The 143,072-nt window shown below is 45.5% G+C and overlaps 5 protein-coding genes across 14 annotated transcripts; 3 read left to right on the top strand and 2 right to left on the bottom strand.

Moving 5' to 3' along the window:
* Positions 1 to 4,562: 4,562 nt before the first annotated feature.
* CDC23 (cell division cycle 23) lies at positions 4,563 to 36,169 on the top strand. Its single transcript, XM_075600743.1, has 16 exons — positions 4,563 to 4,704; positions 6,156 to 6,228; positions 6,422 to 6,559; positions 7,656 to 7,698; positions 8,090 to 8,195; positions 8,279 to 8,411; positions 8,919 to 9,096; positions 9,182 to 9,279; positions 22,946 to 23,027; positions 23,128 to 23,281; positions 23,538 to 23,657; positions 23,747 to 23,822; positions 26,784 to 26,845; positions 27,360 to 27,438; positions 27,833 to 27,952; positions 35,699 to 36,169. Exons 1-16 carry the CDS (start codon positions 4,598 to 4,600, stop codon positions 35,873 to 35,875), a joined length of 1,746 nt encoding a protein of 581 aa, XP_075456858.1. The 5' UTR covers positions 4,563 to 4,597; the 3' UTR covers positions 35,876 to 36,169.
* Positions 36,170 to 52,932: 16,763 nt separating this feature from the next.
* On the bottom strand, positions 52,933 to 75,457 carry KIF20A (kinesin family member 20A). 5 transcript variants are annotated; one of them, XM_075600753.1, is made up of 21 exons: positions 75,435 to 75,457; positions 65,067 to 65,123; positions 64,378 to 64,562; positions 63,152 to 63,241; positions 62,889 to 63,008; positions 62,670 to 62,808; positions 62,341 to 62,522; positions 61,529 to 61,670; positions 61,239 to 61,439; positions 61,043 to 61,154; positions 60,019 to 60,087; positions 59,602 to 59,745; positions 59,189 to 59,354; positions 58,945 to 59,097; positions 58,702 to 58,841; positions 58,504 to 58,606; positions 57,669 to 57,864; positions 57,268 to 57,359; positions 56,500 to 56,559; positions 55,215 to 55,352; positions 52,933 to 54,661 (listed from the first exon to the last, which is right to left on the bottom strand). In XM_075600753.1, the coding sequence occupies exons 2-21, from the start codon at positions 65,071 to 65,073 to the stop codon at positions 54,356 to 54,358; spliced, it is 2,745 nt and encodes a 914-aa protein (XP_075456868.1). In that variant the 5' UTR covers positions 65,074 to 65,123; positions 75,435 to 75,457; the 3' UTR covers positions 52,933 to 54,355. The 5 variants fall into 5 exon arrangements, with proteins under 5 accessions (XP_075456868.1, XP_075456866.1, XP_075456867.1 ...); XM_075600751.1 differs by lacking the exon at positions 75,435 to 75,457 and adding an exon at positions 68,966 to 69,016; XM_075600752.1 differs by lacking the exon at positions 75,435 to 75,457 and adding an exon at positions 68,812 to 68,942.
* Positions 75,458 to 75,572: 115 nt separating this feature from the next.
* Positions 75,573 to 114,069, top strand: BRD8 (bromodomain containing 8). 6 transcript variants are annotated; one of them, XM_075600744.1, is made up of 28 exons: positions 75,573 to 75,693; positions 76,363 to 76,459; positions 77,121 to 77,190; positions 77,924 to 77,973; positions 80,427 to 80,549; positions 81,724 to 81,804; positions 81,931 to 81,995; positions 82,798 to 82,934; positions 83,091 to 83,309; positions 83,432 to 83,573; positions 85,198 to 85,371; positions 85,976 to 86,241; positions 86,623 to 87,015; positions 87,111 to 87,198; positions 87,332 to 87,372; positions 87,458 to 87,678; positions 87,786 to 87,878; positions 89,333 to 89,401; positions 89,565 to 89,742; positions 92,044 to 92,148; positions 93,041 to 93,085; positions 103,630 to 103,866; positions 105,628 to 105,888; positions 106,968 to 107,164; positions 108,127 to 108,216; positions 108,420 to 108,488; positions 110,235 to 110,412; positions 113,626 to 114,069. In XM_075600744.1, the coding sequence occupies exons 1-28, from the start codon at positions 75,597 to 75,599 to the stop codon at positions 113,677 to 113,679; spliced, it is 3,840 nt and encodes a 1,279-aa protein (XP_075456859.1). In that variant the 5' UTR covers positions 75,573 to 75,596; the 3' UTR covers positions 113,680 to 114,069. The 6 variants fall into 6 exon arrangements, with proteins under 6 accessions (XP_075456859.1, XP_075456860.1, XP_075456861.1 ...); XM_075600745.1 differs by lacking the exon at positions 85,198 to 85,371; XM_075600746.1 differs by lacking the exon at positions 83,091 to 83,309.
* A 466-nt stretch (positions 114,070 to 114,535) lies between these two features.
* NHP2 (NHP2 ribonucleoprotein) lies at positions 114,536 to 121,347 on the top strand. The gene is made up of 4 exons (XM_075600757.1): positions 114,536 to 114,775; positions 117,177 to 117,246; positions 118,711 to 118,816; positions 120,356 to 121,347. Exons 1-4 carry the CDS (start codon positions 114,628 to 114,630, stop codon positions 120,479 to 120,481), a joined length of 450 nt encoding a protein of 149 aa, XP_075456872.1. The 5' UTR covers positions 114,536 to 114,627; the 3' UTR covers positions 120,482 to 121,347.
* Positions 121,348 to 122,779: 1,432 nt separating this feature from the next.
* RMND5B (required for meiotic nuclear division 5 homolog B) lies at positions 122,780 to 129,055 on the bottom strand. The gene is made up of 9 exons (XM_075600756.1): positions 128,320 to 129,055; positions 126,829 to 126,974; positions 125,192 to 125,329; positions 124,992 to 125,092; positions 124,746 to 124,912; positions 124,465 to 124,630; positions 123,989 to 124,091; positions 123,754 to 123,908; positions 122,780 to 123,119 (listed from the first exon to the last, which is right to left on the bottom strand). The coding sequence occupies exons 1-9, from the start codon at positions 128,456 to 128,458 to the stop codon at positions 123,056 to 123,058; spliced, it is 1,179 nt and encodes a 392-aa protein (XP_075456871.1). The 5' UTR covers positions 128,459 to 129,055; the 3' UTR covers positions 122,780 to 123,055.
* Between the last annotated feature and the right edge of the window lie 14,017 nt (positions 129,056 to 143,072).

A 143,072-nucleotide genomic window follows, 5' to 3' on the forward strand; every position in this document is an offset into this window, starting at 1 on the left:
CCTGCTCTCTGATTGGATAATGCCCGGAATTTTAACCAATCAGTAATGACCCGGAATGTTTGGCACCCTGTCACATTTTTCAGCCAATGAGCTTTCAGTTCTCATTCACAAAGAGTGAAATTTGCTCTTAGACAGGGGAGGTGATTGGACAGAAGGCAGCAGCAAGGCACTGACTCTCCTCTGCATAGGAGAGTGAAGGGAAAAGTTTGTGTGTCTGTTCTGTGTGGTTTTTTTGGGTGTAGAGGGGCCAGCAGAGTGTTTTATTAGTGTGTGTGTGTGTGTGTGTGTGTGTGTGTGTGTGTGTGTGTGTGTGTGTGTGTGTGTGTGTGTGTGTGTGTCTTCTGTTGTTGTGTTTTGTGGGTGTAGAGGGGGCAGCAGAGTCTTGTTGGTGTGTGTCTGCTGTGTGTGTTTTGTTGGTGTAGATGGGGAGCTGCAGTGTGTGTGTGTGTGTGTGTGTGTGTGTGTGTGTGTGTTTTGTGGGTGGAGGAGGGGTGCAGAGTGTTTTGTTGGTATGTGTGTCTGCAGTGTGTGGGTTTACAGGGGGCTGAAGTGGGTGTAGAGGGGGTGCTGCTGGTGTGTTTTGTGGATGTAGAGGTGGCAGAGTATGTTTTGTTGATTTGTGTGTGTCTCTGCAGTGTGTGTTTTGTAGGTGCAGAGGGGGGGCTGCAGTGTGTGTTTTGTGGGTGGAGGAGGGGTGCAGTGTGTTTTGTGTGTGTCTGCAGTGTGTGGGTTTACATGGGGGCTGCAGTGGGTGTAGAGGGGGGCTGCTGGTGTGTGTTTTATGGATGTAGAGGGGGCGGCAGTCTGTTTTGTTGGTGTGTGTGTCTGCAGTGTGTTTTGTGTGTGTAGAGGGAGGCTGCTGTGTGTGTGTGTGTGTGTGTGGGTGTGGGTGTAGATGGTGGAGGTGGGCTGCAGAGTGTGTTTTGGTGTGTGTGTTGTGTGTTTGTGGGTGTAGAAGGGGGGGGCTGCTGTGTGTGTTTTGTGAGTGTAGAGGGTTGAGGAGGGCTGCAGTGTTTTGTGGGTGTAGAGGGAGGCTGCTGTGTGTGTGTGTGTGTGTGTGGGGGGGGGGGGTGTAGATGGTGGAGGTGGGCTGCAGAGTGTGTTTTGGTGTGTCTGTGTTTTGTGTGTTTGTGGGTGTAGAAGGGTGGGGGATGCTGTGTGTGTTCTGTGAGTGAGAGGGTTGAGGAGGGCTGCAGTGTTTTGTGGGTATAGAGGAGGGGGCCTGCACAGTGTGTAGGGGGGACTGCAGAGTGTGTTTGTCTATATAGTGGGGGGGGGGGTGGCTGCAGTATGTGTGTGTATAGAGGGTTCTGTGTGTATGTACAATTTCCTTTTAATAAACTTGCAGTAAAAGCATAAGGCCTCGTCCAGGGTGGGTAGAGGCGGGCTGGCGCTCCAGCGCTGCGCCCTGCTCGGCTGTGCTTTTCCTGGCCTCTACGTCACGGAGCTGGTTCGCTCTCATTGGGCGAACCGCTCACGTGACGCGCTTGCGAGCAGCAAATTCAAATTTGCCTGCTCGGCAAGCGGCTGAGCGCCGAGCAGGCGCGCTCACCCGCTCACGCAGGCCACGTGCATTGTTGCAATGTGTCTAGCGTGAGCGTGCGCCCGCTCAGCGCCACCCTGAACGAGCCCTAAGAATGTAGACAATCATGCTGATAAAAATCAATATGACTACAAAAATGTATCTTTTTTATGATTTTTTTTTTAAAAAAATAAGCCTATATTTAGCCTATAATAGTAATAATCCCCTCAGAACAGGGAATTACTGGCCAATAATGCCCTGGCTCGTTTAAAGTCCCTCGGCTTTGCGTCGGGCCTTCAACTCTTCCAGCCATGGCATTATTGGCCAGTAATGCCCTGTTCTTCTGGGATTATTACTTAAGTATCATTCAACTTTTCTTGTGTGCAGCAATAATTAATGTTTAACTTGTTATGATAAATGAACATTATAATGCCTTCATTATTATCTTAATAACTACAGATGCCTGCAGAATACATGCACAAGGCAAACAAGACTAACAAAAGCCCAACATTACTCTGACAATCTTTAACAAAATATTTCAAATACAGCAAACTTCTGGAAGGTTTTCAACAATACAGTATATTCCAGCCTTCTAGCCATCAACAACCATCTAATATCAAAAAGCATGATACTACACTAACAAATCACACTGATATTGCAAACGCATTCAATTTATACTTTATGGAGTGTGATACTTCCCTACTACCTAAAGCGCAACCCTAACTACAACGGGTGGCAATCTTACATGCACGCTACTATAGAACATTACCCAATGGTATCTCATAAGGTGAAAAATAAATTCCTTCCTGACTCCAAATATTGGCAATCCGATTTCTCCCTGGATCAATATACTTCCCATGTTTACTTATTTGGTATATCTCTGTATACTTTTCCTTTCTAAAACGATATCCAACCTTTTTTTTTTTTAAAGATATTTATTGTACAGTATCTGCCATCAGTCTCCATGAGTAATTTATTCCACATTGTAACTGCCCTTACTGTAAGTAACCCTTTCCTTTGTTGCTGTGAAATCTCCTTTCGTCCAACCTTAAGGGATGGCCGTGACCCTTTGCCAAGTGATTGTTTTGTTATATATTTTTTGGTATATAGTACCTGAGTGCTTGTTTTAGGATCTTGCTCAATGGCACCACCAATAGAGTGATTATATGTTGTGTTTGACTGGTTTAGACGTACCAGAGTATGGTGTTTTCTAGGATCTTTATTTGTACGGTAATTATTATTAATGGTTATAATTATGTCTCATTATGCCTGTGGACGGACGTTCACAGAGGTACACAATTAGGAGGCTTTATAATGTGAAATTATAATAGGCTTTATTGTGCCTGTTCCTTTTTATCAGGAAAATTATCCAAACACAGGGGGGGGAACAAAGCTTCCATTCACTTGGGAGTAATTCTAGTGAAAACACTATGCAACCAATTCACATCTCCCTAGTCAAGCATTTCTCCCCAGCCCCAAACATAGCATGAAAATAAGCAGATATAAGCAGTCTCTTAATAATGAAAGTCTTATCTGTTTATCAGCTGTAGAGTAAGCTTCTCTGCTCTCCTGGAACCGCACGGAGCGTGCACAGAAAATCAGCATCCAGGTTTAGAAGTCTTATTTGGGCCTTGTGTCTTGAAAGCAGCTCTGCTAACTTTTGGCAGAGCTCAAAACAAGTGTGTCTCCAAGTTCAGCTCAGGTGTCAGCTAAAGAGTTCTCACTTCCTGTTTCAAAAGACAGGCTTTCTAAGGGCTCGTTCAGGGAGGCAGCTGAGGGCTCGGAGGGGGGGCGTGCGGGAGGCAGTGCTGGGAGTTTGCTGGCGACATGTGATTATCCCCCAGCTGCCTTTTCAGCGTTGGGGAGGGGGCGGGGCTACAGGCTGCAGGGTTAAAGTATCCAAGCTGCAGCCATGAAATCATTCTGAAGAATGATTTCATTGGCTGCCTTGGTCCCTGTGACGCGGCTTCAGCTCCAAGAAACGAAATTTTCGTTTACTGAGCTGTCGTCAGCGGCAACGCCTGGCTTCGGAGGCAGGGCAGTAGCTACCTTGAAAACAAGTATTCAAATTGAATACTTTGTTTCTCACTGCAGCAAGCACGTCAGCACGCCCTCCCTCCGAAGCCAGCACCCTGAACGAGGCCTAAGCCATCTAATTCAGGCAGGTGGTGTTTAGTAATTAACTACAAGAGGTTAACCACCACACTGCTGGATTAAAGACACATTACTGAACAGGGATAAGTCCCCTGTTACAATGCCCCTATAGTGGGCCCCTACAATTGGTTTCCCCCTTCCTGCCCCAGGATCACTCTGTTAGAGTCTTGTGAGGTTTTTAAAGATTGTGTACAAGTCAACTGAATCTATGAAGATCTATCATGCTGATCCACTGCGTGCTATCGCAGCTTGCAACAAACCTGCTCCAGTGAAATCCCATTGGCGACTGGTGGGATCTGAAATATCGGAACAATATTATTGCTGGAGCCTTGAGGTGTTGCAATTGTTCAAATGACTTTTTTTTTTTTTTTTTTTTACAGAATCAAAGCAGTTATGATAAACTATAATATTGCTGGTTCTTTTCCTGTTCACAAAATATCCTTTTTAATTATCTGCATTGGTCCCCACCGACATTCAAGCAAGTAACCTGCATTTCAACTAAAGTATGTAATCAAAGTGTGATAAAGGTATTGGGTACTCAGCTCTACTCATTTTATTTACATTGATATATCCTAATGCTCTATCTAGAGCATTGACCACTTGTTTAAAATAATGATGCGCTCAAGCATAGCAGCACATTTCCTCAGATACACTTCCCATGTTTGAGTATTGTGCTGCATATTTGCCATACTGTATATACATTTTTCCCCCATCTACTACCTAACCCTGTTTTTTATCCCGCGTAATTCACTCGCCTCCCTCAACCAATCAGAGGCCCCCTACCATACGTTTGGTTGAGGCTCTGCTACGTGAATGTTGAGGGTCTGGCCGCAGACTGGAGTGCATGGGCAGGTAGTTAAGCTGCTCCCGATTGGTTGGCGTCACAGAGCGCGCCGGGCGACCCGAGCGTTGCTAGGGAAGATGGCGACTGCAGGCGGCCAGTTCTCAGATCTGCGGGATATCAAGAAGCAACTGCTGAGTGTGACATGGCTGTGCCGGGAGCGGGGGCTCCTGCACAGTGTCAAGTGGTGAGAAAAACGCGGGCCTAATAATAATAATAATAGGGAGGGACAGGCAGCAATGGGTTAATCCTATATACATGAAGTAAAGGGACATGCAATGTAATACCGGGTATCATTCTTATACGTGAAAGGACATGAGGTGCAATACAGGGTATCATTCGTATACGTAAAGGGACATTCAGTGTAATACAGGGTATCATTCTTTACGTGAAGGGACATGCAGTGTAATACAGGGTATCACTCTTATACGTAAAGGGACATGCAGTGTTATAAAGGGTATCATTCGTATACGTGAAGGGACATGAGGTGTAATAAAGGGTATCATTCGAATTCAAATACTTCCTGTCTCCCCTACAATCTACCCTAAACGCTGCTGCCAGAATCACTCTACTATTTCCTAGATCTGTCTCAGCGTCTCCCCTGCTGAAATCACTCTCCTGGCTTCCTATCAAATCTCGCATCTTGCACTCAATTTTCCTCACTTGTAAAGCTTTACACTCTTCTGCCCCTCCTTACATCTCAGCCCTAATTTCTCACTATGCACCATCCAGACTCTTGCGTTCTGCTCAAGGATGTCTTCTCTCTACCCCCTTTGTATCTAAAGCCCTCTCCCGCCTTAAACCCTTCTCACTGACTGCCCCACACCTCTGGAATGCCCTTCCCCTCAATACCCGACTAGCACCCTCTCTATCCACCTTTAAGACCCACCTTAAGACACACTTGCTTTGCTTAAAGAAGCATATGAGTAGCACCGTAGCTAATACTATACACGATACATAAAGCTTGGCCCCCTGCAGACGCACTTACCTCAATGCCCTCCTACTGTCTCTGTACGTTCTCCCCACCAATTAGATTGTAAGCTTCCCGGAGCAGGGACTCCCCTTCCGAAATGTTACTTTTATGTCTGAAGCACTTATTCCCATGATCTGTTATTTATATTATTTGTTATTTTATGATTGTCACATGTAGTACTAATGTGAAGCGCTATGTACTCTAATGGCGCTATATAAAGAAAGACATACATGAAGTAAAGGGACATGCAGTGTAATACAAGGTATCATTCTTGTACATGAAGTAACTGGACATTCAGTGTAATACAGGGTTTCCTTTTTATACGTGTCAGGGACATGAGGTGTAATACATTCTTATACATGAAGTAACGGGACATGCAGTGTATCACATTTTAAGCATGGAGAAGGATTGACAACAGATGAGAACCACTTAACCTGACAAGTCCGTTGACTATTTACAATGTTAATTCTGAGACATTGCTCCTGTCTATCACTGTTTTATGGTCCTAAAAGGCCCGAACAACATCTTATGTACCATTTAAGTTGCCAAAAAGGTACCATAACTTTAAAAGAAATTATTCTTGGATATTGCAATGTTCTGTTAAGTTTTTATCTGACTCAAATATGGACTGTATGATTTATCTTTGTTTCAAATCTCATATTCAGGGCATCAGAGCTGGCGTTCTCTCTGGAATCCATCCCTATGAATGAGTTGCCTCCAACCCCAGAGCTCACTGAGGTACGTCCAGAGCAGGTGCAATTCTGTAGTAGAAGGGATCCTTGGGGGAACCAAGTTATTGTTGCTTTGATATAAATTGGTACATAATGATATAAGAGTACATGTGAACAAAAGCTACTGCATGTATCGTATGATCATTAATTTGGAACATTTTGCTTATTAAAACCTTCTCACCCCTGGATTTTTGTGGCAGGAGGACATTCATGATCTGGATGCCTATACACTGGCTAAGTCATATTTTGACTTAAAGGAATATGACAGAGCTGCATACTTCCTGCGAGGATGTAAGAGCAAGAAGGCTTACTTCCTGTACATGTACTCCAGGTATTTGGTAAGAGCATGATGTACATGTTTTTGCTACTAGCATTTCACAGAGGGAAATAATTTCTCATTTTCATTGTGTGTTTATGGGAGAGAGAGCCATCTTAAAGATATACAGCCAGTGGCGGACAAAGACCCTATGGAAGTCAAGCCATATGACCAGATATTTAAAACATGTGACGAGCTAGTGTTAGAGTTGGTTCTGATTTTTAGCTGTCGTTGGTAGCTTAAGAAATATAGCCTTAGTCCCAAATACCATCATTAGAGTTTTGTCTGTTTTAAAACGTTTTTCGGGGAGAAATCCAATATTCAAGTCTTGAAAAATAATATTGAAGTACATATCCAAGGTCAGAGAAGTTGGGCTGTGTGCATGTAAGATTGTCATCCGTTATAGTTAGGGTTGCGCTTTGATAGTAGGGATGTATCACACCCCATCAAGTATTAATTTAATGCGTTTTCAAGATCATTGTGATTTGTTAGTGTAGTATCATCCTTTTTGATATAACATGGTTGTTGATGGCTGGAATATATTGTTGTCCTTCCAGAAGTTTGCTGTGTTTTGAAGTATTTTGGTGAAGATTGTCAGAATAACATTGGGCTTTTTGTTAATCTTGTTTGCCTTGTGCATGTATTCCGCAGGCATCTGTAGTTATTAAGATCTTTTGGATTTTTGTCCTATTGGTTAAGGGGGGTAGGTTCTCTCCTCACAGGTTTTGCTGATGTCTCTTAGTACAGGGAGCCTCGGGCTTCCTTATTCCTGGGCTAAGAAGATTTGCCCAAAGTCCCCCCAAATGCCACGATACACTTGTTTGGCAAGTGGGATGCAAGCAGGTGTGGGCTTACCAGTGGGTACTAGCCATTGTACTTAAAGTACTGTATGCTCACTGCATTGTGATATTCAGCGGCAACTATGCCTTCCTACTTACCTGAAGGCGATCTCACTGTAGACTCAGGATTTTGTTGTGCTCATTTAATGCTACTTAAGCCAGAGTGAGGGGACATGGGTATGGAAACGGACCGCAGAGTTATCAGTAACAATAATTCTCCTGTTTTTGAGTTCGAGACCATGTTTCACTGTTGTATTTTTTTATTTTTTTACCTTTCAGTCTGGAGAAAAGAAGAAAGATGACGAGACTGTGGATAGTCTGGGTAAGCCCTAAAATGACAATGCGTTAACCGCTTTGCAGCCCCACTTGGGCAATAGTGAAGGCATTATAATGTCCATTTATCATAACAATACATAATTTAAGGAAATGTTATGGACGTGACAAAAGTTTGGGAATGCAAGTTATTTGGTGCAGCCCATGAGCTTATATCTGTTGGACTGGTCATTGTCTCAAGCCATTAGTAGGATGTCTGCAGATTTTATCCCTATACATTTGCCACATAGCTCTTTCTTAAAAATTAAGTTTATTTATTTATTTATTTTTTCTGTGTAGTGCTTACACTGAGAGAGACTAATCCTTTTGTACAACTTTAGTTGTGCATAATTATGTACTCCCTTTTAAGAGATGACAGTTTTATTCCGTTTGCTTTTCAGGTCCTCTTGAGAAAGGACAGGTTAAGAATGAGGCTCTGAGAGAGCTACGAGTGGAGCTGAGCAAGAAGCACAAAGCCAGGGAGTTGGATGGATTTGGTCTTTATCTGTAAGTAGCAAAGTTATTGCTCCAAACTTTCACCTAACTGGGCCTCCTTTTGTGGACTTAGCAGATATTTTGGTCTCATTCAGGTATGGGGTGGTCTTGCGGAAGTTGGATCTGGTTAAAGAAGCTCTGGACGTATTTGTGGAGGCGACGCATGTCTTGCCGTTGCACTGGGCAACCTGGCTGGAGCTGTGTAACTTGATTACGGACAAAGAGATGGTAAAGTGTCTCGAGCAGAAAACATTGTGGTCCTTTGTGTGATAACAGGAATATGTGCAGAATGGGACAATTTCACACTAGACGTGTGTCCTTTGCAAAAGTATACTTGTCATTGGATGTATTAGTACATGATCATTATTATTGCATGATATTATACATTTTAGGTATTTAAAATCACTATAAAATTATATAAAACCAGTGTAAATGTATCTTCTAGCGAATGATTTTCACACACAAGCAGTGCAAGGAGATATTTTCTGTGAGGAATATTACATTACAGCTGCTGTTGTACAGGGGCAGTTAACTCAGGTCTCATCTGTGAGTGCTGATTACTGAGATCCTCTGATTTAATAAGTAGAGTATTAGTATCGTTTATAAAGAGCCAGCATTCTGCAGCGCGGCACAGTTGGGACGGATTATTACCTGGCTCTGACCATGCACAGCGCTGTATGTGGAAACTTTAGGTGCGATCTATAGCTCCCTAACTGTTGGATTGTTTTTCACCAGCTGAAGTTCCTGTCCTTGCCAGACTCTTGGATAAAGGAATTTTTCCTGGCCCATATATATACTGAGCTGCAGTTGATTGAAGAGGCTTTGCAGAAATACCAGAGCCTCATTGATGCTGGATTCTCCAAGAGCACTTACATTATTTCTCAGATTGCAGTTGCATACCACAACATTCGAGGTAGGGGCTGTTATAGACCTAGGTAACTCACACAAGGAAGGTTGACCACTCTCGCAACCGACTAAAGTCCTTATATTTCTGACAGATATTGACAAAGCTCTGTCGATCTTCAATGAGTTGCGGAAACAGGATCCCTATAGGATTGAAAACATGGACACCTTTTCCAACCTTCTGTATGTCCGGGTAAGTTTTGACATTAATCCAAATGAGTTAAAAAATAATCAAACATGGCCGTGGGTCACAAAAAAAAACTACTATTCTGTCACATCCCAGATTTGGCTTAGCTGAGGTCTTTATTTCCATTGGAAATATGTAATTTCACAATGGCTTTTTCCCAACTTTCTTTTATTGTGTTACATGGTTATGGCGTAAACATAAAAGGACATGCAGTACAGAAAGCAAAGAAAGGAGGGGGTTAGATATATTCTGTATTTAAACAGATTTATACCCAACAGCTTTAATTCAATTCATTTCTATCTTGAAGTCTACCACTTCCCAGCTATATTGTCAATGGGTTTCTGTTCTTCGCATTTCATCAATTTTCTTCCAGCTAGGGAGTCCAGGTTTTCCTAAATTTTTGCGGTCTTTCATTAGGGAGGCTAGTGAGGGTTTTTTTATTTTTTGTTTTGTTTTCCATGCACATTATGTACCATATTTTTTTTAAATTGTAATTTGGGGCATGGTTGGATGGGGGGGAGAAGCGGTTTCCATGTGGCTGTTATGCCCTGGACAATTCTTGTATTGGTCTATTAAGTAGCACTAACCAAGGGGACAGTTGAGTATTGGTTCCCAGCGTTGATTAATAGGTTAACTTCTTGCCAGACCCTGGTCAACTGAGGGCAAGACCACAAGTATACTACATTGACCCCAACTGACCACAACCCTTAAAACAGAGGGGGGAGGTAGAGGGGTAGGTCTTGTGTAGTCTAATGGATACAGGTACCTCCTATACAGGACCTTGTACCCACTTTCTTTTATGAGCGTATTAATAGAACTTTTAGCTATTGCTACCCATATCTTCCAGTCTATTTGTAATGTTTCCTTATGTTCAGCTCCCATTGTCTCGTGAATCCAAACCTGTCCTCTGGTCTAAGTAGAGAAGAAAGTGGTGGAGCACTGCAGAAAAAATGAAAGGGCTGGAGGCTGCTTGAAAATTAAAAAATGCTTTAATTTATGGCATTGGTAGACCGGGCTACAAAAACAGAGGGTAACTCTGACGCGTTTCGCGCTGTAGAAGCGCTTTATCAAAGAGTGACCTGTGTGTGTGCAATGTCTCCTTTATATATGCCTGAGCTGTGCAGTCTGCTCGCGCCAAAACGGGCCCGCCCGATCACATGGTCGGGTGTAATTACGGGTGCCCGTTGAAGTATGGACAGCCCACCCAGCTCCTGCAAGAACAAACTAATTAAAAACAAACATCCTAAATCGCCACTTAACTGAGACTCCTTCTGCTAAAGAAGCTAATACTTGCCTGGACACCTATGCTATATTGCAACAATACCACAGAGACATTTGTAGCACCTACAGGGATTCATTTCCCATTCCTGCTGTCCTCTGGTCTGTTGGGTATCAAGTTTTGAGGGACCACCGAGATCAGACCGGGACTCATGGGGAGGAGACTGACCCATCCCTTCAAAATAGGTGCTTGTATAGCAAGAGACATGGGGTGTTTTGGGTGCGAATAAAGTGGCTAATTTGATTATAGCGGAAATATTAAAAGGGGGGAATTCCGTATTTGGCTTTGAGATCTTCGAAGGATCTGAGGGTACCTATTTGTAAAAAGTCATTCATTTATGGTAACCTATTTCATTGCTACCAAACAAAATCGGAGTGAATCATGCCTTGGGGGAAATTGGTGATTGCCGAGTATGGGAAACATGGAGGGTCTAGAGATGAGGCGGTATTTGAACTTCAAAAAATGCCATAATCTAAGAATGGGAAATTAATGGATATGCAGAAGCCTTGTGGGATCTGTCCTTAGGCAGGAGCCAGAGACGATACTCTGAGTCAGGGCAATCACTTCCCTCTCCATGTCCACCCATATTTTGATGCCTTTTGGACATGCCAAAGGGTGTTAGGCCACCTGAGCCGCCCTATAGTCAGATAGAAAGCATGGGAGGGCCAGTTAACCCTTATCCGTGGTCAAAGCAGTATTTCTCTCCGGACTGGTTTTTTTTTTTTATTTTATTTTTTTAATTCAATTTTTTTATTGTTTTTCACAAAATACACACATTTCATACATTTCGTCATACAAACATTGGAGGAGTACTAATTGTCATGTACAACACAGTAAATATTCAGGAATCAGTGTACCTGTTCAAGTTAAATATGTTACTAGTTGTGTTGAGTATTGCCTATTCACATACTCCCCCATTAGGTACATTAAAATGGAAGCGGCCGCTTCTTTGTGTGCATCTTTTATTGTCAGGGAAGAAAAAAGAAAAGATAGGGGGAGAGAGAGGGGTGAAAGGAGAGGGGGAGGAAAGTAGAGTTGGGGAGGGAGAGAAAGGGAGGGGAGGAGGGGGGGAAGGGGGGGACCAGCCCAATTGGCCCCTTAGTTTTTTCCGATAGCTTTCGTAGTAGTCTGTTACACACCTGGCCATATTTCCCATGTCTTATGGAACTTGTCCATTTTTTGGGTTAGTTTTGCTGTAAGGAGCTCCATTGACTTTATTTCGCGGAGTCTTCGTAGTATTGTCTGTTTGGATGGTGGATTAATTTTTTTCCAGGCAGCTGCCACACAACAGCGAGCTGCCGTGAGTACGTGTATTGTCATTTTGTTTTCTGCCGTCTCTAGCTCGTCAATTGGTTTAGCCAGCACCATGGTCAGCGGGTCCATCTCAACCTCCACCCCCAGGTATTCTCGGATTAATGATTTGATCATGACCCAGAACACCTGAATCTTTGGACAATTCCACCAGATGTGAGCCATATCTCCTCTTTGTCCGCATCCCCTCCAGCACAAATCTGGGGTCCCGGGGAAGATCTGGCTCAACCTACTCGGGGTTAAGTACCATTGAAATAGAATTTTATAAATGTTCTCTTTGGTGGTAGTGCATATTGATGTTTTGGAAGCTGCCTCCCAGATATCCTCCCAGTCTTCCCTATCGATCTCTATGTTCAAATCTTCCGCCCATTTGAGCATATAATTGTGTTGGGAACAACCTGCTGTTCTTGCCAGGCCCAGATACACTTCCGAAATCAACCCCTTACAGTAGTATCCTTTCCTGCATAGGCGCTCAAAATTTGTTAATGGTTGAAATGTTAATTCTTTGGAAAGAGTTTGCAGGTAATGCCTGATCTGCAGGAAGCCAAATATTGGCAAGTTCACTGTTTGGTGTTTTTTCTCTAATTCCTGAATCGATAGGATCTTTCCGTTTCCTATAAACTGCTCTGCTACCATTATCTTTAACTTTTTAAATTCACCGAGTCTCTGTGGGAACAAGCCTGGGGGGAACTCCGGGTTGTTAAATATGGGCGTTAGTTGTGAGGGTGAGGCCGTTAGGTTAAACCTATCTTTATTTTTAGTCCATATTCTCCATGTACATTTCATTGCTCCCAGCTTTAATGTTTCTGAGAAGGTCTCCCTACCCCTCTCGGTCCACAGGGTGGCCGGGAGTGAGAGAGGTCTCGCATAGGCAGACTCAATCCCAATCCAACAGCTTGTGGTTGGTTCGTTGTTCCACATTATAACTTGTTTGAGTTGGGCCGCCAAATAATATTTCATGATATCCGGGACTGCCAAGCCTCCACTTTCCTTTGGTGCTAGCAAGATAGTTCTAGCTACCCTTGGTCTTTTATTTTGCCAAATAAATTCGAAGATTTTGTTTTGCATATTTTTGAGTTCACCTAGTGGGATATCAATGGGGAGAGTCTGGAAGTAATACAGGAGTCTTGGTAGGATGTTCATTTTTACCGTGGCTATTCTTCCTAGCCAAGATATCTGATATCCATTCCAGCTTTGAAGGTCTTTTTTTAGTCTCTCAAATAGGGGTGGGTAATTGTATTGAAATAGTGTTTTGTACTCCCGTGTTATTTGTATTCCTAGGTATTTGATTTTTGTGGAGCTGCACCTATAATTGAAGTTTATTTGCAGTAATTTGGCCTCGGGGTGGGGTAGGGATATATTTAATGCTTCCGACTTATCCATATTAGTTTTGTATCCCGAGATTTTGCTGAATTTGTCTAATTGTGAGTGTAAATTCGGGAGTGAGGTCAAGGGGTTGGCCAGAGTCAGGATAATGTCATCAGCAAAGAGGGATATCTTATAGTTTGTCCCCCCAATTTCAATACCATTTATATTTTTATCCTCTCTAATTGTTGCTGCCAAGGGTTCGATAGAGAGGGCAAATAGAAGCGGAGACAAGGGGCATCCTTGTCGAGTACCATTCTTAATGTTTATAGGGTTTGCGTCTCCTCCTGGGAGCTTCACGACGGCCGTGAGACTTTTGTACAGGGCTCTGACCCCTGTCAGATAGTGGCCCTTAAATCCGAATTTGATTAATGTTTGATCTAAAAAGTCCCATCTGATCCTATCGAATGCTTTTTCCGCATCTAGACTCAATAGGATGGCCTTCGTGGATGAGAGATGTACATGGTCGATTATGTTAATGATTTTCCTGGTGTTATCTGAGGCCTTGAGTAGAAAAAAGGGTGAAATGTCCTCGGGCGCGTCACTCTGCTTGCGGCTCCACGGCGTGTATTATAAGCGACCGATCAATTTGAGCATAGGAAGGAGATGCCACCAGGCTCCACAACTTGTCCCTTTCTGGGCTGTGGTGTCCCGTCTCGGCTGGTTCCCGCTTGGCAGATGTGTGCTGTCTGTGGCTTGGGTTGCAGGTGGACGCAGTGCGGATGTCCAGAGCCCGTGCACAGGCTATGTCCTCCTCCGGCCGCCTATCTTCCCCGTGCAGACAATTCCAGGCTTCCCTGCTCAGCTGTGCATGCGCATGCGCAGACGGTGAGACGCTGGGCCAGGGAAATCAGAACTCCTCGCTATGGTGGCTTGTAGAGACCAAAAAACGTCAGACGCGTTTCGCCAATGCTTCCTCAGTGACATCAGCAAGTTCGGGGTAGCAGTAGTCTTTTATACCCTGTGGAGTCTCCGATCTTAACCTTTACAGTGCTGGTTTTGCTCTGACTGTGAGTCAGAGCAAAACCAGCACTGTAAAGGTTAAGATCGGAGACTCCACAGGGTATAAAAGACTACTGCTACCCCGAACTTGCTGATGTCACTGAGGAAGCATTGGCGAAACGCGTCTGACGTTTTTTGGTCTCTACAAGCCACCATAGCGAGGAGTTCTGATTTCCCTGGCCCAGCGTCTCACCGTCTGCGCATGCGCATGCACAGCGGAGCAGGGAAGCCTGGAATTGTCTGCACGGGGAAGATAGGCGGCCGGAGGAGGAGGACATAGCCTGTGCACGGGCTCTGGACATCCGCACTGAGGCCACCTGCAACCCAAGCCACAGACAGCACACATCTGCCAAGCGGGAACCAGCCGAGACGGGACACCACAGCCCAGAAAGGGACAAGTTGTGGAGCCTGGCGGCATCTCCTTCCTATGCTCAAATTGATCGGTCGCTTATAATACACGCCGTGGAGCCGCAAGCAGAGTGACGCGCCCGAGGACATTTCACCCTTTTTTCTACTCAAATCCACACAGAGGTTGGTGAATAACCTCTGAAAGACTCAGGCAGCGAAATCACTTTGTGGAAAGAACTGGAACCACATATTGAACAGTAGGCAAAATTCTTTTATTGGCGCAAACTTTCCCCCTTTTTTCCCTATTATCTGAGGCCTGCCTGCCGGAAATAAACCCGACTTGATCTATGTGTATTAGGCTTGGTAGTATGGGGGTTAATCTATTGGCTAAAATTTTACTGAAAAGTTTTAGATCCGAATTAAGGAGGGCTATGGGGCGATAACTACCGCACTGTAGTGGGTCTCTCCCTTCCTTTGGTATAACTGCTAGATTGGCCTTAGACATAGATGCTGGGATGGTTGTTCCCTCCAGAAACTCGTTGAACATATCAAGGAGATATGGAGCTAAAATTAGCTTGAATGTCTTATAATATTGATTGGAGAACACATCTGGGCCTGGCGTTTTGCTAGGTTTTAGTTGGGAGATGGCATTTAAGAGTTCCTCTTGGGAGATTTCTTTGTTTAGTTCTGCAAGATCCCCTTCTGAGAGGCTTGGAAGGTTACATGAATCTAAATATTTAGCTATAGCTTCCGCGTTAGAGGATCTATTTTTTGGGAACTTTAGATTATATAATTTAGAGTAGAAGTCTGAGAATTCGGCTGCTATCTGTTTCTCGCAATATGTTTTGACACCTGTCTTTGTTTGTAAAGCTGTTACTTGGGCTTTCGTTCTCAGACCTCTTAGCTTGGATGCTAATAACCGGTCGGCCTTATTCCCTTTATCGTAGTGTTTTTGCCTGGTCCACCGCAGCGCCCTCTCCACCTCATCGAGTTGTATCTGTTTGAATTCAGATCTGGCTTTATCTAATATTTTGAGTAATTTTTTTGAGGGATTAGTTTTATGTTTTTGTTCCAGTAATTGGACCTTTCCCGCCAATTCGTTGTACAATTTCTGTCGTGCTTTTTTCTTGTATGAGGCTATGGAAATGATATTCCCTCTGATTGTAGCCTTATGGGCCTCCCATAGCATCGCTGATGACTCTACGGAGCCCTTGTTCAGTGTAAAGTATTCTCTGAGTTTTTGTTTAATTTCTATTTCTACATCTGGTTGGTTTAACAGAGAATCATTTAGTTTCCAATTGTATTGGCTATTTTTATAGAAGGGGAGGGAGAGTGTCAGCGAGACCGGGGCGTGGTCCGACCAGGATATTGATCCTATATCTGACTGGGAGGTTGCCTGGAAGATATCCTTAGTACACAGAAAATAATCAATCCTTGAGTAGGTCTGGTGCGGGGGGGAGAAGTAGGAGTAATCCCTCTGACCCTGGTGCTGTGCTCGCCAGATATCTATTAATGCGAACTCTTTCAGTATGTTACGGAATTCCCTAGCATTTTTCTCCGTAGCACGAGGGAGGGGGGTATCTAATGTACTCATCCTGTCCTGGTCGGGATCTACAAGCATATTTAGGTCTCCGGCCAACAACAGTGTAGTTCTAGGCTGTCACAAAGTTCTCTCAGGAAGTCAGCTTGGGCCTCGTTTGGGGCGTATATATTGACCATAGTAATATCCACCCCGGACAAGGTGCCTTGGAGGATAAGAAATCTGCCTTCCGGATCTGCAGTTTCTTTTTTTAAAGAAAATTTAACATTTTGTTTGAACAAAATAGCTACCCCTCTCTTTTTGGTTGGGCAGGATGCATAGTAGGTCTGAGGGTAATATCTCTGGAAGGTATTGGGAGGGGTTGTCGTGTTAAAGTGAGTTTCCTGTAAAAACAGGATGTCTCCCTTCGTCTTTTTGAGCTCCTGAAGAGCGAGCCTTCTTTTAAGTACTGAGTTTAGTCCTCTGACATTTAGGGATATTAGTTTAAGTGTTGTGTTATGGGCCATTGTTACCTGGATGGTCTTTCAGGGCTTCTGTCAGTCCCTCCACTTTCCCAAGGTGGTGGGCGTCTCTACAGTCATACCTTGTCTTGACCTCTGAGTGGCCTTTTTGTGGAATCTTGGTTTCTGGAGACCCTGGTCGTCTGCGTATGTGCTCGTCCCTGCTGGGTGTGAGTGGATAGAAAAACAGGGTTGTGTTCATTTTTATGTGCGACTTTTCTTTTGTATAGAGTACCTGGTGCTGATGAGAGCTGGTTCTGCAAGATCGTCCCCTGTGTTCTCTGGGCACGTGGATGGCTGGGGGGGCATGGGGGGGATGGGGGATGGGGGAGGAGAGGAAAGAGAGGGGGGTGAGAAAAGAGTGGAAAAAGAAAAGAAAGTGGGCTGTCCAAGAGCCCAGTTTTAGAGAGCCTCATCTCTCTAAGGATGAAGGTAGTAGGCCTATTGCCTCTGGGAGACTTCCCTGAGCGTCGCTCTCTAAGAGCCATCAGGGAGGCCGGAGAGCCCTCCTTCAAAAGGCATTGCAACTAAACATATTAAATCACATAAAACTTGTTCAACCCTATAACTTCCGGGTCTAACGTTGTTGGACCCTTAACTAATTGCTTTCATAACCTTATGCTTATATGTCATGCTAACCTCTGTTTGGCATAGGGGTAGGGGTGTTCCCCGGCTAGGGGAGGGGGGGGCAGAAGTGGAGGGGGGGAGGGATATGACGAGGGGGGGGGGTAGGAAGGGAGGGGGGGGTAGGAAGGGAGGGGGGGATAAACTGGGTCGGGGGGGGGAGCACGTGAGGGTAGGAGGGGAGGGGTATAGGGGATGGGAAGGGGGGGCGCTGGGGGAGGGGGAGGTCTATACAAGTATCACCCCCTTGGGTACCTTTCCTGGAGCCCTTTCTCTTGTTGGCCTCTATGGTAGAAAGCCTAAGACCTCTTTTGGGATCCCCCTTCCAGAGGCTTCTCGTTTCCTCCCCAGGTGAGCCCCCCAACTGTGCCCACCAACATTTTGTAAGGGCACCGGGCGCACCCCGGGAGGAACCGAGCTGTTGTGGGTGAACCCCTTGGCGTAGAGGTGGTTCCAGGTAAGTATTTACAATATATATAACTTGTTATATACCGCTCACCACATAATCATGTATTTACAATATTTAGCTAACACTGGATACACACGAGGGAGTTTTTTCGTATAGCTTCAGTCCCCATATGTCTATCTTTGGGCTTGCCGTCAGCCTCTGTCTATTTTGGCCGAGTCTGACTCCGCAGAGACCGCCGGACCAGCTCCCGATCCATCACGGTGGGGGGGGGGGGGGGGGGGAGGCCGGGCAGGGAGCGAGGGGAGAGGAAAGGGGAGAGGAAAGGAGATCCACCAGGGGGGGGTAGACAGGGGAGCTGTTTCTCTCTTTTATCCAGGGGGAGGGAGATCTGGGGGTAATGGAGGGCGCAGTCCCGCCGCCTCCGCCGGGTCGGGACAAGTTCTGAGTCTTGATTCTTATTCTTCCCCCACCTGGTTTCGCTGGGTGGCGATTCTCTGGGAAGTTCGCGGTACCTTCTCAGTTGGTCTTTGGTTCTGAGCGCCGTCAGCTTCTTCATGGGCAGATCCTCCGCTCGCCTGCGGGATGCCCAGGCCTCTCATACATCTCGGGATTTCTTCCGGGTAGGATAGAGTGTGGTATTTCCCTCCTGATTGCACAACAATTTTGAATGGGAACCCCCAGCGATATTTTAAGTTGTTTTCTCTCAGTTTCTGCAGGAGGGGTTTTAACTCTCTTCTCCTGTCTACAGTTTTCTTCGAGAAATCACTATAGATTTCGATTCGTGTGTTGCGGAATTGTAAGGCTCCCTTGTCTCTACTGGCTGCTAATAATTTCTCCTTCGTAGAGTAGTAATGGAATTTAATCAGGACATCTCTGGTCCTCTTGTGGTCAGTAGATTTTGGCCCCGGGGCTCTGTGGGCCCTATCCATCTCCAGTTTATCAGGGGATAAGTCCGGGACTAGGTGGATAAATAGGTCTGTCAGGTAAGTGCGGAGCTGGTCCGTCTCCACGGACTCCGGGACATACCTTATTCTCAGGTTTTGCCTCCGGTCGCGATTTTCTTGATCTTCGGCACTTTCCTTTAATTCCCTTATTTCCCAGTGTAACCGGTTTATTTCGTCCTCTGCGGAGGATTGGGCCTGCTCCAAGGCTTCCACCTTATGGTTCAGAGTGTCCGTCTTAGCAGCCAGGAGGTTCATATCACTCCTTAAGGTGTTGACCGCTTTAGTCAGGTCATCCTGGATTTCTTTCCTCATTCTCGTGAAGAGGTTCTCCAGGTATTCTTTATTAATGTCAATGTTTGCCATTTCTGGCTGCTGTGTTCTACCTGGGTCTTCCCGCGTGCGAGTCAGGCCGCCGTCTTGCGAGTCCTCGCAGCTCCCTGCGGGACGCTGGTTTGGGGTAAAATAGCTCGTGACTGTTTGCTGGGCTGCTTTTTTGCCCTTGCCGCTCATGCTCTTTATGTTCCCCTGTCTGCTTATGGTCCCCACTTTATTATTTTTATTCCCTTTTATTTAAGGGGGGGGGGTGTGAGAGTATTGCGGAGCTTCTGGGGTGTTTCTGGGGCTGCTGAATAGTTATTTATTTATTTATTTATTTGGCTCGACACTGTGTTGCTGGGGAGGTAGGGTGTTGTGGCACACTGAGGCTCAGGCAGCAGTTGAAAGTTGATGGTTGGGACAAGCAGCTGTATACCCCTTTAAGGGGAGATGGTGCCTCAGTGGAGTGTTTCTTTAAGATGGCCGCTTCCTCCCCTGCCGCCACGTGGTGGGTCCCGCAGTCCCTGCAGCCAGGGGGTACTCTCCCCTGCCGGGATAGCCTAATGGGGGTATGTTTATTGATTTTATTTATTCTGGGGGGTGGGGGGGGCAAGCGGAGACCGGGACCGCAGCGGGGAGATGTTACAGCTCCGGCTTCCCCTCGGGGCCGCGGGAGGCCGCCGTGGGCGCACTTCAGGGGCAGCACGCGCAGGGGGGGAATCCTCAAGCCCCGCAGTAAGAGCGGACTCCACGGGACACTCGGGGCTTAGCCCCGTCGCCTCTCCTACCTCCCGCACGCTCCTCCAGGCGATTCCGCTGACTTTTTCTGGCGAGTCAGGGGGGACTTCTACCGGGGGTCGGGGCTCACAGGAGGCCTCCCAGAGCGCCGGCAACCCCTCTCTAAATCGGCAGAAAAGGTACTTCTTGTGCCCAGCTGGTCTTAGGGGTTCAGGATTGTAGGTTTTGGGGGGGATTTGTTTATTTAGTTTCTATTTTTATAGGTTATACGTTGGAGGGGCTCTGGAGCCAATCTCTCAGGCAGCCATTCCTCTTGACGTCACAGGAAGTCTCCGTTTTTTTTTTATTGATTATTATTATTATTTCCCCATATAAAACGTTGCATTTTGTTTTTAAAGTGGTTATATCTGTATTTTTAATGGGAATGGTTCTAAATAAGTGTAACCCCTCTCCTTACCCGGTTCAAAATGAGGGAATTGCACATTGATATGTAGGTGGAAGTGCAGGTGTTATGCACTGGACTCTTTCAGCATACCTTGACCTCAGGGCGGGTGTCCGGCTGGCTGTAATTTCTGTAAGCTTGACTGTGGTTGATGAGGTAGATGAATTGTAGACAGAGGACGCCAGCGACTTTTAGTAACGTAACTGTTTTATTGAACTTGTAGACATAACATCTTCACTTCACATGCTTCCCTAGGCTCCATACATTCTACCCAGGGAGGTCCATCCTCATGGCTTACAGCAGCGGTGCGCAAACTGGGGGGCGCGAGATTAAATGCGGGGGGGGGGCGGGGTTTACAGAGGCCCCGCACGCTTCCCGAAGGCACTTAAATTAAGTGCCGGGAAAGCGGCAACGGCCTCTGTAAACCTTACTTACCGTGGTTCAGCCGGCATCTGGAGACGAGTCGCCATGGCAACGCGGAGTCAAATGACACTGTGGGACCACGGTAAGGAGGAGGGAGCCAGCAGGGGGGCGCAGGGGAAAAAGATTGCACTCCCTTTGCTTACAGCATCCCTTTAGAGGAACACAGTACATTTTCTCAGTGATGGATGGCCCTATTACTAGGGTAAAAAGAAGAAGAAGCAGGCACACGGTCTTACTCAAAAGGAGGTTTAATATGCCATAAAGTCCAACGTTTCAGCAGTCATACTGCCTTTCTCAAGGTGAAGCCGAAACGTTGGACTTTATGGCATATTAAACCTCCTTTTGAGTAAGACCGTGTGCCTGCTTCTTCTTCTTTGTACTGGAACATTTGGGACTACAGGAGCTCCCCAGGACCAGCGCACCGGCAGCTAAGTACCCCACCTCTATTACCATTGATATTGAGTGCGTGTCTCATCCTCTGTCTACCTATTACTAGGGTCACATATCCCTACTGTAGAAAATAACAAAAGGGGCAACGGTATTCATTCACATAAATTCTCGCACATAACCTGTAATGAGACCCCACACCTTTTCCTGCCCTGATGACATGAGCTCCTCCTGAGGTCTGAAATAGCAAGTCCACGCCCCCAATATTTATAGGCCATGATGACAGTATAAGTCACGAATGCAACCCGGGAGGTGACTGTACTTATGATAACATACACCCACTCTGGAGGTGTGGCTATCCTAGCAGTTATACTAGATACAATACAACATATAATAACCATCTTTAACAATTTTCACAGCTAATACTTATCCCACCAGGGGGCTACATGAGCCTATAGGATCTTTGGTAACAAGTTCATTTTTATTGCCGGAATCCTCCCGATCCAATAGATGGCATATTTTGACCAGGTTTCCATGCTTTTGGTCATGGATTTGATCAATTCTGGATAGTTTGTTTTGTACAGGGCATCTACTGTTTGTCAGGTTTATACCTAAATATTTGATGGAGGTATTCTGCCATCTAAGGGCCAAGGCTTGGATTTATTATAGTTCATTTCGGATGTGGAATATGAGCACCCTTTAGTACTGAGTTACAGAAGTCTGTAATGTGGGAGGGCCAGTATTTTAGCAAATTTCTTATAATGCAGGTTAGAGTAACCAACAGGACCTGGGGTTTTATGTGGTTTCAAACCCTTTATCACCTGCTTCACCTACTGTGCTGTTCTGTCTAGTTTAGGTAATTCAATGGAGCTCAATGTGACCTTGTGCAGGTCTTGATTTATGGGCACCTGACCTTGGTCGCTTCCCTTGTAAAGGGAGTTATAGAATTGTTCTAGTACGAGTTCTGAATTTGAAGTTGGTTCTCCTGTACTCGAATATTATAGATATTCTTGGCGAGGGATTTGTTATTTAATTTTTGGGCCAGTATATTGTCAGATTTATTCCCCTTTTCATACATTTTTGGGAGGTCCAGCTTATCGCTTTTTCTGTGGAGTCCGTCAAGCATAGGTTAAGCTCCCCTCTCATTTTGGTGATTTCTGACGAGTTTGTTCGTGTCACTATTTGTGGGCTTTCTCAAGGTTGCTTAGCTGGGTTGATAAATGAATTATCTTTCCAGTATGTACTCTCATCCTACCAGTATGTACTCTCATTCTACCAGTATGTACTCTCATTCTACCAGTATGTACTCTCATCCTACCAGTATGTACTCTCATCCTACCAGTATGTACTCTCATCCTACCAGTATGTACTCTCATCCTACCAGTATGTACTCTCATCCTACCAGTATGTACTCTCATCCTACCAGTATGTACTCTCATCCTACCAGTATGTACTCTCATCCTACGTGCTACTATTGTGATTAGAATCGCTCTCTTGGTCGCATTATAGGCCACCCACAGCAGGGAGGGTGAGATCTCAGAACACACATTTGTCGTGAAGTACTGTTGAAGTTCCATTTCTACCTCAGAGAGGACCGCAGGAACAATCATAAGGGAGTTGTTAAATCTCCATGATATGGATGCTATGGGGAGTAGAAATCCTTTTAGTTTTGTTTCAACTATGGCATGGTTGGACCAGGTGATATTATATATTTGTGAGCTTTTGATTAATGGGTTCATAGCAGCGTCTAAAAATATAAAATCTATGCTCCCTCTTATCTCTGGGTGTAGACTAGATCAGGGCTGCGCAAACTACATCCATTTCTGATCCATTGCCTGCAACTCATCATGTATCTTTAATGTAATGTCGTTTTTGTAATCCTTAATGTAGTTTTTGTAATCCTTATACCTAATGTAAAACAAATTTCAATATGAAACATTTCTACAATTATACTTTTAAATGTGTTAATATGCTATCTTTCAATGTAAACATGAAATTACTCATGATATTCTCTGTTTTTGCATATATATATATATTTTTACCAGGGTATGAAGCCAGAACTGAGCTACTTGGCACATAATCTGTGTGACATTGACAAGTATCGTGTGGAGACATGTTGTGTGATCGGTAAGTGTGAATGATGATGCTGACATGGAAACATACTATTGCTGATGTCGATGTAGTCTTCTTTGCCTGCCTGACTAAGCTTCTGTATAATGTCCGGCAGGCAATTACTACAGTTTGCGCTCTCAGCATGAGAAAGCTGCCTTGTATTTCCAAAGAGCATTAAAACTTAACCCCCGTTACCTTGGTGCTTGGACTCTGATGGGTCATGAGTATATGGAAATGAAGAACACATCTGCAGCAATACAGGCTTACAGGTACGGTGTGCCACAGGTGGGGGAATAACATATGAATATCACCACAGGCTTTACTGGCTAGATATATTCAGAATATCCAGAAATAAAAAGCATGCAAGTAACTGGGTGAATGTTTTTCAACATTTAAGACTTCCTTCAGCATTTTAGCAATATCAGCAGGGCTAGTCTGTACATGTAATTTGTGTGATCTTGTGGTTTTTCATTTTGCTGTTCCATGACCTGATCTAGCAATATTTTTCCTCATGTTTTGCTACAGGCATGCAATTGAAGTCAACAAGAGAGATTATCGAGCCTGGTATGGATTAGGGCAAACCTACGAGATCCTAAAGATGCCATTTTACTGCCTTTATTACTACAGGCGTGCACACCAGCTCAGGTAATGTCACCTGTTTTGGGGCAGATACGAGGTTGTTGAAACAGACCAGACCGGTGAGAAGCTTATTTTTGTCTTTGCTTCCTTTCCAGACCCAATGACTCCCGTATGCTTGTTGCTTTGGGTGAATGCTACGAAAAACTCAACCAGCTTGTGGAGGCTAAGAAAGTATGTATTTTTGCTGCTTCTATTTTTAGCACCGGATCTTTTGGTTTTCTTTGAAAAATATAAGTACCTGGTATCAAATGACCACAACAGCACGGATACTGGTGGGGTTTCCTGATAGTATGACATTCAATGTTCTCTTAAAGCATGACAAATTATAGGCGGTTTGTCATTAACTTCTCATGGGAGCTCATTTTGTCTAAAAATGCAGTGACATATAACACTTGTAAATTTTAAGCCTGCTGGTCCAAACATAGTTGTAACAGACACCTAGTAATTTACAATGTTTGCTGATTTTTGAAGACTGCACACAGGGCTGAGCATAGAACACTGCAGGGCTGCTATCGGATAATTCATAATCATTATTAAGTATAAAAATATTTTGCTCTAAAATTTTCTGGAACAACTTTTGGAAGGCTTTGCCTTGGACTAGCTCCTGAGTCCTGTAACTATGGCCCATATTTTATCTGAAAACATTGGCCTTTAATTCCCCCAAGTATTTAAAACCGACAGCGTCCTTTAGGGAAAGCTTCAGCTTCAAAATAATGGGTATATTAGCATTTCTGCAATCAGATGTGGCCCCTCCCCTAATGTCTGCCTCTGCTCTAAGCTGGTACTTGTCATGTGCCCATGATATCACTGGACCGACCCACTCCCGGTTTCCTGTTGTACACAGTGCCACCCGGAAACCCCTTCCTGAGTGCATCAGACAGGTCTTATCTGTCAGAGATTGGCATAGATGGCCTTCAACATCGTTATATTTTCTTTTAAACGTGCTCTTCAGACCGCTGAAGCCTTTGCCCCAGGTCTCTGCAGGTGTAGACAGAGGGCTCGACCAGAGCAGTCTCCTCCTGTAGGTTTCTAAGGCATGCTGTATTTGAAAACTTTTGCAGAATTAGAGCGTTCCAAAGAGCTTAATATCCATCTTGTACCAAGAGCTGGTTCAAAACCGACTGAGAACATTAGCCCGACTTCAAAGAAACTCATAGCTCACATTCTCGCAGCAGCCAGATTTATACCGCCCTCCTGGAAGAAACCGTTCAGTGGTTTCCAACCTTTTTTTTGGTTAAGGAACCCTAAGTGAAATTCTGAGGAACCCCGAACCATCTCTGATAGTGCGTCTGAGATCCGATGTATTATAAGGAACCTCAACCCTCTCTAATTGTATGCCTCAGATGAGATGCATTGTAAATTCTTCTGTATTTTGTTACAATTTTCAAATGACCAGAAAATTGCAAGGAACCCTCTAGGGATGTCCAGGGAACCCAAGGGTTCCTAGAATCCCTGATTGAAAAACACCTGTGTTAGATCCTTCAAAAAACCCTAGTAAGGAGAATAGAAGTAGTACTGTTAATGGAGTGATTGACTGAATATTTTTTTAAAGAACATTATTCCAAAAAATTCAACTTCTTCGATCAATATGTGATCAGGGTCAGGAATTATGTATCCATTGATCCTGTTATTTATATTCAAGTTGGTTTATTTACAATCTGATATTTACAATCTTTGTAATGCTTCTGGTGTCTTAATCTCCCCTCCCGCTCCCCCTCTTCTCTCCCCCCCCCCCTCTCCTCCAACTTCAAAATCTTAATGTTTATTGGGCGATCCAAAAAAATGTTAATACAGGCATACCCCGGTTTAAGGACACTCACTTTAAGTACACTCACGAGTAAGTACATATCGCTCAATAGGCAAACGACAGCTCACGCATGCGCCTGTCAGCACGTCCTGAACAGCAATACCGGCTCCCTACCTGTACCGAAGCTGTGCGCAAGCGGGGAGACTATAGAGCCTGTTACAAATGCGTTATTTACATCAGTTATGCACTTATATGACGATTGCCGTACAGTACATGCATCGATAAGTGGAAAAAAGGTAGTGCTTCACTTTAAGTACATTTTTGCTTTACATACATGCTCCGGTCCCATTGCGTACGTTAATGCGGGGTATGCCTGTACTCAAGGGCAAAGTTAACATAAATGGTAAAGATAATGAAGTGTAGATAAACTTCCGCGCTCGAGCCGTCCGAAGATAAAGGTCCCCCCCTGCAGCTATCCGTGCTTGAGCGTCCCCTCTAAACGCTCCTAAAAGGGGCTCCAGTAAAGGAGTCCCCAGAACAAAAACAGAAAAGCGCACAGAGCGCACCGGGGGTTAATAACCAGATCTGCATAGCTCTGCCTATCTGGTTATTAACCCCTGGTGCGCTCTGTGTGCTTTTCTGGTAAAGATAATGAATGAAAAAATGTAATTGAATAAATAAGTCTCTACTTGGTAACGGCGCCTTTGTTCGGGTACTCCTGGTAATTATTCTGCCTGTCTTTGACCCCCAAACTGCCGTCACCACCGCACCTCCATTAGGAGCGTTAACATTCTAGATGGGCATTTGATAACACAAGGGGAGAAGTAAATCCTGTCTAATAAAGTGCTTTATTAACACAATGGTGCTATAAAACATAATGGACTTGCAATGAGTAAGTGCATATCAGTGCCATTGTATTAATAAAACACTTAATTATTAGACGGGATTCACTTATCCACTTGTGATTTCAAGCGCCCCTCTGCGATCTCGAGTATTCTTTTGGAAGCATTTACATTTGGACACTTACTTTTTATTTTTTTAACAAAATGATTCATATTAGATTAGGTTTAAACTGAGTCTTTCATTTGATTTTAGCCTCTCTAGAGAATGCAGATACATGTACTTGGGATTTCTCCCCTTAATGGTACAGTAATTTGGGATCCCCTATAGCTGTTTATCTCTTATTTTTTGATATTTTATTTGATATTTTGCACTTCTAATGAGGTTTAAAAACTGTATCCATAACTACTTATGAAGACTGTGGCAAATTAGTAATTGAGTGAAACTGCAAGTTTGTGTGTGTAACGGGACAGTGGTGTGTGATGTATTTGCCTATAAGCAGGGTTTAGCAGTTGGTAAGTGTATCCTGTGTCTCTTCTTGGCAGTGTTACTGGAGAGCCTATGCTGTCGGTGATGTGGAGAAAATGGCTTTGGTTAAACTGGCCAAGTGAGTGGTAGTTTTTGTTTTTCTCTTACCTCAACGGATTTTACTTATGCGGAGTCTGCTTTTGCCTTATGTCGTCATTTACCTCCTTATTCCCATTGTTTGTAATTTATTTACCTTCCATTGCATTGTGTAAAGATCCGTACAACCATACAAAGCATACATTATTGGCGCTACATATAGTACATTAAATACAATTATAAGCCCCCCTTTGTCTCTGTCTCTGTCTCTCTCTCAGTCTCTGTCTCTCTCTCTCGTTACCACACAGTCAGAAATGTCTTTGAAACCGTTCATATATATTACATTATGAGCCTGTGCCATATGTACAGGGATTGAAACACCTGCAATTGCAAAGTATTAGACTTGGGTGTCGGTGCTGTATGACTGTTATTTGTAGTGCGCTTTTTGTTGTGTTTCCAGTTGCTGATATTATGTAGATATGAAATCTTCCCTTGAAACCAATATCTGGGGTTAACTATCCATATTTTATTGTGAAGTTAAATTGTTTTTCTTGCAGACTGCACGAGCAGCTGAATGAATCAGAACAGGCTGCTCAGTGTTACATTAAATACATACAAGACATCAACTCCTGTGGGGTAAGTCACTTGTGAGAGAGGAGGTCCTGCCATTGCTGGTTGAGTGATGTTTCTTAGGCTACGGCCCCAGTGCCTGCGCTGAATGCGCGCCTGGCGGCGCGTGCAGCAGAGTTCCCCGGTCTGCAGGGGGAAGGATGGTGGGGGGGAGGGGGCGCGGCCGTGACATCACCCGTCTGGTTCGCCCTCATTGGCTGAACTGCCGGGGGGCGTGGCCTAGTGCTCCGTCGCGACTCCTGATCTCAATTCTCTTGCGAGCAGGAGTTTCTGTCCGCGCAGCACGGCGTCCCCCCACCCTCGCGCGGGCCCGGCCCCATTGTGGGGCGGCTCCTGTCCCTGCAGCGTCCGCCACAGCGGGGACCTGGCCTAACATTCCTCCCTCTATAATCACCTCCAGGAGATCGTAGAGCACCAGGAGGTGAGCACAGCCTTTCGCTACCTGGCTCAGTATTACTTCAAGTGCAAACTATGGGATGAAGCGTCTGCATGTGCCCAGAAATGTTTCAGTTTCAATGATGTAAGTATTAACAATGTTGTCGTCCTGTTATATTGTTTAATGTTAACAATTTGCAAATGTTACATAGATGTTGGTACTGTGGTGTTGGTTTTAAATACACATGTTGATTGTCGACTGCATGCATTAGCTGAGGGGAGCGCAATCTTTTTTCCTTGCGCCCCCCTGCCGGCTGTTCCCCTCTCTCCGCGACCCTCTTACCTCGGCGTCATGACGTCACGTTGGAATGGCACTGTGACCTCATTTGACGTTGCGTTGCCATGGCGACACATCCCCAGAAGCCGTCTGAGCCAAGGTAAGTGAAGTTTACAGAGGCCTTCGCCGCTTCCCCGGAACTTAATTTAAGTGCCTTCGGGAAGTGCGCGGCGCCTCTGTAAATCTCGTGCCCTCTGCAGACAATCTCCCGCCCCCCAGTTTGCGCACTGCTGCATTAATTGATGAGGGGGGGGCCCAATAGGTGTTTTGTTTTTTTTCCTGTGCCCCATGGCTGCGCCACCTGTGTACTATCTCCTCCCTGTAGGTAGCACAGAAGCCTGAATTTGGAGGCAGGGCTATATAAGGCTTCCTTCCCCTCCTCCAGGTTGGTGTTTTCTGTCCTACCTAAAGGTGGAATGGAAGGTGGAGGGTTCAGTTCCAGATTGGTTTCTTGTTTCAGCTTGGGGGCTTTCCGTGCTATAGCCTATATTCATTTGAATTGAGAAAGTTGCGTAGTGGTTGCTCGTTTGCCAAATACCCATGTGTGAAGTCCAGACTGTTCTCCCGAGTTGTAGATGTTTCCGCTGCAAATCACGTGTAGCGATTGCGTTGTCGGGGGTTTTTTTGTTTTTCCTTACTGGTTTGAGCCCAGGTTATGTCCCTTTCCTACCGAAAGCTGAAATTTCACTTTGCGGGAAGGTCCCGACCGGAACTCTAAGAGCACAGTATCTGGGGCATCCAGATCGGTCTGCCTGCCTCATAAAGAGCATAGAGTTTGTCCGCAATCAAACCGCGTGCGTAAGCGTCACTTCTATGGTTTGGCAACAAAACCAGAGCACTCTTTAAGGAAGGCCCTGAAGGTGAGCTTTGCTGACAATGGCTTTTCCAGTCCAGGTAAGTAGCTGAGATTTTTTTTCTGCTGCTTTTTGGGTTGGTTTTTTTTTCTCCAGACCTTTTTGCTGTTCTGTGTTTTTGTGCCTGTTCCTGGTATGTTCTGCTTCTCGAGGATGTCTTCTTAGCAGGATACTTATTGGGAGTGCAGCTTAAAGTTGAAAACCATGGCAGTAGTAGAAACCAAGTCTAAAAAGGCTACTTAAAAAACAAAACATCTATGATTAGCCTGTGGAATCCCTTTGCCTGATAAATATAAGAAACAAGAATACATCAAGGAAGAAGCAGCACAATAATTACTCCCGCAAGCACAGGATGTCTCTGTGTGGTTAATTAAAGCCATGCAGGGCAAATTTTAGACCTTTTTAAACCGGCTCCATCTCTTCCATTGATCATGGAGCAATCGCCATCCTGGCCTCATCATGAAGCCAGTACCTTTGGCCGCATCCATGCTTATCGCGTGTGAGCTGTGCGGTGAAACACAGGTGATTGGGATTGTGTATAGTGTGCACGTGAGTGTCGGCAAGAGCGAAGCTAGAGGAGACAAAAATATTTGTCTTTGTTGGGCGACGGCACGGTCACGTGAGCAGTTCGCTCACTTTGGGCAAACCAGCTCCGTGATGTCATGGACATGCCCCCCGACACGCCTCCCTGTCATATCTACCTACAGGACAAAAATATCTCCTGCTACAGGAGTGCGTGATGCCACGCGAACGCGCGCACTAACCATGGACGTGGCCTTGTTCTCCGATTCCGGGGTCGGGTAGGAATTGTCAAGCCTCTTTAGGATGCTCGGGTTGTTAAACCTAGAAAAGCTACCTCCAAGTTTAGATTTTGCAGCTACATACCTCAAGAAATTTTGCACAGATTGCATTAAAAAAAAGTCTGGGAAATTCTGTACAATTGACTAGTTTCATCGACTGGATCAAGTCTTCGCGTATGCATTCCTTTGATAAAGAACAATATTATGGGTCTTTAAAGAGACCTAGGTCACAGATTTCACTAGACGTGCAGCCTGAAAGTCTCATTGATCGGTCAGAACAAGCATCTGCTTCAGAGCTTGAGGAATTTTCTTCCAAGGTGGATGAAGTCTATGTGGGATCCTTTAGGATTGATCCCATAGATAAACTCATTAAGAATATGAGAACATTTAATATTGTGGCTACAAAGAGGAACTGGGTGTCCTGAACCAGGCCTTTCTAGGCTGTAAGAAGGCAGGTGGAACTTTCCCTGTTCCCTGTACCATTAAGGACATTGTATGGACAGAAAGGGTAGTGCTAGATAGATCAGCAATGACGTAAACATTTTGAAAAATGTATCCATTTCTTGCCAAATTGGTGAGAAATACATACATTTCCCTAGAGGGTAGATATACTCTACGATCTACAGGATCTTTAAAAGATGAAGGGGTCCTATGTGAGCAATATTCAGCTATTGGCGAGACACTGAAACCAGCCAAAGCAATTGCCTGTATTTCAAGAACAATCGGCATTTGTATTTTCTATCTTCAAGATAGGATTGAGGCAGGAATATCAAGGCAAAAGTTGTTAAGACTTTCTGAGTCTGGAAGATTCAATTGATTTTTTTTTTTTTTTTTTTTTTGTGGTGGCTCAATTGATATTCTACTGGCAGCAAGATCTTTGGTGTATTCCCGGAGCCGTAGGAAGGCCTTTATCGCTTACGACTTGGGCTGTAGGTGCCTTGTCTAAAAGTAGATTTGTTTCTTTACCTTTTGCGAGTGCCTATCTCTTTTGGAAAACCATTGGACAAGATCATCTTAAGATGACTGGAGGGGAATGCTCACTTTCTACCCCAGCAGAGGATTAGTCCATCTTTTGTAAGACTACCAGGACGGATTTTCCGGGATGCAAGATCCTATCATTGGAACTGGGGTCGGGGGACATCCTTGACAACCTTCCAATTGGGTTCCCACCAAGAAGCAAAGCCCCTGAAGGCAACTGTGCCCCGGTCCTCGGCAGACTGGCGGGATCTCTGGGGCTAGAAAATGGATTCGGCAAATTATATGTATATTTAGAAAAAGGATTGACCCCCAAAACTGGTGCTCTAGGACTATCAGGATAGGTAATATAAATCTTCAGAAATTAAGTCAATATATGAACTGCAAACGATCAGGCTGTATTGAATATATTGACTTCATAGACTCATGGTGTGTTAATGGAATAACAAACAGGACGGGGGTTGAATTTAATGGTAGAGGAGACAGAGATGCCAGTGAACCCACTGTAAAGTGCATCCCACGGCAAACCTCTCCACCGCAACCCTCACTAGCCCTGGTGTCCCACATAATGAATGGTGTCTTGCAGCAGGCATGTGATCACAATCTTGATGCCGTGGAAGTAACAGCCTGAATCAGAGCGCAGACTCTGTGTTCTCCAGCCGAATATCCGAAAATAGAAAAAATTGCTGCAAAGGCGGTTCATTGCTGTCCGGTAGGAATTATAGAAAACCAAGCGCAATCAATGGTAGATTAGAAAATGTTATGTGCAATAGCGATTACACACATGGCAGATAACTGACGCGTTTCGTCCCTGGTATATGACTTTGTCGAAGAGTAACTGGTAAATCAACCAGGTGATCCCTAAATAGGTGTACCCAGTATATGATTGGATGAATCATAAGGTGTGCCAGGAATAACTCGCCTGTTTAATAATGAATCAAACTAATGCATTTGAAAAAACTGCAAAAGACCTATGACTGACCATATTAGATGGTCACCTTGTAGCTGAAAGAACAAAGAAGAATGTGTGCAAATCCAAACATCCACTGCAGTATTATACTTACCTCACTACTAACAGCACACTGAGTGTTTTGTCACAATATTTATTGAAGGTGCAGTCAGAGCTGCAAGAATATTTTATCAGTAGCATACTCTCATTACACTAAGTATGTACCTGCAGTGATCTACAGAGGCTACGCTTCCATACTTTGACTGAGTATACTATAATATAGTTGAAATTGTTGCGTGGTCGAGGGAGGGGGAGTTCGCTTAGGAATTCCCTTCCTCTTAGTAGGCTCAACCCCTATTTTTGCTAGGCATTCGGCATTGTTACCACCTTATTTTGTGGTTAGTAACTTTTTGCAATATATTTTGCTACCATTGTTTGTTTGAAGCTTAGGTTCCAACTAGGGAGATTTTTAATACCCTGTTTTAGTTTTGTACTAATTAAGATTTTTTTTTTACATTTTCCATCAGATTGTTCTGAAGCGCCTACTCAGTCTATAACTGCTATAAAGCGTTTCATATTACCTAATAGTGTTAATGAGTGCTGTTATGTAGGGGACTTTACTGGTCCATTGGCCCTGTTTTGGGTTATTGGTCTACCAGTTTTTCTAGTTATTGCATTAGTTAGGGCTCTAACAACATATGTGTAAAGGACTTATAGTGTTGGCAAAACCTCTAGGTTGTTTGTTTGTACAGTTTGACTGAACCACAAAGGATCAGGCAGCATCTGTTGCCTCAATATCTAGATGAATCAAGAAGGCTATTAGTGAGGCCTATATGGCAGCAGGAGTCATTCTTCCTGTAAACTTGAAGGCCCATTCTACAAGGAAAAGGCCTATTATACCTCTCGGGACATTTATAAAGCGGCAACATGGACTTTACACACGCACTTGCTAAATATTACCGGCTGGATGTTCAATCATCTGCTGATGCAATTGTTGATAGAAAGGTGCTTCAAGCAGTTGTTCCAACTATGGAAAGAAGTTTTCCCTCCCAATAGTCTTTAAAAAAAAAAAAAAAAAGAATTGCTCTGGGACATCCCATTATTTACTGCCAAATTGGATGTAGAAAAAATGAGGAAGTTTACCTTGCAACATTTCATTTTCGTCAAGTCCTTTGGCAGAGTATTTACCTAACAGAACTGGACCAAACTATCAAATTTCAGGAGACAGAAGCAAGCTTCTTCAAGATAGACGGATCATGCTTTTTGAATTTTTTTTTTTAAAATTTACTAGATTTGCACCTTCTTGAGTTCCAAGGTGTCCTGGATCCAGAAGAGCGCAATTCACATTAACCATTTCATGCCAGGCCTCCTTTAATGTTTATGAAGGACAGGATATAATCTGTGCCTGTCTCAAAAGCAAAAAGGTTTTGCCAATTCGCAGGGAACCCACAATGACATTCCAGTGGGGGAGGCCGTCTAAGACTCTTCAGTCACCTGTGGCATCAGATCACTTTGGATCAATTGGTGCTGCAGAGTTTGAAGAGAGGATATTTAATAGTCATGCTAGCTTCAATGTCGTCCAACCCCAAAAAGAACTATTGATGGAAACAATCTATCCATCTCGAACACAATTCTACAAGTGTACTTTCTTCAACTTTAGGGGAGTGCAACAATTTTTCAACTGAAAAATAAAGGACAGAATATGGTGCTGTATGTCTCTTCAGTGTGAATGTTTGTTCTTCTACACGCACATTTTGTAGGTATAATATTTGCATATCCAAAAACGGTGGCAATTGTCCATTTCTAGAATCTAGAATCCCTCATATGTCCTATACAAACGCTTCAAGATGGAAACCGTGAAATCATCTGTTAACCTAAAGACTTCAAGGTGACCCTAGATCTGAAAGATGCATATTTTCATATACCAATAAGCAGTGTTCGACAAACCTATACATTTGCACGCCCCGGGTGAGTGGATTTAACATTGTGGCGAGCTCCTATTGGCCCAAGCAGCACACGTGTGGTACTAGGTGGCGAGTAGATTTTTTTGTTCGGCGAGTAGATTTTTTGGTGATTTGTCAACTACTGCCAATAAGCAAGAGCCACCGAATATTTTGGAAATTCTATGTGCAGGATCTTGAGGGATTCATCCACCATTTTCAGTTTGTAGCTCTTCACTTCGGCTTACAAGCACAGAATGATTATAAAGATCAGGGTAGTTTTAGCCACAGCTCTATGGCTAGAAGGCATCTGCCATACCTGGACAAATGGATGATGAAAGCAATTTTGGTGGCTCCATTGAAGGCAGATGTTTCCTGGGTGATGACCTTCCTATCGAAATACTAATGTCATCAACTGGGACAAGTGTTTCGGGCCTTAACAGACTCTGCAATTCCGAGGTCTTCCACATATAAGGGAAATATGTCTTCCTTTATGCAAGATGTTGCATTGAAGAAAGCATGCAGGAAAGTGAGGTCAATCCGGCCAACAGTAAGACATTTGTATGACGTTGCTAGGCGTGATTTCTGCCTTTTATAGAGGCAGTACTGTGGCCAGGAAACATGTGGCCTCCCCAGGGAAACATACTGCACTCCTGGAGCAAGAGGATGGGGGCACTGGACAGAGCAATTTCTGTTCTAAACTCAACCAGACAGTCTGCATTGGTGGTAGAATATCAGGAACCTTTCGAAAGGGTGCCCCCTAGCTACAAAACAATGGAACTTCTTAACAGATGCCAGTCTTGTACGGCTGGGGACCAGATCTTTCACAGTTGCCTGTCCAGGGAGTGTGGAATTCAATCTAAAGCCTCTTTTCAGCCAACATCTGAGAAATAAGAGCTATTTCCCTAACAATACTTCATTTTCAATATCTACTCAAGGAATTTCCGCAAAGGATTCAATCTGATCTAGTCAGGTGTTGAAAGACTTATCTAGAGAAAACGGCATCTGGGAAGACGTCTGATTTTTTTTTTTTTTTCATTTTTGCAGCCTGTCGAACGAACAGTGCCTAGCGATTCCATAGCTAGATGAATGAAGGCTACCATCCTAAACAGTTGTGGGCAGGAAAGCCAGCCCCCTTTTTGCCTTAAAGCTCATTCCAGTAGGTCAGTCTCTATGTCCTGGGCAGAAAGAGGTGTAGCTTCCCCAGCAGCTATATGCAACGCAGCAACATTGTCAGACATCCACACATTTGTGAAACACTACAAACCGGGTGTGTTTTCTTCAGCAGGAGCAGTCTTTGAGAGGAAGGTTCTACAAGCTTTTTATACCCTCCCATTTTTTATTTTTTTTTAATATTCCTGTGGGACATCCCGCAGGGGTGTGGGGCGCAGAAGAAATAGAAAATTGTTCTTACCAATATTCTCTTAGTGCAATCACAGCAGTACACACATTTCCCACTCATTGCGTGGTTTTAGTTATATTTTTCCCTTTTGTGGTCTGTTTTTTGTTTATTCTATATTGCTCTGATACAACACTAACCTGGAGTAGAGGAAGGAAGACTTCTATCACCACTCCAAATTCAGCCTTCTGTCATACCTAGAGGTGTGTGCTGCCGTGATTGCAGTAGGAGAAGAATATCGCTAAAAACTATTTTATTTCCTCCCTAGGAGTCATTGCCTAACTGTAGGGAAGTAAACAGCATTATTCTTTTATCCTCTTACAGCTGCCATTTTCACATCAAAATATCAGGGCAGCATTTCACGCCAACTCTGCCTGCATGAATGTCTATTAAATATAATTGACAAGTTTTTAATTTGGAAAAACAAATTGGTTTTACTTTTTAAATGCAGCCATAGCTGGGTTTGGAGTATGTACATTTTTTTTTTTTTTTTCATGTTTCCTACTCGTTTGTGATGAGGCAAAGGCATTTTAACCCAAAAATTAGAATTGGATGGGATGCATTAACAGATGACGTGTTTGAATACTAGGTATTACTATAAATGAGTTACAAATACTTTCAATTTTTACTGTTCCAGACCCGAGAAGAAGGTAAAGCACTTCTACGCCAGATCCTGCAATTACGCAACCAGAATGAAAGCCCTTCAGCTGATCTCCTTACCAGTGCCCCTTTCTTCCAGCCACAATCACTTTCAGCCAGCAACACTCCAAGCAGAAGGGTATCTCCACTTAATCTTTCCTCTGTCACACCATAGCACCTGTGACACTAGCAGTGGATTATTCTACAAGCATCCCTATTGTTGCACTGCTGTGGTAACAGAAGGATGGACAGTCTAGTGCTGTGGCTTCTGTTGAAGCATCTACCCCACTCCTATTAAAGCTTGTCTGTAGTGAGAATAAATCATGCTGTCAGAGTTATGGGACTTGTCAGGTTTGTGCTGGCGCAGACGTAGCTTCCGGGCACTGAGTGGAGCAGATTTCTTACCTCAAGATTGTCTGCTGTGTTCTGTATCCCATGTCCGCTTAATAAATGTTTTATACTGTCTAAATAGTGTCTGCTTAATCGTCAAAGATTTTTTAAATCTATCCATGACCAAGATCAGCAGGGGAATAATTGCACAGCTCAAGCCTTTTTGCTTTACACATAAGACCTATTGTACATATTCCCCATTAGAACCCATTCCTACAGCGTTTTAGTTAATGCATTTGGAAAGATAAATTTAGTTCATACTGTAGTTAAAGATGGTACAGTATATGAATACTTCTCCAAACTTAATCCATTGACGCCTTTCTTGTGTTCAGTAGACCTATGCTTCTAGAGGAAATGTGAGTCATATTCTAGTTTAGTTCTCCACGTACATACAGAAGCAAATTGATTTTTTTCTTTTGTCTTTAGCGCCATTAATGTACATAGCGCTTCAGTAATACACATGACAATCAAATAACACATACAAATAACACATCATGGGAAGAAGTGCTTCAGACGTAAAAGTAACATTTCGGAAAAGGAGTCCCTGCTCCGAAGAGTTTACAATTTAATTGGTAGGTAGGGAGAACGTACAGAGACAGTAGGAAGGTGTTCTTGTAAGTGTGTCTGCAAGGGGCCAAGGTTTATGTATGAGGTATAAAGTATCAGCCATGGAGCTACTCATATGCTTCCTTAAGCAGGTGGGTCTTAAAGGTGGATAGAGAGGGTGCTAGTCGGATATGGAGGGGAAGGGCATTCCAGAGGTGTTGGGCAGTCAGTGAGAGAGGTTTAAGGTGGGAGAGGGCTTTAAATACGGAAGGGGTAGAGAGAAGACATCCTTGAGCAGAACGCAAGATGGTGATGCGATGGTGTATAGCGAGAAATTAGGGCTCATGTAAGGGGGAGCAGAAAAGTGTAAAGCTTTAAAGGAGGAGAAATTAGTATGTGATACGAGATTTGATAGGAAGTCAAGAGTGGGATTTCAGCAGGGGAGATGCTGAGACAGATTTAGGAAAGAGTAGAGTGATTCTGGCAGCAGCTTTTAGGATAGATTGTAGGGGAGGCAGGTGAGAGGCAGGAGAATGAGGGCCTGTGTCAGTTTTAGCAGTCGAGCAACAGAGGAACGGGCGTATCTTTGTAATATTGCGGAGGAAAAAACCTTAATGTGAGAGGAGTAGAGTGTGACCCTAGGCAGCGTGCTTGTGCTACTGGGTATATGATAGTACTTCCAACAGTAATGTGGAAGAAGGTAGTAGGGCCAGGTTTGGGAGGAAATATGAGGGGCTCTGTTTTAGACATGTTACGTTTAAGTCAGTGGAGAGCCATCCAGGATATCGCAGAGAGACATTCAGAAACGTTGGTCTGTACAGCAGGTGTGAGATCAGGGGTTGAAAAGTAAATGGGTCATTAGCATAGAGGTGATATTTGAACCCAAGAGATGTAATTATGTCACCTAGACAGTGTGAAAAGAGGTCCCAGGACAAAGGCCTGGGGTACACCCACAGAGAGATCGATAGAGGAGGAGGAGGTGTTGGCAGAAGAGACACTGAAAATACGATGTAAGGAGATCCAGGATAGAGCTTTGTTACGAATACCAAGAGTATGGAGAATGTATGTATGTATGTATGTGTTTATTTATATAGCGCCATTAGTGTACATAGCGCTTCACATTAGTACTACACGTGACAATCTTGTAAATAACAAATACAAATAACAGATCATGGGAATAAGTGCTTCAGGCATAAAAGTAACATTTCAGAAGAGGAGTCCCTGCTCCCGGAAGCTTACAATCGAATTGGTAGGGAGAATGTACAGAGACAGTAGGAGGGCATTCAGGTAAGTGCGTCTGCAGGGGGAGCAGAAGAGGGTTGTCCACAGTATCAAATCCTGAAGACAGATTGAGTAATATGAGCAGAGTGTAATGACCTGTCTTTGGCAGCATAGAGGTCATTAATTCTTTTAGTGAGGACAGCTGTGCAGAAGCCAGATTGTAGTGTCTAGGAGAGCATGGTGGTGAGAAAATGGAGCAAGCGAGAGAATACAAGACGTTTAAGGAGTTTATTGGCAAAGGCAAGAGGGAGACAGGATGATGGTTAAAAAGACAGGTAGGGTTAAGCTTACTGTTTTTGAGTAACAGTATAATTGTTGCATGTTTAAAGTAGGAGGTAAAGACCAGAGTAGAGGGAGGAGTTAAAAATGTGTGAGTGTAGGGATTATAGTAGGAGCAATGGGTTTTTACGAGATGGGAGGGAATGGGGTAAAGGGGACAGGTCGTAGAGGGAGAAGAGATCAGCAATGACACATCCTCTGTGACAGCGGAAAAAGAGTCAAGGAAGGCAGGAGGAGAGTTAGGAAAAGGTGTAGGATGGGAGGATACAGAGGGGATGCCCTGATGTATGGATTCCACCTTTTCCTTGAAGTAGTCGGCAAAGTCCTGAGGTGAGATGGAGGAAGAAGAACAGGCAGCAGAGGGTGGTCTGAGTAGGGAGTCAGTGTGGGTTAGACTTGTTCGTGTTGATTAGTGAGGAAAAGTAGGTTTGTTTAGCTTGAAAGAGGGCAGAGTGGAAACAGGATAGCATAAGTCTGCGAGAGTGAGATTTCCCCCAGAAGCATTCAGGGGAATGAGTGCAGGAATGCAGCATGCACGTATAGAAATCTAGCCAGGGTCTGGGGTTAGAAGGGCGAGAACAGCAGAGAGTTGACAGAGAAAGGGTTGGGAACGCAATCTTATATTTGAGCCCGGTGGCTGGAGTAATCCATCAGGGTTTCCCATGAGACCCTTTTAAAATCAAGAGCGGCACGAGACAGGGCTGCCCACTTTCACCCCTCCTGTTCGCTCTGTGCATGGAGCCCCTGGCTGCGCAGATCCGTGATAATCCTGATATTTTGGGCATAGCAGTTCACTTCCAGATCCACAAGGTGGCTCTTTATGTAGATGATATTTTCCTGTCTATATCAAAACCTCTTACCTCCTTGCCAAACCTGTTTGACTTGCTAGGGAAATGTAATAACATCTCTGACTTTAAAATTAACCAAGCTAAATCAGAAGCTCTAAATATTAACCTCCCAAAAGATATTTTGAAAAACTAATCGGGCTTAATTTTAATTTCAATCAAATATTTAGGGGTCTATATTACCAAGGATTATAGAAATATATATGGTGCAAACTACCCCAAACTTAATCGGACACTGAAAAAAGATCTAAGTGGGCAACCTACAAGATCTCCTGGTTAGGAAAGATATCTAGCGTCAAAATGAACCACCTCCCACGCATCCTATACCTTTTCCAGGCGTTACCTGTGCCACTGAGACTGAAGGAAATACTCTCAATTCAGTCTGCAGTCTCTAAATTTATTTGGAGGGGGAAAAGACCGGGAGTAAATAGATCTTATACTATATTAGTGAAAGCACTGTATGCCTGCCTGCCAGCCTGCCTGCCTGGATGTCCGGTGTCCCTAGGGGAAATCTGATTGGTCCCTTGGCCCGCCCCCGCACACCTCTCATTGGCCTGAGGCGGAGTGACGGGCCAAAGGACACACAGGGACACAAACACACACACACAGGGACACACACAGGGACACACACAGGGACACACACACACACAGGGACACACACACACACAGGGACACACACACACAGTAGGGGGGGGGTGTACATTAGCAGCATGTATAACCCGGGGGGTTGGGCTCACATACCCACCGGTCCCGGAGCCTCCGCCTCTTCCTCCCCGAACATCAGCCTCCACACCCGCGCGCACCTCTTCCTCTCCCCGTGTTTCCCGCGCTTTCAGCCCCCCCTCCCCCCGGCGCCGCTACAGTCAGCGGGGGAGCGAGCGCCCGGGACACAGCGGGGGAGCGGCCACAACACGCTGCCTCCCGCCTCAGATCCACGTGGGACCTTCCGGACGGGTGAGTGAGCGGCCTTCACCTCCCCTCACCCCCCTTCACCCAACCCTCACCCCCTTCACCACCCTTCACCTCCCCTCCACCCCCCGGCGCCGCTACAGTCAGCGGGGGAGCGAGCGCCCGGGACACAGCGGGGGAGCGGCCACAACAAGCTGCCTCCCGCCTCAGATCCACGTGGGAGCTTCCGGACGGGTGAGGGAGCTGCCGGACGGGTGAGGGAGCTGCCGGACGCCTGAGGGAGCTGCCGGACGCCTGAGGGAGCGGCCGGACGGGTGAGTGAGCGGCCTTCACCTCCCCTCACCCCCCTTCACCTCCCCTCACCCACCCCTCACCTCCCTCCACCCCCTTTCACCTCCCCTCCACCCCCCCCCCTTTCACCTCCCCTCCACCCTCCCCTTCACCCCCTCCACCTCCCCTTCACCTCCCCTCCACCCCCCCTTCACCTCCCCTCCACCCCCCCTTCACCTCTCCTCCACCCCCCCCCTTCACCTCCCCTCCACCCCCCCCCTCCACCTCCCCTCCACCCCCCCTTTACCTCCCCTCCACCCCCCCTCCCCTCCACCCCCCCTCCCCTCCACCCCCCCCTTCACCTCCCCTCCACCCCCCCTTCACCTCCCCTCCACCCTCCCCCTTCACCTCTCCTCCACACCCCCCCTTCACCTCCCCTCCACCCCCCCTTCACCTCCCCTCCACCCCCTTCACCTCCCCTCCACCTCCCCCCCTTCGCACCACCTACCCCCCCTTCCCACCACCTCCCCCCCACCTCCCCCCCCTTCCCACCCCCACCCCCTTCCCACCACCTCCCCCCCTTCCCACCACCTCCCCCCCTTCCCACCACTTCCCCCCTCCTCCCCACCACCTCCCCCCCCTTCCCCCCCACCACCCCCCCCTTCCCCCCCACCACCCCCCCCCCTTCCCCCCTCCTCCCCCCCTTCCCCCCTCCTCCCCCCCTTCCCCTTCCCCCCTCCTCCCCCCCTTCCCCTTCCCCCCTCCTCCCCCCCTTCCCCCTTCCCCCCCACCACCTCCCCCCTTCCCCCCCACCACCTCCCCCCTTCCCCCCCACCACCTCCCCCCTTCCCCCCCACCACCTCCCCCCTCCCCCCCCCACGTCCCCCCTCCTCACCCCCTTCCCACCACCTCCCCCCCTTCCCACCACTTCCCCCCTCCTCCCCACCACCTCCCCCCCTTCCCCCCTCCTCCCCCCCTCCTCCCCCCCTCCCCCCCCTCCCTCCACACATAGACACACACACACACACGTAGACACACACACACACGTACACACACACACACGTAGACACACACACACGTACACACACGTACACACACACATGTATACGTAGACACACACACATGTACACGTGCACACACACATGTACACGTGCACACACACACATGTACACGTAGACACGTACACACACACACACATGTACACGTACACACACACATGGAGACATACACTCACACACGTATACACACACAGGTATACATACACATAATGTATACACACACACACACATGTATACAGACACACATGTATACACACACACGTATACACACACATGTGTATACACACACACATGTATACACACACATGTGTATACACACACACACACATGTGTATACACACACACATGTGTATACACACGTCTATACACACACAAACATGTTGTATACACACAATATATACATACACACAATGTATACATACACACACATTTATACATACACACACATGTATACACACACATGTATACACACACATGTGTATACACACACATGTATACACACACACACATGTGTATACACACACATATGTGTATACACACATGTGTATACACACGTGTATACACACACAAACATGTTGTATACACACAATATATACATACACACAATGTATACATACACACACATGTATATACACACACACACACACACACACACACACACACATACAATGTATACACACAAACATGTATACACACACATACTATCCCCAGCACCACCACATCAGCACACCGGTATCCCATGCCCCCCCCAGCACACTGGCATTCTCGGCTCCCCGCCATTCTCAGCACCCATCAGCACCCACACATCGCCACCTTTGCACCTCCCCCATCGGCACACCCACATCCGCACCCCCACATCAGCACCAAACCCTCCCAAATCAGCACACCGATACAATCACCATCAGTACAGCCACAGCAGCACTACCACCGCACATGGGCCGTGTGGACCACTCCCCACCCAAATGCCACACCCACACCACAAACATCCCGGGCAACGCCGGGGCTCTCAGCTAGTCAATTATAAAGAAAACTCTCCTAACGGACGGGCTGGCGGAACCTTGCCTGTTGTCCTACTATAAGGCGGCACAATTATGTAAAATTAAACAATGGCAGTGTGACCCAGCATTGAAAAGATGGGTGGCACTGGAGAGTGAATTTTGCTCCTCATTGGAGCTAAATAACCTAATTTGGGTACCTAAAATAGCGTTCAAATCAGCTAACACGCCGCTTTCCTCAATGACCAATTCCTTATCAATCGGGGAGGCTTGCAAATGTAAGTGTGCATTAACCAGTAGGAACTCATTGGGGTAATCCGGACTTTGCTCCAAGTTTGACTAGCAGCGACTTCTCCATTTGGAAACAGAAAGGCTTTAATAGAATAAGAGATCTGGAAGGTAATAAGGGTATCAAATCATTCGACCAAATCAGATTAGACAAAGATATCCCCCACTCAGAATTCTTTAGATACCTCCAGATCAGAGCATTTTATAACAAATTGGCCCCCCACCCTCCTTTGACTACATTCAAGAAGCTCTGTGTCAAAAAACACGACACACGGGGACTTACATCGCAGATGTATAGAGAAGTGATCAGTTCTGGGCCAGGGGAACAACCAAAATGAAACTACATGAAGCAATGGGAGGGAGATCTAGAGGGAGAGACATGGACGGCTATAGTAACGGCTGTGGCCAAAACATCGATATGCACTACATTGAAAGAGAATGCATATAAAGTCTTAATGAGGTGGTATCTAACCCCACTAAAATTATCTTGGTTCGTTCCAGGATATTCTCCATTGTGCCCTAGACATTGTGGAGAACCGGCGAACCTATTATATATGCTGTGGTCTTGGCCTCGAATCACCCCTATCTGGGAGGAAATTAGAAATTGGATCCAGAGGATTTTTGACCTCACAATTCCCCCGGACCCTTGGTTGTTTTTATTAAACAAACCAATGCCGGGTTTATCCAAAGCAGGTAATAAATTGATTGTACACTTTGCAACTGCAACGAGATGCGAGATCGCAGCATTATGGAAACAACCCGAAATTCCATCTGTTCCAAAGATTCGAAACAGAATTTGGTTTGTGTGCCAGATGGAAAAATTAACGAGTCTGGTTAATGACACTGGCAATAATTTTCTAAAAGTCTGGTCGCCTTGGCTGGCCCAGACAGATATCCCCGGGGTTGAAATAAGCACAATTTGGCAATGATAGTTCCAGATACATTCTCTTTTGATTGGCGATTCAGGCTAAAACAGAGATAATATGCAGAGAGGGCCGGTTGAGAATTGATCGTGGCGTAATGGGACCACAGCAGACCTATTCCCTGTGACAGCAGGGTTTCCAGGAGACTAAATCTCAGCCGGGGGCATCCCTGGCAGGGAAGCAGACCAGGACACACACCTACCCCCCCCTCCTTCTTTGGAACATATGTTAATCTGGACACCTTTCTGACATCGTCATTATACAATGATTGAATGTATGACCAGTCAATGTCACTGTTTTGATCCTGAAAAACAAATAAAATTGAAGTTATAAAAAAAATGTTCTGTTTTGCAAGATTGATCTACCCTCTACAGATGTTACCAATATTATTGAAACACTCTGATATTAAACTTCTAAATAAAGCAATTTCTAGATTTATCTGGGGGAAAGGGAGAAATAGAATCACTATTAATAAATTATGTCTGAAGAAAGAGTGGGGGGGGGGGCTTAATTTGTTTAATATTCGAAAATATAACCTGGTCTGTGTAGCAAGACATGTAGAAGATTTGACAACTGGAAACAGCTATTACTCATGCCTAGAATTAGGCAGAGGCCATGCAAGGCACGTGACGGAGCGCGTGGTATCGTGCCCGCCTACAGCAGAGGCGATTTGTGGCCTAGGGGAAGACATGATGGGGACGCCTGGTGGAGGCATAGCCGTGACATCACAGAGCTGGATCGCCCTCACTGGCTGAACCGCCTACGTGACCTGGCTGTCGCGAGACAAAAAAAAACAGCTGTGCCGTCGCTCACGTGCATGCACGCTCGCTCTATGGACGTCCGCATTGACTGCCTGTGTTTTGTTTGCTGCATGCGCGACGTTGCACTTAGTATGGACGCGGCCTTAGAGGAGCAGCTGGTATCCCAGGGAAAGAAGACATGAGCACCAAAGAGGAGACAGTAAGAGGAAAACCCAGAGCAGACAGAAACAGCAGCACACCCGGTGAACAGACAAAGGAACTGTGAGAAAGGGAGATTTAGTAAACTATGTAAGGGCTGTTCCTGACACAAAGACCTTCTCAGTGCCTTCATTTTACCCTAGTCCATCCAATAAAGAAGACACACTCCATAACTTCAAAAGCTTCATGAAAGTGTGCAATGATGCCCATGTAGCAGCCATGAAAATCTGTTCTGATGAGACTTCTTGTCTCATTGCCCAAGGTCTTGTCATTTCCCTAGTGGAATGGGCCTTTATAGCAATTGTAGGAGACTTCACCTGAAGACATAAGCTTCAATGATTGAGTTTCTGATCCCCCTAGGTATATCTTATGTATACAATTTTCTCCCTCTTTAAACACCTGCAAAGAGAACAAATATATTCCTCACCTTCTCGAACTCTGCTGTCATCTTGACGTAGATTCTAGTGGAGTTCATACAACATCTAAAGAATGAAGAGATTGCTCCTTCTGATTACTAGACTCAGGACAAAATTATGGAAACACTATTTCTTGATTGATGTAGAAAGATGAAACAACCTTGGAACGGAATTGATGCATTGTCCTAAGAACAACTTTGTCTTGATGAAAGACACAGAAGGGTGGATCGCATGTTGCACTCCCAACTCATTTAAATTCCTTGTAAAGGTGATTGCCATCAAAAAAATACTTTTTAATGTCAACCATTTGAATGATACTGGCTCAAGTGGTTCAAAAGGAGGTGCATGCAATGAATATGAAACCAGTTTAAGGGCCACTGGTGGATATTGGTCTCTGAATATATCCCTAATGTTACTTGAAGCCTTGATAAATTGTTGAATGTATTTCTGCCCAGCTAACTGAAGGAAAATACTGAGTGCTACTACTTGAATCTTTAAGGACAAATGACTAAGACCTTTGACAAATCGTTCCTGAAGGAATTACACAATATTTGCAATAGATGGGGACTGAGGAACTACTACATGGTTGGAGACACACCAGGAATTGAAGATCCGTCAATGAGGATGAAAACCCTTGGCGTCTCAGAATATCCCTTTCAGTTTCCATACTGTTAATCGAAGCATCCTTAGTCTTGGATGTCTGATCAGTCTTTGTAAAAGTAGATCGGGAAAGACTGGAAGAGCCCATGGAGCACTTATTGACATCTTCGAGAGATTCTTTACCTGGCTGTAGCTATTATTATAGCATGTACTGTATGCTCTGATTTCCTGTAGGGGCTTCTGAATAGGAGGAATGATGTAGATTAGAGGAAAATTCCAATCCCTGGAAAGAGCAACCACTGTTAATGCTCAATAATCCCTGTGTCTCCCCAAAAAATGGAGATACATGACATTGAGACGAAAGGCTATTAGATCTATAGATGGCTGGCGCCGCTGATGTTGCATTTTCTTGCATAATTGTTTGATATTGTTTCTCTTGTCCTTGGCTTTTTGGTCATTGGTCAGCCAGCCATGTTGGGATAGAATATGAACCAGCTTGCGGACGTGTTTTATTGCCGTTACTCTGGCTCTGAGAAGGATGTCGTCCAAGATAAGGCATTAGAAAAAAAATGTTTGATGTCTGATATATGCTAGTTACCACAAGTATTTTTGTCAACACTTGTGTAGCTGTAGGGAGATCAAAATGAAGTGCCTTGAAGTATTGACCTAGTATATGAAACCTGAGGAATTTTTGATGAGTGATGTTTAAAGGTATATGAAGGTACACGTCTTTGAGATCTATGGCTGTCAAGAAGTTCCCCGGGGTTGTGATACTTATGATCGATTTCGCCGATTCCATCTCTAAATGCTGGAACCTGATGAATCTGTTGAGCTCTTTGAGAGTCAGGACTGGATGAAAAGAGCCTTCCTTCTTAGGAACCATGAAAAGAAGATAATAGAAGCCTAGATTCGCAGGCACTTTCACAATTACTTTCTTCTCTTGTAATTATGCCAGACTTTGTTGCAGGGCACATAGCTTAAAAAAAAAATTGGTTTCTTGATGTGGAGTCTCACACTATATCTCTATTTGCATGATGGCATACCATGCTGGTTTATTCTCTTACTTGATAGATGGTCTAAAACCTCTGGAGAACCTGGTCCCTCAAAAAGACTGCTTTTGACCCTTGTGTGAGTAGAATCTGAGTCTCCTATCTCACGTAAAAAAAAGAGCCTTTACCTCTTAACTCAATTGGTGATAGCTTCCAGCTCTGGACTCAACAGAGATTTCTCTCAGAAAGAAACTGAAATTAGTTTATTTTTAGACGAGGCACCTTCTGTCCAAGGTTTCAGCCAAAGCGTTCTATGACAGATAATACTGATGATCTAGCAATCTAGAAAGGGATGTCGTCTCACACAAGTGCAATTAGGAGATGTCATCGGTAAGGATCTTTTTCTCAGCAGTGATGTCTTGGCCAGCGTCGACATCCTCCTCTGGCACGGGGCTCTTCCGGATCTCCGGCAGCACAACGGCCTTAAAGACGGATGTCGCGACCTCGTGACTCTGCCGTTTCTCTGGACCAGCTTCTCCATCGGACGAAGACGTCGGCAAGGACCTATCCTCCGGGCCGCGATGTCGAGGCATCCGGCACCCCTTGGCAGTAATCGGCATGAAGCAGGCCTGCTCCGGCACCACCAAAGGAGACGCACTTAACACCCCTGAGGCAGTCGACTCACCCGCCAGCCGAGCTGACATTGGTTCCAGTCCTTGAACCGCTGACATCGATACCGCTGAGGTAATCTCAGGTACAGTAACGTTGGGACCTTGGTGTCCAGGTACTAGGGTACACAGACCCATAGGAGGCCCAGCCAGGTATACATTTCCACGGGCCACTTCCCAGGATAGGAGGGCTTGTTCTGAGGTAGTCTGCAGTATCAGTGGAGTGTGGTATGCAGGGGCCGTATCAGCAGGCGCAGCATTTCGATCTCTCAGCAGCATCACCTCTGCAGGTGGCACGGGATTGTCAGACCACAGGTATTGTGTTCCACAATTTTGGCATTGGGCCATCGTGCTGACCTCTCCCCCAGGTAGTCTGCAGTGAGGGCATACACACCGTAGAAATTGTCGTCCATAACCGGTTGCCACCAGAAAGCCTCCTGGCAGGGAATAGTTCATAAGATCTAACTCTGACATGGTGCTGGTCAAAGCAGATGAGGTAGACACAGTAGAATAGTAGAGGACTTAGCAGCAGCTACTCACTTGTCAATAGCCCAGCAGAAGTGAAGCTACAGGGTGTGGCAAGCTCCTCCCATAGATTGAGACAAAGTCCTGATTGGTCACAAGGCATGACTCCTCCCCTAGATGGAATACAAAGTTGGGGGTGGGATGGACCAAGCAGTGACCAGGCTCCGGATGAGCCAGTCACGATGAGGGGTGTGGCTACACTTTGCCGCCGAACAAGGTTGCAACTCTTCCAAACTTTTTGCAGACTGGGATTTTGCAAAAAGGGCATTGGTCTCCTTCAACCCACGCGATCCCACTGTTTGGCAGGAGTGCCATCTTGGCTTCGCTATGCACTCCATTTTGGGAGCACTGCAACAGAGCTAGAATACAAGTACACGGGGTCCCCGGTGATGCGTCAGGGGCCCGCCAAATACTCTTTACTGACTTTACACACGTCCAAAGCCTGAGAAGGTGCACAAGGTCTCCCACGGTACACTGTGAGAGGCCCGTCCCTTGTAGAACAGAGATGTGGGGAACACACTCCCGGGATAATTTTCCCACCCGGTACTCCCCCATAAGCACAGTCTGTCAGGCTTGGTGCACGGGTTGCACCAGAGCCGGAAAGGTCCCGTCCCATATACACAGTCTATGTGCTTCGGTACCCAAGGGTCCTCACGGTCCAATGTGAAGGCCCTGGCCCATTTTCCAGTAATTGATGAAGGGTAGCATGCTCCCGGAAGAATTTTTCCACCGGGTACACCCCAACTAGCACACTCTTGGTGCACAGGGGTCCTCACTGTACACTGTGGGGGTTGTCCTGTCCCTGTCTTGGACTACGATGCTGGGTAACCACGCTCCTCGGTGTCGCCTCAGGGTGTGCCCCAACAAAGTCTATGGTAAGGGCTTAGGCCGTCCTCTCCCCAGTGTCGTCTCAGGGAGACATACCCCCCTTCCTGTCCCAAAGTGGGTACACAGGGTCCCTGGTACATACTATCAGGGGCTCGGCCCCGGCCTCTTTAATTATCGGCTGCCAGTGCAAAAGTCTCTAAAGCCTGCCCATCTCAGCAGCGCCTCCAATTGTAGCACATGTTTCCCCCCCCCTCCCCTCTGGGAGATTTAGGCATGGCTATTGCTAGGTGTAGTGCTGATTACCTGTTTGGTACAGGTGAGCTGAGGTACCCGCGATGGTATGGGGGAAGACAGACTTTTAGGGATTCCTCTGGTTCTTCTTGGTGACAGCGCCTACAGCCATAGGGTGATTCAGCAAGGCTGAAGGCGGTGCCCGCTATGACAGTCCTTACTCACAATACTCCCTCCACACAAACTGCCGCAGAGCCAGAAGTATAAATGAGGATGATCTTTATTATAGCAGCCACTGCAATGTTGCTACAGCGAATGCTTTAGTTGATAAGGCTTCTGATTTGTACTGGCCTGCTGGTAATAGTGAGGCCTCTCTGGATTTAATTAGTGCCTCAGCCCATGAGGGACAGAGCACGTCTCTCTCTCCCAGCCGGGAGTAGAGCTCAGAACTCCTACCCCATGTCACAGACTGAAGGACCCACCCCTAAGGGGCTGATGCACCACCATAGGACCGCCTGTCACCGTCTGTGTCTTACTAGAACTTACATGACAGGGTAGGTAGAGAGCTAACTGGACCAGCCATCGCGCATAGTGTTTATTATTTTATGAAAAAATCCTACATTTAGCTTATAATAGTAAGAATCCCCTCAGAACAGGGCATTATTGGCCAGTAATTCCCTTTTCTGAGGGGGTTATTACCTAATTATAGGCTAAAGCTGGTAAATTCTGGGCATTATCGAAATCTCTGCTCTCTGATTGGAATTTTAACCAGACATTATGCATTCAGTAAGGGCCCGGAATTTTTGGCACCCTGCCACGTTTTTCAGCCAATCAGCTTTCAGTTCTCATCCACATAGAGTGAAAGTAGCTCTCAGTCAGGGGAACGGATTGGGCAGGAGGCAGCAGCAAGGCACTGACTCCACCTCCACCCTGCCTGCAGAGATCTCTGCACAGGAGAACACTGAGGTGAAAGGATGGTGTGTCTTGTGGGTCTAGAGGGGGGCAGTAGTGTTTTGTTGTGTGTGTTTAGAGGGGGTTGCAGTGTGTGTCTTCAGTGGGTGTAGAGGGCGGCAGTGTGCTTGTGTGTGTCTGCAGTTTTGTGGTTTTACAGGGGGCTACAATGTGTGTGTTTGTGGGTGTAGAGGGGGCTGCTCTGTGCGTTTTGTGACTGTAGAGGGTGGAGGAGGACTGCAGTGTTTTGTAGGTGTAGAGGGGGGCTGCAGTGTGTGTTTGTGTATATTGACGGGTTGCAGTGTGTGTGTGTGTTTGTGTGTATAGATGGGGGGCTGCAGAGTTTGTGTGTATATAGAGAGGGGCTGTGTGTATGTACAATTTCCTTTTAATAAACACGTGCAGTAAAAGAATGTAGACGATCATGCAGATAAAAATCAATATGACTAAAAAAGTATCTACTAAAGTGTCTATCTTTTTTATGAAAATTTCAAAAGCAAGCCTACATTTAGCCTATAATAGTAATAATCCCCGCAGAACAGGGCATTACTGGCCAATAATGCCCTGGCTGGGTTAAAGTCCCTCGGCCCTTCCACTCTTCCAATTATTGGCCAGTAATGTCCTGATCGGAGGGGATTATTACTTAATTATTTAAGAAAAAGCACATATAGTTTAAAACCTATTGAGCACCATCTGTAACTGAAGGTGTGGGATAGGTGAGGAGGTAACGTAGCAAAAGCGCTGTGTATACCAGTGTATAATTATATTGTGCCAAGTGCTTGTGGTTTCTAACTAAAACGGAGGAAGTGACAAACTGTGTGCAAAGTGAACAAACAATTGTAAAAATGTGTGCTTTAATAGACTCCTCGCACAGTCACAAGAAGTGTTGAAGTGTTTTCTCTCCAATATTGCTGCCAGTGCTACCTTCGGCTGGTGGCTAACTCCTGGGATCCACATTATTATTATCTGTCTGAGAGGTATAGCTATTATCCCCGTTGCCAAATAACCCCACTCTGCCTCATCTGTTACAGGGCTGAGACCTGCGTCTCAGTCACGCTCGTGATGTGTCAATGGTGATGTCATCGCTACCTGACGCTCGTTTTATTAGCTGAGAACTTCTTCAGGGGTGTCGCATCCCTGTAGCTCCCTGCATATTTATGCGTTACAGTTGCTATGGTAACCTTGCGATTCCTATTGGGACCTATCATTGGTGTAGAAGGCGTTCCCGGTTACATTTATTGTTCCTTCTGTTCGTATAGCAAATATGGAGCTTCAAAAGGGGAGCCCCTTTAAAAGAAGGGCATGTAACCCTTTATTAAAATTGAATTAAACAAAGAGTGAAGATGTTAACATGGTAGGTTATTCCCTTCTGTGTTTTTTTTGTATACAGTTTGCAAATTAGGTTCAAAGTTGGATATTTTGATACTGAGGTATGTATGATTTATGCTCTATACCATTATTAGCAGTTCCTATGTAGTAATTAATATCACTTTCCTAGAGATGACCTGGGGAGATCCTAAAGTATGGGTAGGTGTTGATCTAAAATATGTCTCGTGTGTATTTTGGAATAGAAGGGTCACATGTCAAGTCCATTATGTTTATATATAATGGAACTGATATTATCTTCTATAATATATTTTCTATTATAGAAGTACTAGGTACACATTCTCTATATTCGTAGGGTTGATTGATTTACAGGGATAATCCCCCGCAATCACTTAGTGTGTACTACTGGTCATACATGGACCACTGATTCTATCCACTTTATGACACTGGTGGAGGTATTACCCTCTATAGTGTACTTGACATTTTATTTAAAGAATGCAGAGCATACGAACCCTTCGTTAAGGCCCCTATCCGTTAGGGTGCCCATAGTATAGATCCATTTAGCCTCCTCTCTCAGGAGGGCATTGTCCAGGTCACCGTTTCTAATTCCCAGGGATATCTAATCTATCCCTTGAAATTCTAGGCATGTCATATCACCTCTGTGTTCATGGTTAACATGCCTTGCTATCGGGGTATCCATGCTGTTTTGGATGGTACTTATAATGCTCAAGTATGTGACTTCTAAATTGAAGAGGTTTTTCCTACATACGTGATGCTACATCGAGATGGGACTATCTAGATTTACCCCCCCCCCCCCCCCAGTTTTACAGTTTATGAACTTTCTGATGTTGTAGGTTCTGGTATTGTCCCAGTTTCTAAATTCTTTTGATGGTTTAATATGTTGGCATGCTTTAAAGGCACAATATAATTCCATACTTGCACCCCTTCAGCAAGTAATATATTGGACTAGCTGAGCAGGGATTCTTTTCAATATTACTCAATTATATTTAGAACCTTGGGCTCTTTCTGTGCCCTGACTCGCTCTATCCACATAATGACAGGATTCCTATCCTATAAGTTGAATTCTAAATTGAGACAAGAGGCCGAGCAATTGTTCTCCCTAGACCAGCCATAATGAAACAGCATTATGAAGCAACAACAACATAAAGATCTAAAATGAAACGTAGTAAAATAAAGTGCAATAAACGTGGAATTGAACCTTGGTTGAAGGAATGGTGAGTAGATAAAACTTTAGTTTATTCCATTAGGCCCTAATGATTAGGGGAAAGTGTGTGGAGTAAATAGATCCACTTAGACTCTCTTTGAAAGAGCAGTCAATTCTAATTTCCTTTCCTTGTATGATGTGGGATATGATCAATTCCCTGGAAAGACAGAAAACTGATGTTACCTCAGGGATATATTCTGATGCGTCACGATAGAGGTGTGTCAAGTTCATTGCGCATTGATCCAATGTTCTAGAATCAGTCTCCTGAACCATCTGTGGGTTTTAGCTACATATTTAAGGCCGCAGTTACAGGTCACACCAGGTAGATGATACCTTTGGTTTTGCAATTAATAAATTTTTTGAGTTGGTAGGTTTTGGTATTATCCCAATTTTTGAAGTTTAAGTTCAAGCTCCTGTTTTTTTTTTTTTCTTCAATAGGTTCATGTGGGCAATTTCTGCTTACCTAAAGAACTGCATAGCTGCCTGTCAATTTGTTCTCCGTCTATTGATCGGCGAAGTTTGGCGACATCTTTAGATCTGCGGAATGTAAATGGTTGCTATAGGAACAAACATGCTTGTTAAAATAGAATACAAGAAAATTGGTCTCAGTTTTTTTTTTTTAAAACAGAAAATGCTAAAAGTATTTTTTCTCACTACAGAACTGATTTATTAAACAAAAAAAAAAAAAAAAAAACACATGCAGGAAATTGCTTGAACTGCAGCTTTAAACTCTCAGGCTTTGTATCTATGGCATTTATGAACAGCGCTGGGAAGGAGACAGGAGGGAGGGTGCTACAATGTGGGCATATGAACAGTACTATTAAGTATTCGTCTTCCCCCTTATTTGAGCCTTGCACTAATTTTCAGCTCTTTATATATTACATAGGAAAACAGTGAGACCAGTCTACTTTGACAACTCTGCTGTATTGAGGTCACATGGTTCCAGCCCTGAGCTACATTTGTGAGAAACCTGTTGCTGACTTCAGTGACCACCCAGCACCTCCACAGAAAAAAAAAATTAAAGCCCGGTGTTGAGAAATTGCACCATTAATGAGATATTTGCACCTAAACAATTTTTTTTTTTTTTTGTCGTCATTGTCTCCCCTTTGCTGCAGGTTCTCTGACATACAATAGTAGATGTACTATAAAAATCGATCAATTTTGAAGCCATTTCTAATATTTTCTTCAATGACTTACCACAAATAAGCCCTGGGCTTCAGCTGAAAGGGTTTAAATCAGCTTTAATAAAAAGGAGTATTACTCCATGTATTTCTAAATACACAGGGCTGTCTACAATGTTAGGGTGAAGTAAATGGTCAAAAAACAAAAAAGCAAATTACTGATCAAAATATCGGTACGGTCATGAAGCAAGCAGTATTACATGGAACATGCGAGAAACATTGTGCTGTCCATAACCCATTTTATTTTTTTCATTTGATACCGTAGCACTTAACCTGATTGTTACTTCATTTTTTTTTTATAGAGTATGTTGTGGCCAATATTAAAATGACAGTGTAGTTTACAACAAAAAAAAAAAAAATCCCCTTACAATTGAGATACTATATGTAACTATTACTTGTTTCTGTGCTGGAACATGCAATAACGGGGTGTGACAGGGTCATTTGCTGCCTTGTCTTATTGCTTGATAAGGAACAAGATACATTAAAGCACTTAAGTTACTCCCGCATTGGTAAAAACAGGCACCATTACAATGTACAAAGTGATTTATTACCAACAGTTAAAACCATGCATGATGAATATTGCACATGAAGTAGAAAACAGCCAATAGATAATACAACCGCTCACAAATCCCTCATACTTAAAATATTGTACTTATAAAAATTGCAGTCAACTGATGGACTGGTTTCCCTTTAACATTTCAACCAGCGCAACTTCCACTTTCACACAGACAGCAAAAATAAAAAAAATAGTCACAAAAAGGTCCATGCTGGGAGAACCAGGAGCCTTTACAAAACACGCAGTGTTACACACATCTTTTGGTGGAGGGTAGAGCAGACTTTAGAGTCAAAAGATTCGATTACATGTGTAAATAGAATACAATACTGTACAGGGAAAACAACCATTAAAGTGATATGTATGTAGCAACAGAACCCACAGAAGGTCAAAGGTGGTCCAATGACCAGAGATAACACTCAATACTTGGTGCCAAATGCCATAGTCTTCAGTACAGGGGTTTGGCGAGCACGCAGAATGCGGTTGTAGGGGCTGTTCTCTGTAAGTCCTTTTGGCCCTGGGGTTCTAGCTAGAAAGTTGCGAAGGAAAGGCCTCTTTTCAGGGACGTGGTTGGGATGGACATTCTCATTGTTGCGTTTAAAGCCAGAGGGAGCGCCCTGCAGTTTCTGCACGGTGTGGTACTGCTCTGCGATGCAGACAGCCTTCTTCTTCAGGTCCATTTTCACCAACACCATGTTGTTCTGTAGTTCTGCCAAAGCCTGGTCCTGCAAAACAGAAGCACCCGCCAGTTATGAAGACCCAGGGGTAAAATTAGTAATCATACGTCCCAAGGACAGTACTTCTGTGCAACTGGAAACAGATGACCAATAGCCAAGGTGAGAGGGAAGGTGGCAAGGTGAAAAAAAGTCAAAGGAAAGGTAAAAGTTCAAGGAAAGGTAGAAAGCGCTGCTGGCAAAGTTGAACTCTCCATTCCTGTGTCAATCATGGCATGTCGTAGTGTGTGAAACACACACACACACCATAATACAACACAATCCGTCCCGGGACCCATGTTAACCAGCGGCGATTTCCATCAGATGCACGAAAACCGCAGTGGATGAGTTTTTTTACTGCATTATGCGAAGTCGGAAAACGCATACGACGGAAAGCGGAATGTCGGAAAACGAGGACAACCTGTACATGAAATTAGGGTTTTTAGCAGTGATTCAGACCAGATTTCACAACTCAACCAGCCCTGATCCAAGGGAAAATCATTAGTCACTTTATTAGTGCTGCCAATCTCTATGTAATAATGCAGCAGAGAGATCAGAGGCTTACCTGTTTGGTCAAGATGTCATCGCAGGTACTGAGTGCGTGCCTCAGTTTCTCAGCTCCGGTAGTGTGACAGCACACCCTCTCCACCTGATGCAGGGAGTCGGTAAACTTCTGCAGCTCAGATCGCAGCATTCTCACATTCTGAGGAAGGAGGAGCAGCTGAACATCAGTGCTCGCGAACTATGCCTCCTAACCAGCACCAGTCACCCATAGACAGCTCACCCCCAGATCTCCCAAACCTAACATTCTCACCCGTTAAAAAAAAAACAGCCAGCAATTAAGTTCTTGTGCAAGTAAAAGCAGGGGTGTTACCGTAGACCCTGGGGAGCAGACATGATACAAATCCAACACATTTTAATGTGTCAAGAAGTCAACTTTGTGGTGTATTAGAGAGCCAATGCCCTTGGCCAGTCTCCTGCTGTAAGGTTGCGAGTGGCTGCAGTAGATTGTTAGCACGACAAGGTTTTCTAAACCTTCAGACAAGGATTGAATTTGGTTAACAGCACATACAGAATCACTTTCCATAGAAGAAAAACCAATGGAAAAATATATAACTCCTCCCTTGGCCTTTCCCAAACAAAAACAAACACTTTGCTTCCTTCCAATTATCAGCAATCTGCAACGGCCGGAATGTAATCTTCATTGTGAACACACTTTTTAAATGTAGGACAGTGATGTCTCCCTACAGGTACTGCTCAGGGAGTCTTTCCTTTGGGAATTTGTTTTAGAGAATGAGCAAGTTTGTTCTTATATAGATGTGCTTATATCACATTTATACATATAGTAGTCAGTCCCTTAAATTTAGTTTCCCCCTATTCCCACAAGTAGCTCCCACTCAATCCCTCACCACAACAAGAATACATTTGTATCTATATAATGTAATACAGAGTGAGCCAGCACATCAGCAAAGAAGGGTTTTGGAGCAAAGCAGCATCAAGCATTACTATATCATCATATAATGACCTCCCAAGAAGGTAGGCACTCGCCAATGCAGTTTATTCCGACAGGTTCGGCTCCCAGTTTTAGGCATTGACGGAATAACCTGCCTCCTTGGCTCTTTATATGTAATTTGGAAAGATCTAGACACAATTCCATGATACCTATACAATTCTACACAAACAATATAGTTACACCAGATCTCTATGCAGAAAACAGGGGGCCCTGCCAACAACCATCTGATTCAGATACAGCTTTTATATGCTAAGCAAAGGGCACCAAAGCAATGGAATCATAACTGCTCCCCAGAACCTCAAGGCGCAGAAGGGTGGAATCAGGCAGAGACAGTTACCCAAAGAGCTCTTGTGTGCTGAAAATCTGTGCACGTGTGCAGAGAACCAATAGCATAACGCTGAAAAAAGTAAAAAAAACACAGGAAATATTTACAGACTTAAAATAACGCAGAACCCCCCTCAGATATATCACGATATTCATTGTGCAGTCTCCCGCATGCCGAGGGTTTGTCATTTAATGCAACAGATTTGAGCACAGGAGGCCAACCTGAGACCAGTAGTGGTCTTCTTTAGAGTCGCTGGTGATCTAGAACAGAAAAACCATGGCCACCAGCAACTTTAATAGTTCCTTACACCAATATGGAAAGCATGCACACGGTCGTATGCGGTCCAAAATTGTAGAATAAAAAAAAAATTAAAAAAAAAAAAAAAAAAAAAAAAATCGATCACAGGCCATAAATATTTATTTTAACATACACACAGCAATATTACGGAACACACTAAAATTGGTGTCCTTTATAAAAACAATAAATAAAAATGGGAGGGGGTGCACTTTTAAAGACTGCAGCAGGCACAAAAGCAAAGCATTCTGCTATGAAATACAGCCAACCTGTTTTTTTTCTGTCCCCATCTTCTGAAGCTCTGCAATATTTAAATACATCCCGAAATTCTGCCTAAATCAGCAGTGCTACCTATTGCGCTAAACATTTTAATGACAATTCTGTGAGGGTGGAGTGATATTCTGACCAGTGACCTATCAAACCATATAAATAAAGCAATTAGGTGGCACTACTGCTTTAAATGAAAGTGTAGTGAATCGGATTTACCTTCTGACCATCCAGTAGCTTCCTATCCACATCGGCAGTATATGACCTGGCAGATGCAGGAGCCTCTTGCATTCTCTGGTACCGTTGTATCTCTGAAACAGATCCATCAACACTGTGGCGCATGAGAAGGTCGGCAACCAATGCTTAACTTCACACAGCCCCAATGTTCTCCACACTTCAATTGTCAGTGTTAGACAAAGAACCTCTCCCATCAGTGATCTATGTCACTTTCCTAGCGTGGCTAACTACCAAGTAATCCTGCTCCTTACTGCATACTTGATTCGTACCCTGCCTGCTGAGAGCCATGAATGGATACCTTTGCTTACCATTTTACCTCGATCAATTTGAAACATCAAAATTGCAGCCCATCCTGTCTCTTGTGAAGTGGAATTGGTGCTCACCCTCATTCTTTGATTGCAACTCCACCTTCAGATTCATCAGCTCTTGTTTCATTTCAGATTGCCCGACTGCCAGGCGCTGAGATCTACGGACAGGGAGCCCATCGTCCTTGCATTGAGTGGCCATGCTTGGAGCTTCACGCACAGAGCTTGCCTCCTGCAGAGCTGCCTCCAGCTCCTCAATCTTCTCATCTCGTTCCTAAACAAAAGGATTTAAAGAAAAAAAAGAGGACACGAGGAAGAAATTGGTACATTAAGGAGTTTGCATTGAGCGTGAGCAGTAGCCCTGTATCACCTGGCAATCCTTATCCATACACCAACTTAAAGCAACAAAACACCTAACCCCTCTCGAACTTCCTTGCAGAGTCAAAATAAGTAAATACAAAATTAATATCTGCAAAGTAAACACACGTCAGGAAATATAATAGATTAGGAAAAATATCTAAATAAAGCCCTTTTGCACATTGTAATTTTAGGGTTAGAATAGCACTATTTTAACGTTAACTGACATCAAGCACAGGGATAAACGAGCCCTTACAAAAACAAAGGATATGGCCGCGGATATAATAGGCACGCACGCCTGCCCCAGAGCCGATTCATGGCCTTTGGGATGGTTAGACGCAACGGGGAGGCGTGATATCACGGGAGTGGTTCGCCCTCATTGGCTGAACTGCTCACGTGCCGCGGCTATCTCGTGACAAAAAAAAAGTCTCCTCAAATTGCGGTCGCGCGCTCTATGGCCTGCCTCACAGCGGTACGGCCTTTTGTTAGCGTAACTATTCCTGGGCCCTGGGAAATCTGGCTGCGGCCCCGATGCCAGGGCGTTCTAGTCACTCACCTCCAATTCCTTCTGGTAATAATTGGTAAGAGATTCTTTCAGGTTCTCTAATCGGCTCTCATGCATGTCCTCAAGCAGATCTCTCTCATCCTCGAAGTGTTCACTGCAAAGAGACAGGAAGCTCAGGGCACAGGCCACAAATACGCACAGAGAGACAAAAAAAAAAGGGAACCAATTCAAGATGCAGAACTCCCTTGCCTGCACTGAGACGTCTGCTGCTGCATCTGCTGCATCATCTCATTGCAGACTTCCTCACGGATACGCATCTCAAAACTCAGCTTCTCCTGACGCTCCTGCACCAGCAGCTCCTTCATACTCTCTATTGCATGTAACAGCTCCTAGCAGAGAAACCCAAAACTAGTAAGAAGGGCAACACGTGTAGTATATATAGTCGCCACGGTGCTGGACACCTCATTAGGAAAACCTCAGATTGGCACGGACCTCTCTATTAAACATTGTGACGTCAGCTTCATTATCACTTTCGTCTTCGGACTCCTCATCCTCCGTGCAGCTGCGATTGGCCCGCAGGTTGCTCTCTTTGATGAATGATTGAATGGATGGAACGTTCAATTTTGCCGGTGGAGCTTGAACCAGCTGTGAGAGAACAAGACACCACTCAAGAATGATCCTCATTGCATAGTATCTTAGCAAGCCCCCATTCCCCGAGCCCTGCAGTCCCTCACACCTGGCTGGCAATTGCAGAAAACTTCATGGCGTGGAGAGTTTCGTCATACGTGGAGGCACACTGATTTATGTTCACAATCATGCACGACCTCCCTCGCCCTATGAAGAATCCCTGGAAGACGCGAGTCAGCTTACTGTCCCTAAATGGGACCATGTTCTGCCGCAGCCTGAGAGAATGAGAGGAAGACTTGTGGGGAAACCCATGAAATGATAATGTGATGTGACACTTCAACATGTGCCCAATGGAATGGGCTTATTGGAGAAGTATGAGCGTATGTACAGCACTTTGTTGAATAGCGATAGTCACTTTCCTGTGCTGGACAAGATTTTATTCCCATTCATTTGACTAGAGCTGAACGCTTCTTCAGCACTGGGAAGCAGATGAACAGCATACTGAAGAGAAGCTAGACTCACTTCTGCTGCTGGTTCTGTCTCAGTGTAGTGATGCAGCGGCCCAGCGTGTGTAAAGAGGTGTTAATATTGGTAGCTTCCTTGAAGCGATCTCCACTTCTCTGATCTTTACAGCGCTCAGACCCGGCCAAGTCACAGAAGGAAAGTCTGGGGGGGTAGTGGAAAAAAAAAAAAAAAAGGTCCCACAATGAGAAAATAAGTAATTGTTAATTTGCCAAAAGTATTTTAAAGACAATTAATGAGAAACCAAGCGTTTGCTTTAGAAAATGCAATACTCACTGTTTCAACCTAAATTCAAATCTATGCAATGTCTACATTACAGACTCCGAGTCGAGAGGAACAACTTGCATCATACAAGCCAGGTCCTGATCTCTCAATTTTCAGACAGTGGAACAGAAATATTTATGCAGTTAAACTCACTCGCTGATTTTGGGGGTCACATCATTTCCTCCTTGTAAGTGTAGGATCCGAATAGAGAAGATGCTATGACTGGAAAGAACAAAAAGTTCAGTAACCGATCACTCTCAGACTAATGGTCTAATCTGAAAAAAAAGTTGTATGCACCCCACCGTTACAATAAAGCTCAAAAAAAAATAAAGTCTTCCAAACCCAGTCCGACTGCATTATAGCCGCACATACTTTCCACTGGAAATATGGCTAAAAGACTGACAAGTCCCTTCCTAGGACCAATGTGAACTAATTGCAATGACACCTTTAAGGGGTCAACAAATAGAATGACAAATGGGGAGACAAGTCTTAGATACAATAGATTTGTTCAAAAAATAAAAAGGTCGGACATCTTTTTAGATGGGAAATGTATACAGGGATATACCAAATAATTATACTTGGGAAGGATGTTGATCCAGGGATTAATCCGATTGCCAATTCTTGGAGTCAGGAAGGAATTTATTTTTCCCCTTATGAGGTATCATTGGATGATATGACACTGGGGTTTTTTGTTTGCCTTCCTCTGGATCAATAAGTATAGATATAGGATAAAGTATCTGTTGTCTAAATTTAGCATAGGTTGAACTTGATGGTCCTATGTCTTTTTTCAACCTCATCTACTACTATGTAACTACTACTACTACTACTACTACTACAACATAACTATGTAAGTGCAAAACCAGAGGGAGATTTGGCCTGAATCAGACAACCCTGGATTACACTGTCTGAACTTGCCTCTGTGGCAAATAATTAAGTCTGTTGAACATTTCCTGACCAATGTGTGGTAACTGGATGCAAGTTTAACCTCAATTCTGACATTTCCTGAAGGTAAGGGTGTCTAGGAGGTTTCACAAACTTTAAGGGGAGGAGGACAGGATTGCACAATGTCTGCAAAGGTTACCAGTGAATGTATGGAGTGTCTCATTGCAACACCTTTAAACAGGCCTTGCTGACCACAAAAAAAAGAAAAGAAAAAAAAGGGGGTCTGTCCCCTCACCTCCGACTCGAGTTCTGGTTTAAGTGTGTGCTGGCAAAACTCTGATTTTTCCTTCCAACCTTTAGGACCTTCCAGGCTTCGTCTGCATTGTGCACATTAATCCAATTCAGATCTGGAGATACAGATGTTAGGGTTTAGTATCCTGAAGGACAGAAAGCATCAATGTGGGTTGTAGGACACCAGACCGTATCTCTACCTTTTACATAAGGGTTCCCATTCCTGTCCTCACACAGCCGTAGTGTGGTCCTCTTGCGGTTTGGACCAGAAGAAATTGGCTCCAGCAAATCATACAGAAACTCATTATAAATCTCAAAATACGACACCCATATGGAGAGCTGTAGATCAGCAGCATCCGGCAGTGGAATTGCGTCTGGATCCCCCCACCGAAAGCTGGACTCTGAGGCACGGGAAAAAACAGAAAGTTCATCAAAAACGCTGATTGAGGATTCACTTACAACTACTACAGATGGCAACCTACACGGGTACCTTCAAGCCGGCTGCTTGTCTGGTTGACAAATTGACTGCTAGATGAGAGTCCAGCAACGCCACTGTCAAAGCTGGCACTGATGCCAGCCCGAGACTGGGAATCATTGCTGCCACTTTTCTTCAGGGGAGTAAGAAGCTCTTCCTGCAGCAACACAAGAGAACCAAACTAAAGAAAGGATCTCCGTTGGGCGCTTCTAGTTACAACCCCTCCCCCAAAAATACATTAAAGCAGCAATCCCACCACTAACTATACCAGGGGTACGCAACTCCAGTCCTCAAGCCCCTCCCCCTCCCAACAGGTCAGGAATTGAGCACCACTGTGAGTAGACCGGGATTGCCGCTTTAAATATAAAGTTTTTTTTTACTGGGCTGGGTTTTAATGATGTCTCCCCAAAACACAGATCCAGTTCCCAAAACACAGATCCAGTTCCCAAAACACAGATCCAGTTCCCAAAACACAGATCCAGTTCCCAAAACACAGATCCAGTTCCCAAAACACAGATCCAGTTCCCAAAACACAGATCCACTTCCCCAAACACAGATCCACTTCCCCAAACACAGATCCAGTTCCCAAAACACAGATCCACTTCCCCAAACACAGAACCAGTTCTAAAATGCCTTTTTTCTATGTTGTTAGAAGCAAAGATCCCAGGTCGACACAACTTTAATGAAAGTGCAGACCAAAGTGAATCGAATAATTGATCACATTGCTCTATGACATTCTCCTTGTACAATCAGCAAGCAGCATCCAGATTAAACGTATTTACGACATCACATCCCCCCCATCATATACACACTGTATAGTCACCTACCTCACGCAGGTTAGAGAGCAGGGAGATCTTTTTCATCTCCTCTTGCCGCACTTGTTTGCTGTCCAGCCAGATCACCTCGTTGGAGAGAGGTTTGAGATCGGAGCTCTTGTAGAGATGATCCTGAGCACTGTTGAAGATGAGGGATATGGAGCGAGGAAGGATACCACCGTCCTTATTACTCCCTGGATAGAAGAGGGACAAACTGGGAATGAGGCAGACATGGATAGACACCATCATATGCTAGTCTACAAATTCTCAGTTGAAGCACAGCCTCAGCTTGACATCTGCAGTACAGAGGCAGAAAGTATTAGTGGACAGTGATCGAATACCTTGTATGGTGTAGGTTTTGCCAGAGTTGGTAACTCCATAGGTGTAGACCAGCCAGTTTTGTCCATTCAACACATCCTTCACCACTCGCTTCATCGTTCCTTCGAAAAACTGCTTCTGTTCCACCTCTGGCTTGAAAATCTTCAAAGAAACAAAAAGGGAAAGATTAAAGCACCTCTGAGTATATGGATCTATCGCACTTCCACTGTCTGTGTAATTACCTGAGAAAAAGTGAATTTGTGCACGCTCTGTCCCAAGCCACGCTCGATACTCTTCATGGCAAACGATTCTTTAGGGGCTCGCAAGACGAGAGTCTCCTGATCTTCCACCAAGACACAGCCCTGCAAGAAGGAAATGCGATCACAGGATATCACATGTACTCTGCATCGTTGGTGACCTACTGTTGCCACCCCTTTCCCAATACACCACTTCACCCGTCATTATAGCACAGAATCACCCAGGTTGTGTCTCATGCCTCCCTCACCTGGTCCTCCTTTTTCTCTAGCTCCCCTTCCATGAAGGGCCTGACCCTCAGATACACCAGGACCTTCTCATTGACTTCCTCTGGTACGGACTGGTGAGAAGACACACAAAACATGCAGTAAATACAATATTTAAAGATATAAAAGAGAAACTACGATTTCGTCACTGGTAGGGTAAAACGGAGGAGCTTAGGGCGAAACACTGAATCTGAGCCAATAAAATACCATTGCTGGAGATATCATATTATAACATGTAGGAGTTAATTACAACACACAGTGAAGGCGCCAATAAGTATAAATGGTGATCTGTGCAGTGACCAGTATGTGAAAAAGAAGCCGTCCCGCGCTGGTCCATGAATTTGCACCTTCACCGTGTGTTATAATTGCTTGCATGGTACGTGTGACCGTTATTGTAGGCTGCACTAAGTTTGTTTTGTATTGCACTTGTATATTTGAATGATCAGATTGCGCTTTTATATCATCACCAAGGAGTTCATCTATATATTATATGCAGTGTCCAATTGTTGTGTATGTTCAGATACTTCTATTGCAGCTATACCGGTCACCACAAAAAGGAGGTCAACATTGTGATAAAAATGTGTGTGTGTGTGTGTGTGTGTGTGTGTGTGTATATATATATATATATATATATATATGTGTGTATGTATGTAGCGCTTTACAGCAGTAATACACGTGACAATCATATAAATAACAAATTATTCAAATAATACATAATGGGAAGAAGTGCTTCAGACATAAAAGTAACATTTAGGAAAAGGTGTCCCTGCTCCGAAGAGCTTTCAATCTCATTAGATAGTAGGAAGAACGTACAGAGACAGTAGGAGGGTGTTCTGATAAGTGCGTCTGCCGGGGGTCAAGCTTTATGTATGAGGTGTAAATTATCAGCCATGTAACTACTCATATGCTTTGTTAAGCAGGTGTGTCTTAAGATGGGTCTTAAAAGGTGGATAGAGAGGGTGCTACTTGGATATTGAGGGAAAGGGCATTCCAGAGGTGTGGGGCAGTCAGTGAGAGAGAAAGGTTTAATGTACAGAGATCATTGGATTGCATGGAAAACTGTGCATGCTGTTCCTAGCACACGGGAGATCTCACACACAGTTACTGTCAGGCACAAAATAAAGTGTGAGCGATGTGTTATAGTATCAACGGGATTTGGAAAGGGCATCTTTGGGTTAGAGGCACACACTCCAGTTACATCTATACACACCTGTGGGTATCCCAGTCCTGGAGAGATAGCGGAGAAGTCAGTCAGTAAATCCTTGCGGATTTCCGCACCAAATTCAGCTGCGGTGGATTCAAATACTGGAGGAGTCTCCTCCTCATCAGAAAACAGTCCCAGGCTGGGAGAAATTATTTCGTTTGCCATGTTGGTGTTTGTAATGGTCCCTGTTCCTATGAGAGACATTGTTTAATTAAATGTATTTAACTCCTTGTTTCCCCAAGGGGTGTGTAATGCATGGCTCCAGGAGCAAAAAGTTATAAACATGGGGTAAAGATTCAACAAAACAGAGCAAAAGATTTCAGTGTACAGTACACCTGATTTATACCTAAATTCACATCTGTAAAATGTAGGATGCAGCTCTGCCACTAAAGGGTCCCCAATTACAAGACAAGCATTTGTAGTTGATACAAATTTGCAGAAATGTTTAAGAGTTGACTGAAATAATTAACAAAAATCGGATAAACAGTGATCTTGTAAGAGCAGCTGCAACAATCAGAAGGTTTACCTAGTGACAGTCGATTAGTGCAGATTTAATAGAAAATAGTAACTTTTTATAGAAGCTTTGGCTTTATCCTGCTTGAGCATTAACTACATATCTCTTTTTTTTAAGCCCTTATGTGGGAGCTCAAAGTACACACATCCTCTCCAAGTTGGACTTATATCTATTTTTATACCTTTCATTCGCCAGCCAGTCAGTAACTACAGCATCTGGTTAGCCAGTCAGGACTAACCTGAAAAGGAAAAAGGTTCAAAACAAATATACAATAAAAACCACTATCAACGTGCACCTGTAACGGAAAATAAAGTGCACTAAATGAGGATGTGGGTTTAAAAGAAAAACCATGGGGGGATACCGAGCAGAGCACCCCACCTAAGGCTAAGGCCCCACTGCCTCAGACCACGCGCCCGCACTGCAGACAGGCGGTGCGTGGAGAGGCACTTGAAGCAATTTGTGGTCCATAGGGAGCATTTTTGCAAGCAGGGGGGGGGCGGGCGGGGGAGGGGTCGTGGCAAAATGGGTCAGGGGGCAGCAATGTCTCTGCAGTTCCCCCCACCCGGTCTCTGCAGCTCCCCGCCCCACAACCCGTTCTCTGCAGCTCCCCGCCCCCCCCCCCCACCCCCACCCGGTCTCTGCAGCTCCCCGCCCCCCCCCCCCACCCCCACCCGGTCTCTGCAGCTCCCCGCCCCCCCACCCGGTCTCTGCAGCTCCCCATCCCCCACCCAGTCTCTGCAGCTCCCCGCAATCCCCACCCGGTGTCTGCAGCTCCCCGCCACCCCCACACCGGTCTCTGCAGCTCCCGGCAAACAGACATCTGGGAGCGGGGATGGGCAGGGCGGGAGAGCCATGCACGGCTGCCTCACAGACTTCCCTCCTAGCCGCCTCCCTCCCGCAGCTCCTTTCCTCCTCATTGGCTGACTGCTGCACCACGTGACACATCAGCGCTTCTGTTCACCAGAAGCGTACAGCATCGGCCGGCTGACGCGTCACACCATGCAGTCAGCCCCGTCGGAAGGAGCCAGCGGGGACCTCCAGACTGGAGGAAAAGGTCTGGTGGCCCGCGACCGCAGCTGGTCCTTAGCCTAAGGTCCACTGGGAAGCGAACGCATCTTCCTGCTCAGTGGATACAGCGTGGGTGTACTCTGCTTGGGAGCATTAGGTAGAAACTAGACTTAAGGCAAACACCTCCTACTTATACCTGGGCTGGACGCCGGACGCACGCACACACTTTAGCTGTCTGGAAGCAGCAGAGATAACATGGACAAGAATGTCACTTTCCAGGTAGAAAATCCCTCCAACACAAGTACATAGCAAATAACAGAAGACTTTTGTAGTATACGACTGCACAATAATGATGGCCGGCCAACACAAACCTGGGAAGTGTGTGCAAAATGTTTGCACTTCCCTGCAAACTAGAGCCATCACATCAGCATATTAACCAAATAGAACTTGGAGTTGGGTCTGTGTCCCCTCAAAAAGCAAAATGCATTAATCATCCCAGGCAGGTCTATATACTGTACTATGTTATTAACGCCTTGTGAATAGAAGGGACTTTTATCACCTTTAACCTCCCCCCTTTGCAAGCATCTGCTCTGTATAATACTTAATGAAAAATAAATAAAATTGTTGGCTATTTCGACTTAATTATGCAAATAGCTATGAGCTTAGTCAGTCCATCCATGTCACTGCGTGGCTATGCAGTCTCAAAAAGTCAAAGCCGACTGCCTAATGCCAATGAGTCAGGGAAAGGGCAACCGAAAGCCCCTGTTCAATATGCACAGTTCCTACAGGAATCAGGTAACTTCTGCTCTATTCATGCACATTCATTTGATCGAAGCTCATAGCTTCTCTGACATGGGGAAGAAGTTTTCACAGTAACATTAAATCAGGGCCCAAGTGTGCAATACAAAATTCTATAAACAAAATTCTATAAACAATTACAAAATAAATAAAAAATAAAAATATTTATTATCTCATACTGTACAATATTAATCTCCACAGCACATTTAGTTTGTGTGGTTTCTCTGAAATTTAAGTAACAGGCCTTTGAAACCTGGACTGCTTGTTTCATCCAATCCTCACAATGACAATTATGCACTGTAATGAGATCTAGAAGGAAAGAGGAGAGGGAACTCTGTCTAGGGAAGAAGAGCGACAGATCACAAATCGGATGCGCTAAAGGAAGCAAAACCACCCTAGCTAATCTGGTTACCATGCTTGCAAAAGATTACAATGAAATGTTTCCTTATCCCACAAAGGTTATTACGCATGCACTTTAGCACGCATCTACCTACCCAGCCATACATTCAATCCTTTGCAAGATCCTAAACATGTGGAGTAGGAATAAGCCCTGCGGTGAAAGCCCATATACAGAACATCTGAACGATTTGTCATGTTTTAGTGATTTATGATTCATTTTTCTTAAGCTTTAAAGAAACATCACTGACACTCCCTGGATTCAACTGCTCGTGTTTCTTTATAATTAAGCATATTAACTTGGTTCCAGAGCCTCAACAGGCTCAGCGAGTCAGGATTTGTAAAAGGTCCAATCATTCCAGCATTTCGTTGAAGGGAAACGCTACCAAAGTGTTGAAGTGCAACTATCGGCTTTTGAACATGCTGTTTAACATTACTAAATGTCACGATGTGTTACAGAATGCTCTGGCATCGGAGGGGGTTCATTACAATTCTTGGCAAAGCAATGTTTACCAAAACCTTAAAGGGTAAAACAAAGGGATTGTAGGCATATTGGTCTTTTAATTCATGTGGAAAAAGAGATCATTATGAGAACACACGTCACAAACCAAGTTTTTGTAGAGGAAGCCAGTCGATTACCAGGGAAAGGCTCAGCCATTCCTGGTTTTAAAGCTCATTCGGTGCCGATATCATCCCAATTAAACCTTACGACTCTGAAGGGTTTAAGAGCACCTACCAGTGCTGTGATACTATCAATGATCTTCCCACAGCTTGTAAGGAAGCTTCAATACACATGTATGCAGATGACACAATGCTATATGCACACAGCTTACTTTCTGGGCAAGCTACCCATCTATCTGAACAAGCTCCTCACCCCTAACACATGCAGCACTTATCATCTGAGATCAGACTCCAAAAGACTGTTCAAGGTCCCAAGGTGGCCCATCTCCCTATCAGGCTGCTCACTTCCATCCAGTCATACAGATGTAACCAAAGTTACTGCTGCATTAAAACGACACACCATCAAAGTCGGTACATCATTTAACGCAGCATTTTATGCAAACCCATTTAAATAAATAGGAAACATTAATGGGTGCAATAACATTGGCGCCATCTTTATCACAGATACATATTCTCATTGAGATATAAATCTCTTTACTGTGGGGGTTTTTTGTCACTTTTTGTTACCCACCATAATACGTGTGTGTGTAAAACCCTGATATTAGAACAGGGCACTGCTGCACTGCACCAACCACCGTAAAATTAAATGTCCAACAATATTTAAAATGTCCATAATCCACCAACATTGAAATGAGTTAAGTTAGTATTGGAATCCTCCAACTCCCTATGGAGGTATTTATTACTTATTCCTCACATCTGTCCGCAGTGAATGATTGGAAGACGTTCGCCATGCACAGTATTCATTATTACAGCACAGAGCGGACACACATACTCTGCAAACCTCTGGGACACAGCGGCTCACAAAGTCACATCCCCAACATACGTATCCTATGCCCGTAACATACGTGTCCTATGCAGGTAACATGCGTATCCTATGCAGGTAACATGCGTATCCTATGCAAGGGATTATATTTTATAAGCAGATTTCCATATTGGATTTCATTACATTTAAAAAAAAAAAAAAAATATTACAAACTTTTTTTTTTAAGAGGAAACCGTTTATTACCAATGTTATTCTCATGTCTCCCGGCGGTTCCCATTACCTTTGTCCTGAGATGTGAGCAGCGTGTAGCACTGGGGGTGACTGGTCTACACGGACCACAGAAGTATAAAACCCCTCCCAGGCTCTGACCCCTTCTCAGACTGTAAATACAATCGGTAAGTGAGACCGATTCCCGCCCGATGCCCGGCACTCACCTCCCTGGGACGGATAGCTCTGCTACCGGACGCGTGACTGCGACTGTTACTACAAGTTTCAAATCTGGTGCTCGGCCGCTGAGCCAATCACACAGAGAGCTTCTCCCGCCCAGCCAATCACACAGACTTTCCCCCGCCCAGCCAATCAAGCAACGAGAAGCGCTCTGCTAACCAATCAGATTGAGAGCGCTGCCTAATCAGACAAGCAAGTTTCTTGTTTCTGGTTACTTAACCAAACCCACTGAGACCTCTCGTCAGTGGCTCAGTGACAACACAGTCTTATTGCTTCCCTTATAAGAAGATGTTATTGTGAATGTGCAGAATAAATTAGTCCTTCAGTCCTTGGGTGATACCTTTTTTATCTGAACTAACAATAGATATTCTAAGACAAGTTTTCCAGAGTTCTCTCTTCCTCAAGTCCAAGTAATACTGATTTACAAAATCTTCCAAGAGTGTGAGGCCTCGCCAGGCTCTTCGCTTGCGTGCTGAGGCGCAGGGAAGGCCTTGCGGTTGCTTGCCCTGCGTGCCGTCACGGGGCGGGCCGGGGGAGGGCCAGTGATGTCACGGAGCTGGTTCGCCCTCATTGGGCGAACCACTCACGTGACCGGCCCTGCGCTCCGACAAGCGCTTGATTTTTTAAATTGCCTAATAAGACCTACACTTCCGCGCGCTTGCGGAAGTGTAGGCGAGCCCCTACTAAAGCCGCTCTAATTGCGGCTGTAGGGGCTCAGTGGCAAGCATGAGCGAGCGTCAGCACGCTTCAGCGAGCAAGCGCTTACCATGGACGAGGCCTAAGGCTGGGGCCATGGTTTCTTCACCCGTGAGGAGGCTGGTCAATGGTGGATGGGCCGTGGGGGGCGTGCCTAAGGGCGTCACGGAGCTGGTTCACCCTCATTGGCAGAAACGCTCACGTGAACGGCCAGTCGTGCCAAGAAATCAGCGCGCCCACTTCCGCCCGCACGCCGCATGGACGCGAACACTGCCTTAAGGCAGTCTGTTCGTTCAGCGTGCGGACGCCTCCGCATGGTCTGCGGTAACATGGCCCAGCCTTTCACAGATGTAAAAAACAAGATAACAATCTAAACCCTCGTCCACGGTGGGAGTGCGCTTGCTGGCGCTCGAGTGCCGTGACGTCAGGCGCTGGGCGATTCCTGGCCAGCTAGTTGCGCGCGTTGGGGGCAGTGCCGTGATGTCACGTGAGCGGTTCGCCCTCATTGGCTGAACCATGCACGTGACCAGGGCAAGCACGACAAATACAAAAATATTTGTCTCGCCAAGCATCATGCCTCTGCACGCTCACGTGCATGCACGTGCGCAGCTTGGACACAACAATTTACTTTAATTGTTTTGATCGCACGCTCGCGAGCAAGCTCTCAGCCTGGACGAGGCCGCAGCCAGGCTGGGAGCGTGCTCGCTGGCTCTCGAGCCCCGTGACGTCAGGCGCTGGGCGATTCCTGTCTAGCTAGTTGCACGCGTGGGGGACGTGTCCGTGACGTCACGTGAGCGGTTCGCCATTATTGGCTGAACCACGCACGTGACCAGGGCAAGCGCAACAAAAACAAAAATAGTTGTCGCGCCAAGCATCGCGCCTCTCCACGCGTACGCGCAGCTTGGACATGACCATTGGCTTTAATTGTTGTGAGCAAGCTATCAGCCTGGGTGAGGCCTTAAAGAGGCACCGCACTCTTCCCCAAAGCATTTCAATGAAATGACGGGGTCGCACGTGTGAGGCCTCTGTAAGTCCCTTACTTGGCATCCGGCAGCTTCTGGTGACGCATCGCCATGGCAGCACAACATCAAATGACGCCGTGGGTCACATGATGTTGTGCCGTCAGAAATCACTGGCAAACAGGTATGGGGGAGCGTGAGCAGGAGCGGGAGAGCAGGCAGGGGGGTGCAGACTTAAAAGTGGGTTAAGGCAGGGTGCGAGATTTTTCTGAGGGGGCACGGGCGGTTGCAGAGGTCCCGCGCTCTTCCCCAAGGCATTTAAATGAAATGCCGGGGGACCGCATGAGGCCTCTGCAACCTCAACTTACCTTGATTCTGCCGGCTTCAGTACTTGTCTCCATGGCAGGGTCATGTGACGTCACACTGAGTGAAGCAACACAAGGCACATACGGATTTTAAGTTAATCTAATTTATTTTGAGCCATTAGACAACGTTTCGACCCTCAGGTCTTTATCAAGCGAAATCAAGTGGCATTTCACTTGATAAAGACCTAAGGGTCGAAACGTTGTCTAATGGCTCAAAATGAATTAGATTAACTTAAAATCCGTATGTGCCTTGTGTTGCTTCACTAACTGTTTCCATTGGATTTACTGCAGGCTTTCCTTCAAACGCATGAGCACCGGTAATTGTATCGCTATCATTATTTTTTTCTTTGTGTGCAGCACTTACCTCTATTTTATGTGACGTCCCATGACAGCATTGCCATGGCAACGTGGTGTAAGATGACCCTGAGCGTCATTTGACACCGCATCAAGGAAAGGGGGGGGGGGGGGCGCGAGCACCGGAGGAGGCAAGGCAGGGGGGCGCAGCAGCAAAAATGTGCGCTCCCCTAGGTTACGGTATTAGGCCGTGATTATACTAAAAATGGTGTAACGCCTGAAAAACAAAATGTAAAAAAATCAATAGGAGCACATACCTGCTGTGGCGTGCGCACTGCGTGGAGCTGCAGGGCGGCTGTCTTCTGGAGCGATTTGAGAATTTGCTTTGTGGTGGCGACGGCCATGTAACGTGAGTGGTTTCAGCCAATGAGGACGAACCGCTCATGGCCACGCCTCCGCCACGCCTCCTTACCTCCTCTCCTGAAGCCATGGTGTAACCAAGATGTCGCTCGGCGGCAGCCCAGGATGACGTCACATGAGAGCACTGCCGCCCTGCAGCTCTTGGTATAATCGAGGCCTTAGGCCGAGTCCATAGAAGGACAGGCCGTGCGGACGCTCCGCGCTGAGCCCCTGCATCCTCAATGAGGATGCCTTGAGAGGGGGCTCAGGCGAGCGTCCGCAGGCGTGCTGAGGCGTTGGAGGTTTCAGCCGAGCGCCAAGCTTTTTTTCAGCGCACTGTTGGCTGAAAACCTCCAATCACAGCACAGCAGTGTCGACGTCACTGGCGCCGTGACGTCGACGTCAGTGCGTCGCGGGCGATTGGCCCAGCGACGTCACTGCCCCGCCTCCAACCACCTCCCCCCGGCTCCGATCGTGCCCGCTGGCTCGCCTGTATGGGCATGAAATCGCCCAGATTTCAGCAGGCGAGCCTCAGCGTCAGCGCGGTTCGGATCGCCTCATGCCTCTATGGCCTGGGCCTTAGGCTTTGATTACACTTACAACACTGCAAAACTGCAGAGCGACATCAGTGACATCATCATAGAGACGTCGCCGGGCGAGTTGTGCACAATCAAAAGCGATCTGTAGCGCTACTGCAGGGAGACATAGCGCCTGTGATTGGCTAATGCCGCGTTAATAGTCCCGGCGACAGCGCGTCAAAACAAGTGTATTTAATCGGTCATGTGCGCTTATAGTAGGAGCGATGTGGTGGCACGGTCGCGATCGCAGGAAGTCAATGAAAATTGCTTTTTCAGTGACCACAGCGTGACGTCAGCGGCCACGTGAGCGGTTCAGCCAATGAGGGTGAACCTCTCACGGCCACGCCCCCGCCATGCCCCCCGGTCGCCGTCTCTTGTCTCCAATACTATAAGCAAAAATCGCAGATACAACGGCAACGGATGACTTCACGCCGTTGCGTCGCCGTAGCAAGGACTATAAGCGCGGCCTAAGAATTTGAGGCCTGTGATTGGTTTGATAGGGATGCACTGTGATTGGCCTTTCAAATCACATGACATGGCCGTCGCCTGGGAAAAACAATTTCTCATGTATCCTGAGGAGTTTGCAGCACGTAGCTATGCAGCTGCCTCAATTGGTATGTGTGTTTACATTTGGTTTGATGGATTTGTTTTTCGGACTTGCAGCATCGCGTAGCAGCAGACGATTTTGGGTATAAGCACGGCCTTAGGGCTCAATTATACCAAAAGGTGCAAGGCGGCAGCGCTATTCTGTGACGTCACCTAGCGCTGCCGCTGAGCAGCATAGTGATTATACCAGGGAGCCGGTGGAGAGTAGGCAAGGAGGCGTGGCCGTGAGCGGTTCGCCCTCATTGGCTGGAACCGTTCACATGACGCGGCCGTCGCCTGTCAAGAACAAATTTGCAGATCGCGCCAGGAGACAGGGGTGGGCGTGAGGAGGGAGGGCGTGAGGAGGGAGGGCGTGAGGAGGGAGGGCGTGAGGAGGGGGGGCGTGAGGAGGGGGGGCGTGAGGAGGGGGGGCAAGAGGAGGGGGGGGCAAAACGGGGGGCAAAAGGAGGGGGGGGGCAAGAGGAGGGGGGGCAAGAGGAGAGGGGGACAAGAGGAGAGGGGGACAAGAGGAGAGGGGGACAAGAGGAGAGGGGGGGCAAGAGGAGAGGGGGGGCAAGAGGAGGGTGGGCAAGAGGGGCGAGAGGAAAGGGTGGGGGGCGAGAGGAAAGGGAGGGGGGGCGAGAGGAAAGGGAGGGGGGGCGAGAGGAAAGGGAGGGGGGGCGAGAGGAAAGGGAGGGGGGGCGAGAGGGTTGGGGTTCCCCAGAATTTCGCAATCGAATTCTGGGGTTCCCTAACCAAAAAAAGTTGAAAACCACTGATCTAATCCTACCAAACTGATTTAAAAAAAAACGTTGATACAGTCGAGACGTACGCACGCACGGCTGGGAGCGGTGGTTCACAGCAAATACATGAAAATTTGTACTTTCGCGCTGCTGCCGCACCACGTGACGCTGCCAAGCCAATCACATCTCAGCTATCGCTGTAATGTTATTTATTTATAAAATCTTTTACCAGGAAGTAATACATTGAGAGTTACCTCTCGTTTTCAAGTATGTCCTGGGCACAGTTAGCTGAATTGGCTTAAAAAAAAGTAATGTTACTGCACATTACTGTAAAAATGTATTTAACATTGGGATAAGTTATATCAAACATATTTTACAAAGATATATATATATATACTGTATATATATCAGTAAAAAGGTACCGTAGTGATACTCTAAGGTTGTGAAAGATAGAAGTGGTACCTGTCCCCAAGTACAATCTCACTTCGACCAATGTGTGGCCCAAGCAACTAGTATGAAATTAGCGGCACAACGTGCATTTTTCAAACGAAAGCTCCCTTATAAGTTAAGACAGGGGTACGTAAACTGGGGGGTATGACATTTTCTTGGGGGGGGGGGGGGAGGGCGCGTTCTTCCCCACATGATATAAATAAAATGCCGGGGGAGCGCGCAAGGCCTCTATATGGCTCTTAGCATCTCTCCAGCGGCTGGGTGACGTCTGCTTCATAGAAGGTTGGTCGTGGACCTAGAAAATGCATATAACAAAACATTAATGAAATAGTCACACTGACTATATGCTGTAATACTCTATATAAAGCCAACACGAAAATTATTCCTGTCATGTTGTGCATAAGAAACCCCATTGATCCATTCTTTGCATGACAATAATTTTTATGTTGGTATAATAAAAGGTATTACAGCATACAAAGACTAAGGCCACGTCCATAGAAGGACAAGCCGCGCTGAGCCGTGCGGACGCTCCGCGCTGAGCCCCTGCATCCTCAATGAGGATGTCTTTAGAGGGGGCTCACGCGAGCGTCCGCAGGCGTGCTGAGGAGTTGGATTTTTCAGCCGACAGCCAAGCTGTTTTTCAGAGCGCTGTCGGCTGAAAACATCCAATGAGCGCGAAGCAGCGTCAACGTCACGGCACCGTGACTTCGGTGCGTCGCGGGCGATTGGCCCAGCGACGTCACTGCCCCGCCTCCTTCTGCCTCCCGATCGCGCACGCTGGCTCGCCTGCATGTGCATGAAATCACACAGAATTCAGCAGGCGAGCCTCAGCACGGCTCCGAACTGCTCCCCCCTCTATGGACGCAGCCTTAGGCCTCGGACATGGTGCCGCAGACCGTGCGGACGCAAGCGAACAGACTGCCAGTGGGTTGGGGACGCACGTTGCGCAAGAAATCAGTTCACACTGATTTCTTGGCGCAACAGGCTGGTCACGTGAGCGGTTCGCCAGCTCCGTGACGCCTCTCGGCACCCCCACCCCCCACGGCCAGGGAAAGCACCTGCTTTCCCTCAGCCTCCGCACGGGAGAAGTCACTATGTCCGAGGCCTAATAGACCAAATAGAACACTGCAGTACTGAAGGGGAATTGTTAGAATTGTTGGACACCTGTCGCGCACAGCACCGCACAGCACACACAAAAAGTGTGATTCACGTGCACGAGCGCGCCAACTAGAAATCAAGCCTAAATATCACAACCTATGACGACTCTAATCTACTATTGTACTCTTGCATAGCCAGTACTGGTATTAGTCCTCTGCACTGCATTATTGTGCAGTGAGAATATCTCAGCACGTCCAGATAAAACCACAACAACCAACAATGAATTTACATTCTTAACCTCCCAGCAAGTCCCACACTGAGGACACCTAGTGTTCGGACATCTTCCCATATCCCACATGTTCCAAGCAACTATCAGTCTTGAAACTACAACTCCCATCATCCCCTGGTTAAAGGAAACAATCGGACTACAACTTCCGGCAGCCCCCGCACTATGGTCACAGCTCCCATCAGACAGCGGGGCACGGCGCTCTGTGTCGCGGTGCTCCTACGCTTTGTTGTGGTTGTGAAGATGGCGGCCGGGACTGGCAGTGAGTGCAGAGAGGAGTGATTGTTATTCTTATTATTCAGGGGGCTGAGAACATGCAGCGTTACAATACACGGGGATAGTGCAGGGATAACATGGGGCATTAGTGTCTCCAAAGCTAGAGAGGCTTATATATATATATATATATATATATATATATATATATATATCTCATACGTTCATTCAGGGGTTCCTTGTGCTGGTGTGCATGGCTTAAGCAAAGTGATTAGATAATGTGAGGCAGGAGGACGTAGTTGTACGTGAGTATAGTGGAAGAGGAGATTGGATACTGTGTGATTAGACAGTCACATTGCCATATCGCCCTTCTCCCTGTTTTTCAGCTCTGAAATGTACCAATGTAAAGTGAAGCAATATTTCATATTACTGTGCACTTCTAACTGCAGCCACAACTTTGTAACTGTCAACTATTTTTGTTTGCCACCTAATCCCTGTAAGACCAATAGAAAAAATATTGTCTAGAACAACTCCTCTTGGGTATTACTGTGGTTAAATGACAGAGGGATATGCGCACACACAAGTCAGCATTTTGTGGAGCGTGGTGTAGTGTGGATTGGACAGTTTAGTTTTGTATTCTGTTTAGATTGAGCCCTGGGGTGCTGCCTTTTGCTGTCAGTGCAATGGCTCTCTCTTTTTCTCTCTCCTCCTGCTAAAGAACACAAACTGATGAGCTCTGGTCCAACCGAGCCATGGTCCATACGGGAGAAGCTGTGTCTCGCCTCTTCAGTCATGCGCAGTGGCGACCAGAATTGGTGAGAGGACAATGTCTCCATTCCTTCACTAACACATGTATGACTGATCTAGTGGTTTGCATCAGGGTACAGACATACCCCGGTTTAAGGACACTCAATTTAAGTACACTCGCAAGTAAAGATGTATTTTCAATAGCACCATACCCCTGTGTCCATACACTCGCTTCGCGAGTACGGACACTTATTCTGCCCTACAGACCGTGTAGTAGTGACGCGCTGAGTCCCCCCGCCCAATAGGCAAACGGCAGCTCGCGCATGCGCCTGTCAGCACGTCCTGAACAGTAATACCAGCTCCCTACCTGTACCGAAGCATTGATAAGTGGGGAAAAAGGTAGTGATTCAATTTAAGTACATTGTCGCTTTACATACATGCTCTGGACCCATTGCATACGTTAATGCGGGGTATGCCTGTATTTATACGGCCTACTGTGGTCTTTATTATTTAGCCCTCTAATGCAGTTGAGGTAATGTTTTTTTTTGGGGGGGGGTCTTGTTACAGCACAGTCATTTGCCAGATTGTGTTTTCTCTATTTTAACATCAAAGTCTACTGAATGAATCCAAGTCTGCTGCCAGGATGTTTTGTGCCGGGGCTATTTTGATATAATCATTTATAGAAGTCCTTGGTTAGGCTGTTTATATTAAGTGTTTACCATCCTTCAGGGTATCGGTGAGTCGTGCCATCAAACCCTTTGCAGAACCAGGGCGCCCCCCTGATTGGTTTTCCCAAAAGGTAAGACCATCTAAGGCTTCGAATTTGCTATGGCACCCACAACCTTGTAACAGGAATATGCCTGCGTTGGTCGGGCAAACACTGACCATGAAGCAGCAACAGTGGGGAAAGACTTTGCTTTTTGCTTTTCAGTGTGGGTAGAAATAAATAGGTATGGGTGCTACATCAAATAAAGAGTGAAAAGGTTACTTAATAGACAGAATGCCTAAGATCATATCCCGTCTACTAATACTACCCTGTAACTAATTATTTTTTGAATGTGCAGCTCCTGGAGCTGCTGAACTGATGTTGTGACTCAATACTTGATAGACACATAACTGATAACATTAGCATACATAGAGCAAAAAGAAGGACAGTTAATTAAATTAAAAAGGATTAAAGTAGGAAAGAAGCATATACAAACCATTAGATATCTGTAATTGAACAGCAATATTCAGATGGCTTGTTGAGTCAGGAATCCGTTAACACAGAATGCTACATAGAATGAAGACACAGAACAGAGATCTGAGCTCAGACTATCATACCCAACTTTCTGATCTTCTCAAAGTGATCTGCTCTCCTTCGGAGTCAGAATTATGTGGTCTGGAAAGGAATGGTTCCAAGGATCTCAAGAATGTTATCAATAATTGTGGCATTTTATCTTCAGTTTAAATACAATAATTTACGTGTTGTGGATGCAGTGCATTATCCTTTCATGGTCTAGTCCCTAATGTCTCGTGTGCTTTGTCCTCAGCACTGCGCGTCACAGTATTCTGAACTGCTGGAGACTACAGAGACTCCAAAGTGAGTATGAGACTTCTGGTGCTGGAGCCCTGTTATATGGCTGAATTTAAAAAAAAATCCCCTTAAGGATAGGAGACACTTTGAATTGGTAATAGCTAGGGCCAGAGTTTGTAAAGTTCCTCAATTCCATATTCTTTAAATAAAGCTGAAGGATATTGACATTTCTTTCTGAAATTGCAGCCTTTCCTTTAACCATTTTTCATGTTTGACATTAGCAGGGAGAGGTCACTTCTGACTTTTGAAATAGATCTTTAAAAACATTTGTCAATGTCGCATAAGTACTTTTATCGCACATTTTTATTTCTAGAAATTATTTGTTGTAGAATTGGAGGCTGGTGATTTATTTTCTACATTTTTAAGCAGCAGCCTTAAAATGACCTGAAAAAGAAGCAAACCAGCTGTTTAGCATTACAAATCCTGGCAGGGGTAGATGTATGTCTGTATTTATATGGCCACTACCTAGACCTGGTTTTCACACAAACCTTTTCTCTCTCTGATTTCTCAATTTTCCCCTTTTCCTCTCTCTGACCATCACCTCATGTTCTCTCTCGCTTCTCCCCCTCATTTCTGCAGAGACCTGCGCTCTATTAACCTACCAGCTTTTGATTCCACTTTGCGCTCCTCCCTCTCCCCTCTCAGCTCTGCTCCAGACCCTGACAACCTGGTCAGGAAGCACAACTCTGCTCCATCCTCTTCTCTTGATCTACACGCCCCGCTTTCTCTCTGCCGTGCTCGCCCCTTCTAACACCAGACCCTGGCTTAATTGCCACACGCGCATGCTGCGTTCCTGCACACGTTCCTCTGAACGAAATCTCTCACACTCGCAGACTTCCTTCACTATAGATTTATGCTATCCTGTTTCAACTCTGCCCTCTCTCAGGCTAAACAAACCTACTTTTCTTCACTAATCAACACGCACACAAGTCTAACCCACGCCGACTTTTCTGTCTTTGACTCCCTACTCGGACCACCCTCAGCTGCCTCTTCTTCCTCCAGACAGGAGGAGAGCTAGGAAGAGGTGTAGGATGGGAGGGGGATACAGAGTGGATGTCCTGACGTATGGATTCCACCTTTTCTTTGAAATAGTCGGCAAAGTCCTGAGGTGAAATGGAGGAAGAAGAACAGGCAGCAGATGGTGGTCTGAGTAGTGAGTCAAAGACGAGTCGGCGTGGATTAGACTTGTGTGTGTTGATTAGTGAAGAAAAGTAGGTTTGTTTAGCTTGAGAGAGGGCAGGGTTGAAACAGGGTAGCATACATTTGTAGTGAAGGAAGTCTGCGAGAGTGTGAGATTTCAACGCAGCATGCACGTGTGGGAATTTAGCCAGGGTCTGGGGTTCAAAGGGCGAGAACGGCAGAGAGAAAGCGGGGCATATAGATCAAGAGAGGAGGACAGGGCAGAGTTGTAGTTCCTGACCAGGGTGTGGAGCAGAACTGAGGGAGGAGCGTAAAGTGGAATCAAAAGCTGGTAGGTTAATAGAGCGCAGGTCTTTGCAGAAACGAGGGGTATATGGAGGTGGAGAAGGGGAGGTGAGAGAGAGAACATGAGGTCATGGTCAAAGAGTGGAATGGGGGAAATGGAGAAATCAGAGAGAGACAAGTTTTTAGTGAAAACCAGATCTAGGTGGTGGCCATCCTTGTGGGTGCTGGCTGCAGTCCACTGTTGAAGGCCAAAAGTAGAGGTTAGAGAGAAAGCGGGAAGCCCAAGGGAGAGAGGTGTAATCAATATGGCAGTTTAAGTTGCCATGGAGAAGAACGGGAAGTCTGAGGAGAGAAAGAAAGAGCCAGGATTCAAAGTGAGAGAGAAAGGCAGAAGGGGGATGAGTAGAGGTAGGTGGGCATTGAATGACCGCCATGTGGACAGGGAGAGGAGAGATAGCTGGACAGTGTGAGCCTCGAAGGAGGGAAAAGCAAGAGAGGGACCAATAGAAAAGGTACGGTAGCGGCAGATAGAGAGCAGGAGCCCCACGCCTCCTCCCCTGCCATCCGGGCTCGGAGTGTGGGAGAAAGAGAGGGCAGCTTCGAGACCAGAGTCAGACAGAGTGAGACAATTTTCAGTTATAGAAAAGAGGAGCAAAGAGTGAGAGAAAAAGAAGTCATGCACAGAGAGGATGCATGGCAGCAATAGGTTAGAGCTGAGATGTGTAGTCTGGGATAGATAATATCCTCCTTTCCAGCGTTGTTCCAAATCCAGGATTCAGGGGCAGTAGGTGATGTATTGTTCACTTGTTTCACTCCTTTTTAACTCCCTGATAAGGTCTTACAATTCTGTAACCCATTTACATTGAAATGTAAGCCTCCCTGGCAGTGGAAGGGGTTAGGGAAAGAGTTTGGAGAGTCTTGCTGTGTGAAAGTACTTCAGTGAGTTAACATACATTTGGCAGGAGACAGATCTGTGGGGGCTATTTAGCCACTTGATTCCGTATACATTATTGTGACTTATCCCTGGTGTTCAGACGAAAGCGCGGGGAGCGGGGAGAAGTCGTGGAGACAGTGGAGGACGTCATCGTAAGGAAACTGACAGCCGAAAGAATCGAGGAGCTGAAGAAGATGATTAAAGAGACTCAGGAAAAATACAGGTGAAAACGGTCATCTCCCCACAGTGAACGTGTCAAATTGATTCATTTTGTGTTGGCATGCAAATAAAATAACAATGCGGTGGCTTTATAACTACTTCATATATTTGTGACTTCTAAAGTGATGCCACCTCTGTCATTGGTGTATATTACTGTATCTACCTAGAAAAGAGCTTCCTAACTTTTTTTATTTTTTACACATTGTAGCCCCCCTCCTGCTAGAAAATGTTGGTTTCCACGAACCCCTAATTAATCAATCCTTTTGCCTACTAGTTGGCATATTGCTAACAAAACTGAGCGATCCCTGGCAGTATAGTGCCCTGGGCTTGTGCAGACAGCATACATAGGAATATTACTGCAGGAGCTTCCCAAGTCACGCCCCACACTGCCTTACCACTGAGAACTCAAAGCATTGTGGGGAGTGACTTTGGAAGCGCCTGCTGTAATTGACTGCTATAACACCCATGCTAAGGTGCAGTTTGTGGCCTTTCTAAGTGCACAGCTCCCACACAGGCTCACAAACCTGGATAAACTAGCATCGCAACAGGTGGTACAGGATAATGCAGAAAGGGAATTAAAACTACTTGGGATAGATAAAAGGCTATCCTAAAAATTGGGGTTTTACAGCAGGTTGGAAAATAAGTGGACTAGGTGAACCAAGTGGTTCTTACCTGCTGTCAAATTCTATGTTTCCTGTTAAACGTGCCTGCACTTTTGTATGATAATATTAAACCTGATAGAAAGCAACCATTTAAAAAAAAAAAAAAAAGTGTGTATGTATATATGTATGTGCATAGTTAAAGAATCAGTTGGCACTCCTATATGCACTTGTAGGCTGTAGGTGCATGTCCCATATTGATAATATAACCATACGATACCATTTTACAGTCAGTCCGCAATCAGGAAACAGCACTCAGTAATGGATCAACCAAAAATAAATGTATTAATGAAAACTATAATACGTCACGAAACCCCCTGAGGAAGGTCCCGTTTTGGAGGACCGACATTATTATTATATTTTTTTAGGAGGCTTGTGTTGCAAGGCAATTATGGACCATTGCCCATCAGTCTCCCAGACTGTTTTGGGTGCTCAAGCAGAACTATTAGCCAACTCGTGAAAACCTGGGTGGGAGGGAACCAGTTTGGTTGTGTAAAGCCTTTCTCCTCTTATTTTTAGGAAATTAAAGAAAGAAGCAGAGCTGATTCAAAGCGGCCACATGGACAGCAAGCTGGAGGACCTGTGGAATGACGTTGTGGTGTGGGTTCTCTTTATGTTGCACACTTCTGCCTCTCGCTGCGTGTTCATTATGTCTGCTGGCAATCTGTGGGCTCATTTAGCTTGGTTCTTCGTGCCTGACAGATGTTCTCTCACTGTTTTCTATAGCAAGAAGAAACAGGCGGAAGACGAGGCAGAGCTGAAGAGAAAGGCCACAGACGCTGCTTATCAAGGTAAGAGGGACATGGAGTTAGTCTTTCAGGTCTGTTCTCTAAAATCTTTTGAAGGGTTGCACCTTCTGGTGGTGAGAAACAAAACGCATAATGAGAGTGCAGCAAAGTACTATCATAGGAGACCAGACGAATACACTGGGATCGCAAGCACCCGACAGAACATGGAGTTAAATTGAGTTTATTTCGACCAGAGCTAACAGAAGCAACACACTGCACAAAATGAGCGTAAATTCGCCAAAGGGGAAATCCTAGCTGATGTGTGTCTTCCACAATCTGTTTGTCTCAGGGTATTCCAGTACCTTGGGATGATAGCCACTCGCTTACGGGATTAAATCTCCTTCTAGTTGCTGACAACAAGGCTAACTATGAACCTCAGAATATCTAACAACTCCAGAGCTCTGATCGGCATAGGCTTACATACTTTCCTGGCCTCCATCTGAAACTGTAGAAGGCCTGGAGCCGAACCAATTGGCAAAGAGATTATCTTTGCTTGCCAATCAGAAAGCGATGGTTCGCCTGAGACTGACCAATCATGACCGTGGGAGGTGACAGTGCTTTAGGACAGCCCACAGGGGCGGGCTTAAGGAGAGTGGGAAGTTCAAACTGACCAATGGGAATCAAGCCAGCGGGACTAGGAGCCAGGCCTCGGTTTCTGCCTGATATCTCGCGCAGAGATGCCTCAGAATTGGGGATTATGATGCTTCTAATCAGCTCGTGCTCATCAGCAGTGAGTGGATTGGTCATCGGCTTTTAGTATTTAGTTTTGCAGCGGGCGGTCTGAGACTTACCTGGTTTCTTGCAGCTCGTCAGGCAGTTAAGAACATTCCTCGCAGGACATCGAGCACAATGGGTCGGTCCTCCATAGGATCGTCATCTCCAGGAGGAGAATTTGTCCTGGGGGACTTGACACCTAGCAGCGCTGAGGAGGGACGCTCGGGGGTATGTATATTATTATTATTTTAAGCAATTCAATCATTTATGGTCCATCCGTTTCCAGAAGGACACAAGACATGGGTATTTGTATTTCACCTTCAGTGCTAGAGGAACCTTCCTGTTGGTTATGTCCATCTTAATTCTCCTTCTTTTGCTTTTCAGGTAAGTGTGGGGTCTTTGCTGAGCACCCCAGTCTCTTCCTTCATTGGGATTCCTGACACCCCTCCTCCTACCTCCGCCCCCTTGGAGTCCCCGTTGACCCCTTTGATGGACGACTCGCCCCAGAAAAAGATGCTGGGACAGAAAGCAACTCCACCCCCTTCCCCGCTGCTCTCGGAGCTCCTGAAGAAAGGCAGCCTGTTGCCTACGAGTCCCCGGCTGGTATGGAAACACCCCTGGCCCACCAGAGAATGACCCCCCCCCACACACTACCCACAGAACCGCCATGGGGAAAGTGATTCCTGCTAGTCTGTTTCTTGCCATACCCATTTCCTTCTTACTAGGTCAGTGAGGGAGAGATGGCCTTGGCATCTGGTCACATGACTGGTTCCGGTGTCCTCGTGGATGTAGGTGTCTTTCCAGCTCTGCATGGGGGGGAGCTGCAGCCTGTCCCAGGCACAATCCCAGCATCCCCAGCAGCTTCAGGTATGTGGTATTAACCCAGGTTCAGTAGTTGGTTGATTGGAGACCAAAATACAAGCTGCTGGCTTGATCTTCGTTACATGCCCTTTTCAGTTATTCTCACACCCTGTCTTTCTCTCGACCCATTTCTCCTCATCCCACTTGACCCTTGCCTCTTCTGCCTCTTTTTCCACTTTTCCCTTATGTTTCTCGCTCCTTTTTCACGGTCTATCTTCTATTGCCTTTTTGTTGATGCCCTGCACACGGTTGTCTCTGGTCTCCCCTCCCGTTCTCTTCTTCTCTCTCCCCCTCCCCCTCCTGGTCTCGTCTCTTCTCCCTCCCCCCCCTTCCCGTTCTCGTCTCTTCTTTCCCCTCCCCCCGTTCTCGTCTCTTCTTTCCCCTCCCCCCCGTTCCCGTCTCTTCTTTCCCCTCCCCCTTTCCCGTCTCTTCTTTCCCCCCCCCCCCCGTTCCCGTCTCTTCTTTCCCCTCCCCCCCCGTTCCCGTCTCTTCTTTCCCCTCCCCCCCGTTCTCGTCTCTTCTTTCCCCTCCCCCCCCGTTCTCGTCTCTTCTTTCTCCTCCCCCCGTTCTCGTCTCTTCTTTCCCCTCCCCCCCCCCCGTTCTCGTCTCTTCTTTCCCCTCCCCCCGTTCTCGTCTCTTCTTTCCCCTCCCCCCCCCGTTCTCGTCTCTTCTTTCTCCTCCCCCCGTTCTCGTCTCTTCTTTCCCCTCCCCCCCCCGTTCTCGTCTCTTCTTTCCCCTCCCCCCGTTCTCGTCTCTTCTTTCCCCTCCCCCCCCCGTTCTCGTCTCTTCTTTCCCCTTCCCCCCACCCCCCTTTTGCGTCTCCCTTCCCCACCTCCGTTTGCGTCTCCCTTCCCCACCCCCCCGTTTGCGTCTCCCTTCCCCCCCCCCCCCGTTTGCGTCTCCCTTCCCCACCCCCCGTTTGCGTCTCCCTTCCCCCCCCCCCGTTTGCGTCTCCCTTCCCCCCCCCCCCGTTTGCGTCTCCCTTCCCCCCCCCCGTTTGCGTCTCCCTTCCCCCCCCCGTTTGCGTCTCCCTTCCCCCTCCCCCGTTTGCGTCTCCCTTCCCCCTCCCCCGTTTGCGTCTCCCTTCCCCCCCCCCGTTTGCGTCTCCCTTTCCCCCCCCGTTTGCGTCTCCCTTTCCCCCCCCCCGTTTGCGTCTCCCTTTCCCCCCCCCCGTTTGCGTCTCCCTTTCCCCCCCCCGTTTGCGTCTCCCTTCGACCCCCCCCCGTTTGCGTCTCCCTTCCCCCCCCCCCGTTTGCGTCTCCCTTCCCCCCCCCCCGTTTGCGTCTCCCTTCCCCCCCCCGTTTGCGTCTCCCTTCCCCCCCCCGTTTGCGTCTCCCTTCCCCCCCCGTTTGCGTCTCCCTTCCCTCCCCGTTTTGCGTCTCCCTTCCCCCCCCTGTTTGCGTCTCCTTTCCCCCCCCCCCGTTTGCGTCTCCCTCCCTCCCCGTTTGCGTCTCCCTTCCCCCCCCCGCCCGTTTGCATCCCCTTCTCCCCTCTCCTTCTCATATCTCATCTCTTCTCCTCCTCCCCCCGTTTTCGTCTCTTCTCCTCCTCCCTCATCCCTCCCGTTCTTGTCTCTTCTCCCCCTCCCCTTCTCCCGTTCCGTTCTCCCGTCCCGTTCTTGCCCTGCTAGGTGCTCCCACTTTGTCCCGGCTTCTAGAAGCTGGTCCTGCACACTTCGCTGCACCTCTTGCTTCCTTCTCTGCCGCTGCCAGTGAGTCTCCGTGTAAACCATTGCTGACCCCTATAGAGTCCCAGGCCACCATTGTCATGATGTCAGCACTGCCAATGACTGCGGCTGTCCCAGGTAAAATTGTCCTGGGCTCCCGGCTTGATACCGAATTGTTCTGCACCTGAACTTCTTTGCAACAAGATCTTTGCCCGAGTCTACCATATTACTTCCATATGTTCCTGTCCAAGGGTGGTCTCACAATTTATTCTGAATATGCACTCCGCAAAATTGTTCAGTGGTCAGAGTACCTTAAAATACATACATGCTGCTGCAAAGCTATTTGGAAGTTAGGAAGAATTGGACAACATATGCACCAGTTTTATAGGTAAAGTAGCACACTAGTTTTGTACAGAAGACAGATGTCCCTTAACTCCTAGCATCACCGCTCTCAGCAGTTTTAAGACTTTACCATAACAGCTCACCTGCTACTTTTAACATCATTTGTTCACAAAAATATTCTGTTTCCACAGTGCTAGTCACCAGTGGCGTTGTCCCTTGTGAGATTGAAACATGCTTTTGTGACCAGTCTTTTAGTGTTAAGGGACGGATCCTAGGAAGTTGATGTAGATCTACACAGTTTAGAAAAAGATTTGCCTGTTTTTCAGATGAGGGTTCTGCATGATGGATAGTGGTGACTCCCATCCTCCCCCCCCCCCCCCCCCATGGTCTCTCTTTATAGTGACACAGCAGGAGGGCAGTGGCTCTGCTCCAGACCCCCACACAGTCACGGTGTCCATGCACAGCAGTGACATTTCCATGATTATCAACTCCATCAGCAACGAGTGCCTGGCAAGCGGGGAGAGCAGCAGACACCTGAAGGATGAGGCCTCAGTAGGCAAGGGAGACATGGATCTAGCAGAGAAGATGGACATTGCTGTATCCTACACAGGGGAGGAACTGGACTTTGAGACTGTCGGTGACATCATTGCCATTATCGAGGACAAGGTAAAGGGAGCTGGTCTAACTGAGGCAGAGAGATCACGTTCAGAAACTTCCAAGTGCAAGAAGTGCAGGGTTTTAATATATCGAGGCTTCTCATCTCACAAACAAACATTCACAATAGTCACAGCCCAATTTCAGCCATCCATGCATCTCCAAATTCAAATAAAAATCACTACTAAGATTTCCTCTGTTACTTCTAAAACTGTTCACTGTAAAATAGGACAACTTTGAGAAGGAATATGATTGAAATGACAAGAGTATATATTTGGGTTTTTTCCCCAAACATTAAATGCTGCTTTTAAGAAAACGATCGGGTTACCACGCGCACTGTGACAGTGCCCTTGTTCTTGCACTTCATGATTAACCGTTTATTCCCTGGCTCAGGTGGATGATCACCCCGAGGTGCTGGACGTAGCTGCAGTTGAGGCTGCCCTGTCCTTCTGTGTGGAGAACGATGACCCCCAAGCACTTGGGGGGCCCTGGGATCAAGCTGTCCAAGAACATACAGCAAAGCAGGAGACGCTTGGGCAGCCGCTCATTCCAGGGGCAAAAGAGCAGAGGGAACCCAACAACATAATGAACTTGATGAAGCTGACGGCTGAAATAAAGACCGAACCTCCTGACCCAGACCTGGAACCTGCCCAGGAAGAGGGGGGCTCAGTCCCTTCCCATCCACCTCTTCACCTGGGACACACGGAGGACTTGGGGGAGTTAAGAGGAGCCACTGAGAGAGAGCCCATCAAGGAAGAGGAAGCAGAGCACCATGTGAAGTCTGAGGTACTGTTATAGAGAAATGAAGGAGAGCAGATTACAGGGGGAACCACTTATTGCAAATATTGTGGAATCCTAGTATCCATTTCTATTGCCGGCAGGAACTGCTCTCTGAAGTGTCTCAGAGTGATGCTTTCCCAAACGAGGATGAGACAGAGCTAGGATCGGAGCACAGACCGGAACTAATGGGTATGCACTGAGGCACTTTGTACCAGTTCTGGGGATATAGCTATTACTAGCATTGGTGGGGAATAATGGGCAATAAGAAGTGGGGTGATGCCCTTGATGTGTTCTCATTGCTTTGCTCCTCTCCCATTTTCAGATCCAGTAAAGTCAGAGCCTCAGTCTTGTAGTCTCAACAAGGTAACCTTATTATGCAAGCTTTTACCCAAATTATTTTCGTGTAAGGGAAATAATGGACAGTGACACATTTCACCCCATTTCCCAGGACTCTCAAGAAGAGGAGGAAGACGAGGAAGATGATGCTGCAAGTGAAGTTGGTAGCCCAGAGGAACCCAAAGAGGAAGAAGCTGGGGAGGAGTATCTGTCTGAGATGGATAACGAGCCCCCAATTAGTGAGAGTGACGATGGGTTCAGCATCCATAATGCCCACCTCCAGTCACATACGCTTGCGGATTCCATTCCCAGCAGCCCGGCATCTTCCCAGTTGTGAGTAACTTTCTGAACCATTAGTGTGTTTGTGTGTACAATATCTGGGGGAAGGGGGGGTACCCTTTTCATTCAGTAGCAACACTAAGTCGTCATTATGGTTTCAGCTCAGTCTGCAGTGAAGACCAAGAAGCTATACAAGCCCAGAAAATCTGGAAAAAAGCCATCATGTTGGTGTGGAGAGCAGCTGCCAACCACAGGTCAGTAGCTAAAAAGAGCCAAACGCAACTCGAGTTGTGTGGTTAAACGGTAACCCCTATGTTACCACAGGGGCCAGCCACACTGCACAGAGCCTGTGTGTGTCTGACCCCTCGGGCAGCAAAGGGGTTAAAACCGTGCATTGAGGTAACCAGTCAGAAGTATCCACCATTTCCACGGGTGGGTAGCCACCTGTTTATTCCAGTCAGGTTTCATTTGATCAGAACCAAGCACCCAACTTCATCTTCCACACTGATCCTCAGGAAGGAAGCTGCTGCGTTTGGCAGGGTGGGCTGTATTGAGGGCACGGCAGCATTACATTTGTAGCTTTCCTGCAAATTTATTGGGTGTGTAAGTTTCTGCTTTGTAGTTAATTGTATTGTAGATGTAGACTTGGAGGTGTTTCATTTCTCCTGCAGTTATTCCCTTTAATGCTTCAGCCTTGAGAGAGCCTCTTGTAAATGCATAGTCTGTACACTGATGTGCAGTTTCTCTTCTTTTACCTATTCACTATGCTTTGTTGATTAGGTGCTTGGTTTATGATTTTTATTAAGGGCGGAAATGTCGGGGCTACAAATCCCACACTAGTCTTGTGCAGAATGTTTGTATGGCTTTGGTTTTCCCCCTTAGTTTTAGCATTAGTGTAAAGGAAATGGGGAGCACGAATGTGTCTCCCACGCTAAAACTCTTGGTGAGAAGGATTGATCAAAGTCAAGCTGTGTCCATAGACAATTCTCCCGTGCGGAGGCGCGCGGAGGCTGAGGGAAAGCGGGTGCTTCCCCTGGCCATGGTACGCGCGCTATCCATGGGCGTGTCTGTGGGCGTGCCAATGACGTCATGGAGCTGGTTCGCCCTCATTGGGCAAACCGCTCACGTGACCGCCCGAGAAATCAGTTTTTAACTGATTTCTCACGCATCACGCGCCCACACGCTGCATGTACGCGAACACTGCCTTAAGGCAATCTGTTCGCTCAGCGTGTGGATGCGTCCGCGCTGTCTGCCACAGTATGGACGCAGCCTCAGATGCCTCACAACTTATCTGTATGCTGCTATTTTTATATGACTGTACAGGTAGTCCTCGTTATCCAACATTTCACTTTGCAACGTATGGCATATCCAACGTTTTACAATGCCTCCCTACGGGACGTTTTTCGACGCCGGAATGCGTTATCCAACGCTCACCGCCACTGACTAACATGGGACTCACTTTACAACGGTTTCACTATCCAACGCTACTTCCAGAACGGGTTCCGTTGGATAACTGAGGACTGCCTGTATATATTTTAGTTAAAATATTGTAATGTGGGACTTTTCTTCCAATATAAATTGTTTAATTGTACAAAAAAACACAATCTAGGCAGGATAACTTTAGTTTTTGGCTAGTTCCTAATTCATCAAAGCGCTAGGAATTTTAAGTCACAGATCCGATTCTGACACTTGTATCTCTTTGCCCCAGATATGCTAATGTGTTCCTCCAGCCTGTGACCGATGACATTGCTCCTGGCTATCACAGCATTGTACAGAGGTAAAGCCTGGGTGGTTTGTGCCGTATTCTGCTAACAGAATCTTCTATGATTGGCACTTGGGGCTCACCTCTTTCCCTTTCCTCTCCCACTTGCGATGCCTCCTTCTCCTGATGACTTCCTCTTAGTGCTCCCTCTCAACCTTCCTTCATTTGTTAACTCAAGGCCTATGGACTTGTCTACCATAAAGAAGAACATTGAGACCGGCTTGATCCGGAGCACTGCAGAGTTCCAGAGAGACATAATGCTGATGTTCCAGAATGCTGTGATGTACAACAGCTCTGACCACGACGTGTATCATATGGCCGTGGAAATGCAGAGGGATGTGCTGGAGCAGATCCAGGTATTTTCTTTAACCCATTCCCATTCTGTGCAGGGGGTGAGGGGTGGGGTTGCCTGGGTAGTGTCATCTGCAATTAATCGCTGGGAGAAATGCTACATTTGTATAATGTTCCATCGGTAGAACGATACTAACTTATTAGTAAAGTGTAACACCAATTTGTTTTTTGTCCACAAATAATTGTAACCCGTTGCAGTTTATTCCTTTATTCATTGGATCAAATTGAGTCTGCTAAATAGAAAGTGTATGTATGCTATTTTCTCTAATATAGATGCTTCTTGCTTCCGAAGACAAAAAAAAGGTTAATTTCAGGAAATGACGATACATATGATGTGTTGAAAACAGTGTCTTTCTTGTGAATAGATGTTCAACTCCCATTGTACCAACTAGACGTGAAAGTCAAATATAATTTAACAAAAGACGAAATAGAATCTGAATATACTGTATGTGGCTATCCAGTTCTGAACAATAAGAATCCGTTAAGGTTTCAAATAACCAAATAGCAATGTGATTTCATTAACTGAAACAATGATTCAATCAATTGATTTGGTTTCTTTTTTTGGTATATATTTTTTTTTATATTTTGGAATACGTTTAGGCCGCACTTATAGTGCCGGTGACGCAACGTCGGCCGAAAACAAATGCATTGCTGCCACCGCGTGCGCTTATAGTAAGCGAGACGGCAACAATGCGACGGAGCGACGTCGCGAAAACTGGTAGCCGGCAAAATTTGATTTTTTTCAAGGGCTGCCACCTCATGTGACGGCCCTTGAAACAATCAAATGGCCGGAAACCTGCGACGCTGCCGCCCGGCGAAATATAACTTTCGCCGGTGGCAACAGGTGACGTCACCCATCATATCGCCATCGACGGCACTATAGGTGCAGCCTTAGTGTTAAAAATTGTGATGAACTTGGTAACTCTTACAGGCAAATTGGTAAACATACCCAAGTCCCTGCTAAACTGACTGTGTAAAATGGATGTTGAAAGGGAGGAGTGTTATAACTCGTCATTTTAATAACAAAAATGCAATCACATTGCTCAAATGCATGACACGCAAGCCTTAACGATGTATTCACACACACATCCCAGGTGATGAGTGAAATGCATACTGTACTTAAACAAAAGGCAATTTGTCCTACAGAGAATTCTTCGTCAAGGATTATTTGAGATTAGGAACTGAAAAAATAATAATTGGGTCTAAAAGTAAATTTACGAACAAGTAATTTAGTGTTATCTTGGATATTTATTTTAGAATCCATACTTTTTATTCAGTGTTTTAATTTGAGCATCTGATCTAAGCTCGGTCCTCAATTTGTAAACGTAATGCGAATTAGAAGACCAGCCAGAAAGTGTACCCAAAATAAGTCAGAGGGCGCAGCATAAAAGGTCAAAGTGCAGCAGCGGTTTCTCTGTTAGTCAAATTTTATTTCGAAATGGCGAGGAAAAAACTGGATATTTGTTACCAACATAAGAATTTGAAACGCTTAGCATCAATATGTTATTTTTAACGCGTGGTTGTATTTAAGCACTTGAGAGCAATTTATATTTATTTTTCACGCTGCTCTTAAAAGGTTATCATAATCTCAGTATAATTTTTATTTGCATAATATAAGGAAGGTATCACGACCATCAAACATAGAACCCCCCCACCTTGCTATTTTTCTATTTTTGGTTTGGGGTTACTCTCCCCACTCCACCCCCCCAGTTCCTAAGATACTTGGTTACAGTTGCTGGTGTTACAGCGCTAATTCAGGAAATCAAAATGTCCGCCACATTCTGTGGGCTGCAACAGGTGACGTGTTTTTCCGTTGAATGTCACTTGGCCTCGTCGAAAATCCTGGATGTAAACTGGCAACTAAAATGGTAAGTATATCAGGAGTCGTGGGTGCAGCTTAAAACAGCACTGTTCAGCTCTGGGGAACTGCTCCGTTCAAATCCTGCAAAAAAATACAAATGCAAAATGGGCGGAATTTCTGCTTTATAGTAATAAGACAAATTATCCCCTTTTTAAGAAATTCCTAATTGCATTTTTTGAAGCTACTCATGCAAATTCTGCACATTTATTGAAGCTACTCTAGCCAGTAGTATCTGCAGCATCTAAACAACTGATACAAGACACAAGTAAATGCATTAAGATTCATGCTAATATTGTACAGCCCCACAGGTGATCAGACTGGGGAGCACTTTGTTCCTTTCCTATTGATAAGGAAGAGCCAAGCTAGGAATTTGTCAGTTATGACTGCTCTAGCTTCAGGATAGAAACATTTACCCTGTTTCCTTTGCTTCTCTCTTCTCTGATAGCAATTCCTGGCAACCCAGCTTATTATGCAGACATCCGAGTCGGGGATTAGTGCCAAGAGCCTGCGGGGTCGAGATTCTATGCGCAAGCAAGACGCCTCGGAAAAGGTAAGAATGCTCCTCTCACTGCTGGAGGCCAGTAGAAAGAGTGCAGCGTTAGATTTTTTATTCCGTTGGCCGTGGAGAAAAGTGGATTCTTCTTGAATTGCAATATGTTATGCAGTGATATTCCTTGAGCTTTCTAGACTCTGTAGATCCATTTTACAAAAGTGAACATTTCTGGTTTTGAAAGATTATTCATTTAAGGTTGGATTTTGTACCATACCCTGCAGTGGGGGTATGGTGGTGACATGATTAACCCCATTTGCCATAGGTTCGGTGTGCAGCTTGCCAAGCCTCTGCTACTGTCCCCCCTCTCCCCCTGCCAACAAGTTTTCTCTTATGTAAAACTTGTCTTTTGTCAAATATGGCATGCTAAGGTAATTGCAAATGATCGTCCCATAGAACAGAAGTAAATAAACCATGGAAAAAATACTGTTCAATTCCTGTTCTTTAGGGGATGGAGTGGAGGAGTAAAAATTCTGCCAATCATCCCTTCTATATGGGTGTCCTCCCAATGGAGGAATTAGTTCATCCTATTACAGGTGCTCATGTGTGACAAGATCTAGTACCTTTCAAATGATAATTACCTGAGCATTTGGGTAGAGGGGTGTGTCTTATCTTGGGTCTTCTCTTGAATTTCCTCCTTTCTTTGTTTTGAGTAGCAAGAGCAGCCAGCACTGATATCCTATTTTGATAAATGCACTTGGAAGTACTGAAAATTAATTTTAAAAGGCCCCCTGCATCCCTGCCTGGTTCCTATTAGCCCCTCTGAGCTCCGTGTCATAGTTCTGGCTTCTCTTCTGCTCTTGTGCTGTGTGTCTGCAAACTTGTCAGTGTGCGTCTTGTGTTGGAGAGTCTCCATGGAATCTGATCTGTTTTTCTGTTTGTCCTTTAACAGGACAGTGTCCCCATGGGCTCTCCTGCCTTCCTTCTATCTCTCTTTGTAAGTATTGAATAGCTGCAGTGTGGTGGGGAGAAATGTTGTCTCAGGATTCTTCTCCCTTCGAGGATATGATTTGCTGATGAGCTGTTATTGTATTTGTTTTAATGTGGATATGTTGTGTGTTTTTTTTAGTCCTGCTTCTGTGTCTGTGGTGCAGTGAACTGCTTCCTTTTCTTTTTCTATGCATTGCAAATGTCTCTACTACTTGCTTGCTCTGGATAGTAAGTAAGGGACGGATACATATGTGGAGTTTCGCTACAATCCCACTATGTACCTTACACACAGGCTGCAAAAGGTAGCAGGGCCCAGCCAAATGCTGCCCTTGGTGTGGAACAGAAGAACTTATTCCTTCACCAGCATAGCTGTATTTTCAATAAGAGCAGCGACAGAGCCTTGAAATCTGAATACAGACAGGGTTGAGGCAGCGCTAGAATGAGACAGCAGACGTTCCCAGCTTAGGCTGTCACAGAATCGCAGGTATGTGAGCAGTCTCCCTATTTATCGTAATGTAAATAAGTTAGTCAGCCTGTGTGCAGCCCGAGGCCCTTGAGTGACCGGAAATCGAATGTGCGTCTTTTCATCTGCATAAGTCTGATTCGGATAACAAGCCATTGCTCTGATCCTTTCCCTGTTCCATATTTACCAGGATGGAGGTACCCGGGGCCGCCGCTGTGCTATCGAAGCAGACATGAAAATGAAAAAGTGAGCTGTAACGGACGGGGCACAGCAGTGGACGTCGTGCGGTTACAGGAAAAAGAAGATTGATTAGATTTGATTGATTCCGACTTGGATTTATACTTTTGCAACAGGTTTTGCAAAACTCCAAGGCCTGGGTTCCAGAAGGCGCCCATTCTTCTATTCACCCTGCCCTGTATAAAGTGGTAACATTGGCAGAGCATTGTTTATAGGTTGTAGATATGTACAGTAAAACTACTTTAAAATCTTTTGTGTGTTTTTTTTTATTTTTTTTATTTTTAAATCTCCCCAAATCTGAAGAAGTGCATGTAAGTGGATCTCTAGATGTTACATTGTGCCCTTCAGTTACCAAGTATATTTATTTTCAGAGATGATTATTTAAAGCAATGAAAATAAGATCGCATTTAGTGTTCATTTTCTTGCATTTATTGTGCTATTCACAATTAGGCTTTGGACTCAGTTTGTACAAGAAATCCTGAAAATGCCACAGACAGTGATAAAAAATGAAACTCTTCCTGTAAAGAGCCTAAAAAAATCTATATGTTGCAGTACACAGTGTATGGCTGAGCTCACACTGCCTACTCCCCGACGTTGTATGCGACCGTGGTTGCGAGCCTCTGTCTGCTGGGCGATGTGTGAACATCCCCAGCAGACTGAATGAACTGACAGTAGGCGGGACAGGGGAAGAAGACTTCATCCTCTTTTTAGAAAAAAAAGATGGAGCATTCATTGGCTGGCGCAGTACACGATATGCTGCTGCCGCACAAAGTCAGCAATTCAGTCGTCTCCCTGAGTTGCAGCAGCGTCAACGCTGTACTTCGCTGCTGGGAGTAGTTTCAAGTCTTAAAACTCCCATTGTCAAACATGAAAGTGACGAACGTGCGTGCGCACGTCGTGTAGCTAGCAGAGTGAGCGGGGCCGGAGACATTTCCCAGTGGAGCCCCTCGGGATATGCGGCTCTGTTTCTGCTTCCATATAACTGCTAGCAATGTCTTTGTCCATCACATGCAACCTTTTCCTCATTCTGTGACTGGACCGATCTTTAAAATGTTTTATGAATCGGGGCAGTGATGCTCTGAGTCTCAGTGCTGGTAATTTGAGTTAATGGTGATGAATTGTCTGTTTTCATAAAGGAAATCGAAAACACAATTGGCTCCTGTCAGGAAAATGAAAGGAGAGAAACGATATCCCACTAAAAATGAATACCCTGTGTAGTCATTGGTACAGTTTTCTACAGAACCTTCCATTATTCAATATTTCAAGATTATATTCAGTCAAAGAAGTTTGCATTTTTTACAGGAAAAAAAAAAAGGATAACAAAAATGCATATAATGTATTATGTTATGTTAATCAAACGCAATGGTATTGTACTCACAAGTAGGATTTATAACAGATAGACAGCGCCAGGATAATGTCCTGGTGTGCTTGGTGTTTTGTCTCAAAATTGTTATGCACTGTAGAATGGTAGGGGTCTAATGGAGGGGGGGGCGGTGGCAGGGGCAGGGGCAGGCATTTTGCCTAAATTATTCAATATGCTGATGAGGGAACACTAGTGACAACCTATGAGGTAGGTTAAAGGACATTAACTAGAAAGTGCAGCCGTACACACTGTAAAATGTTGCTTTTGTGGGTCACCTTTTTGGTGTTCCCTTCATTATTTTGTTTTGGGTGGGGGGGGGAGTTTTTTATGGAGAAAAAGCACAGCACAAATACAGCCTATGAAATGATATTAGGCCACATGCCTCAGGGAATGGAATGGCGAATAGTTTTGTGGACGTGTGAATTTTCAACGAGTCTTTACTTCAGGCAAATATTTCTTATTGCAGTCAAATGTGATATGCTACTGCAGAAAAGCAGAGCCATTTCTTATGGCGATAGCAATAGATGAAAAGGCAATTATATTCGTGCTCTTTCCTGATCACCCTGGCAGTGGGCACCATTGGGTTAATCCCTTCTCACTCTAGGTAGGACAGGAAGTAGACTTTTGCAGGTAGGCCATATAAGGCCCCTCCCTCTACCTGCACACTAGTCTTTTTCCTGTCCTCACAGCTAGGTGTAGGATTTGTTATTTTTTAACAGGGCTCACCTACTGCACTTTGTGCAGATAACCAGGGTCTCAACCTCTCTCCCCTGAAGCTCCGCGGTGCGCCCTGCGGGGGGCAAGTCGGAGACCCCTTAGAGTCGGGGGTGCCCCTGTTGGGTGGGGGGAAACGGCTGCAGCAGGAGGAACTTAGTGCAATGCCCAAGACACGAGGCGCACAATGCTGCAGCAGGGACCAATGGAGGCCCAGACTCACCGCATAAGCGCCAGTACGCTGCGGTAAAGTACCCGGCAGCCCGCCACAGCGGAAGGGGGAGCAGCAATAGCTGCGAGCGGAGGAGCTCTGAGACCGCAATAGCGTAGCAACGCGGCGGTACTACCCCAGGAAGCCGCGGGAAACCGAGGAGGTTCAGAGGACCGCAGGATACTGCGGTGAAGGGTACAAGGCACGTAGCCGCTCGGGAGCGCGCGCGTGCAGGCCGGCAAGTGCGTGCAGGGACACGCGAGCCGCGCGGGTGCATGAGCACGAGCACTTGATGACGTCACGGATGCGACGGCCACACGATGTATGTGTGAGTGAAGCTGCAGCATGGAACGCTCAGCAGGGAGAAGCCAAGTGCTGGATATGGACGCAAGAATGGAGACACCCAAAACATCAGTTCCCAAGACTAGGTGAGTCCTTAGTTTAGTTCTACAATGGGAAAAGAGAGATGGTATATATATATATACATTAGGGTGTATGTTTAGCATTTATTTTGTTTTTATAAATTAGTTCAGTGGTTACCCTCCCAGAAGCAGGATCTTCAAAAGGGACGGGGGAATCCCTGCAACATAAATGAAGGTTGCTAAGAAACTAAATGGTGTTCAGCTTGTGAGAAACCAGCCCTAATAGGGAAGTAATTATGTGAAGATTGTCTTAAGACACCTGCAGGTGATACCAGTGAACAAATGAGCATTTTCTTTATTGATGAAGGAGGAGAGTTGATGCGGCAGTGCAGCAAGCTGTTAACCCTGCGCAGGAAAGATCTATATCCCAGACCAGTCTGGATAAGGGGAAAGGTTTTTCATCATATGGGTCTGAAAGTGATTGTTTTCATGTGTCAGAGAATGAAATGGATTCATCAGATCAAGATATTCAGGAATAATCTGAAATTGATGTAGAAAGGGTGGATCCACTCATCAAAGCCTTGATACAGGTTTTTGAACTGAAAGACATTTAGGAGTTAACACAATGGTGATCTTGTGGCTCACAGAGTTGGGGTGTGCAGTGTTTGAGCTGATACTTGGAAGAAGTTGTGGGATCGAATCCAAACAGGAGGAGGTTGAAAACAGGCACCTCTGAAATTTAAAAAAAAAAAAAAAAAAAAAGTGTCCTGGCTGCTTCAAGAGTTGTACTGGCCTGCTTTGACAGGCTAGGCGTGCTACTACTGCTGCTACTACTGCTACTACTACTGCTACTACTATTGCTACTGCTGCTACTACTGCTACTACTGCTACTATTGCTACTATTGCTACTACTGCTACTAGTAATACTACTGCTTTTACTGCTGCTGCTTTAAAAGGTAGAGTCTTTACTATCCATCAAGTAATTAAGCACCTCATTCAGGTGGAGTTGGCGCAACCAGACGCCGGAGTATTACGCCTAAAAGGTTTGGGAAGATGTATCCATTCCCACAAGAGGAAATGAGAAAGTGGGAGGTTAGCCCAAAGGTGGATCTTGCTATTTCCAGAATAGTAAAAAAGACCACAATTCCCTTAGAGGAGGCAGCGTCGTTAAAAGACGCTATGGATAAAAGGATGGATTATGCATTAAAAAAAAAAAAAAAAAAAAAAGCATATGTTACGGCAGGAACAGCCTACAAGCCAGCCATAGCAACTACATCAATTGCTAGAGCTATGCGAGTGTGGATTGCCAATATTGAAGAGGCAATAGACAAGGGTGTAAAAAGAAGTACTATTCTTAAGGCGTTGTCAGTGGTGAAATGGGCAACTGATTACATAGCAGAAGCCTCATTGGATGCAGTAAAAATAGCAGCCAAGTCTATGGTACGAGCGGTATCAGCAAGAGGAGCTTTATGGCTCAGACAGTGGATGGCTGACACAGCATCAAAGAACACCTTATGTACATTACCATTTGAAGGTGAATTCCTATTCGGCAGCAAACTAGATGCAATAATAACAAAGGCATCAGGACAGAGCCAGGAGATTCAGTCTCCAACAGATGAATAAAATCAAGATAAAGAGATGTTTAGCTTCTGAGAATCCAGCTGTTATAGGAATACGGCTTTAAGGAAATTACTACAGGCAGAAGTAATAGAAAAGGTAAGAGGAAGCGGAATTTTTCCAGAATAATTTTGGTAAAGATGCCTACAGGGGATTACAGAGCAATACTAGACCTAAGAAAGGTAAATTCAGTCTTGAAGATAAGAAAGTTCAAGATGGGGTCTGTAAATCTGATTATACAAGAGGTACAGCCAGGAGACTGGATGGTGGCGATAGACTTAAAAGACGCTTATTACATGTACCAATAGCAAAAGGGCATCAAAGATTCCTAAGGTTTGCAGTAAATCAAGAGTATTATCAATACACAGCACTAACATTGGTCTGGCAACTTCCCCAAGGTCGTTTACAAAGGTTCTAGCCCCTCTAGTGGCAGAGATGAGAAAGGGGGGTAGAGATATACCCTTACCTGGACGACATCCTGGTAAAATCAAAGAATGGGGGGAAACTCCAACAAGACCAGAAAATGGTAATAACCTTCCTAGAACATCACGGTTGGTTAATAAACAGAGACAAGAGCATTGGATACCCACTCGGCTCTTAAGATTTCTGGGAGCGAGATTGCCAGAGGCAAAGGGGCTAGACATAGCCATGCGAACAAGGAGGCTCAGAAAAGCTACCAGGACTTCTGCAGAAGAATGCATGAGACTCCTGGGGAAATTCGCTTCAACATTAAGCGTTGCATATGAGACCTCTGCAAAAACAATTTTCTGCAACAATGGAACGGGAATCACAAAGACACAAGACAAAGAATCTTGTTACACCCACAAACAAAACAAGAGTTAAAATGGTGGGAAGATACCTGAAACCTGGTCAAAGGGAAAACGCTACAACCTGTGCACTGGTTAAAAATTACAACAGATGCGAGCAAGACAGGTTGGGGGGCTCAGATGGGAGAAGAAGTGGTGCAAGGAACCTGGGGAAATCAGGTAAACCACTTACCATCAAATCTGCTGGAATTAAAAGCAGTACAAAAGGCCCTAGAAGTTTTCCAGGACAAAATAAGAGATGGCTGTATAAGATAGAATCAGACAACAGCTCTGTGGTCAAATATATAGCCAAACAAGGAGGAACCAGGAGCAGAAAGCTGATGAAGCTCACAGCAGAAATACTCGGTTGGGCAGAGTGCCACTTGTCGGATATCACAGCCATACATATCCCAGGACTAGAAAATGTCACAGCAGACTTTCTAAGTCGCAATATCATTCACCCAGGAGAATGGGCGTTAAATCCAGGAGTATTCCAAGACCTGGTAGAGCGATGGGGTCAACCAGACATCGATCTGATGGCGACACACCAGAATCGCAAAGTAAGGAACTATTGTTCCAGACAATTTCACCCAAGCGCACAAGCTACAGATGCTCTCAGTCTCAAATGGGACTTCAAATTGGGATACCTGTTCCCTCCAATTCCTCTGATTCCAAAAACAATCAGGAAAATCAGAGAAGAGAGAGCAGAGGTGATATTCATAGCACCATACTGGCCAAGAAGGCTTTGGTTTACACAACTGGTAAATATGGCAGTGGATACACCATGGCACATACCAGATCAAAAAGGCCTGATGCAACAGGGGCCAATAAGCCATCCAAATACCAAACAATGGGCTTTGACGGCATGGCGATTGAGCGGGAGACATTGAGACTGAAGGGTTGTTCAGAGAAAACAATTCAAACCCTCTTACAAGCAAGGAAAAGTTCCACATCAAGAGTATACCATAGAATCTGGCTCTGCTTTTGTGATTGATGTGAAAAAGAGAGAAAATTTCCTTTCACCAAGAATTGTATCTATAGTGGAGTTCCTGCATAAAGGATTTGAGAAAGGTCTCAGTCTCAGCTCATTAAAAGTACAAGTGTCGGCACTATCAGTTTTGTTGGAAAGAAATCTGGCAGTAGAAAGACTGATAATCAGGTTCTTTCAAGCAGTTAAAAGGTTAAAACCTCAAATTAAGAACAGAGTACCTACATGGGACTTGTCGTTAGTCTTGGATGTATTAACAGCAGCTCCGTTTGAACCAATACAGGACATTGGCCTAAAATGGTTGTCGGGGAAAATGGCGTTTCTGATAGCAATCACCTCGGCAAGGAGAGTGGGAGAACTACAGGCGCTATCTGCTAAGGAGCCATTCCTAATCATACATCAAGACAAGGCAGTTCTTAGACCGATACATCAATTCCTGCCAAAGGTGGTATCACAGTTCCACATAAGTCAGGAGATGGTGATCCCGTCATTTTGTCCAGAACCAAAAAATGAGAAAGAGGAAAGGTTACACAAATTGGACGTGGTAAGATGTCTTAAGGTGTACCTAGAAAGGATGAGAGATATCCGAAAGTCTGACAAATTATTTGTCATCCCAGAGGGACCAAAGAAGGGACAAGCGGCATCAAAGACTACAATTGCACAGTGGATGGTGTCTTGTATCAAAGAGCTTATGAAAGCAAAGGACAAGATAAACCTTTGAAGGTGAAGGCCCATTCTACAAGGGCCATGGCTACTTCATGGGCATTCAAAGCCCAGGCCACACCAGGGCAGATATGTAAAGCAGCTGTCTGGTCCTCATTCAATACATTTCTGAAATACTACAGACTAGACGTACAATCATCAGCTGACGCAAGCTTTGGACGTAGAGTCTTAGAAACTGTAGTGAAATAAAGTGTAAAGGGTATTAATAAAGGTTGAACTGATAAGACATTAAACTGGTGTTGTCTATTCTGATGTTCCCTCCCTAAAAATTGCACTGCTTGGGTATGTCCCAATGGTGCCCACTGCCAGGGTGATCAGGAAAGGAGAAAATTTAAACAACTTACCGTAATTTTCTTTTCCTGGAACCATGGCAGTGGGCACATAGTTACCCTCCCTATGTATGTCTAATGCCTATCAGTTATATATTTTCAGCTATGGAAGAATCGTAAGACTAGTGTGCAGGTAGAGGGAGGGGCCTTATATGGCCTACCTGCAAAAGTCTACTTCCTGTCCTACCTAGAGTGAGAAGGGATTAACCCAATGGTGCCCACTGCCATGGTTCCAGGAAAAGAAAATTACGGTAAGTTGTTTAAATTTTCTCCTTTCTTCCCTTTTTGTTAGATTTTTACAAACAGGTCTGGGTGGGTTAGAGTGGGGGATTCTGTGGGCATGAGAGGGTTAGAAAAGGCCATTCGATTTCTAGTCTGGTAAAGGATCTGTTTTTTGTACATGGTGCATGAGCAACAACAGATGCCTTTACTTTCTCATGATCACAATGGATATAGCACCCAGTTCTTTATATTCGCCCTGCTGGGATACTGACAAATGGCTTTCACCTTTAACATTTCATTCCCTGCATGTCAAAGACCTGTTGGTATCCTTACTTCCCAGCCAGCAGAACAGCAGTTACGGTAGAAAGTAGAATTCCCTACAGCCCTTCTACAGTCAAAATAAATTTACTCTGAAATATTTTCAACACGTACACCTGAACCAAGTAACCTTATTGCAATAGGTTTCTCGCTTGGTTTGCTACCTAGCCCCAATAACCTGAGATCAGGTTCCTCCAGTTTCAGTATTTAAATCACTGAGATCGATTTTGAAAACCTAAATGAACAGGAGCTGTATTTCGAGCCTCCAACCACAACAAATGTGGAAACCTGACCTTTTTTTTTATTTCCCTTGGGCACGTAGAGGATGGTGCTATAATAACCTGCACACAAAAAGCAGCAGATTTAAAGTAGAAATATGTTGTATTTAGGGGCTTATTCTATAGCTGCCGAAACGGACGTTCTGGATGTCTTTGGCGGAAATTCCCCATTGAAGTAAATTATTCGTTTTGGCTGATCTGGTATAAGCCCATTAGTGAGACAAATGTAAGCTTGCAGGACCATTGGGCTGCTTTCTTCGGGAATCTATGATAACGCCTGAATGTCTGGGTGCCCTATTCATTCCCCCAGGACCTTGCATATACTTTGGGACTCTGTCGGGGAGATCCCCACGTGCAGAGCACAGGCAGGCAGACCACTTGTATCCAATTTCTGTTTTTAGAGCCCTTTTTGTTGATGCTGCCTGCTTGACCTGGTAATGCTGTTCCCCATCAGTGACATCATAATCATTCTAGTACAGCTTGGACACAATAGAGCTGGTGAAAAATCCAAAGCTCGACCATCATTATCTTACTTCCTATTTCTGTAATTTAAAGTAGAAAAGAGAATGGAAGGGATTTTTTTTTTAGAATGTGGGAAATGGTTGAAAATAAATGGTTAGAAACTTATGGTGTACCCCCGCTACAGCTTGAATATATTGCAAGGGGCATGTAACGTAGTACACAAATAGACAGACAGAGCCCCTAATGATAGCACTCTATTCCGATGTGATATGGTGATTCTTTAAAATAACTTTATTAATTGACAATAACGTTAAAATATTGGGGTCTAAAACAATGATTAAATATACCAAGTGTTACTGTCTCTAATGGATAAGTGTGCCCAGAAGATTGTACATTGTTGGGTTAATGTCCAGTGTTTGGATGGTTCACTGGCCCTAGTATTCCTCGTATAGAGTGAACAGACTAGAGTACTTGTTAATTGTCAGCAGTTTGGGCCACACATGTAGTGCCCCAGTATTGAAATACTAGTTAGTGCTCTTTAGAGTGAGACCTATGCTATGCTGCTACGATGTTGCAGCTGAAAGCATATTAAAGATGTTGTATAGAACAGATCTTGGTCAAAGTGCACCTATTGATGTATTACTGTCACCTCCCTGTACAATTGGTGGTATATTAGGATGGGTGTGTGGTGCTTAGTACATATACATCCCAAGTGTGTTGTGCCTGGGGTGTACTGAATACTAGTATAGGATATATTACTGGTTTGTATAGTGGCACTGCTGTAACTCTGATCTAGATAGATACCAAGTTAATAGCTGAGTACTGTTCCTTTTGGGGTATGTATTTCAATACTGGGGCACTACATGTGTGGCCCAAACTGCTGACAATTAACAAGTACTCTAGTCTGTTCACTCTATACGAGGAATACTAGGGCCAGTGAACCATCCAAACACTGGACATTAACCCAACAATGTACACTCTTCTGGACACACTTATCCATTAGAGACAGTAACACTTGGTATATTTAATCATTGTTTTAGACCCCAATATTTTAACGTTATTGTCAATTAATAAAGTTATTTTAAAGAATCACCATATCACATCGGAATAGAGTGCTATCATTAGGGGCTCTGTCTGTCTATTTGTGTACCTTGAAAATAAATGGATAAGTAATTTGAATTATTGTAGCTTCATAGTAAAGGAATCTACTGAAGAATTAATACCCGCATACGGTATGTGCATCGTAACTAACCCGGAGGCTTTTTGTTTTATTATGTCACAGGATATTTCCGAATTGTAGATTAGTAGGAGGAAATAATTGAAATGAACTGTGAATGTGGTGTGGGGTTTTAGTAGAAAGGCTCTGAATTATAAAGCAAATATAAGACTACTTTTTGGTAAATTGAGACAAAAGTTAAAATATGATTGTTGTATTTTCTCTTCTGTAACACTGTGCAGATGGGACATGAGTTGCAGTTTGGCAGTGAGTGGGAGACACTATTTAGATCACATACCACATCCCTTAGTGACTTTTGGGATACCTGTCCAGAGCAGGAGGATGCAAGCTGGATGGATGAAGATAGATTGGTTGTAGAAGGCAAAGAAGGAGCCCATTCCTGGGGGGATATTCAAGCACAGTTGAGTGCAGAGGGAGACCATTCAGGTGGAAAGCAGTTTATGCGGGTCCTGTACCAGGTAAATTAAGCCTAGATCAGTAACTGTACCATGAGACGCACCTTGGACCTATGGCCACACTCTTCAGACCAGCAGCTCGTTAGACTGCCAGACCCTGTCCTATAAATACTGTACTGTGCGTACATATTCTGGAATGAATGGGTGTGTATCAACGCCAATGTTTAATTTGGTTAGCTCTAAAATCTAAAACTCATTAATATCTGAAGGATCTGTGTATTTATTGACTATTGTACAGTTTTTGTATGTTTTCTTTGGCTAGTACAATAACCAAGGATTGAACTTGATGGATGCACTCTAAGGCTGCGCTTATAGTGACGGCGACGCAACGTCGTGTCTAAACAAATGCATTGAATCTGTAGCATGCGCTTATAGTAGGTGCGACGGAGCGACCTGAATCTCTAGTCAGTAGAATTTGATTTTTACAGCGACGGTCTCGCCATGTGACAGGCTGTAAACCAATCAGATAGCTTCTCCTGATGCAGGGAGAGGGGGGATGTGTGTGATTGTCTGTGGGATTGTGTGCAGTGCCGCCAACAGGGGGGGACTGCCGGTGTTGGGGGCCTGGCCGACCGGGCCAGTTCATTTAAAAAAATCATAATCATTCTAGCAGCGCCGGAAGTCAGCTGGGCTAAGCTTCCAGCGCCCCAGCGTGAGAGGGAGGCCCGGCGTGTGCAGCCAGCGTGGGACAGACAGGTTCCTGCAGCGGGGCAGGGCCGGCAGCAACTGCTGTGACCTGCCGCCGGGCCCCCTGCAGTCCCGCCAGCTGCCGGGCCACCGCCATTGGGGCGGTTGGGGTATATTTGTTTATGTATGGGGGGTGGGGGTGTATTTTTATATGTATTGGGGGTTAAGTAAAAGTTGCGCGCTAAAAATGTGTTTTTCCGTGGTAGGTGCGCTATGGGTTGGGGTGGCCTGCTCCTTTCATTTGTTCTGGGCCCCATGATTTCTGTTGGGGGCCCTGATTGTGTGTGTGTGTGTGTTTGTGTGTCTGTCAAGTGAAACACACTACATGAACAACTTTAAAATGGTAAATCCTCCCGTAATTTAAAGTAAAAGTAAAGTAAATTCAGCATACAAACAGAAATTACAACTCCTCTCCGTTTCTGCCTTCCCCGTTGCTCTTGTCTCCGCCCCTCTGCCGTCCCCCTTACCTGCCGTCACTCCCTTTGTAGCAAGAGATGTCTCCCAAACTCAAATTACAACTTTCGCAAGGGCTACAGAGACGGGTGACGTCATCCTCAGCTGTAGCCGGCACTAAAAGCGCAGCCTTAGGCTTCGCGTATAGTGACGGCGACGCAATGGTCAGGCGACGGTCGCTGGAAAATCAAATAGAGATTACTTCCAGCGATCGCGACCAATCCGTCACGTCGCGCTTACTGTAAGCGCACACGACGGCGGCAATGCATTTGTTTTGTCGCGTCGCTGTCGCCGGCACTATAAGCACAGCCTTAAACGAGCATAAGATCTGCTCAGAATGGATCTTACAACATATATGTTACATCAAATTCTTTGCAGATTTTAATCAGTATAGGGAAGCAGTTTCTATAAGACCACCCTTGTTTATCAAAGTGCCTAGATAGTTTTGATCTTTTCTGCACTGTTTGGACATGCAATTATATCATGGTGCATCCCTGATAATGTTTTATCAGCTCAACGGCGGACATTTTCCCAATATCTTGATTGCAATGCTTTTGTTGCTTGTGAGTGTAATGACATCCAAGCATAACTAGCACTGTTTTACATTTCTTCTCCTGGCTTCAGGTTTCGCATCTCATGGGGCCCCAACCCACCTGTAGCCCAGGAGATGTGGCGAGCTCCTTTTCTGTGCCAGGCTCATGGACTGAAGCACAGAATGGGGGTGAAGACCGAAGCTCAGAGAGCACTCCAGGCAGGAATAGGGAACATAAAGAAGTAACATGGCTCAGCACAGATAGGGAAATAGAGGATGAAGAGGATACAGATGTAGCTCAGACTTCAGACAGTGCGGTTCTGTCAAAGAATACTCTCCCGAGATCCCCACAGGTGAGGATATATTTTGCATATGGGAGAAGGAAGGACGGGGTCTACAATGAGACAAATTTCATGTGTAACGTTAGGTACCCATTTGACACTTCATGTCTAATTGGAGGTATGTCATGTCCTGCAGCAGGAGTGGCCAACTCCAGTCCTCAAGGGCCACTAACAGGTCAGGTATTAGGGATATCCCTGCTTCAGGACAGGTGGCTCAATCACTGGCTCAGTCATTTTGATTGCGCCACCTTGTGCTGAAGCAGGGATATGCTTAAAACCTGACCTGTTGGTGGCCCTTGAGGACTGGAGTGGGACACCCCTGTCCTACAACATGGGTTCACAAACTTTTTCTTAGGGTCCTCAGCCAGAACAGGTTTTTTTTTTACTACCAATAAATACTCTTCCTATGTAAATTAAGTGTATTCATATATGTTTTCAAGTATATTATTTATATCCAAGACAGAAGGTTCCAGTGGATTGATTTAAAGACAGAAGTCCATTAGTGTGAGCACAGGCTGACTACTTTTAGAATCAATACAGGAACAAAAATGTTTTCTGCTCCCTTTCTGTGTGATGTTCTGTCATATTCTCTGGTGGTTTCAAGGAAAGCACTCAACTGTATCTACTAATACAGTATATTTGTCTTGCAGAACCACTGTATGTTGCAATTTTGAGTAGGTACTCATCCAAAGGTGGAATATCAAATATATGAAGTTGTATCCAACATTATCAGTTCTTTACATTTATTTTCTAGATCCACATCCATAACTACCAGAGGAAATCATTCACCAGTAAATGTGATACAACCATACTTTTACTGTTTGAAACATGGTCAATATTTTACAATGAAAAAAACGCCAAATACACTTTGTGAATACTTCATAGGTGAAATTATAGTGTATACTTGAAGAAGAGACCCGTGAAACATTTGAACACTATCATTTCATTTGTGGATAACTCATTTTGGTCCATTAAAAGGAGTCTCAATCTACAATAAATCTGCACCTTTCCAGGACCAATACAGCTGCTAAGACTTAAAAGTAGATTGTAACACCACTTTTGTTTTCACTTGTCTGAATGTTACCTTGCAGGATCCATATCAAGAGACGGAACAAGGTTGTGTGAATACTATGGTTTTGAGCCAAGGGGAATCTAAACAGCTTGGTTGGTCCCTGTCGGAAGCAGATATCAGTTCTCCTGTAATTGAACACGAGAGCGGTTTCTCCATGTGTGATCCTCCGCCACAGAGGCTGGAGGATTCTGCACACAGCAGCACATCACTAGCGTTGTGAGTTTCCTTCTCAGTGTGCACAGCCTTGGCTAGGAATGAAATGATGTCATTTGACTTGAACAAATAGAATCACGTTAGAAACATGAAATGCTTAGTTAAGAAAGAATGTGTCACTAGTGTGCCGACTGTGCTATGCCATTTATTTATTTTACCTTGGCCTGCTTCATGCATTGTGATCCAGTGGTCAAGGTGTCTTAAAGGAAGTAGTGAATTTGTAAAATCAAACTTTGGAGAAAAGCTCTTTTGTATTCATTTTTACAAAGCTTTATATAATACTTATGCTGTAAAAAAAAAAAAGGTATGGTAGTGAGCCTTTATAAAATAAGTCTCCCTTTTTGTTGAAATGTTAAGTCAACTGTAGGTTTCTTATTTAAAAAATGGTAATATTGTGAAAATAAAAGTACTAGCGCTCTGTTCTCCCTATTACCATCACACACAAGAATCTCCTTCACCTTAGCATATCAGCATACAGTATATAGGTTGTATACGTACTGTGCTGAGATACACATGTATTGGTGTCATCATCATAGCTTATCAGGACTGCAGTAAGGTAAAGGGAGAGAGGAAAATGTAAATAAGTACATAGAACTAGACAGAAGAATTGAACAGAAGGACACTACTTTTCACAATTAACCACAAACCTGCCTCCTCTAAGTATTTTATTTACGGATCTCCTAAACATCATGTCAGATATGATGCACACTTAATATCTTTCCTGAACAACCAAGTATTAGTGACAATGTTAAAACCCAGAGGAAGTAAATCTTTGCAAAAATGGGAAGAGCACAGAGAAGATATAATTTTTCCATAGAAAAATAATCACTGAATGTTAAAAGTATCTAATACATGTTGACTAGAGCTTGTATAATGGCTTCATTGTGTGTATTTTTTTTTTTTTAAGTGCTGTTTTAACTTGCAAATGTTTCTCAAAGTGTATCTCTTTAAAAACTGTCATACAGGCTGTACTCAAACACCAGAAAATCACCCCAAGACCTTCTCACGCTTAAAAAGATGCTGACACCCGTCTGGAAAATGATAGCTAGCCACAGGTGTGTGTTCTGTGTCAGCAGGGAATGCACTTAAGGATATGTGAGGTAGAGCCAGAGACCAACATTCCAAACATTAGCATCATCTGTTCTGAGGGTAACAGGAATAGAATAGTGCTAAATTGTCCCATCCCTTTCCCCCCTGTATCTCTTGCTCAAGTGCTTAGCATGTTAACTGCTCAATGCTGGGTTTCATTGCCTTGTAGGTTTGCTGGAATTTTCATGAAGCCAGTATCAGACAAACAGGCTCCTGGCTATAAGGATGTTGTTAAGAGGTTAGTACAAAATTGAATTCCTAGTAGTCTTTAAAGTTGAAGCATTTTCTAAAAGTATAAATAGTCCTTTCTGCTGTGTCTATTCTTGAATGTCACGCCAACCAATTGGTCTACATGAAATCTGTGTCATTTAGTAAGGTAAGAAACCAGGCATTAATTCCAGCTTATCTCTATGTGGCTCACTGGATTTCTTAATGTTTTGTCCCATTCCTTTAACATTCCACCGTGTTAATAAGACACACATTCATTCTATTTCTAAAAGGTGTGAATCGACAAGAAATACATATTCTTGAATGTCACAAGAAATCAAAGCTCTCTTAGGCTGCGCTTATAGAGCCGGCGACAACGACGCGATGGTGACGTCACGCTGCGGTCGCTGGAAAAATCAAATTGACTTCCAGCGATCGCAACCAAGCCATTGCTCCGTTGTGCCGTCACTTCTACTAAAAGCGCACGCGGCGACGGCGGCAATACATTTGTTTTGCCGCGACATCGCACTGCTGTCGCCGGCACTATAAGCGCAGCCTTAGAAGTATTTAAGACTTAAATGCATTGTTAATGGTTTGACCTCTACTGGCACCAAAAAGATGAATGTTTTTGCTCTTGCCTTACATGGACTTGGATATGATGAAAATGTTATGTGTTGAAGTATCTACTGAAGCGCTTAATACATAGCTCAATGGCCCCTACTACCTTAACCTCTACAAATAGCAATACTTGTTTAATGAACATTCAGAAAAGATTTAAAAACACACTAGAGTCTATCCATGTATCTTCACGCAGCATACTCCAGACTAAAAGAGGCAGTGCCATATACAGCAGCAGGGAAACAGCGTATCCATATAATTAGCTTCCTTTCTTCCTTAGGCCGCGTCCGTGGGTAACACGCGACCGTGCTCGTGGCGTCACACGAGCCTGTAGCTGCAGTGATTTGTGGCCATGGGGCAGACATGCACGGGAGGCGTGTCAGAGGCGTGGCCGTGACATCAAGGAGCTGGTTCGCCCTCATTGGGTTAACCGCTCACGTGACCCGGCCATCGCGCGGCAGAAACAAATGTATTTGTCTGCTCATGGATCACGAGCACCAGCGCTTCTCATTGCACGTGCGGTGGCGCGCTCTATGGCCGGCCTCATAGAGGCACGGCATTTTGATCGCATGGCACTCGCCATGGACGCGGCCTTAGGCCTCGGACATGGCACAGGCGCGCGCGACAGAGCGCATGATGTCACGCACGCCTGTACTAGAAGCGACCCGTGGCCTGCAGGGTTGTATGGCGGAGGCGTGCCTGTGACATCACGTGAGCGGTTCACCCTCATTGGCTGAACCGCGCATGTGACGCAGCCGTCGCTCGGCAAAATAAAAAAATGTTTGTCTCTCCAAGCATCGGCCACCTTAATAAATAAATAACGGTGCATATTTACTAAGTGATGCAAATCTATAAGACACCTTCCAGGGTTGGAAGACACCTTATGGCCTAGTTACTCGAACAGGCCATAAAGTGTCTTTCAACTGCAGAAGTTGTCTCACGCAATAGCACTGCTTAGTAAATATTGTCCACAATGTACAGAAATGCATATGTGAAGGGTCTGTAGCCCTTATACTATAAAAGTGTGACAGCGCCAATCCAGCTGGCACTTTATAAAATAAAGACCTATGTGTGGAAATGCAAATGATCACAAAACATTGTCAGTTTAGCTTACCCCCCTATTGCAGAATGTATTAATTCAAGCGGTCTGCCTTTCTAGGCCTATGGACCTCAGCACCATAAAGCGAGGCTTGTCAAAAGGGCGGATTAAGACACCAGCGGAGTTCCAGCGTGACGTCATGTTAATGCTTCAGAACGCTGTGATGTACAACAGCTCTGATCACCATGTCTACCACAAGGCCCTGGAGATGCAGAGGGATGCTGTGGAGCTGCTGCAGGTGAGATGTTGCAAGCACGACGTCTGTATTAGTTCCTGTTTTAAGGTGGCAAGTCCTGGGTGAGCACTTTAATATCAAGCAAAGGACATTTAAGTGTATATGTTGCCTATATATATTAAATATATGTGCCTGCAGTCTGGATATGAAAAAAAAAAAAATTATATATATATATTTAAAATTTAATCAATATTATGATTGATAAATAATGTGTGTTCTAGGCTGTATACTTTTTGCCTTTACAAATAGTGTCATGATAATATCATGAGATATTAGGTGTTTAAATCCCTCTGGTCCTTACAGAATAATTGTCCTCCTTGGCGCTGTTCTTCACTACTCCGTGCTCAGTGCAGTATATATAGAATAAAAATATGTAATAAAAAAAACCGGTGTATAGTATCATACAGTGCAAATATCAATAACAAATCTGTGGTAAAAATTCCCAGAATCTATATAATGACACATAGGTGGATGCCAGATTGTAATTCATGTCTAATGGTGGTGATACCATAAAGCAGAAAAAAAACTTTGGTATTGGTTTTAAGGTACACACTTTGTGCATGGGGTTTGAGCTGGAACCTGAACCCTTCTTTGCATGCAGTGCACACTATTACACAAAAAAGTGATCCTATAGTAATTAGACTCACAATGCAGTAGAGATCTTGCTTGAGATCAGAACTGGGAAGTAAGTGGGTAAAACTGCGTTGAAGTTGCCTCAGTATTATATCATGAAAAAAGAGAAAGCAACATAGTACAGATCCACAAAATACATGCTCGCTGTTTTAAACACAGCTTTTAAACACAGCCTGGTATCAGCTTCAAAGCCAGTAAACCTACTCCCCCGTGAACTCAAGCCTCTTCAGCGGCTTGGGTGCTCTTGCTTGAGACTATCCTCCCGAAGTCGAATAAGTCCGGTTACTCCTCCCAAGGACCTTCAGCCTGATGGCCAAGAAGATCCCAGGGCTCTTTGACGCCGTCCTCCATCAGGGTTCTGGACATCCTCCTCTTCTTTTCTTCGGCCAGAAGGCCCACAAGAAAGTCCAAGACTTTGGTTTTCGGCCAGAGCCTACTCACCCAGGTCATTTTCTCTCCGAAGAGAGACGGTGACTAGCTTAACTGCATCTCTGTATCTGCTCCACACACACAAACACAAAGTAAGTGCTATGTTTAAAGTGGGTGCACTGCTACAGCGACCATAGCAGGACACCAAGTGCTGCGTGTCTGTGCCGGAGCACCCCAGCCCTGATGGGCCAGGCGGGTTAAAAAATTTCGGCCCCCCTTAGCCAGAAGGCCCAGGAACTACGTGAATGAGAGAAGTAAATCCGTAGAATCCAGAGTCCAATGCTGGGAACTGTTCCACGTACCATTGTGTAGCTGCGTTAGGGCATAACCTTGCCCACTGTGAGCCTCACACAGACGGTAATGCATTAAGACCCCCCCTCTTTGATTTCTTCTGCCGGGGTGCATGGATCCAAGAAATCTTGGGCTCATCCCACCTCTTGACCAGGCCACAGGACCAAATGTGTGCCACTGTCCATCCTACTCCTGCCACAGGATAGACGCTACGCTTGATATTAGCCAAAAGGCCGAGAAGCGATACCACTCACAGATGGCTTTTTTTTGTTTTGAAAATTCTTTTATTATGCCGTGACTCTTTACAACAAGATTATAACAATACATAAATAATTTTCCAAAAGAATAAAAACTGTGACATGTACAATGGCGCAGTGCATGACCCATATATCTCTCATACATTAACTTTTATGAATATTTTCCCAAATAGTGCATTACCTATACACAGTGGTTGACAAATCACCAAAAAATCTACTCGCCACACAAAAAAATCTGCTCGCCACCTAGTAACAAACGTGTGCTGCTTGGGCCAATATTTACTCGCCCGGGGGTTAAATCCACTCGCCCGGGGCGAGCAAATGTATAGGTTTTTCGAACACTGCTATACATATGTCATGCATTTAGGTCAATACGTGTCATACATCATCTCAAACTTTATTTACACAGAAAAAACTTGTGGGGGGTGGGGTGAAGGGGTTTTAGTCCTCCTCAGGGCCGTCAATGATGGAATAGTCTTTGAGCAGGCTATGAATCAGCCTGCGACAGTCCTTTACCGACGTCCTCTTCTTCCCCTTGGTCAAATGTTCCCTGGCGAATAGCAAAACGTCCTTGAAACAACACATTAGACGCCAACCGGTTTCGATTGAGTCCTCTGTGTGTTTTCCTGAAAAAAGTCAGTACAACACCGAATAGTACGTAGTGTACTTCCTCGGTATACAATCCCTTAGTTCAGATTCCAGAGCTCTCAACAAGGCCTGCGCAAAGGGGCAGTTCCAGAAGAGGTGAAGAACTGTTTTTTCCACTGGGTTGCACCTGGGGCAGTGCCTCACGAGGTTAAGTCTACTTTCATACTTGTTGGCCCTCATGGGGAGTCCCCCGTGTATGGCCTGCCCCCGTGTATGGCCTGCCATGTATGGCCTTATGCTTGTTTGTTACTCCTTTCGATGCCACATTCCTCCACACCGTTTCAAAAGTGTTGGGGTGGAGTCCTGGGACTGACTCTATGATGTCCTTTGCCCTGAACATTTTGTAAATGACCTTGGGCTTCCACAGATCTGGTTTTACTCCCTCCAGTTTGTTCTGCCTCACTAACTTCCTCACCATAGACAGCTGTTTAGACCTTTTTGGGTCTCATCAGTGTGAGGTTGGTTGTACTGGCTTTGCAATTTAAGACTTGGGTTGGTTTTCACCACACATTATTTAGGTTATGGTGGGTGAAAAAGGTGATGGAAAACCATAACATAAACCCTTTCATTGTACTTATCGCACCCAACGTCAATCAAGCCCCTTTGAAGCTCCCACGGATTCATGACAAGCCAGACCCCAATATTGTATTTTCAACTTCAAACGGTATCTCATTAACCCCTTAAGCACCAGAGGGATTAAATTCCTAATAGCTCATTATATTATCATGACAAATGGTGTCACATCAGTACTCATAATACGAGTATATTTGACTGTAAGAATACTCTAGAGTTGAGCAGCATGTCTTTGGGATCCATTATGTTGTTCCATACGAATGTTAGAATGATAACATAAAAGTAATATTATAGGTGCTGCAGGGCATGCATAGCCATAGTGCAACAGACATGTAAGTAACATGAGTATTTACTAATATAATATTTTGTTATATTTGTTTCAAAGGTTCTAAGTCTCCGTTTGGACAAAAGAGCCTGTGGCATTATGACTACGCAATAATAGGCTCATGACATTGGACTAGGTACGGGGACCCATGCATGGTACTAGACTCCGGAAGATTCTTGAAAAACCTACGTATTTTGTGGGGTTTTCTTGTCCCCAGTGGACATTGACGTGTCACATTTGACAACAGCACTGTGTAAAATGCACTTCTGGATAACACAAGGTTAATGCCACAGCGCTGAAAATGCTTTGAGGTCTCCATCCCAAGTTTTTTTTTTTACTGTGCAAAAAATAGGAAAGTTTCATCCTGCTTTACTGAATCCAGTTGTGAACACTATTGTTAGACAGTTACAGCTCATATTTGTGGCACTTGTTTTAATGTTTTTGTAATATGCAACCTTGTTTTGATAAAAGATTATTTAATAAAGAATGTATATATTGTTTGGACATTGGTCTGGCTTTTATTCACATGATGTTGCCTCTACTTGATTTTTGAAATACAAATATCCCTTTAACACCATGGGTTTTAATACACCAGTATTTTAATAATGTTAAAACAATATTAATTAGAATTCAAATTTTTGTTTCATTATTTTTAATTTCCATTTAACATTGCATTATCGTAAATCGTTTTTGTTTTTTTTGTTTTATAGGGCATATTTAATGTTTTACTATTTTGTGATATAAATATAATAAATAATAAAATATAAACATAGCAGATCAAAATGAACACAGATTGTTTTCAACGATCATAGTCTGCAATGGATTTTGTTATCCTGCAATAACACAATGCAAATCCGCATTTATACGGCCTCATATACACGGTGTATTCATTATCCTCCTGCCACAATGTGTTCTCACTATGCTTACAGCAGCACACCGTACTTCCGCTGCTGCCCCTCCCTCCGCCGCCCCCGGAAGCGGATGTTGTTATCTCCCATCACTAGAAGCAGCGTGTCCGTCTCACACGTGGGTGATCAGTGTAAGCTTGGATAACGATTGAAAATGACTAAGGTGAAGAAGGAGCCGGGAGAACCGGAGGCCGAGACCCCGGAGAAGACGTACGAGGAGCTGCTCGCGAACATCAACCCTATCGCGAAGCCTATGGCGTCCCGCAAGCTGACCAAGAAACTGTACAAGTGCATCAAGAAAGGTAACGAGGAGGGCTGGGGGTGCTCGGCGACAAGGGCTGGGCGCCTGGTCCAGGAGTTGCTTCCGTACTGATCATCGCATCTATACGGGAGACTCTCTGAATTTTTTTGTATTTTTTTTTAAGAGGAAATACTCCGTTTTCCCACCATCTTCCTGAAATACTCCCCATAGTAATGTATGCCCTGAACCCAAATGTTAGCCAGTATGGCTGCTTCAGTGTTTGAAGCTGGGGCTGCCATAAATTACAGCTCCGAGAATGGGATGGGTTGTAAGGGGCCACGGAGTTGGCGGAATAGTGTCTGCTCCATGTGCTCCTGGGGAAGTCTAATGGTAGAATAATTATGTGATCTTGAGCGCAGTTAACCAATCGGGCCACCTGGCAGCGAAAGTGTTAAAGTATGTACCAGGTGACAATGTACAAAAACAAGCTGCACTCAATTGATAAATGAGAATAAAAGGTATTGACACCCAGAGTATATATACCGCGGTTAAGGTGGGGGGAGGGAAAAGAATGTGAACCCCCATCTCAGCTAAATAATAGGTAATGGGTATAGATAAGGTGCTATACTGAGAATTGTGTGAACAAATAAACCATAAGAGAAAGAACTCAGTTTAGAATAGCACTCATCAGTGGTTGTAAGTGTAGAATTAAAATTAATCTTTAATCGAACTCATTAAAATGGTGCAACAGAATGAATAAAAATAAGAGAACATCGGAGGAGTACCTAGCTTAAATCACTAGCGACTACAAGTATCAGTGTGATGATTTACAGGCAGTCCTCGGTTATCCAACAAAATGCGTTACTCAAAATGGCATTGGATAGCGACGTCTTAAAGCGAAACAGGTTTTCCCATAGAAACACTGTTTAAATGAAAGGTTCCATTCCTGAAGGCATGTTTAACAGTAAAATACACCAAATATTTTACACAGGCAAGAAGATATGCAGCACATACATAAATTATATTATAGTGTATATACTGTATTATATATATATATATATATATTATATACACATAACTTTGCAAACCGTCATAAGAGCGTTGGATAAGCCGTTTTGGCGCTGTAAAAATGAACATAGGTATGCATTGCATAGCGTTGGATAAGCCATTCGTAGTAAAATGAAGACTGCCTGTAGTCATACAGTATAAGCTCCTGTCAAAGATGTTGCAGATAGCCTGAAAACTTTGTTCTAAGGCAGCGGGGCGCGAGACTGCCGCGCAGGGTTTACAGAGGCCCCGCACGCTTCCCGAAGGCACTTAAATTAAGTGCCAGGGGAGCTGCAGGGCCTCTGTAAACCTTCACTTACCTAGGCTCCGGTGGCGTCCTTCCTGCGTCGCCATGGCAACGCGGCGTCAAAATGCCGCCGCGAGGTCATGTGGCGTCACGTTGCTATGGCAATGTGACGTCATGACGCCAGAGCGCAGGTGAGTGAGGGTTAGGGGGGGGGGGCGTGGGAGTGAGGACCGCCGGTAGGGGGTGCAGGGAAATATGTTTGCGCCCCCCTGTTCTAAGGTACTGAACCTTTAACCTCTAAGATGTGCTCTATATTAAAAATACTCTTGAGTCTAAGCTGGAATAATGCCAGCAGTTGACTGATCACAACGTGCAATTAGACCCCTATTGTCGGTCTTATAGTGTGGTAATATCAAATTGCTTCTGAATATGAATGCATATGAATACTCTGCAGCATTAGAGCAGTGATACACAGCTGGAATACCGGAGGTGAGAGGCTCCGCATGTCATTACTACATGATGGGTTTTGTTCACGGGAGAGAAGCGGATAGAAGCCCCATGAAACCAATATATTGCTATTTCAGTATTCTGCACTCCGGATAGAGCAAGCATATTTGCTAGCTCACTGTCACCTCCGTATATACTAAATGCTATCTACACATTACAGTATGCTATTTGCCACATGAGTATAACACAGTTTATAATCACCTCCCGGTCAGAGGGAAGTACTATATCTCATACTTGCTAGATGCAGTCTACTCTTTGAGCACTATAAGCAATTTGATATTACCACACTATAAGACCGACAATAGGGGTCTATTTGCACGTTGTGATCAGTCAACTGCTGGCATTATTCCAGCTTAGACTCATACAGAGTCTTTTTAATATAGAGCACATCTTAGAGGTTAATTAAAGGTTCAGTACCTTAGAACAAAGTTTTCAGGCTATCTGCAACATCTTTGACACCCAGAGTAGCCAGCAATGCTTTGTGAAGCAATGTGTACTGGAACTCGGGCTCTCAATGGGTAATGAAATGAAGACATGAGGAATTGGACCAACGTTTCTAAAACCTAAAGGATCTGTTTGCTCTTGGCCTATTTATCTAAACAGCTTGCCCCATAGTTCTAAATCATATTTCATCTGGTTCTCTTGTGCTGTTCTCTTTCAGCTGTCAAACAGAAGCATATCCGCAGAGGGGTGAAAGAAGTGCAGAAGTTTATTAACAAAGGAGAGAAAGGGTGAGCAGATGTCAATTGCTTTTAGAAACCGCAAGATGTTGCCTTTTTGGTTTATAAACCACAGCAGTGCACTTTCTCTATAGTTGTATGCAGACTTCATGCAACCCGTGCCGCACGTTTTCTTTGTAATGTCTGATTTTTGGGCTGGCCAGTCTGTGCATAATTGTGAGTTCCTTTTTTTTGTTGACGCCCTAGTTCAGAGCAGTCTCATGTTACTCTTCCCCACCATCCCTTAGGCTAGGTCCCCAGTGGCCACGGCTGCCTCTTTGGGGCAGGCCCTAGCTGACGCGTGAGATCACAAGGTGCGATGCGCAACTGCCTTTGCCAAAAGACAAGGCCTTGGTCACAACGGCAGATCAGTCAATGAGGGCGAACCAGCTGTGTGATGTCACCCCCCCATCGGATTTACTGCTCTTCACTGGAAGCACAGCCGCAGGTCGCGGCTGAAACTGTTGCATGCACCACCAGTCGCTCAGGCACGCGCATGCACGCAGTGGCTGGGCTGAAGCCCTAGTAAGAAAAAAGGAATTCCTAGTTTTGGCCCCCACTGCCATCTGCTTTCTTACCATTTTCCCAGACTGGACAAGTGCTGCATTTTAAGAAATTATCACACTGAGTGGATTTGGAGGTTTTTGGCTTGTCTAGTGAATTGGCAATTTTTTGATTTCCTAAAAAGCTTCACTTTATAGATTGCTTCTTAAGGCAGTAGTGACCAACTCCAGTCCTCATTCTAAACTGAAGCAGGGATATCCTGAAAACCCGACCCGTTGGTGGTCCTTTGACGACTGGAGTTGGCCACCCCTGCCTTAATAATATCGTACATGTTCGTTACACTTGTCATAGTGAGTTGTGCTTTCATTGGGCACATCTGCATGCCATTTTGCAAGCCTTTGAACAGTTAAGGCTCAGTCCCCAGTGGCCACGGCTGCACACACGTCGGAGTGCCTGGCGGCGTGGGCACAGGTAAAAGCTGCGGTAAAGGGGTAGCGATGGGATGTGCGGCCATGACTCTGCACAACCATTGGTTGCTAGTCAACCATGTGACCGTGTCGCTGCAGGGAAAGACAAAATCCTTGTCTTCCCGTCCAACGGTCACGTGATCGCGCTTTGCGCGCCCACACACGGCGACTGGGGCCTGCCCCATAGAGGACTCTGCTCTGGTGTGTCGTGCGCCCAGCAGCGGCCACCGGGGACTCGGCCTTAAGATCTTAATCTAAACAGAATTTGACTGCAGATAAGAACTGCTTGTCTTACCCCCTCTCCCCCCTCTCCTACTCCTCCCTCCTGTAAGCTGTACATGTTAAAGCAGACATCCATGCTTTAAAAAAACACACACTCCTAACCTGACCCGGAGAGACCCTTGGAGCTGCTCTGTGGTCCTCTGATGTCCCCTGCTTTTAATTTTGCATAACACTGACCACATTCACACACATTTACTGGTATGACTGTTGCATTTCATTCTAGCATTGTGGTGCTGGCCGGTGACACGCTGCCTATTGAAGTTTATTGTCACCTCCCTGTGATGTGTGAGGACCGCAGCATTCCCTACACCTACATCCCGTCCAAATCTGTGAGTATTCGTTATGCTTCATGGTGTTTGTGATTATTGTAACCAGATACTCACCCTTTTAAACCTGCCATCTAATGGTGTTTACAAAAATGTTTTCAGTTCCAGCTGCCCATTTTCTGTTCTCTCCTATCTATATATAGATATAGATATATCATGTTAGCAGTTTTATAGTTGAATTCTTAAATTCAAGATGCTGTGAAGCAGCTTCCCTGTGTTGCAGGTTTAGTCCCATTCTACTTCTGCACCACAAGGTGGCTTCACAGCATATTGAATATGGACCCCAAAGATTTTTTAGGATCCAGAGTAACCGCTAAATCATTGGTGGGTAACAGGCGGCCCAAGGGCTTTGTGTGGCCCCCACAACCTGTCTAATGCAACATGCCTGCTCTCCTCCTCCTTTGCATCGGGAGTGGAGGAGATGTTGCTAGTGTGGATGCTTGCTTCCCAGTCGCTCAGCTGTAGCTCTTTTGAGGACCCATGTTGCTTAACTTTTCTTTAAAGTGTGCGTTTCCACCTAGGTTTATTTATTTATTTCCGTGATGGGAAGCAGAGGGTCTCCGGAGCTGTACCATGTTGATTTCTGATGCAGGTACCCCTTGCTTCACAAGATACCTCCATAAGTTATGACGGTATTGTACTGTTGTGGTCGAGCGATAGGTTGAAATCGCCTGCATGATGTGGGCCAATGGGAAGCTGCAATGTTGTAATCTGTTGTGGCCTCCTATTGTCCCACGTGACGCAGGGCCGTTAAACATGTAGCACATACCGGAATGAACTATGGAGGTAAGTATCTCAGGGAGCAGTGGGTACCCAGGTCAGAAATGAACACCTCCTGCTTCACACCTAGAAGAGGGAAAAAACCGTGGTGGAAAACACACCTTTTAATAAGGGTCTGGTCAGTGCAAATCACGATCCGCATCAACACTTCCCAGCATGTATGATTTAGAGGTCTTTTCTTTTCAGAATCCCAACATCTTTGGTATAGAAATGCAAAAGGAGTATCATTTCATCTTCTGGGTAGCCAAGCTTTAACCGCTTGAGTTCTAGGGGCAACTTTAACGGCTTTGCCCCATTGTCAAGATCTTTTATTAGGTTGCCACAATGATGTGGGTAATATTGAGTTGAGGGTTTTATGTTAGATTTGACCATGCTTGCTTTTAAAATCAAAGCACGTTAACAAATAATAAAAGAATAAAAAAATAGGTGTAAAGTTACTGTGTAAACGACGAGATTGTTTCCAAAGTCGCCATTTAATCTCTGTTTTTTTTATTTTATTTATAAGCCAGTAAAGTACAATAGAAAATTTTACTTTTATATTGGACTTCAAAATGGCAAGCACTGGGTGAGTAAGTTTTCAAAAGCAAGTCACTTATTGTGCAGATGTGGAGTGCAGGCCAAGGCCATAGGCACCACACAGTACTTAAGTCACACGTAACAGATTTGGGGATCTAGGTGACCATTTGCTCTGTACATGAGCAGCTGCACGCAGTATAAAATCAGTGGGTATGATTATAACAATTCCCTCACTCTTGTTCACAGGACCTAGGTGCAGCTGCAGGCTCTAAACGCCCAACCTGTGTGATACTGATCAAGTCACACAGTGAATATCAGGAAGCTTTTGATGACTGTGTGGAAGATGTGCAAGCACTTCCTTTGCCCTTGTGACCTAGAGAATTCCGTCAACTGGGGTGTGTGAAGATGCCAACATGAAATGCCCAATCAGCAAAAGCGCAACCACCGTCAACCCTGGGAGGCTGTGAGCGGATATCAAGCTTAGTCTTTACACACTGTTTTAATGTGTGCAGCTTGGACTTCTGTTTCTGTCAGTAGAAGGAGCATTTCTGATTTCACTTTTTTTTTTGTTGTTTTTCCACAATGAAAGGAGTTTAGTATTTTACTACCACACGCAGTCTGGTATGTGCACTGACAGTGGACAGTAGTTATGTAGTCCAGCAGTGTGCAAACTGGGGGGCGGGGGAATTTTCTGGGGGTGGGGGGGGCGCAGGTGGTTGCAGTGGCCCCGCGCTGTTCCCTGAGGCATTTAAATTAAATGCCAGGGGACCGGGCAAGGCCTCTTCAACTTACCGGGATTCAGCCGGCTTTTGCTCACATCCCCATGACGCCGCGGGGTCATGTGACGTGCTGCTTCATGACAACGCACGTCAAATGACGCTGCAGGGTGACGTCACATGACCCTCTGCATCATTTGATGTCAGGTCACTCGGGGGGCGCTAGCGCAGGGACTGATACAGGGGTGCGAAGCCAAAATACTTTGTGCACCCCTGATGTAGTATATCCCATCAATTAGATTTTATACATATAGTTAAGTAATTGGAGGCTGATCTCTCTCTCTCTCCCCCCCCCCCCCCCCCCCCTCCTTTTTTTTTCTCCCCCTCTCCCCTGAGCAGATTTGTAGAGTGGCAATATTTCCTTTTGGATTAACCTGTTACTCTATCCTTGTCATAATGTTTTAGGAGGGTAAGGGACAGTTCAAATAAACATATTCCACAGCCTTCTGGTCTTGAAGTTAACATTTGTCAGTCTTTAATCCTAAAACCATTTTGAGAAGTGTCAGCCAACTTTTGTTTAGTCAGAGGCTGAAACAGACTGGCCAGAATTTGGAATAGTAAGTCACCACCTCTGTCTCCTTTCATGCATCAGTAATGGTGTGTAGTATGAAGGGTAATGATGTGAACATTGCAGTCAGGAGAGGGACTTTGCTTTTGGCTCATGCATAATTTGTGGATGCATGAGGTATTTATAGATTCACGCATAACATGGAGGCTTCAGTATATTCAATGTTTTAAAAACATTTAAGTGTTAATGTAAAACATTTGTCATTCAGTGTATAGAAGTCATTTGCTCCATTTAGCACAATGGATTGTCAGCCTTGTGTTGTCTTGCATTCATCTCTCCTCCTGAAGCACGTTCTGTGGATGTCAAATTCATATCAATTACCCCACACCAGGGGAGTAAATTCTATAAAAGTAGTGTCAAATGTTTCTCAGTCACGGGGTAGTACATCAGCAATGATTACTTCCTTCATTGTAATCCTAACCCCACCCATGTATTAGTTTATCATGATATTAGTTCATAATGATTTGTGATAGACTGAAAAGGTTGAACCATAATCAGCAGCCGCCTCTGCTTTCATTACATCATAACGAATCTCATAATCGAGTCACCTGTGACTCACTGAACATTGTTTTGCCCTTGACTGAAATTGATTTTTCTGCATGGGTTTTGTACTGGTTTGATGTTTCCATGGCATTATTTTTATATAGCTTATTTCAGAGGTGAGCGGTGGTTGATTGAGTCCACTTCTATACAGTAAGTCTCTGAAGTGGTTTCCTAGATTTAATTTTAAAGCCAGGCTCTGCAAGTTCAACAGGCCAGGTTTTTAGTCTTAAACACATAACCCATAATTCATTAAAACAATTTGCACCGTTCTCCTGCAAACCTGGCATTTTGCTTGATCTTACGGTCTGAACTTGGTCATGTTTAACATTAAAATAAGCTTAAAAGCCTGTTATTTCCGCAGCCTAATCCTTTCATTGCCAGGGGCTTCTGTAACATTACGGTGCTGTGTAGGAGTTACATTTATGGCATTCCTATTAACAGTGTGAAATATGATTATAGCCCCACCTCATCCACTGATTTTATGCCAAGGCCTGTTTTGATGACATCTGGTAGTTGAGCAGCTGACCCTGACACAGGAATACAGCACCTTCTAGGGTAGTTGTCAGTGTGATCCAGGAATGTGTGAAGATACAGAAATATCCAAATGGAGCTGCTGGTCTTAAATGAATTCAGATCCAAGCTCTGCTCCAGCACCACCCTTTGTGCCAAAGAGGATTACAACACATTTCTAGCAGAGAACAGGTTTAACTGAATTGATGTACATTTTTTTTTTAAATATATAAATATAGTAACCCAGTTCTGAAGTCCTTGTAGGACTGCAAGTATGATGCACTTAAAATGCTGTTTTTATTTGTATCCATAAAACAATCTCTTCCGTGACTAAGCTAATATTTACACACACCCCCACCAATAGCATAACGCTTGCCCGTCTCGGGTAATCACAAAGGTGTTGAAGGATTCCCTGTATTGGGGAATGGATCAGTATTTGTTCCTATTATAAAAGATGTTTAGACAATCAATAGTCTTGTTGCTGGAACCTTCTTGCCAATAAAACAAATGCAAACCCTGTTAAAGAACAAACACATTCTGCCTTCAGTGTCAGAAGATGATGCGTTTCCCATCAGCTGGGTTCTGCTCCATAGGACAGTACGGGCACTTTAACCTGGAGGAGTAAAGGGATATAGCTTGGTGTTAGGAGCAGGGTTATTGAGCGACGTTACTATAGAAAGCTAAATATAGAATTAGATTGCCCTTCAGCAAATTGGCATTTTTTCAGGTATTCAGAACTTGCTGTTATCGTCGTCGGATGTTTTCACACTAATATATGCTGTTTTTATTGCTGATGGAATATAATATATATATATATATAATGTTAAAATGACCATCTCAGTCAGTGCTTCAGTCACAGGGGCCAATATATTGACTTATCTTAGGACTAGGGCCCAGCACATTGACTTGCAGGGTGGTTATAATGTACATACCCTATTACTATTATATACTCGTGAGTCTGGTTACTTATCTTATTCTTGCACAGGAGTACCATTCAACTGGCCCCTTCTCAGAATACTAACTGCTCTCGAGTGTCTTACTAATTCAAGAACAAGGAAACTAGTTCCTAAAATGAAAGAAAGAGCGGCACAACTAATGTACCAGGCAGGGCTTGAAAGACTTACTCTGTCCCTTTGAAATTTTCTACTGAATAAGCTATGATGCAAAATGAACAGACTGATGGACATTTGTTAGTCAGTCATTGTTTTTGTATAATATGTACAGGCACAAATGGCCAAGAAACTTACTTCCCTCCGTTTATCAGCTTGTTCAGAGCGTCTCGGGAGATAACGTGTCCGCATACAAGCTTTATGGGTGGGTTGGAGTCAGAGGTTTGTTGCCGCAGGATAGGACATGCAAAGACAGAGTGATACCCACACTTCTTGCCCAGGTCAATCTCGATCTGAAATGAAACAGAACTTGTTATTTTGAGGAGCAAAGCTGTCAGTCACTAGTAGACACTGCGAAAAGGCAACTACTCACTGGTAATTCATCCTTGTGACTCCAGACTCCTGTGCACTGTCTTTGCTCAATAACAGCTTTAATGTTCATCAAGACAGGGAGAGCAATGCAACCAGAGGCAAAGCTGAGCAGGGGAGAAAAACACCAGTAAGGCCTCGGCCATGTTAACCACTTGCTGGCGGAAGCGTGCTGAGGCGCGCTCCCGCTCAGCACTGAGCCCCTACAGCCGCAATTAGAGCGGCTTTAGTAGGGGCTCACCTGCGCTTTCGCATTCCCCCGCTTGCCGGCGCGACAGGCCGGTCACGTGAGCGGTTCGCCAGCTCCGTGACGTCACTGGGCCGCCCCCGGCCAGTGACGCGCCCACCAAGCAACCGCAAGGCCAGGGAAAGCACCCGCTTTCCCTGAGCCTCAGCGCGCAAGCAGGGAGCATGGACTCGGCCTAAGAGGTACGCTGAGCAATGAGAGATAGATATATGCTCCTGTGACAAGCTTCTTACCCCACACTGAGAGGGGACTCCACTGATAGACCAAGTAGGGAGCACGCGTCATGGGTGAACTGCTCACTGATGTCTGCCCACTGCTCCATTTCTAGGAGATGGGAGTAAGGGGAGTTCACAATCCCGTGCCGAAGGTAGACCAGGCTGCCCATCATCACCTGAATGTCTGGGGCAGAAGCAGAGTCACTGGTTGCAGATCTGATGTGTGTGTGTCCCTTTGGGTTCAGAGTAAACCTCTGTCAGAGACTGCTGCACAAGTACAAGACTAGATGCTCCCTTACCTTGCTTGTGGAGTTGGGCGAAGGGTTGAAACTGACGTGCGTACGTTAATGCCTCAAGCTGCTTGTGCGGCCCACCACTGAGAAGGCTAATGAAGTGGAGACGGTGCAGCCTAAACTCCAGGGAGCTGTTTAACTCTCGAAGGCGCTGTCTGTTGGCAATTGCCCACCTGTAACCCAGAAGGAAAGAAAAATTTACTATGTTTTCAGACACACGAAAAGTGTATAGCGAGGGGCGGTGATGCCTACTCCAAGGCTGGTCTCAGATCCTGTGTCTGCAGAGCGTCCAGGATTCGATTAAGCTCCAAAAAGGGCTGCTTAAAACTCGTGTCAACACGCAAGGCCGACTCCTGCAAAAAAAAAAAAAAAACATAGTAAGTTTAATGCCTTGGGTATATGCTGGGCAGAGAGCAGATGCCAGTTACTAGTAGCAAACATTCACACTATACCTGGCTGAGCTCCTCTGCCACATTCAGAAGCCCCTGTTGGTACAAGTGCTCCATAATTGCACTGTGAATTAGCTGCTGCTTCTCTCTGGATTCCCAGGCACCATTGGACACCACTGCACATGCTTCTGACTCAAAATTCTGCAAACAGCAAAGCAAACAATAAAAACATATGCATATTAATTATATGTTGATTGAATGTATGGTACAATGGATTTAGGCTGCAAGGACTGAACAAGTCTCGGAGGAGCTGTGTCCCTGAGGTCACTACTGTGGTACTGTATGTGGGACACCTTGGACATTCCACTTCACCTCCCTGACTCAGCTACGAAAAATTAAGACTGGAAGCTGTTTGGGGCATGTATTTATTGTGCATGAATTCTACTTTGTACAACTTTACTGTGTCTCTATCTAAACCCTTGGTTACATCCGGCCTTTGAAGATCTTATCTTGGTCTGCAAACTACTAACTACCTCTGTCCCTCTATTCAGTCCCAGTTAAGTGGAGCCAGGGACATACCTTACAAGCCGCAAATCAGAACATCTCCCACCACACTCCTGTCAGTTGTTTCTTTGTGGGGCACAGTTTAAACCTACAACACTCCTCTAGTCTGACCTGGAACTAATCTAGAGCAGAACAGAGGGAGCATGGCAATCATATTCAGTGCCCCAGCAGAAATGAGCTAGGAGAGTCTGATGTGTGTTCCACGCTTAACAAGACTTAGGCCTCGGCCAGGCAGGGAACGGGCGCGCTGGTGCTCATGCGCTGCGGCCTGCTCGGCCGGGCGTTTCGTGGCCAGCTAGGCACGCGCTCGCCTGGGGGCGTGGCCACGACGTCACAGAGCTGGTTCGCCCTCATTGGGCGAACCGCTCACGTAACGCGCTTGCGAGTGACAAATTCAAATTTGCTTGCACTAAGCGCCGAGCGGGCGCAGGCGCTTGCTCACGCTGGCTTGCTGGTCGCAAGCGCGCCACGTGAGCGGTTCGCCCAATGAGGGCGAAGCAGCTCTGTGACGTCGTAGCCACGCCCCCAGGCGAGCGCGCGCCTAGCTGGCCACGAAACGCCCGGCCGAGCAAGGCGCAGCGCATGAGCACCAGCACGCCCGCTCCCTGCCTGGCCGAGGCCTTAGAGCTTGTCCAGGGTGAGCGCGATCAAACACATTGTGACAATGTGTTTGACCAGTGTGTGCTCGCTCGCCAATGAGCGCTCAGCTGCTTTGCGAGACAAATTCTTTAGAATTTGTCGTGCTTGTCCTGGTCACGTGCGCGGTTCAGCCAATGAGGGCGAACCGCTCACGTGACGTCACGAGCACGCCGCCCCCCTGCGTGTGCAACTACGCTGGACACAAACTGCCCCTGCTCTCACGGCAGGGAGCTCGAACGAGAGCGCGCTCGCTCCCAGCCTGGCCGCAGCCTAAGGAGGAGGCAACAGCCAAAAATACGGTGTTCCCCCCATGCATGACACAAGCCCAATAAAGGAGGCCATTTCAAATGGGACAGTCTGACAGCCCTTAAACAGTGAGGTCAATACCCACCTAGTTAATAACTATTTAGCATTCCGGTGCCCTAATAAACTAGTTGAAATATATTTGTAATCCTAAATTAACATTGGGGGGTGGGAGGCCTAATCGACACACTTACTCTATCAATTGCTTTTCCTACTCTGGAAACACTACTGTGTATATCTTTGTGGTCAGACGCCAGTCTCTGGACAGTTTCCCTGATTTTACGGCAGCGCTGTGACATCATTAACGAGAGTGCAGGCGACAGTGGCACTTCTTGCAGGGCTGTAAAAGAAAGACCGTAACAAGACTGCCCATTCTAACAGCACGATATGAAATCACTAAAATCACCTTTACATCTCGCCTCAATTCATCAAATATTTATTTCTATTGCTCACCAAAAATCTGTGAATAATACAGGTGAGGGGCAGGAAAAAGGAGATGTATCAATAACAGTAATGTTAGGGAGGTGATGACAATACGGTGCAGGCGAGAGCGAAGGAGGAAAAATAGGTGGTATAAGAACAACTGATAGATGAATGGAAGGACGTAATGATGTTTTATTGAGAGAATTAAATGTGATACATGGAGAGAAGAGTGCAGCTACAATTAATTGTCAGTATAAACATATTCACCTACAATGGTATGTTTTTTATGGCGCCAACCATATCAGTGCAGTGCTTTGCAGAAATAGTATAACATACATAATACAGGGAAATACAGTGCATCAAATAAAATAATACATTGGAAGAAAGGAGACATTACAATTGACATCAGGGTGTTTTGATCTGCTGAGCACATAGTAATGCAATTCGATTTCAGTAAGTGAATAGATGCAACTTATTGTTAGCGTGTCAGTGTATTATGGCATCTATATGATCTACTGTTAGTGCATCTGTGGCTCAATTTGATCTGATGAGTGTCAATATGATCTAGTGTCAGGGTAATGATTGAATCCAGATAAGCGTGTTCATCAGGGTTCATGTTGTTGCTACCCACACCTGTTTGTCATACTTCATCATGTCATCCTATAAGTATGTCCCAGTGTTAATATACTGCACTGTTGGTATGTACAGGCGCATTTATGCATGGTATAATTCTAATATCAGAAATAAACACCAGATACAGAATTAGACAGAATGATCCTGTCAGTATACAAAAGGTGCATTATATTTGTCAGCAAGCTCCTGTATCATGACACCAGTTTACCAGTGTGATTATAATAATATATAGAGTTTTCTTCTTGGTAAGTGGCATAACTATAGTGTAGTTGGGGTGATTCTAGATCATATGTTGTCAATATAGTGTCAGTATTATTAGGATCCAATATCACATATTTATAATAATATGATCATGCAACTTATATTTGTTATATAATGTTATTGCTATGGTCAGTGTGCGGTTAGAATTTCTACCAGTATGAATGTGGTTACCATACCATTATCATAGTATATATGTGCAGTGACAGTATATATATTCACGCAACTATATACTATCACCATCCTGATATTTATACTATTATATATCAGAGTGGTGATTGCACATATTTTATATATCAGAGTAGTGATGGAGACATATGGTATATGGCGAATGTGTGTGTGTATAGCGTTTATATCACACGTGTATATACCGGCGTTGCTCAGTTCCTCCCGCAGCTCGGTCACTGATCTCAGGAGCTGGTCGAGGCTCCTCTCGCTGCTCTCCCCGTAGCTCAGGAATCTCTGCAGCACTTTCTCCAGCTCCCACTCCACCCCAACACAGCGCTCCATGCCGGCACAGGACCGGCTACCGTCACCGGCCCCTCTACCCTGCCAATCACTACCGGGCACCGGCCCCTCTACCCTGCCAATCACTACCGGGCACCGGCCCCTCTACCCTGCCAATCACTACCGGGCACCGGCCTCTTTACCCTGCCAATCACTACCGGGCACCGGCCCCTCTACCCTGCCAATCACTACCGGGCACCGGCCTCTTTACCCTGCCAATCACTACCGGGCACCGGCCTCTTTACCCTGCCAATCACAGGCCACCGGCCTCTTTACCCTGCCAATCTGTACCGGGCACCGGTCCCTCTACCCTGCCAATCTGTACCGGGCACCGGTCCCTCTACCCTGCCAATCTGTACCGGGCACCGGTCCCTCTACCCTGCTGATCTGTACCGGGCACCGGTCCCTCTACCCTGCCAATCTGTACCGGCCTCTCTACCCTGTCAATCTGTACCGGACACCGGCCTCTCTACCCAGCCCCCACCTCTATGGTTGTATATTTCGCAGCCTCTCGGCCCCGTTACCGGCCTCTCTATGCCACCGCGTCCTGCTCTCTATGGCTGATCGCCGTACCATCTGTTTCCGGTCTGCACCGGAAGTTCGCGCATGTGCGGATGTGAGCGGTGCAGACCTCCTGTGTGAGTGTGATGCACAGTGGCGGGGTCTCTGCAGCCTGCAGCACACACAGCACCGGGCAGGAAGAGGACCCTGCTCTCATCACAATGCGTTACACATACACTGTATTTCATTTAAGCTATTTTCACATTTCAAACGGGGACAGAAAAGAAAGCGGGAGGAGCACATATATTAACATACACATGTAGTGTACTGTATAGTTATAGTAAATCAAAAAGCTGGGAGAGGTGAACTTTCCATTCGTGAACCATAATACAGAAGCCACACCACAGAAACCAAATAAGAACAAAGGTGTCATAAAAGCAGTTCAGGAGGCTTGGAAAGCTAAACAAGCAGCTACGATTTATTTCCACTTGGCAATTCCTTCAGGGCGCCTCTGGCACTGTTGGGATTCACATTGTGTATCACACTTTTTGAACCCAAAAATCTTGGGAAGGAAGTGAGTTTTGTCTCAGTGCAGTTGCAATCGCACACCTGGCACTCATCAGCAGATGAGAAATGAGCTAAAGCTAAACATCGACTTCATCAATTTGACAGCAAAGTATTGCAAACCAAGGATCAAACTTTGCAAATGTGATTTCTTAGATGAGTGAAAACACCCTCCTCCAAAATAACTTAATTTTGGCACGCAGCCACCATTGTATGTATGTCTTTATTTATATAGCACCCTTAATGTACATAGCGCTTCACAGCAGTAATACATGTGACATAATAATATAAATAACAAATAATACAAATAACACATTCGGAAGAAGCGCTTCAGACATAAAAGTAACATTTAGGAAAAGGAGTTCCCGCTCTGAAGAGATTAGAATCTAATTATGTCAGAGACTTCCCATCTGACCACAACCCCACTAACATTTGTTTGGAATATTGGGGGATATTATAGGAAGTATTTGTGACAAACGTGAGGGTTTGGCCCGGGATTAACGGGGTTACTCCCCAAGGGCCCCCCTCTAACCTCGCCAGGGAGACAAGTGGTTAACTGGGCTGAGGCCCAGAAAAGTGATTTAACCCTTGTTATAACATGAAAATGCTTATTCCCCTGTGTAAAGGTATTGTTGCGGGATCAGTGTCTGCATAACACACACCCTGGATCATAAGGGGTTAATAAGCTACAGTTTAAGAAAATTCCACTGTATTGTGTCTTTTCAGGGAATCTGGACTTCAAAGGGCTTAATTGAAGTTGAATATGAAAAGCAGAAGGGTTTTTTAGTGTACAGTATGTTAATACCTGTTTGCAGCCAGACCCTGAGTCTTGGGGTGCAGCCTCAGGGGAACCCCCCAAGTACCCACATATTGAAAATATAACTTTGTCATAAGGGGGACATATATTTTTGATAAAGTGACCTTTTTGCAGTTTTTGAAATGTCCAGAAACCAAATGCTGTGACTCATATGAGTCTATTCACGTTTGATATGCAAGCTTCCTCTCTGGAAGTGCATATCAAAAGGGAGGTGTGAATGGGCCAGTTGGATGCTAAATAGGACATCCTGCTAGAATTTAGCCTGGCTTCACAGGGGTATTGCTATGCGAGACCCAGGAAGCATCAAAAGAGTAATTACCTAATTGTTTATGCGGGAAGCTAAAAGCCTGCTTCAAAGGGTTCATTGATGGGGGTAGGGGTGGAGCTACCCAAGAAGGGAATAAAAAAAAACCTTATTAAATATAAGAATACTATGAGATGTCCTTGGCTGAACCTGCTAAGCGCTACATATTTGTATTGGTGGGAGTTAGCCGATCTTTTGAGTGTAAACACTGTATATGTAACCGCTACGAAATGCCAGATATTAATATCTCTATTAATTTTCATATTACACTGTAATGTTTGGTCTCTCTGCGAGCGTCAGGTGTGACGGAATGTATTAATATGTCAACTGCTTGTATGTATTACGGAACGGAAGTTAGGCAATGATTTGCAGTAAATATGAAATTTTGGTTGAGTTCTGAGAAACTGAAACCCCCTGTTATGATAATGAGCAGGAAAGGCTAGGATTCACTTTGCCTGGTCATCAAAGGCTAAATTGCTAATTGCTTATGCTTGGCCCAACTGACCAAAAGGAACTAACCAGTTAAGTGTAACTTTTCACACTGAACAATGGAAGTCCCCAGTCAGCTTCAAAAGCTTCAAAGGGACTTTTGCTAGACGGCACGGCGCCGTAACTGGGAAAGAAGAGGTTAAAATGATATATAAGTCAGAACTACCTTTTACCCATTGTTCTTCATGTCTTCATGATCTTCATGTCTGCATGTCATCAGGCCTGTGTCTTTATGCAAGGTCTTGGGATGATGCAGGTATTGCTGCATGTGTCCTGCATGTATTGCTGTGATGTCAACTGAAATATGGGAGAAGTGGCCCAGTCTGTATCCTGATGGCCTTCTGTCCTAATCTTTAAGTAAGTGTCTATATTTTGCTGTTATTTGTACATTTTTTGTGTGTACACCTATCCTAAGGAATAAATACAATTTGTTATATCTAAGTCTCGTCCCAGTTCAAACCCAAGTATATATATATTTATATATAGTTTTGGTGTAAATTACAGCCTGTCATAAGCTCTCGTGACAGGCTTGTAATTAACTGGTGGCAGCTGGTGGGACTGAACTGGACCTGGATTACAGTATTCTGCGGGGTACTTTGGTCCAGTGGGAACTTGATGGTAATTGCAAGTTCCTGGGACTAAAGATATTGAACACACAGTGTACAACATATAACACAAGATATGGCACCTCCTCACTGTTCCCCTACTTGTGAGAAGCATTGCCTCCAGAACCAAAGTGCCGGCCATCCGTCTGACTGGAGCCGGGCACTGAGACCGTAGGAATGCATCGTCGGCGCGGGGACCAGCAGCCAGCAAGGCTGAGAGAGAGACAGCAATCGGTGAGCATGAAACCCGGCAGGCTGAGCATAGATCCACAGCTGCAGCTGCTGTAACCATCACACCGCCCGGAGAGCAGGGAAGGGACCCAGCTCCGGGACGGCAGAGACTTGTGGAGGGAGCGGGTGGTCTTGGAAACCACGGCAGTCTTGCACCAGGAGAGGTATTGGCCGTTGCGCGGCCAGTCCATTTTTCCCAGAATTGCTGGCCCTGATGTTTGCGCTGGGAGAGATGTCCCCGGCAGAGCGGCTCGAGCAGCTGGAGCTGGCAATGATCCGACCCGCTTATCCCCTCCCAGAGCCCGGCGCTCCAGCAACTCCGCTCTGGACTCCGTTGCCCCTTGCTGGGGTTAGTCCACCGGCGGCGGAGAAGCTCTGGAATGAGCCCGGCGCTCAGGCAACTCCGCTCTGGACTCCGTTGCCCCTTGCTGGGGTTAGTCCACCGGTGGCGGAGAAGCACCGGCAGTTGCTGCGGCACTGCCAACAAATGGGCCACAATAATGCCCAGTGCCCTGACCGTGCGCGGTCAGGCAAAGAAGCCCCTCAGGGCCAACGCTCACGAGCTGCGGAAAAGATGACCCAGTTAGCGGCATCCTCTGATGGCTCCCGCCCAGCTGGGGCGACAACCCTCCTCGGGACGTCTCCTGGAGAACCTGGACGGGCTGCATCAGCAACAGCGGCGGAGAGCAGCGGCCATCCACCTGATCCCGGCAGAAAACCAGCGGCGGCGGCAGAGAAGAAGCCGCCACTCCGGCATCCTGCCGGCGGCAGTTTTATTTGGGGGGAGGGACAGGGTTTGCGGGAGGGGGTTATTTTACCAAGTTTGCATGGAGCTGTGTTCCTCCACAAAGACCTGGGGCCCTTGTCCTGCACCGTTTTACCTGTACCCAACCCGGGCGCTGTTGCGGCAGCGGCCCGGTGCTGCCCAGCCCAGATGGGGCCGGCGGCGGCCGCTCCAGTCCCCCTGCAATTGGGACCAACGAAGGCGGCGGTCTCTGCGGGGACCAGCAAGGTAAGCCAGACCAAGTCGCAGACTGACTCTGACTTATGTTTCCCTATGACTGTACCCTGTTGTTTCACTATAGGGGTGACCGGGGGGTGGCAGGAGATAGGGGTACCAGGGGAGGGGAAGGAAGGGCAGCAAGTGAGTTAGACAGATTTCCCCATTACCTAGGCGGAGCGGCAAGGGGACTCTCAGTTAAGAGTCCCACTGTTGCAGCCTTGCTATGGGCTGGAGGTATCCGGGGTTGTGGCAAAGTTAGACCACCCCCAGATTACCTGCCAGCCAGGAGCTAAGGTGGGTGCATCTGCACCAGCAACCCTGGGCTCACCTCCGGTAATGGGGGCACAGCTTCAGGGAGAGGGGCTCGCCCCGTTAGCACCCAGCTCTAGGGTAGGATTGCCTGGGAGAGGGTTGGGTGGGCCAGTGGGAACCGGGGAGGGAAGGCAGCAAGTGAGCCAGACAGATTTCCCCATTACCTTGGCGGAGCGGCAAGGGGACTCTCAGTTAAGAGTCCCACTGTTGCAGCCTTGCTATGGGCTGGAGGTATCCGGGGTTGTGGCAAAGTTAGACCACCCCCAGATTACCTGCCAGCCAGGAGCTAAGGTGGGTGCAGCTGCACCAGCAACCCTGAGCTCATCCCCGGTAATGGGGAGACAGTGTCAGGGAGATGGCCTCACTCAGGTGTCCCTAGGACCCAGGTTAGGGTTAGCTAGGTAGAAGCGGAGTGAGGGGAGGCTGCAGGTAGGTAGCCAGCAGCAGATCTCTGTGGGAGAAGAAGGGCTATTGGTAGCCGGGGAGATACAGCAGCAGGTATCGCAGCTAGAGTCCCCCATTACCCTGGCAGAGCCTCAGGGGGGTTCTCAGATCAGCAACCCCCTGTTGCAGCCTAGCTATGGGCTGGGGGTGTCATGGGCAGTGGCAGGCTTGTGCCACCCCAGGGATACCTGCCAGCCAAGAGCTAAGGCGGTTGCATCTGGAGAGGTGCCCCTGAGCTCATCCCTGGTAAGGGGGAGACAGTGTCAGGGAGATGGCCTCACTCAGGTGTCCCTAGGACCCAGGTTAGGGTTAGCTAGGGAGAAGCGGAGTGAGGGGAGGCAGCAGGTAGGTAGCCAGCAGCAGATCTCAGTGGGAGAAGAAGGGCTAGTGGTAGCCGGGGAGGTACAGCAGCAGGTATTGCAGCTAGAGTCCCCCATTACCCTGGCAGAGCCTCAGGGGGTTTCTCAGATCAGCAACCCCCTGTTGCAGCCTAGCTATGGGCTGGGGGTATCATGGGCAGTGGCAGGCTTGTGCCACCCCAGGGATACCTGCCAGCCAAGTGCTAAGGCGGTTGCATCTGGAGAGGTCCCCCTGAGCTCATCCCTGGTAAGGGGGAGACAAGGTCAGGGAGGTAGGTGCACTCAGGTAGTTCCAGGGTCTGGGTTAGGATTGCCCAGGGAGGAGAGGAGTGCAGGTGGGCTGCAGGGAGGTAAGCAGCAGGAGTCATCAGCAGGGACTGAGGTGCTGGGACTAGGGGAGGCTAGGCAGAAAGTCCCTTGCTCTGACGGGCCAGGAGTGACCCCCCTGACAGATTCCCCAGGGTTCCCAAAGGGAGGGCTGTGGGTAGATAGGCAGCCAGGGAGGAGAGTCAGGAGTATAGCGGAGCAGCTACGGGTGGGCACAGAGCCAGGGCAGGTAGGGTCCCTACAGAATAGTGACATAACCCTGTCCCAGACTTGGTTGACAGGAAAGCGACGGTCTGTGCTGGATAGCTGGTCTCCTGTTGATGCAGAGATATGCCAGTTTCTGGGCAAGGTGCAGCATAGTCTGCACAGGAGCCCCTTTCACCATGGACTTGGTTCACAAGGCACTGGGTGGGGGGCAGAGGGAGGCAAAGGAGAATGCCCGGCTTTGCAGGACAATGTACTGGTCAATGCCGGAGGACAATTTTGCCAGGCCAATCCCTCAGGACGTATTGAGTGCGTCAAGAGCGCCAGTGGTATCCCAGGGCCAGGGGGAGGCCGCTGGGGTACCAGGGCCCCTTGAGCGGGGGAGGTGTGACGACCGTGAGGGTTTGGCCCGGGATTAACGGGGTTACTCCCCAAGGGCCCCCCTCTAACCTCGCCAGGGAGACAAGGGGTTAACTGGGCTGAGGCCCAGAAAAGTGATTTAACCCTTGTTATAACATGAAAATGCTTATTCCCCTGTGTAAAGGTATTGTTGCGGGATCAGTGTCTGCATAACACACACCCTGGATCATAAGGGGTTAATAAGCTACAGTTTAAGAAAATTCCACTGTATTGTGTCTTTTCAGGGAATCTGGACTTCAAAGGGCTTAATTGAAGTTGAATGTGAAAAGCAGAAGGGTTTTTTAGTGTACAGTATGTAATAACATACATTTCCTGTTTGCAGCCAGACCCTGAGCTTGGGGTGCAGCCTCAGGGGAACCCCCCAAGTACCCACATATTGAAAATATAACTTTGTCATAAGGGGGACATATATTTTTGATAAAGTGACCTTTTTGCAGTTTTTGAAATGTCCAGAAACCAAATGCTGTGACTCATATGAGTCTATTCACGTTTGATATGCAAGCTTCCTCTCTGGAAGTGCATATCAAAAGGGAGGTGTGAATGGGCCAGTTGGATGCTAAATAGGACATCCTGCTAGAATTTAGCCTGGCTTCACAGGGGTATTGCTATGCGAGACCCAGGAAGCATCAAAAGAGTAATTACCGAATTGTTTATGCGGGAAGCTAAAAGCCTGCTTCAAAGGGTTCATTGATGGGGGTAGGGGTGGAGCTACCCAAGAAGGGAATCAAAATGAGTAACCTTATTAAATATAAGAATACTATGAGATGTCCTTGGCTGAACCTGCTAAGCGCTACATATTTGTATTGGTGGGAGTTAGCCGATCTTTTGAGTGTAAACACTATATGTAACTGCTACGAAATGCCAGATATTAATATCTCTATTAATTTTCATATTACACTGTAATGTTTGGTCTCTCTGCGAGCGTCAGGTGTGACGGAATGTATTAATATCTCACCTGCTTGTATGTATTACGGAACGGAAGTTAGGCAATGATTTGCAGTAAATATGAAATTTTGGTTGAGTTTTGAGAAACTGAAACCCCCTGTTATGATAATGAGCTGGAAAGGCTAGGATTCACATTGCCTGTCATCAAAGGCTAAATTGCTAATTGCTTATGCTTGGCCCAACTGACCAAAAGGAACTAACCAGTTAAGTGTAACTTTTCACACTGAACAATGGAAGTCCCCAGTCAGCTTCAAAAGCTTCAAAGGGACTTTTGCTAGACGGCACGGTGCCGTAACTGGGAAAGAAGAGGTTAAAATGATATATAAGTCAGAACTACCTTTTACCCATTGTTCTTCATGTCTTCATGATCTTTATGTCTGCATGTCATCAGGCCTGTGTCTTTATGCAAGGTTTTGGGATGATGCAGGTATTGCTGCATGTGTCCTGCATGTATTGCTGTGATGTCAACTGAAATATGGGAGAAGTGGCCCAGTCTGTATCCTGATGGCCTTCTGTCCTAATCTTTAAGTAAGTGTCTATATTTTGCTGTTATTTGTACATTTTTTGTGTGTTCACCTATCCTAAGGAATAAATACAATTTGTTATATCTAAGTCTCGTCCCAGTTCAAACCCAGGTATATATATATTTATATATAGTTTTGGTGTAAATTACAGCCTGTCACAAGCTACCGTGACAGTATTTTAGGGATTAATTGCCATCTGAATAATACTATGTAGCCGAGTCCCCTACCCTGCCTCCGGTGCGGGGATCTGCCCGGCTATCACCCGGAGCTCTGCACGATCGGGAGGTGGGGGTGTCCATTTTGTGAGTGACGCATACGCAGTAAGGAGTGCGGCGGCCATTTTGACTGGCTCCACATATGCAGCAGCGGGACTAAATGTCCCAGAATCCTTAGAGGGACTGGACACATGGGACTGTCCCAGCCAATGGGATTCACGTAGGAGGGAGGAACAGGCTATGACGGAGGAGCCAAGGGAGAAGGTAGTATCCAGGGAGCAGTGCTTCCTGGGCAAGGCCTACACTTTGCCCCTAGGCCCCAGTTAGGCCCTGAGACAGGCATAGAGGAGTGTTGCAGGGAAGGCCCCAGATAGGGACTCTCCCCATTGTTATTAGTACTGCACTGGTGACCGGATGGCCTCGTGGTGTCCTGGGACCAGGTCACAGGATCCAGAGACATTGTGTGAGACCCTCTGGCTGGAGCTCACACTGCAAGGAGGATCAGGACCCTTTAGGAGAGAGTGGATTTGTGTTGGAGGTCCCTCTACGTGGGACCCGCTCCAACCCACCACGCCATGCAGCACCTGGTTACTGGAGTACCCAGGCAGGTACCCAATGTGCACCTACATCTACAGGGGGTATCGCTCCCTCACATTTGGGTGTGATTGCTGGGACGGGACACCAATGATTATTGGTGCCATAGCACCCTCATAACTTTGGGGGAACCAACACATGTTGGGTCACTGTGGTTACCGGTTAGTGTATGTTATCTGTGTTAGTATGTGTGTACATTAAAGCTTAGTTATATACATTGTGTGGTATATTACTTATTACTGTGTATCGGTTCCTGTGAGGGGTTATCTCGCCAACACTGGGATCCCTCATAGGTGGAGGCGCTGCATGCAAGGAGAAAGAGCTCACCCCAGGCTCGCGGAGGCTTAGACCTCCTGTGAGCAGACAGGTATAGCAGCATACGTAGTTGCCCGCGTAGTTCCCTTAGGCATAGGGAAAGGGGGCTAGATTTGGAGGAACTGCTGAGATTGAGACCTGGGCTGCCTGAGATAGGAGAACCAAATTTAGTGAACCATATTCGTACCCTCCAAACAAGAGGTCCGTCAGTGGGCCGTGGAGTTCCAACTGTCTCCCTGCCACGTGGTCCAATATGTATTGTGCGTTCCCACAGAGATGTTATATCTATGTCCATCTCCTTTAATGCTGCTTGTAATTCAGCTCTAAAAAGATTTAATGTTGTCAAACAGATCTTTTGATTCCTCCATACGGAGTGGAGGGGACTGCTCAGCACTAACTTCTGTCGCATGTGATTCATCACTGCGATGGCAGCCATCTTCCCTCTACTCCTGCAGACCCTCCCGTCGCCTGAAGCAATCGGATGCCTCTGGTATTGTCTTGGCGTTTTCCTGCAATTTGTGAGACATTTTTTGTGCCGCTGACCTTCCCCCCCCTAGATGCAGAGGTTATTTCTTGGGATGTTTGGTGCACGATGGGGCCGCTTATCCCAGGTTCAACCGTAGCTCCTTAATCAGCGGCCACCTCCGTTCACATTGCGCATGCGCCCCCCAAATTCAGTTTTAAGGTCAATTACTAGTCTGACTTGATGAGTTCTTCAATTTAACTTAAGAGATGCTGAAGGATCTGTTTGGTAGAGAGCTCCTACAGGTCTTTCTTGGTTAAAACTTTTCTCCTTCCTGGAAGTCTCTTGCAGTAATGGAGTGAAAGGCCCTACAGCCATGTCACCCAGGGGTGCCTCAGACTGACCTTAAGGGTGCCCTGTAGAAAAAAGAATCACACTGTTACTTTAGTGTATGAACCCGAATGCTGCAAGGGAATTTATTGCTGATAAAAATGTTTGTATTTTCATTAAAATAGTAGAACACATGACTATTACCATGACATTTACAAACAGTAATAATGATAACACTATTTTCTGGTGTAAAATCATATTGTAATTAAATACTTTCTGTTTCTACCCAGTTTCATTGGAACTTATAAAAAGTGACAATTGATAACATGATGGGGTAGCCAAGAAATTGGATCATCTCAATACGAGGGCCCAATAGCAATGAAGGTTGAGAAACACTACCCTCAAATTTCAATTTTCTTATAACCCTGAACCCTCCGTTGCTTTCCTCTTGTTGGCTGAGGAAAGTGGTTACGTTTGGAAATTGAATTTTAGCAAATGTCTGGCTTAGGATTGCTAAATAGGTTGGTAAGTGGAGAGACGCTCGCTATTTAGGCAGCCATTTTGTCCAGTTTTTATATGTGTAACCATCCTTGCCCGGCTTCTAAGGAGGGCACATCGGTATATGGTCGAATGTCCAACTCAGCAATAATTTACCTTATCTCGGGCTGTTGTGGTCGTCTGGGTGATGGCAAGTAGGGTACCAGAAGCTTTTGGGTGGTACAACAGGACTCTTTTATTATAGATTCCCTTGCATGATAACATCTTTATACAGTTGCACATAAACACAGGCTGTTGTACCCGTTTACATATTCTCATACAGCACATATAACGCTCTTCTTCTGTATAGGCTTCTAAACAACACTCCTTCCTTTACATGGGAATGACTCCTGTTAACATTCCTGTCTTTATGAGTGTGTGCATGGCCCTTGATGGCCTGATTTGACTAATCCTGGCCGGTTATACACTCTCAGTGGTCACTATCCATCCTTGATAGGGAACTGTCACTTCCTCAAAGATACTGGACACTGACTTTCCCTGTAGTGGAACTGACACTTCCACTGGGGTATTCACTACTGAACATGGAGATCTGCTTGTCAGGTTGCTCCCTGACATCCTGGGGCCTTCTCTGTGGCATGTCCGCATTCCCTGTGTAGGACATGCATTTCTCTATGGGCCATACTAATGGATCCTGACTACATGGGTACTGTCACTGACTGATACATAATAAAGGGGGGCCTGATCTGCATTATACTGTACATGGGGAAGCACATTTCCTACCTCTTTTCCCGAGGTCCCACCTCTCCTGCCATGCTGTCTTCTGGCACTCCTGGAACCTGATTCCCTAGTGTGATCTGGAAATTCAGGATACGATTCCCTGACAAAGGTATTCACGGGAACTTCAACTTTGACATGAAACAATTTCTTCCCATCAGCAAAAGTGTGATTATTTCTAGTAATTGAAATATAGACTTAACAATATTTTCATTTTGAAACCTGCGCAAGTTAAAATCCCCATCAAAAAGTAAACTGAATTGGGTCTTTAAGCAATCGCGTAGTGTTTGTGTGGCCAACACTGATTAAATCTGTATACGTTGGATTTAGGCAAATCGGTAATTTGTGGACCCCCATGTAAGGACATTTGATCCCATCACAGGTGCTTTGTGTTGTGAAATCTGTCATGTTTCCTCACTCTGGTTTAGTGACGCGTGCATTTTAACACCCCATGTCTAGATATCTGGAATGTTTTACACACTGTAACAAGCCTGGGGAAACTGTGTGTAGGATTGCCAGGTGGCTTCTCCAAAATACTGGACACAATGTTGAAAGGTGCAACGCACTTGAGACACATACACACACCCCTCTCACTGCTCCATGTTGTTTCCTCCTCTCCTTGGCCCAACCCCCAGGCTCCTGCCAACTCCTTCTGATTGGCTGCTGCTGGGTAATGCAGCCAATCAGGATGGAGGAAGCTGCCCAGCCCCTTAGCAACAGCCCTGCTCTCTCTCCCTGCTCGTGGAAATCCCACAGTTCCCCAAGCCGGTCAGGTCACTATGTCCAGAGAGGTAATACCGGACACACATGTCCAGTATTACCTCTAATTTTTTACTGGACAGAGTGTCCAAATACAGGACAGTCTGGTTCAATACTGGACACCTGGCAACCCTACCTGTGTGAGAGCTATGGATGAGTGTTTTCTGCCTCTATAGGAATAACAAATATATATGGGACAGTTAGATATTTTTCCTGGAGACATTGTTCCTTCTGATAGATTTGACAAGTCCAGGTCTTGCATAGCCCCTTCCGTCTCTCACACGTCCATGTGGTTCTCCTTTTCAGCCTCTGAATGCTAAATATAACTCTTGGTAACCCCCTGCTGTCATTTCCTTTCAGCATGGTATCACACACTTGACACATCTTAGATGCTACTCAGTAGTATGTACAATATGTGTCTGGAATTATATTTGGACATAGTTGGGAGGGACACAGCTATTGGACACATCCAGTTGCTCCAATTTAATCTGTGCTTAACCCGATATCAAAGGGGTCTTTGTATTATTATTGTTTTGCGGTGTGGAGCCATTCTGGATACTTGTGCCTGCATGGAGTTTAGGATGTGTAAAAATTAACTAATACACCTTATTACAATTTGGGTATACTCCCTAAGCACTCCTTTTCCTTCATATAACACCCCTAACTTACACACTGATGCAGGGGACATGGTGTGAGCCAAGGAGCTTGAAATATTGATTGATGGAGACACAAGTCAAATGACTCATTTAAAGTCCTTTAACCTCCAAATGAGCTTTTAATGAGATTGATACATGGTCCAAAGTAAGTTTTTCCAACACAACATACTACAACACCCACTGATTACAGTTACAGGATGTGCCTGTGAAAATACCACAATATCCATTGTTGCTTATGTGCTAGTCCATCATGCTACAGTTTACATTGAAATGTATTGCAGTTTCTAACAGCAGTGCTGTTTCTTTTAAATCATTTATATAAAATGGGATGGCCGGATCAGCAAGGAGATTCCAGGCCGAGGAAGAATGGATTTCACACAGATAAATTATGCCTCTGTGAGAGAGCCAAGTAATACATCTGTGTGTGCAGAACCGATTGGAAGTAATTGCTAGAGAAAGACACCAGAAGTCCGGTCACAAAAACTCCACAACCGTGGTTATTCCAACGTGGCCATAAATCTACCTTAAATACTGTGCCGTTTACTTTTTAAAATGGTAAATAATAACAATAAAAAACTAAATTAAGATTACCAGATCCTAAAACTGGGTTTAGCAAGTTTGTGGATTTTTCTTTCTTTTTTAATTTCTTTATTGCTGCATCAAAAGAACATGACATACTTATTAGCATGAACACACATTGCAAAGTCTTCCGTGTGGACAAATTGTAGCAGATCACCAGAGTACAGGCGGTCCTCGGTTATCCGACGCAATGCGTTACTCAAAATGGCGTCGGATAGCGAAGCGTCGTAAAGCGAAACCCGTTTTCCCAAAGGAACACAGTTTAAATTAAACGTTCCGTTCCTGAAGGCATTTTTAATGCTAAAATACACAGAAAATGTTACTCAAGCAATAAGATATGCAGCACACACATAGATTATGATGTAAACATTATATTTATTGATTACAGAACTGTAAAATAAAACTATAAAAATAAAACTATGCTGTATTCTGTACAGAAATGTACACGAGCAAAAAAAAAAACATCAATTATTGGAGGAAGATGATGGGGGGGGGAATCTTCAATAGACAACGGACTTTTTGGAGGTGATGTAGGTGCGGTTGAAGGTTTCGGCCTCTTGAAGAACCTCTTCATTGAAGTCTGGACAGATCCTTTCCTTTTCTGCGTGTAGATCTCTCTATAGCAGCTGATTTGGTTAGACACCCCACGACTGACTGTTGAACTCCGTTCAATGTTAGGGTCATTGTCCTCAAATATGGCCAGTGCGCTATCAATGTGCTTGAATGCCGCAGCCAACATTTTGCTAGACAAAGATTTACGTGGCTGTGGCTGTGCCACATCAGCAGATTGGTGGGCCTCCTCTTCAGCAATTTTTTGCTCCTCTAATTGCATGAGGTCTTCATTGCTCAACTCGTTAGAATGTGAGGCGAGCAACTCCTCAATATCCTCGGTTTCCACCTCCAAGTTGAGATCTCTGGCCATTTGCACAACAGTTTCTGTAACTTCTGCAACAGTCTCTGTAAGGCCTTGGACATCAGACACAAAATCCGGGCACAAATTACGCCAAACTCCATTTAGATTGGATTGTTTCACCTCATTCCATGCCTCTCCGATGTTTCTCACTGCATGAAGAATGTTGTAACCCTTCCAAAATTCTTTTAGGGTTGGACCACCTTCCACATCGGTTGCTCTGATGGCCTGGGCAAATGTTCGCCTAAGATAGTAGGCCTTGAAGGAAGCGATAACACCCTGGTCCATCGGCTGTATCAGTGAGGTGGTGTTGGGGGGCATGAACACCACCATGATGTTTGGATGATGGTCATCCAGGTACACGGGATGGCCAGGAGCATTGTCCAGGAGCAGCAACGCTTTGAAATCGAGGTTCTGGTTCATGCAATATAATTGCACAGTCGGAACAAATTGATGCTGGAACCAGTCCTCAAAA

The sequence above is a fragment of the Ascaphus truei genome, chromosome 5 (genome assembly GCF_040206685.1).
Source record: "Ascaphus truei isolate aAscTru1 chromosome 5, aAscTru1.hap1, whole genome shotgun sequence".
Lineage (NCBI taxonomy): Eukaryota > Metazoa > Chordata > Amphibia > Anura > Ascaphidae > Ascaphus > Ascaphus truei.

Excerpts from the sequence above, each read along its gene's own strand:
- CDC23 (XM_075600743.1), top strand. The coding sequence starts at position 4,598 with ATGGCGACTGCAGGCGGCCAGTTCTCAGATCTGCGGGATATCAAGAAG. Across the intron at positions 9,280-22,945 it reads CCAACCTTCTGTATGTCCGG|GGTATGAAGCCAGAACTGAG; the intron begins GTAAGTTTTGAC and ends TATTTTTACCAG. Across the intron at positions 27,439-27,832 it reads AAGACATCAACTCCTGTGGG|GAGATCGTAGAGCACCAGGA; the intron begins GTAAGTCACTTG and ends AATCACCTCCAG.
- KIF20A (XM_075600753.1), bottom strand. Across the intron at positions 63,009-63,151 it reads TAGAGAAAAAGGAGGACCAG|GGCTGTGTCTTGGTGGAAGA; the intron begins GTGAGGGAGGCA and ends TCCTTCTTGCAG. Across the intron at positions 62,809-62,888 it reads ACAAATTCACTTTTTCTCAG|ATTTTCAAGCCAGAGGTGGA; the intron begins GTAATTACACAG and ends GTTTCTTTGAAG.
- BRD8 (XM_075600744.1), top strand. The coding sequence starts at position 75,597 with ATGGTCACAGCTCCCATCAGACAGCGGGGCACGGCGCTCTGTGTCGCG. Across the intron at positions 86,242-86,622 it reads TTGCCATTATCGAGGACAAG|GTGGATGATCACCCCGAGGT; the intron begins GTAAAGGGAGCT and ends TCCCTGGCTCAG. Across the intron at positions 103,867-105,627 it reads TTATGCGGGTCCTGTACCAG|GTTTCGCATCTCATGGGGCC; the intron begins GTAAATTAAGCC and ends TCCTGGCTTCAG.
- NHP2 (XM_075600757.1), top strand. The coding sequence starts at position 114,628 with ATGACTAAGGTGAAGAAGGAGCCGGGAGAACCGGAGGCCGAGACCCCG. Across the intron at positions 114,776-117,176 it reads GTACAAGTGCATCAAGAAAG|CTGTCAAACAGAAGCATATC; the intron begins GTAACGAGGAGG and ends GTTCTCTTTCAG. Across the intron at positions 117,247-118,710 it reads ATTAACAAAGGAGAGAAAGG|CATTGTGGTGCTGGCCGGTG; the intron begins GTGAGCAGATGT and ends ATTTCATTCTAG.
- RMND5B (XM_075600756.1), bottom strand. The coding sequence starts at position 128,458 with ATGGAGCGCTGTGTTGGGGTGGAGTGGGAGCTGGAGAAAGTGCTGCAG. Across the intron at positions 124,913-124,991 it reads GATCTGAGACCAGCCTTGGA|GTGGGCAATTGCCAACAGAC; the intron begins GTAGGCATCACC and ends TCTGGGTTACAG. Across the intron at positions 124,092-124,464 it reads GAGTCCCCTCTCAGTGTGGG|CTTTGCCTCTGGTTGCATTG; the intron begins GTAAGAAGCTTG and ends TCCCCTGCTCAG.